The sequence below is a fragment of the Crassostrea angulata genome, chromosome 6 (genome assembly GCF_025612915.1).
Source record: "Crassostrea angulata isolate pt1a10 chromosome 6, ASM2561291v2, whole genome shotgun sequence".
NCBI lineage: Eukaryota > Metazoa > Mollusca > Bivalvia > Ostreida > Ostreidae > Magallana > Magallana angulata.
In genome coordinates this window covers 3,910,094-4,054,272 of record NC_069116.1, presented here as the reverse complement: position 1 = coordinate 4,054,272, position 144,179 = coordinate 3,910,094, and the positions used below count along the sequence as shown (strand labels likewise).

The window sequence follows — 144,179 nt, the reverse complement described above, 5'->3', positions numbered from 1 at the left end:
TGTATCTGTCTTTATAAAAGCTCTGACTTTATAATTGAACATGGCTTATTGAAAAGCTTCTATCTGCCTTTTAGACTCTAAGATACTCTGTCGTTTTTCATATTGAAAAGACAACAAACAGAGGTATCACTTATATTTTTCCTAAGTATATGTTATCTACAATGTGTCCTATGTTTTTGATTCATATGATATTATCAATCCATTTTTTCGATATTTGACAATTAATTGATAACTAAATCACATGAAATAACACCAACATTCTTCTTCTTTAGCTACTATTGGTAAGCATATTTGTATTCTTCGTCGTGCACTGAGCATTACGCTATGCCTCTTTTTTGTTCTATATTTCATAATTAAAATCATATTCTTTTGATCATAAATCTTAAATATTGGTTTTAATTGAACGCATGGTACAGTTTTCAAAAGTCAATTTCGACACTATCGACATAAAATATGGACAATTTGAGATATAAACAAAGGAAAATCGATTTTGATACGGTATCGTCGATATAGACGTTAAATATGAACAGATTCAGTTCTGCACATATAAAAATCGATACGAGCTCGTTGATATCGACGATATCGATGTTAAATATGGACAGCTGTAGTTGTGTACATATGCGACTCGATATCGATACGATATTGTTAAAATTGATGATATCGACATGAATATGGTCAAATTCAGTTGAAGACAAAGAAAAATCGATATCAATAGGATATCGTCGATATCGACGTTAATTATGGACTTTAAATTTGGACAGCTGTAGTTGTGTACATATGCAGTTAAGTTTATTGTATTGAAATCATTGAATCGATATCGATACAATATCGTCAATATCATCGATATCGACACTACATCGTGTCTTGGACAAATCAAATTTCAGACAATTCAATTCTAAAAGGAATATTACTATTTAAGATATCTACTTGAACTTTACATTTCATCCAAAAAAATAAATTAAAAAAATAAAAGTTTTTAAAACTATATTAAAAAAAAGTCTTACTGATATCGCTGAATGCTTTTTTCAATAAAAACGAAGTTTGTTGTAATAAACATTTTCTGTTGTGTAGATATCAAATGCAGAGAGGCGTTCTAAGTGTGGTTTAGCACATTGTAAGCTGTGATTGACAGTGCCATACCTGTGTGTGGCGCTCAATAAATCTCATACAGGTAAGCACTTGACACACAAGGTATAAAACCGCAAACATGAAAGTCTAGAATAATCACTAGTGTCACACTTTGTTCCGTTTAAGAAATTATGGAGAGGACAGCCGATTGTTGTCCTAGCTGGTATTGTTATTATATATTGAAAGAATATTCTTTTATTTGTTTTTTTTTATTATTCATCAAAATATTACATGTAAATGCAATACATTTATATAATAGACGTTCTTCTCATTTTAAATTGTTCTTCGAAGAATTACTACAATGTGTTCAATGTTTTCATGTTAATGCATAGTTTGAAAAAATCGTTGCAAATGAATTTCAATAAAACAAAAAATTATCAATTTTATCAATTTATTTATTGATTACCATAATTTTACAATTTTCAATACAGTCTGCCCTTCACGAAATGTCCGTATCTGAAATGAATAGATAGATATACTAGACTTTGAAAAGTATATTTAAATGATCCAAGATATAAATATTTCGTTTTTTGTTCACAAAATTTATTTGGAAAAAAATCTACTTTTTCTTAATAAAAAGTGGTCAACACATTTACTTATAAACGAACCACGCCTCCTTCACTCTGCTTTAGATAGATGTATATGCGTAAAAAATATTTTGAATGATATAAAATGCTTAAACATTTCCTGCTGCTCTCTTTCTTCCAGAGTGTACAAATGAAAATGATTATCCTCTGTAACCAAGTCGAGGGTCACCCCCTAACCGAATATGGTGCCCGTTTCCTCGGGGTGGTGGATCAACATGACACAAGGGTGGTACACAGCCAGGATTAGGTCGGGGGTTTGGCTGAGGGTAAGGATTGGGTCTTGGAAGGGGGTCAACATGCCATCCACATCTTGGATTACCAGGGGGACATGGTGAGCGACCTTCAAAGTAAGGATACAGATACTTATTTATACATATAGATAACTTTCCTACTATAATTCAACAGGTAATACAAGAACATTATTCAGTCAATCGAAAAATGATTAAAATAGTTAATTAGTGTTTCGATTTATTAATAAACATTATAGATATTTAACGCAATTTGTGCATACCACAAAACGGTCATAACAATAAAGAAATCATAGGATTTGCCTTATAATCAAAATCATCTTCCTTAAAAATTATTTCTATATGATGAAAAAGGATTCTAAGATACAAAGACATCTTTCTCGATTATTTAAAAGAGATTGATGTACTTTATCGCAAGTGATTTTACATGATACTAACCTCTGTTAACATGTATCTTACCTCTGTAAATTTGACATAAGACTGAAGACTGCAGATACAGAAGGCCAAGAACAAGGAGTGTCACTGCAACGGACCTCATTTTGTAATGATTCGGACAGTAACGATTTTCTTCTTTTATAATACCGCACACAAGGAAATGAAAACGATCTCATTACACCTTTCGAATGAAATTAATCAAAGTCAAGTACAATACTATTACCTCTACTATAAAGACTATGTCAAGTGCTTATTTTATTACCTTTTTGTCATTTAATTCTTGTTTCAAAAAATAACGCTTTTTCTAGAATATTAAACTTTCAAAATTCTTTGACCCTCTTTGCACTGAAATGACACGTCCTTGGAAGCCCAAGTTAAAACCACACTCTTCAAAATTTGATTCCATTTAGTGCGAGGAAAACAACAGTTAGAGCAATATGAGCTGTATTTTTAAGAATTTTATTTCGGTACATAAACCTTTTAGTATGATAAGTCTGCATGCAACTCTAACTTTTATGATAAATAAGATTTGAACAAATAATAATTTTTTGTCAGAAAGACGTCTTTTTAAAGGAATAAATAGCAAATCAATTTTTGTATAGGACGACAATAATTCAATTTTGTACCAATTAAGGCTTCTTAACGGCTTTTCCTACAAAATAAATGCCTAACAAAAATTTAAATACATGATTTTTTTTGTCATTTTAGCAGAAAATTACATTTTAGTAAAAAAAAAATCAACAAATTGCTGCTCATATTGCCTTAAAGGAGGCATGGTCACGATTTTGGTAAACAATTATTTTTTCAATTTTAATGTTTGTAATGTTCAGTAAGGCATTTGTAATAGACAACCCAAATTAGAGTGCCATTTGTTGAGTTATAAGCGAGTTACAGAGCGTACAATTCTTTGCTATGTAAACAAAGCTTTTGTTTACATTTTGAATGTTGAAGTGATAATTCCAGTTTTAGACCTAAAATGAATGTGCTAATCGTTGGGGACTGTTTATTTATAATTAAAATGATTACGAATATAGACAAATCATCTTGACAAGATATTTACTGGTATATTGAACCTATGTAGACAGGGCACGAGCCTTGTTTATATGACGAAGAATTGTGAGACGTGTATCTTGCTTAAAACTCATCGACGGGCACCCAAATTTGTTTTGGTCATTGGAAGGGCATTTCAAAAGCATTGTTAATAATAAAAACAGAAAAATGAAATTTGACCAAAATCGTGACCATGCCCCTTTAGATTTAATTTCGATTCTAGATGCTACTAATCACTGAGCTATATTCTATCGAAACCGGTCTATTTTGTTCTGTCCTAGATTTGGTAATGAATTTTTTAAATATAAATTTCTATTTATATTGTTATTATTTTAAGATAAAAAAATTAGACATTTGCCATGCAGTTTGTTTAGGGGATCAACTCAAAATTTGTTAATTTTAACATATTATCCTTTTTGCTTGAAATGTATCACTTTTGCACATTTTTACATTTTTTGTCTCTGCCCTTTGTTCTGTGTATCATATGAAAGATATTGCTAAAATGAATCAAATAAATTTTTTTTACCCCTTTTATCTGACGTTTAAAGTTTTCTACACAGTGAACGAAGTGATACGTTGAACAAAAAATTTTAAAAAATCTAAGACCTTACTTATTATTTTCGACTATTAGTGGGCAAATAAGATGTCGCATAGAAAAAAAAAAACGTATTTAAAAAAAAATACAGTGTCCAGGGCACACAAGGCTATGCGTGAGATCTTGATTTATAGGGTATTTGGATGAATCTAGTTGGAAAAATAAGATTTCCGAGAACAGTATGTTGATGTGTGAACCAAATCTTTAAGTTTGGAGCGAGAAAAAATCGTACCATGAACAAAAAAAAAAAAACAAACTAAAACCGAAATTTTCCCCATAAAATCATTCATTGCCAAAAGATAGGCAACTCTATTTTAGAACATTTTAAACATCCACTGCACTATTATTAATAAATCAGCACACTACTTGATATACATATATATATGTAGTTTACCTGCCTTGATATCATTGTTTGTGGGTAGAAAAGATAAGTCTTTGACTCTTACATTATTTTCTTTAATTAGCAAACTTTTGATTATTTGCCCCTGAAATACCTATCGACATCGCATAAGTTACCCCATTGAACCTTATTTCTAATTTGGACTCTCTATTCTTAACTGAAAACTGCAAAAAAAATTGAAAAATAGGATGGAAGATTCTGAATTTTATTTTTATTTTTAGTACTTTTTATCCTCTTTTTCGGAGTTTCAGGTCTGAAATCTTGAAAACAAAAAATGTATAGGAACATGTCTTAGATAAGGTCATGCATTAAAAATATACTCCGCTTACTTAACAGCACTAAACTGGGTACATATTGGAAATCGTTTTCCATTTCCATACATTTATAAATGATGTCGTATTTTAGAAGTTTGGAGGACCAAAGGGTATAAACAAGAAGACGACATAAGAGGGTTTGACTGAAAAAAAAAAACAAAAAAAAAACACAGGAATTAAACTTGCTGGTAGAACATTATGTAGCGATCTATTTGGAGCGGAGCAAAGATGTAATCCTAATTAGATTGCAATATACAGTATATTCACTGTTGCATTATTTAAGGAGTAAGGAATTATTATGGAACGCCCTAGCTGCCTTAAGGTCAATTTCATATAATATGAATTGGTATTTTATTTATATGCGATAGTAATATCATTATATGCAGTGGTAACATCAGTATATGCAGTGTTAGCATCATTATATACATTGCTAACATCATCATATACTGCGATTACATCATTATATTCAGGGGTAAAATCTTTATATGAAATGGCATTATCATTACATTTTGTCGTCAAATCATTATGTGCAGTAGTTTATTCATCATATCTTATGAATAAATCTTTATATGATATGATAAACCCATTTCATAAAGAGATGAACTCATAATGTATTGTTGTTCAATCGTTATGATTTGTGGTACTCTCTTCATGTGCAGTTGCAAAATCCTTTTAAGCAGTGCAACTTCTTGACATTAGGTGATAGGTTCATTATATGCAGTACTAACATCATGTTATGGTTTTTTAAAAACCATTATGTATGGTGGTAAAACCTTTATATATGGCGGTGAAAGCTTTGCATGCAATTGATAATTCTTTATATGATGTGACAATTTTATGTAATGCCGTTGTTCAGTTATTATATTATGAGGAGAGTTCTTTACAGGATATGACTATTTCATTATATGGAGTGGTAACTTCTTCATATGCAGTGGTAGCTCTTTATGACTAGGTTGTAAACTGGTTCTCGCTGAAAAGTTCTAATGGGGAAGAGGTCCAGTTTTATTTTGAAAAATGATATATTTCGCCAATAAAATGTCTTTCTAGGCCATTATTACAGATGGTATAATTAAAATACTAACACATTTAAGCCATGTTTTTTACATAATTCGTTTTGCAATAAGTAACTAACGTTTTTTCGTTAAACAGAATTAATAATAAATTTAATAGGATTACAGGATATCTATCCTAAGTATAAATAATCTAATATTTGATACATGTCTTTGAACAGTTTTATAATCATCGAGCTGTCGTTGCGAATCCTGAACCATTTTAAGATGATATCGAAAGATGACCACTTTATCTTTATATTAAATTACACAAGACTATTGTGTGGTCGTCATCGTTTGACTCAATTCAATGAGATACTTACAATAATACCTGCTGTTTCCCTGCAGCTCAAGTGTATATTTACTAGCATCGTCCCCTACGATATTTGACAGAATGTTTTCCCCTTTGAAACTTTCCATATCAACTCACATTTCCTGGGGCTTCAGTGAGGTCAACCTATGTAACATGTCATGTCAGACAAATTGTTTGTAAGAGACACCATTTCTGTTGCCCTCTCTGAACAGTAAATTTGGCTTTCTTTGTTTTTTGTCTCTATATCATTTTGCTCATCTTTACGTCCATGTCATCAATTTTTTTCATCACCATCCTTTCAATTTTTTGACTCAAGAGCTGTATCTCGGTTTTCTTATATATTCATATAAAATCTGCAGACATCTGTCTCTCTCACATATAATCGAATTACACCTGTCCATTCATTGATGCAATTAACAAATTCAAAATTAGAACACCAAATTGTTTACCGATCGCCGATTTATCCGTAATATCTGCTTTAATATTGATTGTTGGTTTGAAGATTCGAGTTTTAAAACTCCGATCTGTCAAAAATGTATTTGTCAAACAGAACTTGAATTTTTTCAATTTTTTTTTAAAAAATTGCTGTTACACAGGAAGACCTCGTGAAAGTCTCAAGATGACTCTTTATATCAAAGACGATTTATCCCAAGCGAATATATGCTTATCTACTTTCGTTGCAAAAAAGAATCTCTAAGATCAGTTTAATACATATCACAACGTCTAACACCAATGATATCAACCTTCATTTAATGGGAAGTGAGGCTAGCCTGTATCAGTTACATTTAATATAACAACAATGATATCAACCTCCAGTGAATAGGAAGTGAAGCTAGCCTGTACCAATGACATCTAATATAACAGCAATGATATCAACCTCCAGTGAATAGGTAATGAGTCAAGCCTATACACATTTTTAGTTTATCAGTAACGGCTGACCCAGTTGCACCATTTTTATTTTGAAAAACAAAATATATTTTACTCACTTAAATGTAGCGTTTTTAGAAATAATATTTTTAAAAAATGATGTTTATATGTCAGTGTAAGATGAACTCTCTCAAACGCGAAGCATATGTTTAGTGGCCAATTATAATTATGATTTCAAATATAAAAGATACAATCGTAACAAAGCAACAATAAGCACGAAGGCTGTCTTTTTAGCTCTAATAAACATCTGTAGACATAATTGATTACAAATTTATAAAATTTTGATGAAACACGAATTTTTAAGGGTGGAGGAAATGACTGATTTATTTCAATTTTTTATCTACACAAACATGTGTCGAGTGTCTGGATTTGAGTTCCTTGGTAAACTTCACTGTATATCTTTGCTTCCACCAATATTTATTTTTTTTTCTTTTATATAAAAATAAATGTTAATCTTCAGATCAAGGAAATTAACAAGTGTTTACTAGTTTTTGCAGTGCTGCTAATCCTAAGGTTAAATACACAGAATGTGCCATATTTTTTCTACATTGTAAAATGTAAGCACCTGATTTAGTGTGATTCTTTCGAACGAGAAAATTTGAGGGGAAAAAAATAAATAAATACATAAATAAATAAATAAATAAATAAATAAATAAAATAAATAAATAAATAAATAAATAAATAAATAGATTAATTAATAAATAAACAAATAAATAAATAAAAGAACATAAGAACAAGAATGGTTATGTTTTCTTTATTTTTATTTACAATAGCATTTCAAAAGTTTGAGATTATAACAAACTGTAATATCTTGATCCTAATTAAAGACGAGATTTTTCACGTTAGTGCAATCTTTAAAAAAAGATTTGTTTTGAAGAAATTTATTTTGATTTCCTTAAAACTACTTTGATTTACTTTTTTCTAAGACTTTACACGTGTTTATTAGTTCATTCGATTTCCTAGGACAAAGAATACATAATGGCATAAAATTTCTCATTTGGTGCTTAAGCACAATTACTCTTTAACAATACGCCATTATTGTAACGGTCAATCTTGAAGTTTTAATTTTTTTGAATTAAGTGATTGGCATAGTGTAACCATTATTTTTCATATTTTCATATTTTACCTATTGCATGCAGCCCTGATTAAAAATAACTGACTAACTCAGAAAGGACACATTGTCCTATATTCCTTTTTTAAATCTGTACTGTAATGAACCAATTTTTCCTTGTTTACGTATAACCCCTATTTCATTTGATGGTTAGTTTCTTTTTGTCAGAATTTTTGACAAACTCTTACCTGGCCAATGGTCACTGTTGCACTCTCTGAATATACATGGTGAACAGTTAATCGTAAAACAATATCATATTTCACTCAGAGGGCTAGGCATGCATACATCTATATTAAATATATTATTTTGCATTGTATTAATATGACCTTTCTAAATATTTGGTCTTCTTGTGTTTTATAAACTGCTGGGAATATGAAATGCCAGTAATGCTGACTGTATGTGACAAATTACTAAATTATATTACGTTGTGTTTTTGTTTGTCATATAGGCAGGTATATAGCCATAAGTCTACAAAAAAATAGCGAGAGAGAGAGAGAGAGTTGACCAAAGTACAAACCCTCGAATTAAACATCTTTCTTACAATTAGGTAACATGCAAGTTAGATAATTAAGATTGTTGTTCTGATGGAGAAGTTCTCATTATTAATGCAATAGGTAGTGTAACAGTTTAATGGTATTTTTGTAATCATTTTGTTTTTCTGTTGTCGTTTCTTTTAAAGAAAATCCAAAAATATAGTAATTTGAAGGATAAAAGAGTTACCGTTCGTCAAAATGATTTTTTTGCATTTGATAAATATTATCATTGTCGATAATAGAATAACTACTTAAGTTTATATAAGCACATTCACGTTAATAAACCATACGTGTGTTCTTATCAGCTTACAATTCTACTACTTTTCAAGAACTACAGTGGAATACAAACCAAAAAAACATTCACTGAATAAACTTGGTTCATTTTTCTTCTTATTATGAAAGGTATCCAATAATAATGAAAGTGATAAAGATATATTTAGTCATCTCAATCTTTGAGGATTGATGAATAATCCTCGATAAGACAAAAATGGATTTCGAAGGACAAGCAGATAAATATTGGAAAGGACCGCTGTTTAATAAAGCCCTAGCATTTATCTTGTCATAGCACAACGTATCAGAATATTTGAAGGGATTTTTTGTTTTCTCTCTAAATATTATCATTGGAAGCAAATAATGCAGATACTATTGACACAAATTAACGGAGTCAATTTGATGATGATCGTTAAAGAATTCGACCAATTGCAAGCAAGCTACTACCAAACAATTGATAAAACAGGATTATCAACATTCTTAAATAGTTTGATCTTTTCGTAAGTTCTATGCTTTATAGTCAATACAACAACCTTGTTAGCAAATGTAATCCTTCATTTCGTCGAACGCTAACTGTTTTTTTTTCATAACTATTGTTAGCCATAACGTTCCACCTAATTGTCGACGGATTTTCCCGTTTTCCCCATTACGACAAAGAGCACACGGTGGGTGTGACTGATCACAAGAGGATGCTCACTCCTCCATGGCACCTGATTCTACCTCTTATATTAACTTGCAGACTTTGTTCAACATATCTTTTCTTTTACTCTTAGCATTAAACCAAAACAAACAAACGATGGAACATTTTGAAAACATTTGGTATGGATATAAAAGAATTTTTGCATCATCAAAAATGTGAGTATGGGTGTTGCGAGGAGTCTTGGGTTGCATATTTTGCACTTAGTTTCCTCCAATGTATTAGCATGAATACAAGCGCAATTGTAAAATGTTTCTGATTATATGATGCCGCGAAATTTAATTAATGTTTGTTATCGTTATTTTTATTTCACCTTGTTTTTTCACTTTATTTCTTACAGTTTTTCTCGAATTAACAATATAATGTCTTTAATGAAACAACAAATGTTGGCAGTATTTGGAGTGCTATTAAAAAGGGACCATTGAGCGTTTTTTTTTTATATAAGTTTAGTTTTGTCCTTAACATGGTGGTGCCATGTTATAATTTTTTTTGCTTTTCTTAAAAACCTTGATATGTTGTACATCTTATAATGTATTAATATTTTATAAATTAGCATTGCTTTGATGATCTTATTAATATTACCTATTTGTTTGTTTACTCAGACCTAATTTATTTCTTTGTAAAGCTTATATTTACTTGAATGCACATCAGTGGGTTTTTTGTTCAACGCCAAACGCAAAAATACTTGATCAAATGTTATGCATTGCAAATTAAGTGCAATCGCAAAGTATTTTAAAACCATTGCATGGGAATTGAACAATATTGTTTGCATTTTGTTTTTTTTCCAAAGTAAGATATATTGGTTAAGAATAAAATCTCAGAAACAAATAGCTAACAGTTAACCAAATTATTCATTGATAAGTAAGCTGGCCAAAAGTACATCTACTTGGTTCTTTGCTAATAAAAATAAATAGTACTTACATTTACATCTAAATTGATATCTTATAACATATTTTGAAGAACAGATGAACGAAACAAGAATTTTATAAACAAGTTACTTGGTTTGTCTTAATTGATGTATTTTTATATCATTCCTCAAATTAAAGTTAATTTAATGTTTGTGAAGAAGCGGTAATTACAGTGTCTGCAACTAGTTGACTTTTCAATGAGAGTTGATCACCACTATTCCATGGTATTTGCCTTCCATCTAGCCATCCATTTTTCTAGTCGTTGTTTCAATTGTTGTTCCAATCAATATTTCGATCATTGTCCCAATGCCAAATTCTCCCTTATCAATAACAAGAGGCCCATGGGCCACATCCCTCACCTGGGGAACAATAGGTATAAAAAAATCAGCTTAAGGTTCTCCGATCCTCAGCTTCAAAGAATTTTTTTTCTTTCAACCTTTATAAATGAAATGATATAAAATTAAATTTTTAGAGAGTATCAATACATTTTACAAAGTTATTGTAAGTTTGCTTACGATGGATATAATGAAATAAAAAAAACAAGTTGAGTTTTTAAAAAATTCCCGTGCATCGATTGTCTTGAACGCTATACCAAGATTTATATAAGTGGGAGTGCTCCGTGGATCCACTTCGCCAAGCATGCAGTTGTGTAACTGATAGTTATACTAGCAGTACAATACTAAACAAAAATTGTCTGTATAAATTTCAGATTTATGGAAAGAATAAAAGAAACCCGGATAGTTTAGAGTTATCGAACTTCGATAAGGATCGGGGATCGTTTATGGAGTCATGATACAAACTATCTGGACTATGTAAAATAATAATACATGTAGCTAATTCCGTATAAATAAAATCCATTTTCCCCTTGGATATTCTTATGTTTATAATCATAAGTCTATTTTCTAATACGATCATGATTTTATAGTCATATCAAATGTTGAGTACTGTAGTTCTCAAAACGATCCTTAACAATTGCTTATGTATTGGATATAAACCTACCTCAAACTCTAAACCTCTTGTGAGGCCGGAGAATTGTCCTTGAGCATATGGCATAACAATTATAAATAAACATCTAGCTAGATTTTTAAAGATATACTCTTTATATTCCTATGTAAAACTTCACACGCCCCCATTGTGGCCCCGTCCTACCACTGGGGATCATGATTTTTACAACTCTGAATCTACACTACCTGAAAATGCTTCCACACAAGTTTCAGTTTTCCTGGCTGATTAGTTTATGAGAAGAAGATTTTTAAAGATTTTCTCTATATATTCCTATGTAAACCTTAGCCCTCTCCCATTGTGGCCCCACCCTACCCCCGGGGATATTATTTTTCACAACTTTGAATTGACAATACATGAGGATGCTTCCACACAAGTTTCAGTTTTCCTGGCTGATTAGTTTAGGAAAAGAAGATTTTTAAAGATTTACTCTATATATTCCTATGTAAACCTTAGCCCCCCTCCCCCCCCATTGGTTCCGGGGGTCATGATTTTCACAACTTTGAATCTACACTACTTGAAAATGCTTCCACACAAGTTTCGGATTTCCTGGTCAAATGGTTCTTGAGAGGAACATTTTTGAAAATTTCTCAAGTTTTGTCAATAATTTCTGATTATCTTCCCTTCAAAAATGGCGTGGCTCTTAATTTTTACAACTTTGAATTCCCTTTGCCTAAGGGTGATTTGTGGTGGTTGAAATTGGTCCAGTAGTTCTTGAGAAGATGTTGAAAATGTAAAAAATTTACGGACAAACGGACGGACGGACGGACGGACGACAGACATGTGATCAGAAAAGCTCACTTAAGCTTTCAGCTCAGTTGACCTAAAACAGACTAACCTCATAGCTCTCAATGCCTTGCTTTACGATAAAAAAAAAAGCTTCGATGAATTTTTTAATCAATGCTAAAACGAATTTACTCATCATTATTAATATTGTGTTATAATCAAAACTAAAACCAGGAATGGCAAAACAAACACCCAATATTTGTTTTAATATATGATCATCAAATGATGATTGCTGTACAGTCCGTTATTTGTTAACTAGGTAACATCGCTAGGTGTAATTGCCCGCGGTAAATTCTAAGGTTTTTCTTTACTAAATACAGTATTTAGTAATAAATATTGAAACAAAAGAAAAAGCATATGTAATGTTCATTAATCTTTATTAAACTTAACAGTAGTTTTATTCCGTATGCCCATGGTTTTGAAGAAAAAAAAATTGGGTGCTTCAGCCGTTTTGTAATCACACCAATCACAGTTTTTAGGCTTGGGAGATGATTCTCACTTATCCGCCTCTCAATGGAGGTCTCTGCCATTCCCCCCGCCATCCATCGTTCCAATCGTTATTCCAGTCGTTATTCCCGTTATTCCAGTCGTTGTTCCAATCATTATTCCAACGCCGATTTCCCCCTATTCGATATAAAAGTTACATGTAAATGTATATCACATTTATTTATTTAAAATATATAAATATCCAAATATTTACTCGCATGCAATAACAATATCTTTGAAATCATTTAAAAAGGAGATAAAGACATATTTTCATCGAAATTAGGAACAAAAATGTTTGTAAAGGAAAAGTTTGATGTTTGGAATAGTTAATAAAAAGTCAATTAAAAACCGCCAAAAATTATATAGGGTTAAATACAGCCTTTACATTTTCTCTTAATTTTCGGGGTAACATTTGATTTTAGATTTCAATAGCATACTTTTCAGAAGATTATAGATACAACAACCTAATGATACAAATTGTTGTTGGTTATTTATATGTTATTGCTATGTTGATTTTAAAGAACACGTAATCTCTAAAGTGACAATAGTAAAACAATCGTAGAATGCAGGGTAATTATGCAGAAAATTATTACAGATATCCAAAAAATATAAGCATATATTATTTGAACTAGAAAATGAATATACTGGAAAATTAAAACTGTTGATCTGTTATCAACGGTGATACCTGCATCGTACATGTAAGTTCAAAAGGTGTCATCTTACCTGTGCCCTGGGCAACGGAACCCTGGGCAAGGAATAAAAGGAAAGCTAAACACAGCAGTTTCATTGCAGACAGTTCCTTACGAGACAATCATTAAAACAATTTTTCAATTTATAGTTAAACGTACGTGCAAGAACGTGATTTCGTCATCGTTACTTGTATACAGACATGCAGTCTGTATTATGAGAAAATGATTCACAAAGTTGTTTAAAACTAGGGTTAACTCAAAACATTGCAATACAAATTGCAGTTGAGAAAGTCAACATAATATTTATTGCTTCCGAGTTTCAGGTTTTTTTGCAAACCAACTTCGTTATATTTGAGGTTAAAATTAGATTTGACTATAATATTTTTTTAACTTATGATAATTTAAAAGTTTTATTTAAAAGTGATGTAAATTATCTTTTTTGACTTTTATGAAATCCAAAGTGAAAAATGGAAATGATAGGAATGACACAGAATTGGTTTTGTACTGTTTTGTTCCAAAGAAGATGAATTTACAACGCATGACATCCTGTGATTTCCATAGCTACTATAATATGTTATATAATACTGCATATTTTGTTTTGAATAATTGATATCACGTTTCAATATATAAAACGTACTTTCACGTAAAACCGGTGACCTTGCACTTTAAATCATCTTTTATTTTTTTTTCTCCTTATAAAAGTTTATGATAGCCACATTACTTTCGATCATTCCTCAATTTCTACTGGAGTATATAAGCCAGTTGAGAATGTTATGATCTGTTGCGTTCCGAATTCGGATTCACATTGAACAGTTATATCATTCATATAGAGTATATAAACTTAAGGTATTCGAGTTATCTTTCAGATATTTCTGCCTGACTTCGTATGCACCACTAACACGTGTCTTGGATACAGGGTGCATAACGTCTTCGCCATATTGTAGACGCCGGACGCACTTCTTCCAATGTAGTAACATAAGCTATATAGGTTAATCAATGAAAGTAAGAACGTGCTGCGTTTGTGTCAGTTTTTACAAAAACATTTCGTATTCTGTAACCACATAGTCTATTGCAGTTTATGGTTTACATGATGACAGTACGACACAATGATCGGGTATTTCTTAAATATTTGTGCCTGGGTTTCGATCTGTTTTGTTTTGTCTTTCATTGGTTACTATAGTATTTCTCACCAAAGCAGTGGTTGTTATACGTTTGAATTTAACCTGGGTTCTTCAAAATTTTCCTTCCAAAGTAACGTGCTTGTTAATAAAGTACCTGAATACGGTAAAGCATGCTCCGGTGTAGCGATTAGCGTAGCAACAGAAATCGTTACTAATATAACGACAGTCGGAGATAAAGAAAAGATATTAGAATTATGTGCGTGATTGGTTTCACACGTACTCGAATAGTTTTCGGGTCACGTTATAAGGTAATATAAATGATAGGACCATGCAGTGGTGGAACACTCTAAGCTCGTTTGCTAGTTGTGTTTTAAGTAAGGTAAAATGGCAGATGAAATGGAATGCGGTAATTTAGGGCTGACAGATGGTTTTAAATATGTGTTTTCTCTGTATTCCTCTGTAATACTTGTTTTTTCATTCATTTTGCACTTGATTGTTTTATATTTGGACGAACGTAGTAAGGGATATAAAGCGTATTTATGAATCCATGTCAGCTTTTATATATAGTCGGTACATTTTTTATCGTTAGGTGATGTTTAAATTTATGACATGTTATTAGCTGACCTGAACCAATGTTTTTGTAAACGATTGGTGCTCTTCGCCACAACCTAATATCAGTGTTAAAGTATTTGAGAGGGTTTTGTTGCTAGATTGTTGTGCGAAAAAATATGTTCACTATAAGCAGTTAACAATATAAATTTGACTAACATACCACAATATACAAATTTAATTATAAAAAACTACCGATAACCCCACGCCTTTAATTTTAATATTAAGGATAACCGCACATAGTATTTTAAAGGAAGAGAAGCGCAACCAAAAAGTGTAAGACATGAATGATGAAAGTCCACGAAGAGCAAACAAAAAAAAAAAATTAATTTACTTTCGTAAAATTTTCGTTAGCATGTGGTGATGCAGAAAGGCACATACTAAACATGTTTTCCTGCCAATGTATTTGTTCCACTATTATGTTTTAAAGTGTTTATTTTTTAGGTTTACGTAAACTTAGAAATATGTAATTTTACTAAAAAATTGTTATTAAACATGCCAAATAATTATTTTGTGTCATTTTGCATTATACAATTGTAGTATTACCTAGTCGTTTACATGTTGTAATAAATGCCAATTACACTTTCGAATCTGCTCTTTTTTCTAAACTCTCATCAAATTAAACATTATGTTAAATTCCAATTCCGAAAGAAAAGATTAAAAACGCAAGAAGTATTTCCCGTGAACTGAAGAAAATATATACATACAAAAATAATAATCAATATTGTTATTTTAAGAATACCTAAAATTACACTTAATGAAAAAAGAAAATCAAAATACGTTCAAAAAGTTGATAAATAACCTTTTACAAATTTATTGATATGATACAATATCACTTGTTCACAAATTGGCTGCCAGATAACACGTAAGTGCAAAGACAAATATCCAGTTAATACATACACTATTAACACATTTTGATAAGACAAAACAAAATTATGTTTATTAACATCAAAAACTGGTTTTTCACAAGCATCTCTGACATTTTTGAACTGCCCAAATATTAACATCATCGATAAATACTGAAATTGTTGTGCTTTAAATTTAACTCTGCCATAGGTCACTGGTTCTTGATGTCAATTCCATATTGGAGGGAAACTACTAAAATGCGTAATCTGATGCATTTATCTTTAATATGTATTGATTGTTTATTTTTGGAAACTTCAATACTTGTACCACAATCGTTATGCTGGATCTTTCCCAACTTAATGTTTTTTTTGCTTTCTGTTTTTCGCCAGGTCTGTCAATGAAGAAGCAAATATGGAAATATTACAATTGAATATCTGCTAAATTTAAAGAAAAAATTTACGCGTTAATTTGTTTGTCTTCAACAATAATGATTTAATTTTTTTCTGAAAAATATCCCAAACAATTTAAACTGTTGACCCTTATTCAATTTGGTCAGTTTTAATGTCAATAAATTGGATCGCAATCTTTATAGATCTTGCTTGATTATCATCACATCATTCAAAAAAGTACAAGTAAATATATCAACATCTAAAATAAAATTGTAAATGACATGCTTCCCTTTTAAGAAGTTTTCAATAAAATTGGTAAAACTTGCCTAATCATCTACTTATCAAAAAAGCATTACTTTAACTTGTCTACCTTATAAAAGTGTAAGCGCTTTTATCTTTCTCTTCAACTTTACTTTAGAAAGCATCAAGTTCACGAATCAAAAAGCTAGAGCCACGAAGCATCAAAAATTGCCCTATAATTAAAAATGACCATATTTTGGTAAAATATAGGGTAGAATCTTAGCTTTTCATAACTGTTTTTCTTTTTTCGATATCTATCATACTTTTTTTATAAACGGAGTTTACAATATGGCATTGTTTTGATGAAAAATGTAGAACAGACGTCATTTTGTTAAGTAACGTCACGAAATGATCAAGCTCTTAAGAAACTTCTTTAACCTGCTTACTTTAAAAAGGTCATCTGCGTTTTGAATCGTTTCTGCACATAGCATTGTGAATTTTACAATACAAAAGTCAATGCAAAATCTGTGTCATCAAGCTTTATTTTTAATAATCATAATATGAACTGTAAGATTGTTACAATTGTCACATTCAAATCAATCATGTTAACTTTCTAATTTTCTTGTACACTGTTTCACGGAAAGAAAAGAATAAGTTTTGGAACACATGTCCAATTCACTCGTCAATTGATACCTGTAAGAGTCGGGTGTAATTGGAATGTTGATCTTCATAAAACTGTATCTATTACATTATAAGTATTAATTTAAAGAAGTTTTACGACAGCGATTATCAAGTGCTGTGCAAATTTAATTTGTTTTCTGGACTGAATATACATAAGCTAAAATCCCGTTGAGATGTTGTAATGGTAATTGAAACTCAATTCATTAACATGTTACTCGTGACTAACAATGTATAACCCTGCAAAAAGGGAATAAATGACTAACATACATGCAATATATTTACAACTACAAATCAAAACTAACAAGTTATCATAACTTATTCAGTGCAACTGTGTAACAAATATAACCATTGAAAATTGTTGTCTTGATATGAATATACATATGGTTGCATTTTAAATCAGTTGTGTATTTGTAACATTAATAAATTATTATGAGATTGACATTATTGGCGTAGATGGAGTTATCTCCTTTATTCATTTGTCAATCATAAATGAACTGTTTTTATAATAATGTGAGATTTCAGATTTCACTTGTAAACTGTTATTAATATTTTGTCATAATTATGGTATAATCCAAGTTTTTTTTCTTACTATTTTCATTATAAAATGATGAATATTGGAAAAAAAAAAACAAAACATATGTAATATTCATTTATTTATCAACAAACTTTACAGCAGTTCCATTGATTTTGCCCATGGTTTTCAATAAATTTGATCGATGCAACAGCCGTTTTGTAGAACACCAATCACAGTTTTTAGGCTTTGCTCTGAGATTTGATCACCACTAATTAGCCTCGTCTACCACCTCGCCATCCATCATTCCAATCGTTGTTCCAGTCGTTGTTCCAATTGTTATTCCAGTCGTTGTTCCAATTGTTCCTATCGTTGTTCCAGTCATTATTCCAATCATTGTTCCAATCATTGTTCCAAAGTCCCGGCCTCCCTAAAAGATGTTTTACATATTGTTCAGATGGGTTATACATAGTGGACAGGTATCTTTTCTAATACTGAGATTAAACTTCCTTTTAATATATATTCAGACAAATTGTTTAAAATAGTAGATAAGTTCGAACTTGATTATAAGGAACATAAATATCTTAACAACCTTGAAAGTGTAAATACATTTTTTTGGCCTACCTGCTTACACCATTTCCCAACAAATAATTCTAATATACCTGCCCTACAAAGCACTGAAGTCATGAACTGAAACACCAATTGATCTAAAAGGCATACTATCGTAATTTAAACCTATCTAAAGAATTAGATCCCACAACAGGTTCAAATTCTTGAAATAATTAAATGATAATAAAATAGTTAAGATGTATTACCTCTCCATTGGGCGAGTGTATCTCCAAGAAGGAAAAGAAGAAATGCAATACACAATAGTTTCATTGTAGAATATTCCGAAAAATAAGATATTAGAAAAAGCTCACGTCAATTTATAGTAAAACGAGCCTGCAAGATTCTGTTTTTGTCATCATAACCTGCTAACAGCCATAAATTGTGTATTATTAGAAGTGATTGAGAGGGTGAATCATTTTTAACTTGTAAAACGCAATACATTATTAAAACAACAAATATAAAAGTCAATATAATTTCATATTGAAATCATTTCCTGTTGCGGTTTTTTGCCATGTTTGTTTCAACTAGATTTTGGAGAATATGTTTTTTGAAAAATATAATGGTTATTCCTTCTTGAAATTGAACAGCATTTTAATGACTAAGTTTTATTTTTAAACCAAACATTTTTGTGTTGAATAATTTAATATCATTCACGTATGTATAATGACTACATTGAAAAGGTTTCAACAGAAGGCAGTATGCCTTTATATCTTTCAAAATACTGATTCCTTTGTTTACATAGAATACATAAATTGCCGGCATTCAGAAGTTGGGGTTATATTCGCTTTTCGCTATTCACTATTCGAATAGCGCATAGAATTCTGTGGTCGGTTCGCTATTCAAATTACCGTAAACATGCTAATAAACGTAAATTCAAACTTTCATATAAACTTCCCTTTTAAATTAAAAAAACAGTTTAATAGTACAAATTATTACTCGCTGACCTAACCTGAACATTGACATAATAAACACGGACATTAAAAGGCTTAGCTAGCCTGGCGAATAATAGGAAATTTCGTATAATACAATTATAATGGGATGTCTTTCAAGGGTCTGGCTAACACCCTGTATCCCATATTTGGGCCTTCATATTTAGTGGGGATGGGGCCCCGGGGAAGCCCAGTCGACCCTCAAAAGGAATTGGGTTTACACGGCCATTAACAGGCTTAGCTAGCCTGGCGAATAATAGGAAATTTCGTATAATACAATTATAATGGGATGTCTTTCAAGGGTCTGGCTAACACCCTGTATCCCATATTTGGGCCTTCATATATGGTGGGGATGGGGCCCCGGGGAATATAATAATTTAATAATTTAAAATAAATCATATACATTTTATTTTACTCGTCGCTCTGTAATTTGAAATTCATTGATTTCATTTATATGTCTGATTATTTCTTTTGTCTTTGCTGAAATTCATTCATTTTAAACTTTAGGTGAAAAGGAGGGGTTTTTTTTTATCTGAGGAGGAAATGTGAAGCAGATACTGGTCGTATTTCTGGTTTTTTTTTCAGCGGATTTTTAAATTGTTTTAAACTTGTTTAAGTGTAGGGGAGACATGGTCAGGACTCATTTCAGACATTGCAGAATAAAAAAATGTACAACTTACATAAAACATTTACTTAAACAGCCAGGGTCGATATCAAAAGTTTTTGAAGATTTGTCCCTTATTCGCTGTTTTTGATATACGTAGGTCCCATTATACTTTCCAATGCCCGGCGCAATTCCCATACACTACGACAGGATTTGCAGCTTTATCCATGTAAATATTAAAGAATTTATTTGAAATCATACACGTTCCCTCCGAGTGAGATTTCATGTTCTGACCCCCCCCCCCCCCCGCCCCCATTTCCATAATAGAATCGAAAGTGAAAATTAAGGTCACAGTTTCGCATCTAAAGTGTCGCTTGTCAATTACATAGACATAAGGTCTTCTATCCACACAATAAATGAAATAGATATTCTAGGAATTTATAACCTCAAATACCCAACCAAACCTCACATTTACCCTTTTTTCTAAACTTTGACCGGGTCTTTCATGCGAAACCGTCCCATGCCACCTATCCTAATAAACAAAATACCCGTTTGTTGATATGACAGTCGAGCTCGCTTTCAATATTTTGAAGAAAAAACACGTGCAAGACACAAAATTGCTTAATCTTATTTATTTCCTAATCAACACTATGCATCGGATCCAAATAGTTAATAAATAAGCAGCAATGACCCCCACCCCCAACCCACCCCACCCCACCCCAACACCTGAAATATGCCTTTCCTTCGACCAATAACTCAATGTTTTACAACATTCTATGTAAAGGAGGCGGTGTGTATATGACATTAAGTCAATCACAATATATATATTTTTTATAGATACCATAGAAAAACCAACTGTACCTAGAGTGGGCAACTATATGCGTATAGCTAGAGAGTGAGGGGGTCGGACTCCCCCCCCCCCCAAAAAAAAAAAAAAAAAAAAAAAAACAAAATAAAATAAAATTTTCTTGATCTTGAAGGCATTCTCTCTCTCTCTCTCTCTCTCTCTCTCTCTCTCTCTCTCTCTCTCTCTCTCTCTCTCTCTCTCTCTCTCTCTCTCTCTCTCTCTCTCTCTCTCTCTCTCTCTCTCTCTCTCTCTCTATCCACCGATGAAGATGATAGAAAATTTCGCGCTACGCCAGAACATGCAAAATTGTGATTTTCATTTGTTTGCCGACCCTGTGTTGGAACAGGCATTCATTGATTATCTTTTTCTTATAAAAGTAATATAAATTCAACCATGGGAAACCTTTAAAATATTAATATTGATTTTCATTTGATATATGTGATAAATTTAGAGGACGAATTTACGTAATCTAGATTTGAACAAATTACAAATTTCAAATCACAGCTTGACTTATCTTTCTGATATTAAACTAGATGTTGAATTATGTCGCGGCGATATAACATATAATATAACGTTTTGAACAATGATATCCTTTAAATTCTGAAATGATACTTAATAAAACTTTTAATTCGAATTAAAATTGTTATAATTAAAATATGTTGCTGCCTCATTTTTAATATTATAGTACCCATTTAAATGTGAGAAGCGCAATGCATTATGTCCTTTGAAAATCATTGCTAAGAATTCAAAGATTTCCTACGTTTGAATTTATATCAATTTGTATAAGGTTAAATCTGATTCATTTACATCTTTATATAATATTATTTTGTTTTATTTTGAATAAATATCATTGTTTCCAGTAATTGTTCTTCATAAGGGTTCTTGTATGAAATAACAATATTTATAGTTAAGTTTCGCAATTAATCGCGAAAGTATCGCGTTTATTCGCGAAATTAACACGGTATATCGCGAAAGTTTCGCGTTTATTTGCGAAAGTTACGCGTTTATTCGCAAAAGTTTCGCGTTTATTCGCGAATCTGACGCGTTATATCGCTTAAATTTCGCGTTTATTCGCGAAAGTTACGGGTTTATTCACGAAAACGACGCGTTAAATCGCGAAAGTTTTTCGCAAAAAAATATTTTTTTTACCTAGGAAAATGAGCTCAATGGTCTTTCGTAAAAAAGAGCTATGTGATTATACGCTAAATGATACACATTATTGTAAATCGATTTTGTATGATATGTACTGAAAATGAAATGTAGGAACAATATATACAAAAAACTGTAAATCTCAGCCAGCAACTCCCTACTTAATGGTTAACGTCATTGATTTTGTCACCGTTCACCCATATTTAAAATAAATAAAGGAGAAATATAAATTGAAGATAATTGAAAAACAATATTAACTGTAATGTACCAGTAGGTTCTCATAATTTATATTCCTAGTTAACATTCACATGTGCTCTAGGAGAGCTGAAGAAATATACCATTTTAAAATATGAGTCAGTGATACTTCTGACTGCGCTATGGGGTCGTTTTGATTTGAAATAATATTATTGACCACTTATCGAAGTAGCTATGCCAAGTTTCTCTGTTTATAATATTTCATTCGAATATGTGCATTGTATCATAATATCAAAACAATGGGTATGAAAATAAATGCATAAGACGTTTGGTCTTGTATGTCTTTTGTTAAGAGTGTTGGAGTTATTCAATTTTATTTTTTTTAATTTTGCTTGTCAATATTTTAAAGATGTTAAAAAATTGGGATCAGTCTGATCCACTCCCAGATGTCCTCGTCTGTGTATTCAATGTCAATGGCAAATGAAAGCACAGTAATGACATGAAAAGGTCATTTAAGTTTTCTTGCACTTTTTGACACATAGGAATGTATTCCTTTCTGCTTTGGGACCCAAGTACCCTGATTGTTGACGCAGGATTACATGTATATCACCTGACATATTTTGTTTACCTGGGAAACACTGCATTTATCCATAATATTCCAGAATAGCTTATAGTACGGGATATTACTCCCGCTTTGTAAAACATCAGAGAGGTAAGTCAATACAAGTTCGGATTTTTTTTTTATATCCGGAGCACTTCGTTGTCAATATCCATTAATATGTTGTTCATCCATTCTCTTATAACGTGACTTATTGGTAATTATATAAAATCCATTATTTTTAGAAATAAAATGTTATTATCTTATCTTTTATTATATATCCGTCTAGCTAGGAGTGCGAAATTTAAACACAGAAACCCCTCATTATTTGTTTAAAATATTAGAACCGATTTCACAGGTATTTGAAAAAAACAAATTGAATTTATACTATATACATACTTACAAAACTTATTAATCTTAAAAACTAATTTTTAAAGAACGGGGTATTTAATGATGAATTTCAATGATATTTAACTATTTTATAAGAAAACAAAAACACATTTAAAATTCACAAATTTATTTCAAATGGTATGGTGAAGGTACAAAATCCATTTAAAGATTTCTTTAATTTATTTTCTTAAGTGTCTCCTGTTTATTTTATCAATAACGGTCACTGCTTGACTATCCACTGAGAAGGGTTGCTATCCTCTCCATCCACCTCTCCACCCCCCTCGCCATCCATCGTTCCAATCGTTGTTCCATCCGTTATTCCAGCCATTGTTCCAGCCATCGTTCCAATCGTTGTTCCATCCGTTATTCCAATCATTGTTCCAACCACCTCTTCTTCCTAAAGGTTTTACGATGCATTAATTGAAATTGTTGAACATAAATTTTATTTGAAAAACATACGGTAAACATAAAATTTTAAATTCGCGTTAATATGATTAAGGCATATTTTAATAAATTCATAAAATGTTTTAAAAACATTGACTTTTAGTGTTCTTTTTATGGATTAACGAGTTTTATCATTGATGTCCATTATGAAGCATTACTTAAACGTCCAAACGATACCTGAAAATTTCACGGATATTTTTTCGTAAAATTAAGCTGAAAAATATAGCACTTTTTAATGCTTTCCGAAATATTTGTTGCAATTCCAAAAATGAATCTTATTGTAAAAATGATATTCGTTATGTAAATAGAAACTCGGCATTTACTTGATTACTTCATCTCCATCAGGAATACACAATTATTGAATCCCTGAATCTTACAATGTTTATTGAAATATAGTTGCAAAACTTCCTCTAATTAAGTTGTAAACAAATTTATTAGTTTAAATAGGTTCGTTTAACCAGTATGAAACTGCCTCTTTGTACATACCTTGTTGCAGATATGTACATGCTTATCTATATTTCACCCATGATTAATTTTGGCTTTCGTAAAAGATTTTGGACACGTATTAAAAAAAAAAAATATTGAATAGAAAAGTTAAGTTATAAATTACTTTCCCAAGGACAACAACTTATCATTGTTATTCCATACTTGTTGATATAAAAAAACATTAAGACAGTATTTTTTCTATTAGGATCATTGTAGGTAGATAAAACATATGGGTTTCTTTTTTCAAATTGTGTCTTATACTAAAAAATGATTAACACTTCGCTCGTCATAATTTGAAGTTATACTTTAAAATATGAATCAGCTTGATTAGCCAATCGTTAAAATCAGATTGGAAATTTATAAAAAAAAATTATAATATATTCAATTAATTTTAAGCTGTATTTCGTTTAAAATATTTTTGAATAATAGTAATACCTCTCTGTGCAAGCGAAACTCCTATCAGGAATAACACAAAAACGAAAACCAACAGTCTCATTATTGATTTTCTCAGAACTAGTGTATAATTTGTGGGAAAATGCCAATTTATAGGAGCACAGATGACAGGAACAAGTAAGCTTATGTCGACGATTTATTATTATGTGTGCGTGTTTTGTGACTTGTTTACAGCAATATTTTGTGTATCCATAAGGCACTAAAAACCCAAAATCATTTGAAATTTATAAATACGCAATTACTGACCAAAAACACAGCTATTAAAGATGACATGATTTTCTCAATTTCCGTACAATAATAATGTTAATGCTGAAGTTTTTTACCTAACCTATCTAAACGAGCTAGTTTTTGGACAAATCAATGCTCTATAGACTATAATGTTTATTTATTTTCTATTTCTATGATTTTTTTTCTTCTAAAGCATGCATTCTTTTAAAAATAGGAGAGTTAATCACCTGTCTGTACTTAATTCAATGAGGGCGTCAGCCCTGACTTATGTGACGAACACTCAAAATTTACTTAAACACATTTGATAATATAATTAACGTTATCAATCTTTCCATTTTTACCCCCCCCCCCTCCAAAAAAATTGCTAACAAGAAATCAGTTTAAGTTGTTCTAGAATTTTGTCAATATTAATCTGGATAAAAAATTATCATGAACAAAATACTTGTATTAATTTTATATTTTTAAACTTTACAATTTTTGACATTTGTTGAAATATGATATTTTATTGATATCTTAGAAGGTGAAAATTATAAAACCCAGGCGGCATTCAAACTCATTACTTACAGATTCGTAGGTCATACTCTAATTAACTGCGTTACACTTTTAGGTTAAAAATTTTGGAAAGAATTATACTTGATTTGATTGTTTATTGTATACATATACTGTATACATCTGCGTCTTGGCGAATTTAATACGGGGCGAAACCGTTTGCAAGTATAAAAGTGCGAAAATTTCACAGGGCGAAAATTATCCTGTATACAGTATTTCGATAGGAAGTACGTATTACGTGTAATATGATGTCACATACCATCGTAAATGTTTCAAAAACATCGTGAAAAAAAGATGTAAACGTGATTTAACTTAGTTGTGAAAATCATTTCTTATTGACCGATATTAGATAAATTTAATCTAATGATTGTAATCACTATTTTTATCTAAATCATACCATTTTGTAAATAGTATAAATATGCATTCCAATATTGTCACAAAATTAAAAAATGACTTGCCTGATGAAAGTTGAATTGAGTTGAATTAAATCATATATTTTATCTTTACCAAAACCAAAGTATCTTCATTCATTCAGCGTCCAGTTTTGACCGTTGATTAATTGTCATATTTCTGTTGAATTTACGCAGAATAAACGTATAAATCTTAATGAACCAATAATTCTAGTATACTGTAAAGAAATTGACTATTACTGTTGAAAACATTTAATAGCAGTATAACACAAAAAAGTGTAAAATTGCATATTAATTCGTTCTGTTTAAATTCTTATCATTAACAAAAGGATTACAATTGAGCTTATTAAATATTTAGATCTGATGGCATTTGCGTAGTCTCATTGTACACTTTACTTTAAAAATAGGAAGGTATAGCATTATGCACGAAAAGAAACAGACTTAACTTAATTATGATTTTAGTTTTCCCCTGAGGATTCACAATACAATTGTAAATCACAAAATTGTATGACCAGTAGAGATTAACTTGGTTACAAAAGGATCTGACTGTTGTGGAATCTATTTAATTTGATGCAAATTACGTTATAACACCGAGATACGGCTAATATTGTTTCCAAATTCATTACTATAAGAATAAAAAATTCATTCATTTTGACAATTTTTTAAAAAGTTTTTGGAATCAGACAATTAGTATAGATCTTTGATAACTCAAAGTCATGGTAAAGCGGGATTTGTTAGATGCAGCATTGTAAGATAACTGGTATATAAAGAGTACCCTAAAAATGTATTAGGCAATTATGTGTTCGGAGGCTGCTTTTTTTTTAAGGTGGAATAACACACCTGGAAAAAAGTCATGAAAATTAACTGTTAATTATTTGATTAAAGATATAATGATAAATAAACTATACAATATGTCAAAAAAGCGAAAGATTTGCAAATTGGGGATAAAAAATGAATATTTAAAAAATCAAATTGGCAAGTAACAACAAAAGCCCCTGCGGAATTCGAACTCAGTATACATGTACGGATCACAGGCCCGACAATTTATCCACTCGGCTATGAGGTAATTTATATGTTGCTGACGATAAAATCCTTTTAATAAAACAAAATGTCGTTTCAATCAGAGGTCAGCATTTTATGACGATGTGTTTTTTGTAAACAGATAGCCATGCTATGACCTTGAATTGCTAGGATTACATAATGGTCACTATGATATTTTTGTGTACCTAGGTGCTGCGCACTGAATGGTGTTAATGATAATTAACAGAATGAACTCTGTGAATCTTGAAGCACTGCGTAGTATTCCTAATTGATGTTATTAAACCAGGTGAATAATACGGGCATAATAATATCCAAATTGAGAGTTTAAAAACAATTGTCATATTTGGCGATTCTGTGTCTGCAACGATAGCTCTAGTACTCTATATTGTCTCATGTATTGTGTATTCTATATATTAACCTGTGTAACCTTTTATGCCATGTATGAATGAACGTATTATGAGTAAGTGATGCCTCTTACTAGGTGGGGGACTCCGAGACCCAGGACTCGGAGACTCAAATCCTGCATCCGGACTCTTTGATTGGCAGTTTTGACGGTTTTGTTACTTTATTTAGGAATAAACTATTAATTTTAATTTTGAACACTGAATGTTCACTCATGATCGTCGTAAATGGGCCAAACTAGTCAAAACTGTCCATCATATGTAAAATGTTATATATACCCATGCAAAATGATGTTGGGCAGATAGATTCCGCTTAGAGAGATTCTTAGACTCTTGATTTGGGCTGCTTTTAATTGTTGTAACTATACGATCACGCTTTAATAAAATCGCTTGAGAAAGAAATACTGTACTTGTCATCACTAAGTTTGAGCTGACCCTCAATTGGATCTGTAATACAGAAGGCTTACATTTTCCACCTTAAGACAATTAAATCATGTTGAATCTTTTCATTGTCACGTTAAACACAATTAACGGCAATTAGATATAAAACGTTGAACAGTTTTTCAGATAGTAAATAACAAAAGGAATTCGACTTTGAGGAAATAAGGTTTCAAAAATAATTTTCTCTACGGTGTACATTAACAGTAACTGATATCAATATTTTCTTTTCTTTTAGATACATGTGTAAATAACCTTAATATATTTGTAATATGACACAGGATGCACTAGCATCTCTTGAAATATTTCTCAGTGCTTTCTGTAAAATTCAAAATTTTTTCTAGGTAAAAACAAATGTGAATAATTTTGTTTTTGGCTACTCAACATGTCATGTGATTTCCCTATATATGTTTTTTTTTCAGATATCTGTGTTTGTTTTGCTCCTGTTTTGTATTTCTTTGGACTTTTGATATTGAACGCTATTCGTTATCATTTACATGGTTTCAACAGCCAATACTTTAGAGAAATTTAGCACACCAGTGAGTAGGCGATTGAATATGTGTAAAATTGGGATTATGCGCCATCATTTGGTACTGACATTGTATGTACAGATAAGTGTAGACTGCCAATAATCCGAAATATTACATTTATGACTTCTATGTGTATTGACTTATTTACCTATTTTAACATATGTGTTTGTTTTACTGAGGCCAATATACATAGAGCAAATACTTAAATAAAGAAAAATAAATATAATACATTATGCTAATTAAAACCAGGTATCGGCTTTTTCTATAAATCTCACACTGAGCTACCAATGTTGGACAACTCAGGCTTTCAAACAACGCATGTACGTACAATAATACTAATGTTTGCAGTTATCTTTCTTTACGTTTCCGATTCGAACCAATTCTTTTTGTTTACTTATTCATATTCCACGATCCATTATTAAACAACATTTATTATTTGTTGTATTAACTGTCACTGTTAGCGAGAAGAAGTAACATGTAAATATGAATGTATTCAAAGGGAGAAAAACCAAACACAATCTTTAAGTTACGTTCTTTTTCTCTTTTAACATTAGAAAAGTCAGTGTTAATTTACCCTTTATCAATTCAATTAATGTATAACTTTATAATGATAAGTTTCTCAGCGCACGATATACGTCTTTAGAATCTTGATATCATCGCGTTAATGATAACTCGTATTCGTTTAGTGTAATTGTTTCTGTACTGAAGAAAATACTGGTAGTTCAATGCTAGAAAAACTATGGCAAACTTGTTTGATCAATTTGGTCTTGTATGTTCAAGGGATGATATGCTGGCATACGTGCCGATCAATTTGGTCTTGTATGTTCAAGGGATGATATGCTGGCATACGTGCCTAACGGTTTTCGCTAACAATGGGGTTCAGTAGTTTAAGTAGGTGAGCACAGGATGGTTAGTGATTATGACTTTTGTCACGATATTTGACTCAATTTTAGAAATCATCACCATGTTTCAAGAGCAGAATTTATCGTGTGAAATAATTGATTTATGATTTTATTCATTAAGACAATTTCATTGCGAAAAGTATTTCCTACATTTCTGCAAAACATTAAATTCTTTTATTAAGGTTAAATACTTGTTATCACTTTTTTAGACATTTAAATATACATGAGAAACTTTTTTCATTTTACAATTCAAAATTTTATTATCAAATGGAATGCCACCGACTATGAACAAATGAAGATATTTGTTCGCATTCTTGTCTTCCAAAAATGAAAAGACCATTACTTTTTCAAAGAAGGACAACAGTTCACAAACTGTGTAAACCTGAAATTAACACAACGTTTGATTTAGCTTTCTTCAAAGAATGTCATATCCTATGCTGCAGAACAGTAATCAATCATTGACAGCTAATTCAATATATGCTTGTTTAACATAAAGAATTCAGGTTTACATTGGAAGTAACAAGGATAATATCTGAAATGATAAACTATCTTGTCAAACATAGTGTCCGTACAAACCGCAGCGATCTGTATAAAATCTAAACCAACGCTGTGACACAATTTTGAACTGACGAAGAATTGCAATGCTTAGAGTATTTCTGCTATTGTTACTTGTCTGTATCAGTATTGGGTTGTCTGAAGCGCAATGGTTTGGTAAGTAAATACCTATTCATGTGCATACCATTTTAAATAAAAGTATTACATGTACATGTATATGTGTTAAGGATATTTAATCTCAAAATTAAATGTGTGCTACCTATATTATCTGTTACTTCTTTGATAAAACGTTTTATACGTATAATATAATAATACGTTCTTGTTGTTATCGTAGTTTTAAAATATTTAAAAGATCAGACGATGTTGACATATAATACCTCTAAATATTGCTTCCATGCCTGCATTTTAACAGATTGGAACAGAGACGGTTGGAACAATGGTTGGGAAAATATTTGGGACAGAGACTGGAACAATGGTGGCTGGGCGCCTTGGTGGTTAGACTAATGCCCCAAAAATGTGTTAAAGTGAACTATAACTGACCATATCGTCATCAACGACTGAATGTGAAACAGCTGGACTGTTTGATAGAATTATACATATCACATGCTTTCATAAATTTTTGTGAATAAATGAATCAAGGATATTGAATTAGAAATAAACGATGTCTGTTATAAAGTGTTTTCTGCTGAAATCTTATTCATATAAGGCGGAATACAGTTCTGATATCATAGAATATAATGCAAATAGGCTTATCATATCTCAACCTAACGGATTTAAAGTTTCAAAATTTATTTTTGCAAAACGAACGTTAGTTTAAATAGGCAAATATTTATATACAAGAAGTAAACATAGTATAAAGCGCGTTTGTAGTCCATATTGTTTTCTGTTTTATGAATTTTCAAAGAGTGGCTCGTTTGTTTGTATCACCACAGAACATATATTTCTTCAGATTGAAGTACATAATATTAAGATGGAGGTTCCTGATAAAAGTTTGAAAAGGAGGTCAGATAATATTCAATAGAAAAGTTTGATTCTGATTTTTGATATCAGTATCTTAACATTTGTCTGAAGGTTTTCATGGTGATTTCAAAAGTTGGTAGTAGCAATAAAATAGCAATGGAAGCACCGTTGTTTTCAAGTTTTATTGAATAACAAAAACAAAATGTAAATGTCACAGTCCTATATCAATAAAAGCAATAGCTTTTTCCAACGTTTTCAAACATTATTACAGTTTTAGATTCCCTAAAGTAGAATTCTTTGTTCATCAACAATTAAGTACGCCATTTTAGGACTTCCGGTTTCCGGACTTCCTGTCAAGCAATGGAGTAGTGTACAGGTAAAAAAAGCTCCGCAATATATGTTGGATTTTGCTTTGTTTCTGAGGATTAGAAGCCAAATTTTGTGATATCTGGTATTAACTATTTACTTATCCTTAGTGTTGGTCAATTTAATTTTGTGTCCTACTCTATTTTTTGTGATATTCGTAAACACTAGAATTTCTATTGTAAATCTCGGTTGAAAGTCCCCGCTAAGTTACGGACAATAAACAAAGGTGTGGTAAAAAAATGGACAAAAAACTATCTGAAAATCTAAAGAAAAAAAACTTGTCCAGTTAAGCTTGTACAAAGTTCCAGATTCAGTGAGAAACATCGTAGTATCGGATAAAGCTGCGTCCAAAAAAAACCCAGAAAAGAACAGAGAGTTCAGACATGGACTCCCCGCCTGGGGCCCCACCAGGAACAACAGGTATATCAGGGGAACTAAAATCAATACACGAGACCCTGTCTGACATACAACATGGTAAAAAAGACTGAAATAAAGACAGAAATAACGACTATAATGACCTCATTCTTAAAAGATTCTTAAAAGAAATGAAAAAAGAGTTCAGAAAAAGTAATCATTACAGACGTTAAAAATTCAATTTTGAAAGAAATTAAGAAAGAAATTACAAATGACATTATAACAGCAGTGATAAAAGAATTTGAAAAAAAAAATTGAAAATGAAACAAGTGAATGCAAAAAAGAAATCAAAGAAAGGTGTGATGGGTTCAATCTTGAATCCTAGAAAATTTACGCGAAAAATTCAATGCTCAGGCACAGTCAATAAGACAAATGAGGGAAAGCTTGAACTCCCTTCAATACAAGACAGGTAATGCTTTAACTTTGGCAAACCAGACACAACAATACTCGCAAAAGAGTAACATTAAATTTCTACATTGGAACGAAACGCACCCAGACCAGTAATCGCAAAATTCCGCGATGCCGATACAAAGATCCTGATTATAAAGAACTGCTCGGTCGAAAAAGTGAAAAACACTTTGTCATGCATGATCATATGACTCCGCTGAATGCCAAGCTGATCCGTGATCTTAAGGATGATCCCAGGATACATTCAACCTTGTATTACAATGGTAAAGTGTTTGCGCTGGACAACGAGGGAAATAAACATAAATTCGACTTTTCGGATGAAATAACCGAGAAACTAAAGCAACAGCCCATACTTTTCTTTTGTGTGTGTTTTTGTTAATTCCGTAGTCGCAAAAACATGTTGTGAGATCGGGATCGGAAAAACATAGACGCTTCGGGTTCGATGTTTGTTTATTTACAGTTGGTATGAAAGGTGAGAGAAAGAGTGCGAGGGTGTTTTTCATTTTTTTTTTCAATTAAACTCGAATATATCTGGATGTATATGATAGTGGTAAGTAGGTGCTAACAATTTTTCCTTTTTGATCATTAATACATGAAATTTGTTTATCTCTCTTCTCTCCGTTTGAAAATGGTTGATTCTATAAAGATTGCCACAGTTAATTGTCAGGGGTTGGCCCCTTTATCAAAACGCGAAGATGTCTTAAATTTTTATAAAAACAAGGGCTACTCTATCATATGTTTTTGGACACACTTTATTCCCGAATTTGAGCAATGTGTAGAAGCCATGTGGGGTTATAAATGTTACTTCAAGGGAATTTAATAGCCTTGGAATTAACAATTGATGGAAATATGGTTACTTTGATTAACATATATGGTCCAAACACAGATAGTCCTGAGTTTTATAAGTATGTTCGTGAGATTTTCTTAGAACTGGAAAATGAATTTTTTTTTATAAAAGATGGAGATTTTAATCTTGCCTCAAATCCTGTTATTGATACAAAACAACTGTAATTCAATAAATAACCCCAAGGCAAGAGAAAAGTAACTTGAAATTATGGATGATTTAAATCTGTAAGACTACTTCCGGACTTTGAATCCTGACATAAAGGTATATACATGGCGTAAGAAGAACCCCTTAAAACAAGGGCGTTTAGATTATATTTTAATATCTGAAAGTTTGTCCAAGTCTGTAGAGTCACACATAATTAAACATGGTTATAGATCATACCATTCCATTGTGATTGTAGAATTAAACTTTTACGCTTTTAAAAGGGGACATGGGCTTTGGAAATTCAATTATAGTTTACTTCTTAATAAAAAAAAAATATGTACAGACAGTGAAAGAAACCATACAGAACTTCTGTACGCAACATATACAAGGTGACACCGATGAAGTAGACGATAGTTTATTTTTAGAAGTTCTCCTTATGGAAATAAGGGGTGTCACTATTTCTTTACTCCTCCCACAGGAAAAAGGAGAGAAATTTGAGAGAAAAGTCATTACTGAAAGAAATATGTAAATTAGAATCTGAGGAAGAAATTAATGTACCTTTAATTGAGGAAAAAAGGTCATTATTAGAAAATATACGTAAAGAAAAGATGGAAGGACATATGATTAGGTCTAGGGCTAAAATGATAGAAGAAGGGGAGAAACCTACTAGATACTTTTGTAATTTAGAAAACCGTTATTATTTAAATAAAACAATTAAAAAGTTAGAACGTGATTGAAATGGTATGATCTATGACCAGGCACGCATACTAGATGAAGTTAATTTTTTTTCACCAAAGTTTATATACATAAAAATATTCAGAACTCTTAGATTTGGATCTTGAAGATATTATTCAAAATTATGAAGTTCCAAAGTTGGACAAATTTCTATCGGAGTCGCTAGACAAAGAGATAACTGTAAAAGAAATTTTTGTTGTTTTAAAAAATATGAAAAAAGTAAGTCACCTGGTAGTGATGGTACTGCTGAGTTTTTTAGGTTCTTTTGGATAGACCTAAAACAATATATCAAATTCAATAACATGTATTTTCTCCAAGAAAGAACTTCCTATCCCTCAGCTTTTAGGAATTATTTCATGTCTACCAAAAGGGGGTAAACCCAGACAATACTTAAAAAACTGGCGGCCTATTACACTATCAATTGTTATCTATAAACTTTTATCAGGTTGTCTTAGTTATAGAATAAGATCTACTTTGGATATTCTTATCTCTGATAGCCAGTCAGGTTTTATAAAAAGATTCATTGGAGAAAATACAAGGTTTACTTATCACTTAATGCATTATACTGAACATAAAAAAAATCCAGAACTGTTGGTCCTAGTTGATTTTGAAAAAGCTTTTTAATTCTATTTCTTGGTCATTTATTTATAAAGTCTTGAACTATTTTGGTTTTGGTAAGTATATAATCCAGTGGGTTAAAATATTAAATACAAATTTGAAGGCTTTTTATCTAATAACCTCTCTATCGAAAGAGGTTGTAGACAGGGAGACCCTATTGCACCCTATTTATTCCTCCTTTGTGCCGAAATACTTTCAATTCTTATTAAACAAAACAATAAAATAAAGGGTATTACAATAGGCAGTAAAGAAAATAAGATAAGTCAATATGCAGATGACACATCTCTTATTTTGGATGGTTCACCTACTTCACTATCTGCATCTTTAGATACTCTAGACTTTTATTCAAACATTTCTGGGTTGACAATAAATAGTTCAAAAACAAAAATTATATGGATTGGCTCAAAACAATTCTCAAATCAGGTTTTTTACCACACGAGATGGAAACTAGATTGGGACTCAACAACTTTTAGTTTACTGGGTATTAACTTTTCTGTCGATTTTGGAAAAATTACTGAGTTAAATTATTCTATGCAAGTTTCAAAAATTAAAAGCATGCTTCAACAATGGAAAATAAGAAACCTTACACCAATTGGACGTGTGACAGTAGTAAAATCTCTAGTTATTCAAAAAAGCAATCATTTATTTATGTCTTTACCAACTCTAAAAAAGGTATTCACCACATTGAACAAAGATATTTTTGATTTTTTTTTAGAATGCCAAATGTGATAAAATAAAAAGTTTATTATGTTATTAAAATGATCAAGGATTAAAGGACATAGCTCATGGACGTCCATATTGAAGGCCATGAATGGTGAAGACTTTGTTAACTTGTTACATTGTACTTGATTTTGGTGATGCATTTATTACTGAACGTGTTATTCCCATAAATAATAATTGTTGGAAAGATGTATTTAAATCAATGCTCTGTTATAAAATCTTTTGATGATAAATATATTCAAGAAAACTTTTTTTATAATAGTCATATTAGAGTTGGTATGAAAACATTGTTTATAAAAAGTTGGAACAAAAAAGGTGTAAAGGTCATCAATGACTTTCTAGATGATAATGGAAATATTTTTGTCTCATGTCAGTTTTCAAAAAGAATTTGATTTGCATATGTGTACAATGCAATACAACAGTATAGTTAGTGCTATATCAACATATCTAAAATCCTTTCTACCAGTACATATCAAATGTTTATTTAAGAGATCCTTTACTCCATATATTCCATTATAATACAAACCTTTTCTTTCACAAAACAAATGTACAAAACCCATCTACAAACAACTAATTTCCTGTAAAATAACCCCAACTGCAATACCAAAATGAAATTCAGAATTGGTACAATATGGGGTAGAAATTTGCTTTTATGATGCTTTTAATATATGTTTTAAGACAGCCAATGACTCATCTATTCAATGGTTACAATACAACTTACTTCATAGAGAACTCTTCCCGAATCTTCTAAATGCTGTTCCTTTTGTGACCGTGATGTTGACACAATCCAACATGTTTTTATAAGCTGTGAAAAAAATATCAACAATTTGGAGCAACCTAAGCAAGCATATTTACCAATATACTTCTATACCAATTGGTTTCAATGCTATTCATATTTTTTTTTGGTGAACTCCCATTGTCAAAAGACAATAAATATGTTATGTTTATTATTTTGTATACAAAACAATGTTTATTTTGCTGTCTTAAAAGAGATATACTGCCTAGTCTATCAGGGCTATTTATCATATTTATCTAAATAAAAAATACAAAGTTGAAAAATATATTTCCTGTCAGAAATTTCAAATGCACAAATTTACCAACAACTGGCATGTATGGAAACATATATTTGATACAATTAAGTAATTTTTAATGTTTTATTTCTTCTATGTTTATGAATAATATTAACTGTTTGCCATTATTAACAAGCAACCACTGTCAAGTCTGAGTGAATGTGAGCAGGAATGTGTAAGTGAATGAATCAATAATGGCTTTGAATTATATTATTAAAATGTTTGTATGAATATAAAAAAAAAATAAATAAATAAAAAAAGTACGCCATTTCAAGCACGCCGGCGTGGTTGAGCATTTTATTCTGGGGTGTTAAAACATCGGTTCTAAAAAAATCATTTTTTTGTAAATGCGATGAAAGCATGCATGTATGCATAGCAAGTAAATCAGATAAAACACCTGCAACCAATAACGATAATTAGTGTAACAAAAAGGTGTTTGTGGTCGTCATAAAATTAACATGTACAGCTGAAAGACAGTTCAAAATATATCAACAGTAAATAGCGTAAAATCTATTTCAAAATACCCTGTTTTATTAATCTTATTTAAAAAAGTACGTGCCCCTTTTTTACTCCATTATCTACAACAAATAAACATCTCTCTGTATGATAAGATTATCATTTGCATTAATGGTATCAAACATTATTATAAAGCTTTAACCCTGTTTTATAATTTAGTCGCATTTATTTTAAGCTGCTTGGTCCGATTTTTTTGTAATTACAGTATCAAATTTTTTTCCATACAAATCATTTATCTTAGAAAGTTATGGACTTTCTCCTATTTACACCAGCAGAATCAGTCTTCTTTCAAAGTTAGAAATATTCAAAGTAAATAAAATTAATTTCTCTTTGGGCAAACGAAAAAACAAATCAAAATGCATCACGGGAATGTTTAGAAAAGGAAACCGCTTGGTTTCGTCCCCCGAATGATTGGGGTTATTCAACCCGCATGCTATGCATCGATTGTAAAGAAAGCAGACTTTGGAAATATTAGCGAACAAAATGTACACAAGTTTATTGTAATTTGTCTGATCAGTTTGACCTTTATTTAAAGCGATGTCAAAGTCGTAATACAACTATACCCGTCTCGTCGTCAGGGGTGAAATTTAACATGAGGCGAAATAACGCGGTACCTTTTAATGTCGTTTGTTTTGTTAGCAAATTTTGTACGTATTTGTCTTCATGTAAATTTGGCATAATTGATGGGTAAAACTACTGCAATGTCTATTATTATACATATACTAAGCATAGCCATCGTTTAAAAGCGTGCATAAAATTTGATATAAAATCGGACCAAGCAGCTTTAACGTAGTTATGATCGGCCGACTTGTAAGTATACACGAGTTATATAATATAGAACCAGTAACTGTCAAATTTCTAATCCTAAATAGCGCTGCCATTTACAAAAGTGGTAATCAGTCAACTTTGTCACATCTTAGACTTTCCGCATTAAAAATGTCACTTTTTTATAGTTTGCCTGATCATGAAGTATATGTACGTTGCGTTTTGAAATACTGTATCCAGGGTTAATTTTGACCCTTTTTTATTTTGCCTCCTTGTACACTCGCCAGATCCTAAATTCGTTCAGATATTAAAATTCATTAAAGATAATCTTTCTTAATAACAAGGAATTGAAAAAAAGTATTTAGCTTAGTCTTAAAATTTCCCGCCTAGAAATGAGGCGAAAGGTGCAAAAATAAAACAGGAGTGAAGATATATCCCTGTATACAGTATTTAACGATGCAGAACACGATTGAATAAACCGCCTCTATTCTTTATTCAACAGGGGTTTTTTTTCATATTGTGTTAAAAATTTCTTCTTTTTTTTTTTTTACTTTTTTATTCAGTTAAAAAAATTGATGATGAGCTGTAAACAACTAGATTTACAAATTAAATGTTTTGGTGTTTTTTTCAAAATCTTAATTTTGGGGGGAATTTGTCGACTTACTAAAATCAATGTAGTTTGATAATATGCCAAAATAATACTGCAAAGCAAAACGTAGTTTCAATTTTTTACACGTTTTTTGCCCTTACACCGTTTGTGCCTTTATATGGATAAGTCTAAGTTGATTATTCTTCATCATAAACGAACAACTACAACAAAGACGACTAATAATTTGTTAATCATATTAATTGTTATAACAATATGAAATCATAACTTCAAAATTTGTTTTTGTCAATATAATTTAAATATTATATAAACATTTTAGTAAAGATAATAACCAAATACTTTAATATCAAAATACAATACACTTACATTTGGTTTTTTAAAAATCTTAAGAAAGAGCATTACAATAGTCATCAAATCTCTTAACTAAACTATGTCTTTAACGCTCTGCAAAGACATTTTCTAAACAATTTTTTCGCTTACTGATTCAACATTTCAAGCAGATTATTTTGTTATAGATATGCTGCAACGTGGTTAATATCTGACGTTATTAATTTTGCTGCATTCTTAAGAATTGTAATTAACATACAAATGTACGTATGCATACAAAAAGTCAGGAACTTTTTTTTTCTGAAAAGCAACCTTTGAATTTAAAAATTGAAATCAAGAAATTATTTATTAGTTTTAAGTCATGAGATAGACAATTTAAACAGGTATAAAAACACCAGGATTTTCATTATACTCACAGTAGCTCTTTAGTCTACAACAAATCAACTATCATGATTCGAGCCATCGTTCTTCTGACTATCTGTGTTGCGACAGTTTACTGCAATGGTTACATAAGTAAAAGTAAGTCTTTATCTCTGTTTATCCTCTATCTCTCTATATTATATGTTATTCTTCCTCATTCTCACCCTCAATCAATTTCTCTTCCCCTCTCTCTGTCTCTCTGTCTATCTCTCTCTGATTTTCAAAGTATGATTTTAATTTTTCAGCGGGTGGTGGTCACATCGGCGGGGACCGAATTGGAGGTGGACGTCTTGGAAGTCTTGGGGGAAGTTTAGTTAGTATCATTGGTGGTGGCAGCCAGTGGTCCGATTCCTGGCAGTCTGGTAGCTATGGAAGTCTTGGGGGGCGTATTGGAGGTGGTCGTGGAGGTCACAGAAGAATCATTGGAGGAGGTCACGGTGGGATTATTGGAGGGGGTCAAGGACGGATTATTGGAAGAGGTCAAGGAGGGATTATTGGAGGAGGTTATGGAGGAATCATTAGAGGAGGCCGCGGTGGGATTATTGGAGGAGGTTATGGAGGAAATGGATGCGGAACTTACGCATGTGGTGGACGTAAATAGGTACATTTATAGTTATTTTAAGTCTTTTTTTCTTATATTTTAAAGAAGTTTTAAATTAAATATTATTATTTATTACATACTTAGTAATAAATACAGATTTTTGGCATATGTGATACAAATGACATCACACAACTCGTATCGGCCTTTGAAGCTGATACAGGTTATCAGTTCTAGGGCTGATACGGATCCGTATTACACTTGTCTGCTTTTTTTTTTTTTGTTTCGGCATTTGTGCATTTTTACAGACAATAAATAAAACAGTTGTTAGTCAACATTTGAAAGTGCAGTTGAAACTTTAAAAGCTAGCAAATGTTTCTGAGCAGTTATCTTTTAAAATCTAAGGAAATTCAGGTTCTGCAGCTACATTTTTGTTCAAACAATTAGATCTCATATTTTTATTTATTACATGTATATGTACAGACTACTTTAACATAATATTTGAAATCAATTTCTTCAGTTTGATTGTTTTTTTTTAGTTTTATTACTAAATTTGTAATAAATATAATAATAAATACCCTTTTTCCATATCACAGCCTTTATCAGCCCTCGTCCAATATCATCCCTCGGGCCTTCGGTCCGTGGGCTAATATTGGAGTCTCGAGCTGATACAGGCTGTGGTATTGAAAATGGTATGTACATGTATTATTTTCTATGTATATAATATTTGCAATTGATCTGAATACCATATGTACATGTATGAAAATTCATCTCTTTATTTATTTTTTTTAATTTACAGGACTATTTAAGGATGGCATTATTACATGCACCGAGAGTATTATTGTAACCAATTATTTAGTTTTGAAATAAATAATTGATAACCGCAAAATAGCATTAGTTTTGTTCAAATCTGTTTCCAAGGAATGTCTTCCACAGGGCCGCATGCTGACTGACGTTTTTCATACTAATTGTTAGACCATAATTAATCACCTAATTGTCTACGAAAGTTTTTGTTTTTTCCGATTCTACAAAGAGCACACAGCGGGTGTGACCGGTCGGCAGAGGATGTTTACTCCTCTATAGCACTTGATCATACCTCCTCTATCTTTTTAGAGGTCATTTTTGCTCTACTTTGAATTTGTATTTTGTTTTATGGATTTTTTTTAATAGTTGACAGTTTGTTATTGTCATTTTTCATTATAAAGATAGTTGTGTCCAGTTTAATGATGAAATACATTTATAAGTGCATTTAGACGCCCCTTTCCTTCTACACGAGTAAAAGTTTGTTTAAGAGAGATGTCGTCGGAAACGTTGCCACAGTCATGGCATTCCAAATACATGCATTTTAAATGTATATTTTTTTATACGAAAAAAAAAAATATTGGTGAAAATCACACTACAAAAATCTAATTTACAGAATCACTCCGTTATTTTAGTTTAGAGGGCAAGTCGAACCCCCGCTGTCATTGGACAGGGAGTTCAAAATATCATTGCTGCGACATCTATTGATTGAACCCCACTTTAATTTCAATTCTATTGGAGAGGGGATACAAAGTATAATGGCCGCAGAATTTTGACCCCCACTTACCATTTCAAATTTCCTTGTGAGAGGGGGTTCAAAATATTATGGCTGCGATACTTTGAATCCCCTACCTTATTTAAATTGCTATTGGAGAGGGGTGCGAAATATTATGGCTGCTATATTTTGAACCCCCTCTCTTCACTTTTCAATTCCAATGGAAGATAGACTTATCAATATTATGGCTGCGTTATCCCCCCTCTAATTTTGAGTGCTATTGTAGGGGGCACAAAATATTAGGTTGCTATATTTTGAACCCCGCTCTAGCTCTTATTGCTATTGGGGAGGGATGCAAAAAGATATGGCCGCGATATATTTAACCCTCTACCTACATTGTATTTCCAATTCCCATTGGAGAAGGAGCTCAAAATATTATGGCTCCGATATTTTGAACCCCTTATTTTATGTTAATCGCTTTTGGATAGGGGTAAAATATTATGTCGCGATATTTTGACCCCTACCTAATTCCAATTCCCATAAGAAGGGGGGGGGGTGTCAAAATATTATGGCTGCTAAATTTTGAACCCCCTTTGATTTCCAATTCCCATTGAAGATGGGGCTCAAACAATTATGGCCACGATATTTTGACCCCCCTTCTCTAATTTTCATTGCTATTGGAGAGGGGATACAAAATATTTTTGCTGCAAGATTTTGAATCCTTCTCCTACATGTATTTTTAATTCATTCTGGAGTGGGAGTTCAAAAAACTTATGGCTGCAATTTATTGAACCCTCTTCATTATATAGATTTCCATTGGAGAGAGGGGTTGAAATATTATAGTTGCGATATTCTGAACCCATCCCACCCCCTCATTTTTATTGCCTTTGGAGAGGGGGTGCAATATGTCATGGCTACGATTTATTGAACCCATAGCTACATGTATTTCCTATTCTAATTGTGAGGAGGTTCAAAATATAATGGTCGCGATATTTTGAACTCCATCTCAAGTGGGAATTGAAAATAAGAAGGGGAGGGGTAACAAATCGCACTAATAGTATTTTGAACCCCCTTTCCAAAGGGAATTGAAAATAGGACGGGGGTTCAATAAATCGCAGTCTTAATACATAAATTTTGAACCTCCTCTCATATGGGAATTGGTAATAGCTAGAGGTTCAATATATCGCAGCTATACCATTTTGAACTCCCTCTCCAACAGATATGAAAATTAGAGTGGGGGATTGTACGAAAGCCGAGACGGATCATTCGAGATTCGAGATTCGAGATTCTAAATACGAGATTCGAAATACGAGATTCGAGATTCGAAATTCGAGATTCTATATCTAAATTAACCAATCAAATCAAGGATCTGAAAATATGTATCCTAGCGACATCAAACTGTTCTAAATAAAAATCATATGTACCTGCTCTTATATACAAATAAATGCTATGTTCACTTCCCCCTACCTAACTAAATAATTATTTGTATTTACTTTTACACAGAATATCTAAGTAGACTAGTAATAATGCAGTGTGCTTCGCGGATATAAGTGATTTTGTTTGCCCTGGTGCATTTCCACCTGATGCGTTTGAACTCTAAGGTATTTCACCACCAGTAATAGTTTAAAACCCGGGTTTATTCACCCCTTTTGTGTAAAAATGCGGTTATGGTAGAGAACTTCATAAGCGTAGCTCATTTTTTCTGTAGGGGGTCGTAGGCCAATTTTAAAAATTTTTACTATGTAAATTTAATAAGCTCCAATTTTCCCGAGGAGGGGGTCCAGATCCCCTGACCCACTCCTTTCTAGATCCCCGCATGAAGATTAGTACATGTATCTAAATAATCTAAATATGAATAATCTGTCCTGTTTCACTAATAAATATAAGCATTACTTATCGTTTTTATGTATGCATAAAGTGATACACTAGTACTATGATTATAAACAAATCATTGAGATACTATCACATCCATCCTCACAATGTCAGGGGTCCTGAGTCCACTCGTGTCCGTGGGACCCCGTCCCAATTTTTTTTCCTTTTCCTCAGTAAACAACTTATTATGAGTCTTACTTTTGGAATTGTTTTCAATATAGAAGGATACCTACTCTCTACAATTAAAGGTAGGGATGATAGGGTGCCAATTTGTTCACATTGCCGATTTCTTGTGCAGAGAACAGTAAAACCCTTTATTTGATTGTGCATGAATATTTCAAAATTAATTGTTGTACATATATTTTGTTATAATTCATTCATTGATATATCAACAAGAAAGAATAAAAGCATATGTTTCACAGCCAAGTTAAGTTTCTCTGTAGTTTCCTACCCCCCTACTCCCCACCGCACCAAAATTGACAATAATTACATATAAGTCATACAAATGTTTACTTTTTTTGTAAGTAAATCTCTAAAGATGTAAATAAGCACTGCAAACAAAGATGTGTGTATTTAATATACTACTACATTACACTTAGCCAGATAAAATGTAATCAGGATGAAGCTACAAGGGGTGAGTGGTGCAAATTTACCAATTTGTCGCCATACACACAGAACACCAAATAAAGAAACTGTGAGTGGTGTGTGGAATGCATAAAAGATGGCGGCAAATAATCTCAAATAATCAGTGCAAAAACCGACAAATAGGCTGTTATTTGTTACATATCCTGCAAAAACATTGATGAAAAATGTTATCGTCCCATAACATAGCCGATTAAGTTAATGTGTACATACGGTCAACGTATATGTAATTCTAATATACAAGAAGGCGGACGTATCAGGCGGGGATCCAGAAAATTAAATTTCAAAATGATCGGTTGAATTACATTTAATGCTTTGAAAATTGTTTTAAACTATCGCACGGGTCAAAATGCGTGATAGAAGCTATGTACAGTGTAATTGGGAACTTTCATTTTATATCAATATGTAGTATTACCTATTATAACAAATGAGAGTATAGCACAACTACCACAAGCAATACATGTCCTTTACCGGCACCACGTCCCTCCCCATAAAAAAATCAAAGGCCGGAACGGCCACAAAGGCGTCAAGCTGACATTTTCTTTTATATAGAATGATATCAATAATTTGAAATTCTGTACTAATATATATAGTCGTTTATCAAATAATATTAGAATAAAAAAGGAAATGAATTACGTTTTGTGCTGTTTCAAAAACAATAATCAGTATATTTCGTTATAAAATATGTAGTGATGAGTTTATAATACAATAACTTATCATGGTTACAAAAATCGAAGAAATTTCAAAGTTAAAAAAAATTATTATTTTCTTTCTGCTTTAAAAAGTCTTTGCACATTTCACAGGCTCATAATTTGAATATATTAACAGTGTGTCCCTAATTATAATAATAAAACATACTTTTATTTATTTCAATTCCCGTTTGAAACAAGATTACCTATGCTATGGTTGTTTACAAACAAATCCACAACACGTGCTATCTAAAAAGCTCGACCAAACCAACTGCATTATATTTCTATCGGGCACAGTCTCCAATCAAAATGTAAGCGATAAACTTAAATAATATTTTAGTGAATGTTTACATTGCACCTTATTGTATTTATCCGCCATTTCTTGATTAAGCAAATTTATACTAATGCAATGAGTTGTCAATAACCAGGGAGGCAAAGTTGGGTTTCTTGTACACAATTTAGTTGAATAAAAGGAATACAAATCTTGTAATACGTTTAATACTTCAAGGAACTTATTTTTTATGCGCATCAAAAAGGCGGTGCAATGCATGAATTTTTGGACGATTGCCAATCCAGACGATCGCTAGAAGGCTGCATAGCATTAGCTCGACGCCTTAAAAATGAAACAATTGTCGTTTTATTTGCTAAAATGTGTGTGGTTCAAGATTTTTCTAAAGGACATACTCGATTAGAATTGAAAAAAGAGTCGTACGTTTAAAACAAGTTTTGTCAAAACTTTTAGATTCATTTGGTTATATTTTGGTCCATTTGGGTAAATATATGCACCAGCGCAGCTCTAATTTATATATAATCAGGCCATAAATATTTTCAAAAATTAATAGCTTTAAATCCAGTGGATGAAAGAAAAGGAAAGCAAGTCGAACTCGATGAGTGCTAATACCTGTGTTGAATGAATGGTACAGTAGGATATGCGCAAAAAGGTCCCGTCTACTCTTTCCTACCCTATAATTATTGGAATATTAAATCCGATTATAAGAGTCAAACTAGAGCAGAGCTCGTGGCAAAGCCACGAGTAGGTCTTCCGTTGTTGCTGCGAGTTGAAAATGTATGTGATATGGTGTCAATAATTTATAATGACTAAACTTTCAGTTCTGCTTTTGTTATAAAAATGTGTTGTGATTGAAAGCCTGTATATAAAACGTGTTTTGAAAAAGAAAGAAAGAAAATGTTTTAGGAAAACTATCTGTCGAACACAGTTTATGTAATCGTTTCAAACATTCTTTAAAAAATGAGATGTTTAATGGCGAGTTAAATTTTCGGAGGGTAGCAAGCATTGTTACATGTACTCATGAATCATGTGAGGAATTGTGTTTTTGGGAGTTGATTTTAATAAACTCTCCTATGCAGTTACTCTAGCATACCGAAACTGAAACTGTGTTTGCACCTAAGCACAAATCATCGCCGCTGACAAGACTTAGTTCTTGAAAATAATGAAGTATTTTTTTAAAGGAAACTTTTTTTTTATAAATACCTTGGAAATAGTCAGATTTTAAATGGTATGAACAATTTGAAGTTTTTTTAGTCCTGTGTATTCTTTTGCCAGAGTTCAATATATAGTCTCGTTCAACCATCGGCTGTCTCCTTACATCTCCGGCAAGTAGAGAGTCAGTCTATATTTAGAGGTCGCATCATCAAGCTATCATGTGACCTGGTATCTCTTACTTGTCGGAGATTAATGGAGACAGCCAAGCATCTGGTTGAACGAGACTAGAGTTCATTATTGGTTGGATCCATACAATTTTTGAAATATTTGGAATACCAAAACATAGTTTGATGAAATCAATTCTATTTTAAAATAGTACACAACATGATTCATTAGAGGTTTTCTCAAAATTCTAGTCGGAACAGTCAGAGAATTCATATTATAAAAATGTGCATAATTCAAATGCAGATTATAAACTACTTGCCAAGCAAACTAGCATATCGTTGATTTTAAAATAAATAATATTCGATAAAATCAACTCTCGTCAGTACATCAGTACTTTGATTTAAAAACCGAACCCGCCTACAAAACACGTAACCTTTTCTCTAAGATAACTTCTTTATTTAAAAATATTTCTAAATTTTCGAAAACTATGTGCAAGTTTAGAATTGTTGCGTGATGACAAAATTTACAGACCCTGAAACTTACTACTACACCAAAAAACGTGCGACTTACTTGCGAGAAACGTTTCGTGTAAACCGTTAAGCGTTTCGTGTGATTGTGAAGCGTTTCGTGTAAACCGTTTAGCGTTTCGGGCAAAGCGTGTAAATCAGATTTCATTCGGAACTCACTGACACTTCAATTCACTTTCAATTGATGAAAGGGAATATATCCAAGATATCTTCATTGAACAATTTTCACTCATAAAATTTCACAGGAACGAAAACAATTTTTTTTACGGAGATTTATAATGGGAAATGTTTACATCTTTTCTCCGTTCGGAAGTACTCGGGATACCTCGCGCAATATTTAAACGTTATCATCCGGGCTTATTAATGGCTGATGCAATGCAAAATCCCCGTAGACTTTCAATATTGGGATGTGTATTGAAACCTGAAGCGAAAGAGGGGGCGTTTCAACACATATAATCTGGACGAACGTAGTTTTAGCACAAAGGTATTTACTATTATTGAAATATCAAGCAAAAAGTGGTGGAAGAAAAAACTCGGGACATAGTATATCTTATAAATTTATGAAACTTTGAAGTGTTTTGAAATTCTTTAACCAGGGAACAACGATGTCTATATATAGATCAGTAATAGGATAAGGTAATGTCAAACATCGAAGACTGTACGAATATTTAAGAAACTGTTTTTATTACAAGTGTTACCGTTAATAATTAAATCAAAGTTTGCCGAATCTTCCTGTAATTAAACAAAGGTTGTAAATTTACTTTGTATAAAATCTTTCTTCATGGTTACTCAGTGTGAAACATTCTTTACCTTAGACGTTTTACTTTTCCACTAAGCATCCGCCTTCGTTGCCTTTCCTTTACACTACATCTAAATTCATCATGTTCATAAGTGATTATTCGTTCGCATTTTAAAATATTTAATGTCAGTATTCTCGGACTCCATGCTAGGAAATTTAGTTGAATATAAGCTACGTCATTCTTATCCATGTGCATGTTGTCGACGGCGCGCGGCCAAAGAAATTTTCACAATCGTTCTTTAAAGAGCTTTAAAGTTATACAATATAGGATATACATGTAATTTTTATATACAGACCTTAATTAATTTGTTTGCAAGTTTATAACTAATGATTATTCCTTTATCGGCACCACTTATAATTTACTCAACTCTAACTCTAACTCTCTCTCTCTCTCTCTCTCTCTCTCTCTCTCTCTCTCTCTCTCTCTCTCTCTCTCTCTCTCTCTCTTCTTTCTCTCATTCAAGTCACGAGCGGCAATGTCTTAACTCCGCCCAGCTACGATCTGATTGGACAAAGGTCAGTGAAAACATTAGGTAGAAACTTTTCTGGAGTAAACCCCTATTTAACGCTTCAATGTAGTTCGCTGTAACTTAAACGATCATGTTTTGATAAGCATATATATTTTTTTATTTATTCACATCGATAACTCTTACTGAGACCATTCGACTTTGTACAAACAGCACACATAACCTCGGACATCGGGTGTCTCCTGCACCTGGCTGAACCTGTCAATCAACCTCTGTGTATTTGTTTTCATTGGATGGTCAAGCGTCTCTTTCTTTGTCAATAGCCAATCGAAAATTAATGACTTCAAGGTAATCGGAATCAGTATTTGATGAAGCATACAATTCAAATGACAAAAATTTTATTAATTATCTGAAAATTATTTAAACCACTGTTAATGGAAAACAAAGAGTCTTAGAAGTAATTAATACACAGGGATTTGCCTACAATGTACACAGTCATGCAATTACTAGTAATTATTATGGGAATCTTTACGCATGGTACCTAATTCGAACAGATTATAATAATCTATACACTGTACGCCGTTACACATGTACGAAGCGCCGGTAATATATACGAATATTGAGTCAAAAATTTAAATCATTTTTATTTCTTGTTCTTTTCAATACAATGTGAAATTACTTTCAGAAAAAAATTCCGAAATACTAATTACAACTTTCTTTTTTGTGTAATCATTTGAATTTTTTCTGGGTTCATGTATATATGTGTACAGAACATACTTATTTACGCGCGAATGACACGACATAGGAAAAAAAATAATCGGTTGTTCGTAGAACATTTTTATCTTACGAATGTGACTAATTTAATTTTAAATATTTTTCAACATTATCAATGTAAATAATATCAGGTGTATTTACTGTTTGTGTTTTTACATCGTAATCTTTGAAACCAATAAAAATACTAATGTTAGCAGAAAAATCAAATCTCGCCGAATACTGAAATACCGATTTCAGTTAGCAATCATACGGATTTTATTTTTGGTATTGACTATTGAGTTACGGTAACTTTTTTCTGGATGATTTTATTATTTATTATTTATGTAAAAGCACCATTCCAACAGTTACTCAATTATATAACAATTGATGATCTGGGGCTATATATGTTCCGAGCTGTGTGCGCTGAAGCGACACAAGATTCTCGGTCGCATGTGGCGATTGAATTTACACAGACTGACCGAATAAACAAACGGGTGGGAATATGAAACAAAATGTTACACATGAGAAGAAGCCACCAAAAATGATTTTCGATAGATCTTGATATCGTTTTGACAATTAAAAAAGTCCAGCGCGAGCTCCTGTCAGCGGGGCGGGGGGGGGGGGGGGGGGGGCAGCAATGAGTTCGCTTCTACAAAGAAACGAACGACCATGTAGAAAAACTACAGAAGTGATTAATATGTGACCGATAGAATCTAATCTAAAGTTGTTTAAAATTCATGTGAATTTTTTTTAAAAAAATCATCGAATGCCTCAATTCAGGACATTTTTTATCGTGCTAGCACCTACTGCAAACATGTTACATGGAACTTTGATTATAATTTGATTTTTAAACTACCTGTTTATCTTTTCATCTTAAACGAATATAATAGTTGAAAAAATAATAAAATATAGTTGTGTCCGTGCAAAATATGAAACATGAACGCGCGATAAGGTACATGTAGAAGAACACGAACCGACCCCGGATTACTTGGCGCCGGTTCTCCTCAGCCATGTGCGAGGGATGATCATCATTTAAAGGTTTACTATTTGTGTGTGTGTGGGGGGGGGGGGGGGTTGATTCAAAACATTATTTGTGCAGTTTCTAAAATATTTTACATAAACAAACTAACCATTAATTTATGTCTTAAATGTACGATGTTTACGATTTGGAGTAATATCGCTCATTAATATTCATTTACACTCAAATGTTCAATTGAATAAATACAAGATGGACACACTTTTATTGGATTAAATTAAAACAGTTCCTGTTTTTACGGCTATATTAACTCAAACACGTTCATATGCATGTAAGTGTGCGTCGCAGTGTGAGAATTTTGTGTATTAAAACCCGCTTAATAACCGCTAGGTAGTGCAGCCGTGGCTGATCTCATCGGCCGTTGGCGAAGGATATATTACGTAAAGGTATATGTACAACGCACAGACAGGCACAGTTCAGAACCCAGGAAGATTTGAAAAGTTTGCAGTATAATGAACATACTCTATCAAATAAAAGTTATTTATTTTAAACTTAAAACCCACAATTGATCTGTGTCTATTATTGCTTTAGATTGAGAGTGACATTGCTTTTATTAATTAACTGAACGATTTCTTAATTGACACCCAATCGTTTAATCCATAAAAAAATTATGTGTAATCAAAACGAAACCTATTATCGAGTTCGCGGCTAAATAAACTCATACATGTATATGAGAGACACAGCTCTCGTGTATTAGATAACCGCTGACCGCTACAGCCGCGAGCATGGTGACCGATTTTCTCGGCCGCGGGCGAGGGAGAGCTTACGTAATGGTACACACACACACAGCTCTGATTCAAGGTAGATTTTAAATGCATGGAGTTAATAAATAAAATGTAATGCATATAGTTTTTTAATTCCATATTTTGTGGTTAAATAGAAAAGAAAAAGAATGTTTTGTTTTCCAATTCCCGTTTTTAATGATTGTGCACTATAAGAACTTAACAACAATGACTTAAACTCCTTAAAAAAGCATGTACTCCAACAAAAACAAATTTCTTATAAATTAATGCCTCCTGTATAAACCAGCATACTTTCTGCGGCAACTTTATGCCAGTTGTACGCACAAAGACTTTCGTTAACTTGTCTAATGAAAACAGGTACATGTCAACATGTAAAGCTTTTTACACTCATACTACACAAATCACTTACAAAATAATATTGTTACGACCTTTATGAGATCCCAACAAACAACTTTTCCAGCGACATCCATATCAAAATCCTAACCGTTTTTGAGTTATTAAGCAAAAACTTTTAGGGGCTATTGGCCCTTAATTTAAGGGGCCAGCCCTTTTTTATTGGTGTTAAATGAAAGCCCTTGATATTCTGCACAACTTTTATTCTACATGTCTTAACAAAATATTTTTCGTTAAAAAGATATAAAGGAAAATATGTCTAAATTTTTGCACTTTTTGGAATCCTGTTTTTTGACCCCCTACCTTTTCCTAAATAAGGAACGTAATCCAAAAACAAAAACCGATGTATACAACTTCAATGTCTTTGTTATTCAAATTCGTTGGATTCCCATTCCCTGCTATTATAGTCTCGGAGCCTTTGTCTGGAAACCAAAGGCCCTAAAAAAAATTAAAAGGGGAATAACTCGTTAACGGAAAGGGAATTATAACTTCTATGAATTGATGAAGATAGTGTTTTGTAAAGTCCATTAGCCCTGAAAATTTAAGCAAAATCCGTTCAGAAATGAGCACGATATGAAGCCTCAAAGTTCGCGTCTAGGAAGAAAAAAAAAAAAAGAAAAATAAGAATAATCTTAACCCGCACAATAATAGAAAGGTCTTCCGTTGGAAACGGAAGACCTTAATTAAAAATCAGGTACGGATATGTACCTGATTATCAAAAGTAAAACTACTCATAATTTATCTACAGTGCATCGTTTTGGAGCTACACAGAAAGTTTTATATTAATTTGCCGAGCCAAATAAAAAAACCCATGGAAAACGAAGAGAAAACAAAGTGGGGACAGAATAACTGACAAATTAATTAGGACTATATAGCCGCCCCCCCCCCCCCCCCCCCCCCCCCCTTCTTGAAATGTATATACTGAAAACAGATTATTGGCGTATAACATCCGCACACAATTTAAAGAAAATTTCATGTTTTTTTTTATCATTTTCGCTAGCTAATGTAAGACATCACAAAGAGAGAGAGAGAGAGAGAGAGAGAGAGAGAGAGAGAGAGAGAGAGAGAGAGTCGATGTAAATCACAGGTGCGCTAACACCGTTAGAATTAAAGCTTGCTAGTTGGTCTGCCCTACCCTAGGTACCTCCTCTCTTTTCTCGTTTTAGAGGCTTAATTATTGTCTATATATGCTTGTAACAAATCAAATCAATTTCAAATTCTAAATCAAACTGAATTTGACACTACAAAACTCTCTCTGTGTCTGTCTGTCTGTCTGTTTGTCTCTCTCTCTCTCTCTCTCTCTCTCTCTCTCTCTCTCTCTCTTCTCTCTCTCTCATTTCGACAATGGCATTGCCATACCCTACAATACACTATTCTTATCTGGATTTTTGTCTTTGAGGTTGTAAATCATTATATCTTCTATGGTTTAAAACTTTATCATAACCTATATTTTGACATGTTGATTATTTTTTTGAGTTTCGTTTCATAGCTAAAACATTTAGATTAAACAGATCTTTCTTCGCGAGCCAATTTTTACACAGTTGGGGCGAATACACTTCGGGTTAAATTGTTCGGGGGGGGGGGGGGGGATACATAGAGGGCAAACAAAACCACTTAGATTGGCAAAGCTAACAGTGTTATTTCTAATTTAATTGTTTATACTGTGTGGGGTCAATTCATCAATGTTAATTTAACCATTTTATAACCACAATATAAGAGCTATTAAGACATTTATTTGTAGGAAAGAGCATGTACGAATGATCTTCATTTAGAACAGTTTGATGTTGCTATGATACAGGTTTCAGATCCATGATTTGATTGGTTAATTTAGATATTGAATCTCGAATTTCGAATCTCGAATCTCGTATTTCGAATCTCGTATTTCGAATCTCGAATCTCGAATGATCCTTCTCGGCTTTCGTAGGATTGGGTTAAAATATCGCGGCCATAATTATAAGGGTATGGGTTTCAATATATCGCAGCGATATTTTGAACCCGTGGTCAATATATCACGGGGTTCAAAATACTATATGACATTGGCACTCTCATACATGTATACAAATTAAGTATTACAATATATATGCGACTATACCACGCATGAGTAACAACCTGGGCTCATTTTTTTTTTCAGATTAAAAAAAAAATCTACAGTTTTTCTTTCATGCATTCTTTTTTCAAAGATTGAAATATTCAGAGTAAATAAAAATAATAAAAACGTATGGTGATAAAAACATAAAATCAAAAAGAATTAAAAACGAAGACCTTAACTCATGCACATGCTAACAAAAAAGGTTTCGTACCCCGATTGTCTTGATTTTTTCATTAACAAATCATAAAATAATTGTAAGAACAAACTTCAAGAAGATTTTTTTTTAATTTGTCAAAATATTTTTTAAAGCCCACTTTCATTATTTTCAGCGTATTCAAACATCGTTATACAATTATACATGTACCTGCCTCGAAGTTAGAGTAAACCTTTTTACTAGTATTAGCCAAAATCACGCGTTATCCTTGTATGTAAAGTATGTTTCAAATGGAAAGTTCGTACATCATTTGCCTTGGCAATATCATCCAAATACATGTATCTATAAATAAATAAATAAATAAATAAATAAATAACTGCGTTGCCTACATTATACATACACTTTATAAAACATAATAAAACCTTTCTTTTAAGTACGTTGGATCCTGCGATCAAAAGTCTCTAAGTTTTTTTCTAAAGTATTTTTTTAATATCTACACACATATCTAAACCAAAATTCAAAACAAATTTTTGGGGTCTATATGCTTCTTTCGGTGCTACGGTGTATTTAATATGACCTTTCTGCACTGAAAGTGCAAATTGCACATAAATCGCTTTTCCCTCTATAATTTTTTATCGAAATGAACCATGGTATCAAATACAAATTTACATTATTAAGAATTAATAAAATGAAAATTATCATAATGAAAAAGTTTGCAATTTCTTCATCTTATTTATATTTTGACCTTTTTGCACTGAAAAAATACTATATTTATTCATAAACGATTCAACATGCAATTAAGTAATTTAAAAGTCTCAAACTTTTTCTCAAATTATGACAGACTTGTCAAAACAAACTTAAATATTCAGAAAATAAAACCAAAAGTATGGGTCTATAATGTAAATTTTGAGATATGGCATGAAATAATCTAATTTTAGGAGAAAATTGGAGTTTATTTTTTCTTTAATTTTCTGAAATATCACTTAAACATGCCAATATATGTCGATAGAAATATTGAAATATGGTTGAAATGTGTTTTTTGAAACAATACGAAGATAACCCAATGCATAAACTATCTGAAAATTTGGTCTGCACGGAAAATAAGAAAGCTCAAATTAGGGTACTCTAAAACAACTGAGTTATGAAAAATGTTCATTTTCTTCTTAAAATCCTTCCGCAACAAAATATAGTCCCTTACTACACTTTCTAAATATGGATTTTTTCTTCACTATTTTATTCAATAGAGTTTATTTGGCATTGTAAAAAAGGAATTTACAAGTAGAATTCAGATATGACACAGAATTTCCAGACTAGAGGTGACACAAAATGGCTACCCAAAATCAGAGGATCGAACCTCTTTAAAGATATCCAATGTTGATGTAAAATCGGATCAAGGTGTATGAAATTATGACAATATATGTACCGCAAAACTCGTTTATAGCCAATTTCCAGAGTGCATAGAAAAAAATTCGTTATAGCCGTGATTATACGGTTATAGCAAATTCGTAAGAAATCTTATACCGAATTTGTTATAAATATTTAGCTTCAAACTATCGTAAATCATAAAATCAACAGTAATGTCATATACAAAAAATATTAATATAACCTACCTCTCTTCATTTAAAAAAAAATATGTATAAAATATAAGTTTAAGTATTTTTATATGCATCTTAAAGTTTCATAAGTCTTCAATGAATTTGTAATGGAAAATATTTGTTATATAATTGATAAAATATGTTAAAATTTTGCCAGCGAGGGTCTGAAAATTATTTTGTTATAGCCGTAAATTCGTTATAACCATGTTTGTTATATGCTGCAATTTTCCATAGGTTAAAATAAGAAACTTATTTTGACATGATATAAAAGGTTTGATTATTTAAATGCCGTATGTTTCTGTGCGATCAGAAATTCATACGTTTTGTGATTATAAATACTGAAAAAAAAATAAAATTCTTTTGCTGTTGATGCTCATAAAAGTAAATATTCCAGTGGCTCTACCTTTGATTTGCAAAGTATAAGCAATTGAAAGTGACTAGTGACAATTTAAAATCATATGGTTGGCTCTTGATTTAAGTGGTGTTTGCTTGGACAAGATTCTTATAATTTGTGACAGGTGATGACTGTCACATACTTTTCTTTGTCCTTTTCTTCAAATAAATTGCACCCAGTCTCAGTTCTATGTGTAATGTGTACTGTCTCAGTTCTATGTGTAATGTGTGTACTGTCTCAGTTCTATGTGTAATATGTGAACTGTCTCAGTTCTATGTGTAATGTGTGTACTGTCTCAGTTCTATGTGTAATGTGTGCACTGTGTCAGTTCTATGTGTAATGTGTGTACTGTCTCAGTTCTATGTGTAATGTGTGTACTGTCTCAGTTCTATGTGTAATATGTGAACTGTCTCAGTTCTATGTGTAATGTGTGTACTGTCTCAGTTCTATGTGTAATGTGTGCACTGTCTCAGTTATATCTGTAATGTGTGTCCTGTCTCAGTTCTATGTGTAATGTGTGTACTGTCTCAGTTCTGTGTGTAATGTGTGAACTGTCTCAGTTCTATGTGTAATGTGTGTACTGTCTCAGTTCTATGTGTAATGTGTGTACTGTCTCAGTTCTATGTGTAGTGTGTGTACTGTCTTAGTTCTATGTGTAATGTGTATACTACCTCAGTTCTATGTTTAATGTACACTGTCTCTGTTCTATGTGTAGTCTGTGAACTGTCTCAGTTCTATGTGTAATGTGTGTCCTGTCTCAGTTGTATGTGTAATGTGTGTACTGTCTCAGATCTATGTGTAATGTGTGTACTGTCTCAGTTGTTTGTGTAATGTGTGTACTGTCTCTCTTCTATGTGTAATCTGTGAACTGTCTCAGTTTTATGTGTAATATGTGTACTGTCTCAGTTCTAAGTGTAATGTGTGTCCTGTCTCAGTTGTATATGTAATGTGTGTACTGTCTCAGTTCTATGTGTAATGTGTGAACTGTCTCAGTTCTATGTGTAATGTGTGTACTGTCTCAGTTCTATGTGTAATGTGTGTACTGTCTCAGTTCTATGTGTGATGTGTACTGTCTCAGTTCTATGTGAAATGTGTGTACTGTCTCAGTTCTATGTGTAATATGTGAGCTGTCTCAGTTCTATGTGTAATGTGTGCACTGTGTCAGTTCTATGTGTAGTCTGTGAACTGTCTCAGTTCTATGTGTAATGTGTGTACGGTCTCATTTCTATGTGTAATGTGTGTACTGTCTCAGTTCTATGTGTTATGTGTTTACTTTCTCTGATCCATGTGTAATGTGTGTACTGTCTCAGTTCTACGTGTAGTGTTTGTACTGTCTCAGTTCTATGAGAAATATGTGTACTGTTTCAGTTCTTTGTGTAATGTGTGTACTATCTCAGTTCTATGTGTAGTATGTGCACTGTCTCAGTTCTATGTGTAATGTGTGTACTGTCTCAGTTCTATGTGTAGTGTATGTACTGTCTTAGTTTTATGTGTAATGTGTGTATTGTGTCAGTTCTATGTGTAATGTTTGTACTGTCTCAGTTCTATGTGTAATGTGTGAACTGTCTCAGTTGTATGTGTAATATGTGTACTGTCTCAGTTCTTTGTGTAATGTAAGTACTGAGTCAGTTTTATGTGTAATATGTGAACTGTCTCAGTTCTTTGTGTAATGTGGGAACTGTTCAGCTGTATGTGTAATGTGTGTACTGTCTCAGTTCTATGTGTAATGTGTGAGCTGTCTTAGTTCTGTGTGTTTTGTGTGAACTGTCTCAGTACCATGGGTAATGTGTGTACTGTCTCAGTTCTATGTGTAATGTGTGAGCTGTCTCAGTTCTATGTGTAATGTGTGTACTGTCTCAGTTCTATGTGTAATAGTGAACTTTCTCAGTTCTATGTGTAATGTGTGTACTGTCTCAGTTCTATGTGTAGTATGTACTGTCTCAGTTCTTTGTGTAATGTGTGTAATGTCTCAGTTCTATATGTAGTATGTACTGTCTCAGTTCTTTGTGTAATGTGTGTACTGTCTCAGTTCTATGTGTAATGTGTGTACTGTCGCAGTTCTATGTGTAATGTGTGAACTGTCTCAGTTCTATGTGTAATGTGTGTACTGTCTCAGTTCTATGTGTAATGTGTGTACTGTCGCAGTTCTATGTGTAATGTGTGAACTGTCTCAGTTCTATGTGTAATGTGTGTACTGTCTCAGTTCTATGTGTAATGTGTGTACTGTCTCAGTTCTATGTGTAATGTGTGTACAGTCTCAGTTCTATGTGTAATGTGTGTACTGTCTTAGTTCTATGTGTAATGTGTGTACCGTCTCAGTTCTATGTGTAATGTGTGTACTGTCTCAGTTCTATGTGTAATGTGTGTACTGTCTTAGTTCTATGTGTAATGTGTGTACAGTCTCAGTTCTATGTGTAATGTGTGTACTGTCTCAGTTCTATGTGTAATGTGTGTACTGTCTCAGTTCTATGTGTAATGTGTGTACTGTCTTAGTTCTATGTGTAATGTGTGTACTGTCTCAGTTCTATGTGTAATGTGTGTACTGTCTCAGTTCTATGTGTAATGTGTGTACAGTCTCAGTTCTATGTGTAATGTGTGTACTGTCTTAGTTCTATGTGTAATGTGTGTACTGTCTCAGTTCTATGTGTAATGTGTGTACTGTCTCAGTTTTATGTGTAATGTGTGTACTGTCTTAGTTCTATGTGTAATGTGTGAACTGTCACAGTTCTATGTGTAATGTGTGTACTGTCTTAGTTCTATGTGTAATGTGTGTACTGTCTTAGTTCTATGTGTAATGTGTGTACTGTCTCAGTTCTATGTGTAATGTGTGTACTGTTTTAGTTCTATGTGTAATGTGTGTACTGTCTTAGTTCTATGTGTAATGTGTGTACTGTCTCAGTTCTATGTGTAATGTGTGTACTGTCTCAGTTCTATGTGTAATGTGTGTACTGTCTCAGTTCTATGTGTAATGTGTGTACTGTCTTAGTTCTATGTGTAATGTGTGAACTGTCACAGTTCTATGTGTAATGTGTGTACTGTCTTAGTTCTATGTGTAATGTGTGTACTGTCTCAGTTCTATGTGTAATGTGTGTACTGTCTTAGTTCTATGTGTACTGTGTGTACTGTCTGAGTTCTATGTGTAATGTGTGAACTGTCTCAGTTCTATGTGTACTGTGTGTACTGTCTTAGTTCTATGTGTAATGTGTGTACTGTCTCAGTTCAATGTGTTGTAGTGTGTTAGTGTCTCAGTTTAATGTGTAATTTGTGAACTGTCTCAGTTCTATGTGTAATGTGTGTACTGTCTCAGTTCTATGTGTAATGTGTGTACTGTCTCAGTTCTATGTGTAATGTGTGTACTGTCTTAGCTCTATGTGTAATGTGTGAACTGTCACAGTTCTATGTGTAATGTGTGTACTGTCTTAGTACTATGTGTAATGTGTGTACTGTCTTAGTTCTATGTGTAATGTGTGTACTGTCTTAGTTCTATGTGTAATGTGTGTACTGTCTCAGTTCTATGTGTAATGTGTGTACTGTCTTAGTTATATGTGTAATGTGTGTACTGTCTTAGTTCTATGTGTAATGTGTGTACTGTCTTAGTTCTATGTGTAATGTGTGTACTGTCTTAGTTCTATGTGTAATGTGTGTACTGTCTTAGTTCTATGTGTAATGTGTGTACTGTCTCAGTTCTATGTGTAATGTGTGTACTGTCTTAGTTCTATGTGTAATGTGTGTACTGTCTTAGTTCTATGTGTAATGTGTGTACTGTCTTAGTTCTATGTGTAATGTGTGTACTGTCTCAGTTCTATGTGTAATGTGTGTACTGTCTCAGTTCTATGTGTAATGTGTGTACTGTCTTAGTTCTATGTGTAATGTGTGAACTGTGACAGTTCTATGTGTAATGTGTGTACTGTCTTAGTTCTATGTGTAATGTGTGTACTGTCTCAGTTCTATGTGTAATGTGTGTACTGTCTTAGTTCTATGTGTAATGTGTGTACTGTCTCAGTTCTATGTGTAATGTGTGAACTGTCTCAGTTCTATGTGTACTGTGTGTACTGTCTTAGTTCTATGTGTAATGTGTGTACTGTCTCAGTTCTATGTGTTGTAGTGTGTTAGTGTCTCAGTTTAATGTGTAATGTGTGAACTGTCTCAGTTCTATGTGTAATGTGTGTACTGTCTCAGTTCTATGTGTAATGTGTGTACTGTCTCAGTTCTATGTGTAATGTGTGTACTGTCTTAGTTCTATGTGTAATGTGTGAACTGTCACAGTTCTATGTGTAATGTGTGTACTGTCTTAGTTCTATGTGTAATGTGTGTACTGTCTTAGTTCTATGTGTAATGTGTGTACTGTCTTAGTTCTATGTGTAATGTGTGAACTGTCACAGTTCTATGTGTAATGTGTGTACTGTCTTAGTTCTATGTGTAATGTGTGTACTGTCTCAGTTCTATGTGTAATGTGTGTACTGTCTTAGTTCTATGTGTAATGTGTGTACTGTCTTAGTTCTATGTGTAATGTGTGAACTGTCACAGTTCTATGTGTAATTTGTGTACTGTCTTAATTCTATGTGTAATGTGTGAACTGTCACAGATCTATGTGTAATGTGTGAACTGTCTTAGTTCTATGTGTAATGTGTGTACTGTCTTAGTTCTATGTGTAATGTGTGTACTGTCTTAGTTCTATGTGTAATGTGTGTACTGTCTTAGTTCTATGTGTAATGTGTGTACTGTCTTAGTTCTATGTGTAATGTGTGAACTGTCACAGTTCTATGTGTAATGTGTGTACTGTCTTAGTTCTATGTGTAATGTGTGTACTGTCTTAGTTCTATGTGTAATGTGTGAACTGTCACAGTTCTATGTGTAATGTGTGTACTGTCTTAGTTCTATGTGTAATGTGTGTACTGTCTTAGTTCTATGTGTAATGTGTGAACTGTCACAGTTCTATGTGTAATGTGTGTACTGTCTTAGTTTTATGTGTAATGTGTGAACTGTCACAGTTCTATGTGTAATGTGTGAATTGTCTCAGTTCTATGTGTAATGTGTGTACTGTCTCAGTTCTATGTGTAATGTGTGTACTGTCTTAGTTCTATGTGTAATGTGTGAACTGTCACAGTTCTATGTGTAATGTGTGTACTGTCTTAGTTCTATGTGTAATGTGTGTACTGTCTTAGTTCTATGTGTAATGTGTGAACTGTCACAGTTCTATGTGTAATGTGTGTACTGTCTTAGTTCTATGTGTAATGTGTGAACTGTCACAGTTCTATGTGTAATGTGTGTACTGTCTTAGTTCTAGGTGTAATGTGTGAACTGTCACAGTTCTATGTGTAATGTGTGTACTGTCTTAGTTCTATGTGTAATGTGTGAACTGTCACAGTTCTATGTGTAATGTGTGGACTGCGAAGTCCTGTGTTGAGTCCTATTTGATGTTTTCTTTAAAATTGTCTTAAGGTGTCTGGGTATTGCTTCTTTGTATAGTAAATAGGATGCTGTTTTTCAAGATATGCCGATAATGTATATTCCCGGGTCAGGGTCTTAGCAAAAAAAGAGAAAAGGGCTTCCAAATACATACGATTTTAAGATTTAAACATTTTTTTCTAAAGAAAAACGATTTATACAGAGTTTATAGATAGGTTAATATTAGCTGTTCGAGAGAGTTGTAGGATGTGTGTTTGGTGCCCCATGTTGACACTAAAACTCTTATAACAAATATTGTGAATGAAAGAATAGGCTGATAGAATGATGTGTATAAGGTTGGGAAAATAGGTTTTCATGAGTAACTACCAATTTCTATTATAATTACGTATTTTAGATGCCTAATTATGGAATTCTTAGAAAAGGTCATATCAATCAATCAATCCTGAATTCATTTTAACTGCAATGTGCACTATCTACTCAATGATATTATAAAATCAATTTATCTGGTAGTTTTTGTCTGCCTAAATACTTTTCGAAAAGCACACCCTGACTTGATTCTTACAAAGTATATTGCAAAAAAGAAAGAAATATAAAAAGAAAATAAATCATAATACACATTTGACAGAAAAATGAAAGTCTACCCCCCCCCCAAAAAAAAACAAAAAAAAAAAAACTAAATCCTAAATTGCAATGTTGTTATCCTAATGCCAAAAAAAAAAAATAAAATAATATATATTCGAGGGAAATAATCAGTGGCTTTAATTTTTATGACACGACTGAACTTGATTCTCCCTGTTGTTTTGATTGACATGAGAAAAACCCAATAGTTTACACATGTTGTCGGTACGGTTGTTTTAACAGTTTGGTTAATAGAATAGTGTTTTTTGGTATTTTTCTCGGCAATGAAAGATAGTATTGTCGTTTCAGTTTACTTTTTATTAAACAGATGATGCTAAACTGCTATATATGGAACTTATGATGTATGATTCAACACGATTCCTACCAATTAAAAGAAAAATATCAATTTACCTTATAAATGTACTTTAAAACAAAATGACATGCGAAATTTATACGCAATTAGACTTTGGTAGCAACATTCTCATCCTATTTTGAAACGTTATTATAACAACCCCTAGCCCGGCGGATCTATTTATAGGACTGTCCTGAAAACATGTCACCATAAACAAGGAAGTGGTAAGGAATTATCGCTGATTGTTTTGTATGTCTTTGCAATGTTGTCTGTCAAACTAATGACCAAATGATTCTACAAACGATAACAATTTCCTTATATCTATGATGCGTTGAACATAACATTTCCTTATCGTTTTTTTTCTCTAAAAATTGTGTATGAGCATCACGTGTATGTTCATGAACTAGATACGTCCCTTGTATTTAAAAAAAAATAATGCTTTTAGTTTTCACAGAAAAATCTGTTTATTTTAACTTAAAATGATATTCGAATTGTTTATTTCACCACTAATGTAATATTTATCATCTTGATTAACATTTTTTTCATATTGATCACCATGGTTAACAGAATTTTCTTATCTTATACTCGTCTTATGGAAATCAAAATTTCATTTGATACTCCGTAAAGACTTTTTTGTATTGTTTTAGGCATTCAATTATTATTTAAGAAATGATTAGGTCCTTCCCAAAATAACAATTCAGTGCCTGATTTATTTCATTTTAACTTCATGTCTTGACTGTAATTATCTATTAAGTTCTAATTATTTGAGCAACCACAACTGGTGTTTCCTTTTGACTTATCTATTAAACAGCGACCAGCTTTTTTATATAAACTCATAGTTTAAACTTTGACCCACCCCCCCCGATTGTCGTTGTGGTGTTTTCAATACGTACCTTGCCACACATACTTTACAAACAAAAAGGATATGAAATGTTAATATTAAAGAAAGATTATAAAATAACATTTTATTTGAACTATAACATAATGAACCAACATATACTTTAATATTTTTTAGTTATTTGAATACAAAATACTCAACATTATTTCTGTTAATAGCTCTCAATATTAAGTACTAGTCATATGTAATGCTTTTGTAAGCAAAAGATTGAGTTCATATGTACCTACAAAGCCAAACTATTTCATACTAAGTATTTTACCGAGCTTACTTATAACGAAATTAATCAAAATATATTTAAAACTATATATTGCAGATTTTGCAGAGCATGCTCTTGCTGTATGATTCTGCATAAAATAATACTTATTCAAAGTCTTGAATTATAAACGTACAAAGTCGTACATAAGGACCAAAACAAAACAAAACGCTTTCGTAAAAACTTGAAATGATCATGTACGCGGGAATTGTCTCAATTCTACACCCAAAGTATAGGACAGCATGAAAGACATTGAACTTCAAAGGAGTAAATTAATGTTTGATCATAGCCAGATTGTGTTTCTGGTTATCATGTGCAATAGAAATGTTTACATGATTTAACTATATTAATTTTACAGCTTTCTTTCAATTCTATTTGTCCGTTGTATGTTTCTCTTTAATGTTACATGATGTTTAACACAATTGGCGAGAAAACTATCCCTTTATAAGGCACCTACGGTCAAAGCAACAACTCAAGGTTCCCCCTGGATTTCTTTGTGTGTGTGTTTACTGCTTGTTCGACAAAATGATGTTGCAATTGCTCTGCTGTTTGGTACTTTTGTTTGGAAATTCAGTAGCCCAGTCTAATGGTAAGATTTTATTTTTCATTATGACTATAGATAAAGAAGGAAAGTAGATTCATCCTTATAATAATAACTGTATCATTGTATAGAGATATATACCTTTTTTTTTTTTTTTTTTACATATTTGCAATCTCAGGCCAAATCGGTTAATATTGTTCTTCAACATTTGACGTAAATGATCGTACATACTCCTATGATTTAATGGATTTTTACAGTTTTCATTATTTCTAAACATTTTTGAAATCTTTTCTCGTCAACACGTTTTATTCATTTGAAGTTAAATCATATCTAAGTATTTACTTTTACCATCGTTTTTCCTAGTAAAAAAAACATATAAGACATTCAGTGTACTTTGCCTGTGTTTGCATTGGAAGTGTGCGACATAAACATCTTAAAATTATCCTGTTAATCGTCAGCCTTTTAACATCCTGATCATCGCTGTTCCTATAAATCAACGGATTCCCACGTTATTCATTTCTTTTCTACAAAGTATGATGCTTTTAGACAGACGATGCACAACCAAAAAAGTCCTTTATATTTAGATGTACACAAAATAACTCTTTTTTTCTTCGATTGAACGTAGGAAACAACGTCCTAAACGGGTTAAACAACAATGGTCCGAACGATAATTGGCTAAATAGATTGAACAACAATGGAGTGAATCTGTTTAACAATGCCAACAATGGAATAAATTGGCTGGACAACAATGGGATGAATGGATTTAATTGGAGGAATGGATTAAACAATGGATTGAACAACAACGGAATAAATTGGTTTAACAACGGAAATAATGGAATAAACTGGTCCGGCAACAATGGTTTAAATGGGTTCAACTGGAGGAACGGGAACAACAATAACAATGGATTCAACAGCGAGTTTAATAATTGGCCAAACTGGATGAACAACAACATGAACTGGGCGTCCACCGGCTCAAATGGCTTTAATGGTTTGAATGGAAACTTGGCCAATATGATGGGTGGCAGTGGGTCTCTGATTGGTGGTTCCAACAGGGGTGGCCGAGCAATGTACGGTTAATAAGGAACGAATGGCCCGATGCAGCTAGAAGTGTTTCGCCTTACGTATCTAATTCTTTATACTTAATATTTTGATATAAAATGTGTATGTTTGTATTGACTGCCGCACAAGTTTTTAAAAAAGAAATTAAAGAGAGTCAATTTTTGTTTGATAAATTTCTTTGGAAAAAAAATCTACTGCACCTTATCGGACTATGCGAACAAATGTTTAATCATCGATATGAGTGTTGATAAAAAAATATTTTGATTTTCCGGATCCCTTGATAGATTTCCACTTAAAGGACATCTCAAATTCAGTGTATTTAAGCAAAATAAATTAAAATATAATAATTAATATATCTGAAAAGATTTCTTAAGACAAAATGGTCAAAAGGAAATGAAACACACTGTTATGACCAATGAATATATTATTAAAACGATTTTAAATTTGTTACGCATCAAAATGTCAATGTATAGTTGACATAAGGTAGCTCAGTAAGTTACGATTGGTATTTGTCCGTTTATGACTTGTTTCTATTAGACATCAATGGACATTAGACCAACCAAAGCATAAGTTCTGTATGAAACAAATACTTGTCCTTACAGTAACTACTCTTCATGATTTAATCATAATTCGATAGTCCGATGGTGTCCCTTCCAAGTGTTGATCTTTTACAAAATAACTCTCCCTGATAAGATGAGAATTTAAACTTATCTTATGAGTCTCACTAAACTTATTTATTTTCAATTATAAGAATTTTAAGAGATTATTTTATAAATGTATTTAAAACACTTACATCATATAACTTATTTATGTGTGCAAGATTTGCAGATGATTGCAACTGTAAAATGCATACATTGAAAATAAAATAGAGAATGGTAAGAGGTGGTTTCTAAAGCGTTTTTTATATTACAGAAGTTTTTTTTTCATTTACAAAATACCAAAAAACCACAGGTAATTGCTTAACATGCTTTTTATGATCTAAAACAAGAATGATAAATGCTATTCGTGTACAGTCTTAGACTTAAATGACATGTTTCATAATTCATTAAAAGTGTTACATAATGATATTATACATAAACCACAAAATTAGAAAAACGGGAATCTGCCTAATTGGCTATAAATAAAGAAAATCCAACAGCCGGCATGTTCTTGATAACTGAGTATAGTATAAAGCAGTGATAAACCATTCAATATTGCTCATTTATTAAAGTTATATTCATTTTAATTGTTTCTAATGTGTTAGATTGCCAATAATTGGTCAACCTTGTCAAACACCTTATCAAGGTCACAAAGATTCCCGTCAAATAGGAACTGCAGCAATCCCTGGACCAACTTCAGCACTTCTTTCAGAAGGGGGCGTAGCTGTGGCAGGATTTCATTCAAGAGCTGTAGCAAGGTTTGCACCAATTGAAGCAGTATGTTTTTCCAGTCAGGTAGCAGAGCATTCAAAATCGCAATTAAATGGTCGAGGAAGTCCCCGAGGTTGTTGATCACCACAATAAGAATCTCGGTGACATGTTGGAGCAAGATGTTGATGAAAGGCAACAATGGTTTCAGAAGCTCGAGAAGCTTTAGCACAATATCTTCTAATGTGGATGGCTGGAGTAAGGTGAACACCGGAGAATTTTTTGATAGTAACGAAGTCAAAGGTCGACTTAGACCCTCCTGTAGAATACCACCAAGACTCGGTTTTGTGCTGTCTAAAATTCATACAATTTGTTCATGAAATCGAGTTAAGCGCTTTAGCTCTCTTTTTTGATATTTTGTCAAATACTTTTCATTCTGTTTGGAGTAAATAGTGAAATCAAAAAATAAATATTATCTATGTCTTTGATTGAAGTATGAACTCATCTTTAGGATTTAACAAATTGGTTTCTTCTGTGTCTTTTGCCATTGCGTATTATTAAAAAGACTAGATTTTAAGCTGTCTTAAAATTTACACTATCTCTAGAAATTGTAAATTTGAAGTGTAAGTATTTAAAGGAATGTTAAATGTGTTTTTTAAATTGAACATTAAACAGTGAAAAGACTTACTTTTACTTTCAGGTGCTAGTAAATCATTTTGCAATATTCCACCAACAAGACTTGAAATCGTGTTACCTGTGTTATCTGAATTAAAATTAAATAGGTTTTTCAAAAATTCGTAGTGCATAAAATTTAAATACTTCAAAAAAGACATTCTTACTTTTAGGTGCTAAAAGACCATTTTTTAGAATTCCATCTAGAAGACCTGGCTTTGTACCATCTGAAATTTTAACATTATTTATTTGATCAATTGTATTACGATTTTGCAATATCAGAACACCACATAGAGAGAAAGCTTTTTTTTACTTATCATATAAAACCATGTTATATCACTTTTAATGTACGAAAATATTAGGAGTACATGTATCTTGAAAAAAAAGAAAAGAAGCGTGTACACACATTTAAGTAACTTACTTTTTTGTGCTAAAATATCACTTTGAAGAATACCCTCAAGAAGACCCGACTTTGTGACATCTGAAGCTATAATTTTTTTTTCAATTTGAAAAACAATGCTTCCAATTTTGAATATCAAACGATAGCATTTAGAATGAACTATTTTAATCAATATTTAATAAGCATGCTATTACACTTCAAATTGTACAACTAAAACTTAAGTAACTATAAAATATACGAGCAATCATTTGCTTATAATGTAATATTATACACACTTTGTGCTGGTAGCAAATCCGTCTGAAGAATACCTCCTAGAAGATTAGATATTGGGTTTTCTAAAAATGTAAATATGTGGCGCATAATTCTAATGACGTTGAATTAGGATATAATGCATGATTCTAATGACGTTTTATTCGGAAATGACGCATTATTCGAATAAATATTAGACAAAAGCATAAATTTGAACTTTTACATTTATTTTCCAATTCATCCTATTAAGAAACAAAAACAGCTAATACATGTAATTTATGGTATTAAAAATAATGTTGAAAGTTATTCAAAATGCAAGACTCAATTATACTTACTTTGTGCTGATGCGAAAGAAACAAACAAACACAAAATAATGCACACAATCATTTTGGTTAACGTGCAGTGGCTAAGTAAATAATTCCTGTTTCCTTGCAGTAAGCTATTGCCAACTTAAACAATGTCTTTTAAAACAGAACATTTAATTTTCATGTTAATGTTATAAAAACGAAACAAAGTGCGTATATGTAGTCAGCTCTGAATTTAATATCCTGTGAAGATTAATGTCAGAATTTCATTTCACCTATGCTAGAAAATTTGTGTATTTATTTTAGTATCTTTAAAACGTTACATTTGAACGATATGTAAACGTCTTAAAGTTTTACGCATCTTGCATACTTTATAATATGGAATATATGGAAGAATGACCAACCTTAACCTTTATTTCCTAAATTTGATGTAATTTTTTAACAGAAAAACAGACATGGATTTATTAAACAACCAATATACTTTCAATCTTTTTATTATATTTATACTGATAATCAAGTATTGTTTTTTAAAATTAATATTGGGTCAAAGATATCAATATGTTTTATGAGTAATTGTTAAAACTGATAGATAATACCTATTACTCTTTTCTCTATCGTCTGATACTTTAATTCTATTATTATTATTATTTTTCAGAATACCAGAATTTCACGACCTCTGCCCAGTTCCCTGAATTCATACTTTTAAAATTGATAACTAAGCTACACATGTTAAGTTGATTGCATTTAGACATGTTTGTTTATCAGTTTCACACACTGTTTTACCTTTCTAAAAAACTTATTGGAAATCGAGAATCTAGACAATTGACCTTGTAGCTTAGTTAGTTCTTATTGCCATCTACACAGGTGAGACAAACTCGGCGTCATCGACAAACCTAACGATTAGGAATAATGGCCCAAAGTAATAAATTTACAGGCCCGGCGTGATCATATTTCTCCTGAAAGTGTCCGTTTATGAATAGTATAAAGCTGATTATAACCATATTAAACTCTCATTAATAAAACAAAATCAGCCATACAAAAATGAGCTATGTATTTCCTATGACCACAAATTAAAATGAAATTAATTCTGAAGTTCCCCAAGGCATGTTAAAAAAAAACTTTTAAGTAAGATTTAAATTTAATTTGTAATGAATATATAATGTTGGTGTCAAATCCTTTCTTAATCACATTCAAAAATCATAACGAAGGCATTAATCACCGTCAAAATCCATAACGAAGGTATAAAGTGAATGAACAAAATGTCTGGATGCTAGAATGATAGACAGTACAAATGTTCAGATACTGACTGTTAATCGCCGCGATGACAAACAAATTCATTGTTGATGACGCCATCAATTTTCGCTCTGATACAATATTTGACACAAACCAGTTTATCTTTTTAAAAAAATGTTCAAATTTTAAAGTCGTATAATAGCATGACTGAAATTGATTTAAATGTGTACCAACAATGTAGAAATAAGACTCTAGTTTTTATGTGTCGGTACAACGTATGTAGGCTTATTCATTATCATTTGAAGAATGTAATTACATTTTCTTCAAAAACCTGAGTTTATCTGCATAACATCCTAAGTGAGCAAATCTGATTATATTCTATCCAGTGAAAGATAACGTTATATGGTATTCGCGATAAGGCAATTTTTTGCGATCATTAAACGATCGTTTAGGTTGCGCATTAGTATTGAAAATAGGAGTATTTCATTTAAATAGCTCAACATTTTGATTAAACATATAATGATGCTATGACAATTTATCATTCATATGAATTATATCTTTCTAATAAAAAGTCGAATTTGCGTTTAATATAAAATTAAAAATATGCAGACATCAAGCCACACTACAGTAATATTGTATAAATAGTGGAGTCGTGCGATAAATGCATTTACAGTTTAGGCGGGGATGTCAAAATTCAAAGTATCCATTGTTTAGCAAATACCAACAAATAGAGGTAAGAAACAACAGAATCATAAAAACAAGAATAAAGGCTATTGCATATTGTTTTCATTAGTATATTATGTAAAATCAGAATTCATATTCACTTGATTTTCATCGTTAAAATGTAAGCACATGAAACAATCAACAAGATTATTTAAATGTTTAGAAGTTTTTATGTCTACATTAATAATCAATGAAAATTAGGCAAACTGAAGTGCTGCATACATTGCATTAAAGATTATCTCTAATAACAATAATTTTAGGTTGTTTAAAGGTCGTTTGCATTGTTACATATGAAATTAATTTAACTTTAAACCGTTTCCGCCAAGTGTAATCTGTAGCAGCTGCACTACAGTATTAATGATTTCTTTCAGCAGGGGCAGTAACTCCGGCAGGTGCTTTGTTATCAGTTCTGATAGGACCATTATCAGTTGACGAACAATTTTTTGCCAGTCTGGTAGAATCAAATTTAATAGTGACACTATCTTCTCCAAAAGACTTTTCAAATTTGTAGTCAGCGATTTCAAAATTTCAGTTATCTGTTGAAGCAGCACATTCACAAAAGGCAAAAGAGGCTTTAATAGAACTGCTAGTTTTTCGAAAATTTCTGCCAATGATCCTCGCCGCTGAACACTAGCATTCGTGTTTTGTGTATTCAATGCAAACATGACTGGCAGCTGTTTATTTGATGTCAGTTGACGAATTTGAGTGTTTCCTCCAAAAAGAGCAGCAAAGATGTTGACTGAAAAAAAAAAACTCTTTAAACTAATTCACACTTTCAGAAACATTATTATTTTTAAAAAAATAGATTATAGCGGTATTTGTTCCCATAAGTGTGGTTGTTACTATTGTAATTTAAACAAGAGACCATTAAGATTGCAAAGTCAATTGAGTATTATGGAAACCTGCAAATGATGATGGTAAGCCAGACATACAAGCGAAACAAAAGACAACTGCAAGTTTTTTGATCCCTAAAAAGATTAAACGAGTAAAATCAGTAAGTTGGTTTCTACTTTTTTAGATCTGTGCTGACCCAACAAAAATTATTGAATCATTGAATGAGTGTTGCTAGATCAGCAAGGCTTTTTATTAATAATGGGAGGGGATTTCAATTATTTCAAAATCTTTGTCTTAAGACGAAATTATGTTGTTGTAAATGAGTGTATATAATGGTACAAGTCCAATCCAGTGTGTCTATGAATGCATGCTTACAAAAAAGTTATGTGTTTATATTTTACCACAAATTTCACAATGAAATGACCAACTATCAGCAAGGAAAATACCACTAGAGGCACCTGATCATTCAGTTAGTAATTACATATTATGAACAAGTAAAAATTAATACAACGTTTGCTTGTTATCTTGAAAATGCTCATGATATTAGGATAGTTTGTATCTATTTTTCTAAGCATCCCAAGAGGATTTCAATTACAGATTGTCAGCTATATGCGTTAACTTTTTGATGTGCGTTCACCATAAGTTATAAATATCTTGCGAAAATAACAATAAAAGGGATAGGACATTTAAAGAAAGAACGCATCATGAAATATGCAACTTTGTTGAAGCTGCTTTGTTTATTTTCCTATACGCTAAACTAAGCAAGTGTTTTACAACTTTAATTGTGTTGATTTTCATAGGCTGCGAGTTCACAACATCTTCAAATAAGTTCAATTGCAAATACTACATACATGTTGCTTATCCAAGTTTACTAAGGACATGATATTAGAGTTTAAAACTAAAAAATAATACCAAGGTCTTACTAAGACCAAAGGCTGCTACATGTAAAGGAACTCCCTGATAAATTCAATGGACTTAATCAAGGTATGAAACAAATAATTTTAAGTATAACCTATTTTGACAAAATAAAACATCAACTGAAAAAGAAACTAGGCGCTTAATGTTGGAGAGAAAATGAAAATATAGGATAATGATACTTACATTGCGCATTGGCCTGTGATACACAAACTATAAGAATACAAAGTCGCAGCATCCTCTCCAGAATCAAAGCCTTCAAACTGCAGAGAGAAAATAAAATCTGTTATTGTATCGAAATAAGTTAAAGTATAAAATAAACGCAATACACTTAATGTCCAAAGTATAAAAAATGGGAATCACATTTGAGGGCCCTGACAAACATATTAATTAAGATATGGACACAAAATTATTGGGAAACGCTTGACGACAGTTGTGTAAAAAGCCACAAATGTAGTTAAAGTATTCACATTAGGGATAAGAACAACATCGCCGAGGAATAATTATACAGGGGCAAATCGTTTTTTTTAAGTTTTCGACCACATGAATTCTTAATTTGTGTAATGAGGACCAATACATACTGATTAAATACTCTGCCTAATCAGCGGTCCAGTGTTTGAAACATATTCAAATTCAACCGCAAAAACTTACTTTAATGAAATGTTGCAACATTTGCAATTCTTTTTCATAGTTTATTTTATATATATATATATATATATATATATATATATATATATATTCTTGTTCGTTCTTTTTCACGCCATATATTTGATTCAGCCTGTAATTTAAAATGACCATGTTAAAAAAATCTAAATTATCATCTCAACGGGCCAAAGAACAAATGATTAGTGATAACAAAACATAAAAATCACCCACCCCCCTTTACTTTACCCCCATGTATATTGTGATAACTAAATACCGGTTTAAAATAAAACTTTCAATTACATTATGATTATTATGAAATGTTCATTGTATACAGCAATGAATTAATAAATTCGATTGTTATTTTTTCTCATCTTTAAAGGTAAAAATAAACAAATTAAAGGGTAGCAGCATCATTTTCTTCCAGTTTATTCTGTCTTATATTAACACTAGTAGCAAACTGTGATTTGTGGCAACGGCTTATATTCAGTCTCACAGAAATGTATGATTTGGAGAAACAGGTCTGAATAAGCCCATATTATGCATTTATTTGCTTTGCATTCAATGTATCATTAGTTTGTTGTCCATATCATACAATCTAAAAACAGTACTGAACATTTAGATGGCATTTTGTGAACTCTTTAGAAAAGGTTTTCTTAAAAGCCCTTTTCCATTGGAATACTCTTGGTTCCATTAATTATTAACATTTGGATTCTTCCAATTTTTAGTGTTTACAGCATACTGAAAGAATAAAAATATGCTGTTAATCTTTAGGTTTACAAAATTCTTATTAACATAACTTGATGTGATGGTAAGCTGTGAAATTATTGCTCATTTGTTTTCAGCTGCTGTTTCCCTTATTCCTTTTACCAAAAAACCCCAATAACTTATGGAGATCGTGGTTTCTGGACTTAAAAGTAACTTAAATTTTAAACCGTTAGCAAATGTGCATCAAACAAAATTCTATATTATTCTGCATTTTTTCTGCGTATTTAAAATAAATGCACTTAAAATACCTGTTTTCCAACCCTCAATTTTTGTAAAGTTAAGGAAGTAAATCAAAGAAATTGATTTCATAAAGACTTGGTACTACCCTCGACGGCTATGGATTTATTCTTGTTCTAGTGAAGAGTCCATGTCGTTCTCATTTGTCAGCCAAAGAACGTTTGATTTATTTTGTCATGCGTAAACTGACGAGATCAAAAGTCTTTGAATTCATTATAGTGTCGCTATAGATTAAAATTATGTTTTATACATCAGCAGAGTTGATATATGTTAAATTGTTTATTTGTGTTCATGTAGAAAAAACACCCTGATGCATTGCTTTCGTACCTATATCAGCTATTTTTTGTTGTTTATTATTATGTTTTTATGCATTAAATATTACACACAATATGCATGTAAGCAAGTACTGGGTTAGTTTATTTGAATATTGCTTTCAGTATTTTGATACTTTTGATACGATTGAAATCAAACTACACAATTAAATCATAAAAAAGATAAGCTAGAAATAAAGTGAATATATAAAATTTATTTTTATATGTTAGCAGATAATTTTGTAAATTTTACAAATTGTTAGTATACAAAACGTTTGAAACTTTAAATACCATATCAAGACAAACAGGATACATTAAAGTGATAAGGGAGATAAAGAAGATTAAAATACCATTAAATCAAACAATTGTCAAAACGCAGACCAGAGTTCGAAAACGAAGGGGACATAACCTTTCACACAAGAAAACCATTTCATATGTGCATCACGTTTTTTGGGGTGAACATTTAAGCTAGGAGTAATTAATCCCTTTTCTGTGGCCTGAAATGCAAAGTGCATTTTAACAATGCACGGTCCTGTCCATGGCTATAAATTGATTCTAGCAAGTTTAAAACTTAGTTTACATCAGATAGAACAGCTGACTGAAGGGACCTCGACCGACCATTGAACAATGCTGGACTTTACTAAAATTATGTTTCTTCTTCTTGTGCTTTTCGTTGCTTTAGTTATTTCTCAAGGTAAGAGTCACTTTTACAATCTAACAATAATCTTAATTTAAAATATTTTCTGTTGTCTTTCATTATTAAGTATTGTAATGTAAAATTTGTACATTCTACTACGAAATCGAATTATTTCAGTGAAGCTTGAATGTTAAAATTGAAATTATTCTCAATACAAGATTTTAAACAAAAACAAACATCTACTGATTTAAATATTTTAATATTTATATTTTATATATTGTATTTTGATAATAATAAAACGCTGAAGAAGATAAATTTCATCTCGTGTATATATATGTAGTGGCAAAAAAGTCGGTGCAATTATTATAATGTAAGTATAAATATAGAAATGGTGTAAAAAGTTTATTTACAAATCAAGCGTTCAATAAAAATATTAATGGATATCAAAAAAGGCATTATATGATGACGACATATGATGATGTTTATAAGATTGTATTCGAAGGATACAAACCGGTACAATTTTGCACACATCTTTCTTTACGTTTGTATGTATAATAGGTGCACAAAATTTAAAAGGAATTCTTCCTAACCACTTATGGGACAAACTAAAATAGTTTCCATTTCTTTGTATGCACAAGGTGTATGCGTTGCATTTTGTGAAACCCGTCAATAGTTATTTCTATATTTTTTTTAGAATATTTCTATTGTTGTAAAATGCGTTCTCAAAATAGTCATTGAAGAGTATATTTGATTTTGGTGGTAATGTTTTGAACTATAACTGGCAAAACTTTGGACGAAATAGCTTTGAAAATGTGATACATATAGCAAAGCACGAAATTTTGAAATTATATTTTTCATGATAACGAAGACAAGCAAGTTATACATGCAGTAACCCTACTTTTAATAGATTATTTTAATCGAACATAATATTTGAAAATTTCATACATTCGTACTTTAGGCGGCTCCCGAAATCTTTTTAACAATAATTGGAACAACTGGAATAGGCGGAATAGCTGGAACTCGGATCCAAACAACGGATGGAGAAACAACAATTGGCAATGGTGAACAGAAAACAGATTGTTCACAAACACAACTCACTGTAGAATTTATCAATGTGTTGTATAAATATCATTCTATTCAGTTTTAAATCGTTATTATGAGTTCATTTAGCTTAATAGTCATGTCATGAAAATTGATTTTGTAGTAAAACAGATTTCATTGTATTTATTTGTTGTTATATGTAATTAAGTGCAGCGAATCTTAATCCACAAAATTATGCATCAACTTTTTGATCAACAGACTAGTATGAAGACTAGTATTTTCATTTGAAGCTGATGAAGCAAGTATTTCTTTTATAAGAATGATCTGCATGTGACATTTAGTGTCAGCTTTATGAAAAAACAGGAGATAATCTTGCTATCAATCGGGTAAGAGTTGCTCCTCTGAAATCGCAATTTTATATAATACATGAACTAGACTAATTGATAAGGAACATACACATATTTTAGACAGGTAGAGAAAATATGTATGTTTAATCGTTTTGTTACATTGCAAAACAGAATGAAAAATATTCTTTAGTACTATACATGTAACCAAAGGTTTACACGAAGCTGTCACTGCATAATAAGCAATATAGAGCAAATTGTGACGAAGACGGTGCCTCAAATAAAATTTCAAATAACTAATTAAAATGATGCACTCATCTTACAGGCATAACTGTTAGACTTTGTTAGACAATCCGAAATTGTAGGAACTTCGATATAGTGTATAATATACACACCTATATTAATCGTCAGTTAATATCTGGTTTGATCATATCTCTCTCTCTCTCTCTCTCTCTCTCTCTCTCTCTCTCTCTCTCTCTCTCATGCACGTCCCGACCGTTAATGTCTAAACGCCTACTACGAGAATCGGTCAAAACATTATGTTGAAAGCTTTTCATGATCAGTTCACAATATTGATAAAGACTCGGTTTAAAACCATTTCATAAATGATGCTATGTTACTTAATGTTTTACTCATTAATTTAAGGTCTGCAACTGGAATGTTCACTTCAACATTCAAAATGTAAACAAACGCTTTGTTTACTAAGCAAAGAAACTTAAGCTCTGTAGCGTGCTTATATCTCCATGAATGGCACTCAAATTTTGTATGCCTAGTGAAATGTCTTACCAAAGCAATGTATATATTAAAATCGGAAAAATAATTTTTGACCAAAATCGTGACCATGCCTCTTTAACACTGTTGAGAAATTATTTGTACAGCAAAGGAAACTACGTGGAAATTTTCATCCGGGTGTTTTTTTAAAAATCGATAACATAACCAGTATATCCTTATTGTTTTAAGGGTAAAAAACGTGTATGAGCTTAAACAAATGAGTAGTTGTGTTACCCTTGAGAAGAGAGGCATCACATTAATATTTAAGGAAGAATTCAAATTTTTAAATTAATTGCCTTTTTTAAAATTAATGATAGTTTATGGCCTAAAACAATAAAGAATTGAAAAGGCAAATCATATGGGTAATTTGTTAACGATCCCGCATCCTTGTTCATAGGACAAAGATATCTTTGGCAGAACACCAAATGCTTTATGTTAAAAAAGAAACTTGAATTTTAAAAAAATGGTCTTTACGTTTTCAATATCAAAAATGTGTTATTTGGAATATTGATACAAGACTTGAACTTAAACATGATATAAATATATGACATGACCAAAAAAAAAAAAAAAAACCTGATGTATTTTAGTCTTAAAGTGAATCTAGAAAACGACATATAAAGTGTTGCAGTGATAAAAATATCAAGACAAACCATTATTTCTTGAATGTTCCTACATCCATTGAAAAAGGACAAATAGAAGAAATGGAAAACAAAAACTCTGTACATAATGATATTTTTTATTATAAAAAAATCACAGCAAGTTCTTAAACTTCATCCAGAAACCACGACCATTGTGACCGCCATCTTTGGAACTTTCTATCACCAGTCACTGATTCATCACCAACCGTTGTTGTTACCGAACCAATTGTTGTTGTTGTTCCACCAGTTGTTGTTGTTCCACCAGTTGTTGTTGTTCCACCCATTGTTGTTGTCCCACCAGTTGTTGTTGTTCCACCAATTATTGTTGTTCCACCCATTGTTGTTACCAAACCAAGGACGTGGTGCTTCAAAGAAGAAAATATTATTTTAAATTTCTTTAACATGTCTCAAGATTGAATCTTTACATGGTACTAAGAAACTGGGCGCGCACAAATATAATTTTATTTTCATTTGCTTAAATGATATTTCTATACGATATCTCTGTAGATATTAAGCGATTTTTTTAATGTTTAAACACACAATTACAATCAATGTACTTACCAAATAAACCTCTGCCACGAAACTGTGACATAACAACAGCGAAACACAAAGCAAAAAGCAAAATCAATCGCAGCATATTGGAAACTTCTCTGGACGAGGCTTCAAGCAACAGCAACTCCAAAGATGCGTCAACAACTGTTCTTGTTCTGAGCCTCCTTATTTATATACTTCTCTGATAAATTATGTATGCAACCTAATTTCAATTTAAAGATTAATTAAATGTTTTTAATGGCAATGTTAAAAAAGATATCCTTTGAATCACTGTCAATGTGGTTTTAACCTATAAACATGATTTGAATAACTAATAATTTAATTTCTTTGACAATTACACATTGAAAAACAAATCATGTGTTAAATACAAGTACGTAAGACTGTTTTCAGGTGATCTGAAAACATTAATCTCATCTGATATTGTTTTTAAATGAAATCGAGATAATATTCGTTTCATTTACAATCCTATTTATAAACAATTCATCGTATGTACAATGTATCACTAGCTATTGGCATAGTGATATCTTACTTCACGTCATTATAATAAATTTCAAAGAGTGGACGTACGTTTCTAAAATTTTATCGAAAAAGTGCTAGGATCATATCGTTGTGAAACATAAATATCATTCGATTCTAATATGAAATGTGTGAAAATTATGTAGTACTTTAAGACTCTGATATTGACATTATGTGATTTATATCCTGATAAAAGTGTGCAGGGATTACATGTATGATTTGAAACCACCGAAATACATAGCAGATCTGTGAAATTCATGTGGCATTATCAAAATCGATGTTGTTTTAATCTTATAAAGGATAGTGTTCATTGTCTCTTGTTATTTCATAAAGGAAAGTATTCATTTGATTTGTTCATGCTACAATTTTTAATTTTCAACCTGTCTTCAGAAATTGATTTACTTGTACTGATAACTTCTCTTTTTTCAACAAATACGAGGGTTGTTAGAAAATTTCGCGGACAAGTTCGATTGTAAGCGGACTATTCGGATGATACCAGCGAAACTTTTTATATTTAATCTTGACGTATTTTCTAAATGCACTTAAAAATTTACAGATTTATTATTTTGATAAGATATGCTTCACGGAGCATGTCGGGTTTTAATTGTTTTATATTTTGTACGCATTTTTCCTCATTAAGAATATGTACAGTTTAAGCGCATGAAAATAAACCATATTTCATACGAGATGACAATAAGTTATGAATGTTATTTGGGGAAAGTTTCAATTAAATTGAAAACTTTCTGGCCGTTTTATCCCCAAATACGGACGATCAACAGTGGAAAAATGAGTCAAAACGTTAAGGTAAATGGACACCTTGGAGCACCGGGTCGTCATTAAATTTTGTGTGCACGCAGAAAAATCTCCGATGGAGACCAAAAGATTCTTACATGCTGCTTTTTTTAAAGGACAACGTTTTACAAATAGAATCATAATTGGAATTGGGGGTTTGAAAATGAAAAATTTGATATATTAAGCTCTTGCAAAACCCCGACCCCCCATATAACCCGGATCTTGCACCTATGGATTTCGCTTTATTTCCTTATCTTTTCGCTTTATTTCCTTGTCTGAAGTCGAAACTGCGTGGACAGAGATTTTCGGACCTAAATAATCTACGATTTGACATAAAAGACATTATACAAAAATTTGAGAAATAATGGTGTGAACATGCGTTTTAAAAATGGGTAAATGGCATAAAAAGAGTGTGAACTTGAAGGTGTTTACTTTGAAAAAGAGTGACTGGTTTAAATTGCCTTTCAGTAGTTTGACGTCACTTGACGTCGTGGAATTATGAAATGGTGCTCCCTAAATCCAATTCATGCAAAATAAAAATCGCTGTATCTTTTTTAAACAACTTTATGCATACTTATATTAGATTGATAGTCATTTAATAAAACATATGTCATCCTACAAAGTACACAGTAATTTTGCCGTAAATCACTTTGTCCGCGAACTTTCCTAATAACCCTCGTACACTGATACTGGTGTTTTAACATTTTTGTAAATATCCATGAATTTATTTGTACCTTTATAAACTATTTGTTTCTGTAGTTTGATAAATACGTTTTTATTGTACACATCATGTACTACTCTTTTACATAATATGACCACCGTGAATTTATTGTTTAGTATATCATAAACTATGATTTTAAACAAGGATTGGCAATGATAATACTGTTCAAAACCTATACAACAAACGTTTCTTCTTTTCATACTTTAGCATTTATAACATACCTTAGAAGTATTTTGTACGAAACAACATATATAAAATTAGTACGTTAAGTCTTGTAAGAGCTCAGATCAAAGAAGACTCTCTATTAAATGAAAAATATCCTGTGACATTTTATGAAAAGGTTGAAATATAATTAGTTCTGTGTGCTTAAACATTTACAAGAAAGATTACTTTGGTTGCACAAAAGTTGGGTTTTATTAAGGGATTTTTTGAAAAAAGAAGAAAATTCTAAGCAGAAAAGTAAACATTTGAATAAAAAGGTGTGTTTTATTTAATTAATTTCATGCATATTATGTAAATTTAACAGATGATTTCAAAAGAAGAAAATTACCCGTTTTCCATTAATGTTACTTGCAGGATGTGTACAAATAAATGTAACAAACTGAGGCTTCATCATCGTGATAATTTAAACTATGGATATTATTTCCTCTTCGTTTTTTTTTTTAAGTTATTAATTTCATATATTTTTCTATGAATAATCATTTTTAAAGATTATTTATTTTAAAACGTTAACTGTCAAAGATTGGAATTTCCTAATAATTACGTGTAATAATTGGCTGTCTGTTCATGGTTATCATTGCATCTGTCAGGTGAATGGTGTCCAAAAACAAGAACAAGACGTAGAAGATTCTATTCAATCTATTCTTTGAAATCTCATAGTATTTCTATAACAGTCAAATCAAATTATTGACGTCAAAATTGACAGCTTCCAGATTTATACATTAAAGGTGAATTTAAAATCAAAATGGTATCCAGGACATTTACACTTAGCCAGAATCACGTTAGGCCCCAGTAACAGGTGTCCGTCAAATATTAATGCTGAAAATGTGGAAAGGAGATCCATGTTGCCAAAGTTCAAGTTTTTTTTTTGTTTTTTTTTTGTTTTTGCTCTGCGATTAAATTTCACATTTTTTATTAAGCATATTACTTGAAAATTAACTACAAGCAATTCATAATATGTTTTATTGTCATACACTAAAGTTTGTTTAATATTTTGATACAACTTTCTTTTCATTGTTTAAATAAAATGAAATCCGTGTTAGTCATATTATAGAGTACAATACATGAACTGCCATACATATTTTACGCGCCGATTTTTACAATTCTGAAATCCTGAAAAAAAAAAAAAATTAGTAGTCTCATATATTGTTAGAAGCAGATAATAGCAGATACATTCTAATAGGTGCAAACATACAATTTTCAAAATTTATTTTATTCTGTTTAAGGCTGTCGATCTTTTCCATTCCAAGTTCGGCTCTTCAGAAAATTGTCCATCATTCTAAAGTACTTAATTGTCAAATGAATATTATCAATTTGTTCTGTTTGTTTAAACAAATCACACTGACCCGGAGCTTTGTATTAACATCATTTTACATGTATGGTTAGGCCAATAAAAGGCTGGGCAAAGGAAAATAGTCGTTTAAAAGCATATTTTTATGTTTATTACACGTAGCCTAGAATGGGATACTTCAACTTCACCTAACATGGTTTTTCTTCATATTGCATAGCTTCGTGATTGTAACAGAAAGAAATCATGACCTTTTTGATAATTATCTGAATCTATTAAATCAAAATGGGCAGACAAGTGAATAGCAATCTGCATACTGTGATGATTTATGAAATCAGGTTCAAGATTCAATCAAGCAGATTGGTACATTATCATGTTTAGAGATATTTAAAATTTTGTGGAACATGTCGGAGTCAGCAGCAAACAATTCAAGTAATGTATGCATAGTTGAACACAATTCTCCTGCCAAGAAAAATTTGAGTATAATTTGTTGTATGACAGAATGGTCAATTTGTTGTTGTATGGTATTTTTTTCCCATCTCATCATTATTAAATTCATCAGTAATATAAAAACCCAATTTTCCAGGCATAGTTAGAAAAGGGAAATAATTCCAGAAGATTTAAGGGATAAAAAGAAATATACCCCCTCCCCCTTAAAATAAACCTTTTCGTTTTGCAACAAATATGACAGGGTATATAACATCTTTGAAATCTGCCTCCTCAAGTTTGGTAAAATTCTACATAAAACAAAGTGGGATTGCTGAAGAACCTATCCAAGGATGGGTTCTTCACCTACAACTGAATAATGGTCCATAGCTTCATGTTTGAAATCGGTATAAATCCTGAATAAGGCAATGATTCTCAGTATTTATTTATAAAAGAAGATATTCAGGTACTAAATGAAATCTATCCCTAAATGACTTATGAAAATGTTTCACAAATACTTTTGGTAATTTAAAGTGTGCCGAATCAAACCATTATTAATATCATATGATATGTGTACATGTGTACAATGACTATATAGCTACACACTATCATTTTGTATAAGAAAAATATAAATTTTAGCTCTCTATTTTGTACATTTTCTTATATCTTCTTCTTCTCGAAGGGACCAATATAAACTAAAAATAGCCACAACCATTCAGCCCTCTTAATGACACTAAAACAATACTAGTAGTCGAGAATGTAGAAAATTCAATGACTTATAGAAATATAGGACAGACAGGCAATAAATTACAAACCTCAAAGGTTGACAAAAACTCTCGTTAAGCTGCAAAACGCAATAATACAATTGAAGAATGCAGCATTAGTAAACCATTTTAGACCACAAATTGACCATTTATATGTTTCATAACTTCAGCAAGCCATGATCTTATTTTACGCATTAAAAAACCCAAAAAGTATGGATACAATGTAATTTATTATATTTTACTATGTTTCGACAGTCGGCAAGACAGCAGTAAAACTCTCTATAAAGAAATAAATTTCATTTACAAAATAATTAAGACTATATAAATAAAACCTCTTGTAAATACTATCATTATTTTTTTAAAGCGTTTCATTGTTTCGTGAAATGAAATCTATCGCGACTGGTACTTTTCAGTAAATCATGAAATTTTACGACCGTGCAATAAAATCCTCTTACAGTTAAATCCTATGCGTTCTTTTCAAACTACTAATATCTTTTTAACATAAATCATGTACCTTTTAATAGAATCCTTTTCCACTAAATCCTCCACTTCCACCAACTCCTCCTTTTCCGCCAAGCCCTCCTATACCTCCGATTCCACCAATTCCTCCCAATCCACCTTTTCCTCCAAGACCACCAATTCCGCCCAGACTTCCGATTCCGATTCCACCAAGACCACCAATTCCGCCAAGACTTCCGCTTCCGATTCCACCAATTCCGCCCAGACTTCCACTTCCGATTCCACCTAAACCACCAATTCCGCCAAGACTTCCACTTCCTATTCCACCAATTCCGCCCAGACTTCCACTTCCGATTCCACCTAAACCACCAATTCCGCCAAGACTTCCACTTCCGATTCCACCAAAACCACCAATTCCGCCAAGACTTCCACTTCCTATTCCACCAATTCCGCCTAGACTTCCACTTCCGATTCCACCTAAACCACCAATTCCGCCTAGACTTCTGCTTCCGAATTTACCAAATCCTCCTAGACCTCCGATTCCACCCAATCCTCCTCCGAGTCCACCCAGAGGGTAACCTTTAGAGAAGAGTTGGGAGAATTGGATTACTTCTTATCATTGTCAGTTAAGAGGGGGCCGTACCATATAAGCATACGAATTATCATGTGCCGATAATTAACGAAGGATACATGTATGACAGTATTAGAAATAAAAAATGAAATGCTTCGACAAATGCGAATGGATATCTGGGTCGATTCTAATGATGACGATGATATTGTTACAAACTATACACAGTTAAACTCACCTCCAAAGCCACCGCCATTAATAGTCAAGGCTAAATGAAAACATGTAGTCAGTCAGTAAAAGAGACATGTAATGGCAAAATTTATAAACAACCGTTTTGTATTTTCGCATTCTAAAAACGAAATGTTAGCATTTTGGGCTAAACTGTTATATGTATTATAATTTTTTCACATTTATTGTTTAGAATGATTAAATAGGAAGTTGCTATAATCTTCCGTAATTTGAATGTCTGATTGTCATTTGCCGAGTAACAAGAGAGATAAAGAGCTCATGATTGTTAAAGTAAACAGTCAGATTTTAAAAATATATATATATAAAATAAAACAATTATAACTATTTGTTACTCTTTTTCAATATTAAATATCAGTTTCTTTAGCAATCCATGTATAAAATAATCAAAACCAATTGGGTAAAGTAAATTAAACCTGAATTGTGAGCTCCGAATCTCGCTTATTCTCGACAACTAAAACAAAATAATTCGCTTATACACAGCTTACCGCAGAGGGCCAAACCAACGACGATGAAAGCTTGAATCATCTTTAAGCAAAATGAAACGATGTTCCTTTCTTTTTTCTCCCGTTTTTATATTTGATTTCAATGGAAATATTGGCAAATAAACTCTTTGTTCATAAGTACATCAAAAGTTGTTCTTCTTGTGTTTTACCATGTGATATCTAACAATAAGGAACTTATTTACTTTTCACTTAATTTATGTCGAAGCATATGTACAAGTTCTTGCTGATTGTGTAACATTATTTTTCTCATTAAAAGTCACGTTCGTGTGATGCTGCTCTCCTTTGATGCATCTTTTACTATGAGATTTAAAACAAAGTTAGCACGTTTTTATTGTTAGGCTCGTGCAAGTTAAGTTCAAATCAAGTTGAAAATGTGGGCATTTATAATGCCAAGATTCAAGATTCTTGTAAAATAAAGGAACTAGTTAAGACATGATTTTTTCTTTTTTTTTTTTTTAGAGTTTTTTGATTAAACAAGATGCCAATCTAATAATTTCGAGAGAAAAAATATTACTTTAATTTAAACATTTTCCACCTTAAAATGTTTTACAAAAGAATATCAGTCGTCAAGTTACAAACGATTACAAATTTTGTATTAGCTTTTGGTTGCCATGTTTTGTTTTTTATTTTTTTTTTTAACAAAACAAAACAAGCTCGAAAAATGTTCAATAATTTATGTTAACAAACATTTTAAAGGTAACCTCTAAACCTCCATAAGCATAACAAGCTGTGTACATGTATTATCAAAATGGGACATCAATTGTTGTACAGCAATTGCTATAAACAAATGCAGAACTGGAATATTGTGGCCAAACGGCAACATTTTTTGTGATGGCTCTGATGATAAAGATTAAATTGATCAATGACCTCATACACATTTACTTACAAAATGATTTTCCCAATCAATAATACGATTAATCAATAATATGATTTATCTAGTGAATATCTATTTTCTATAGGAGAAGGCACATTTTGTTTGATTGTTAATTTTAAAATTTCACACAGCAATGTTTGATATTGTTTTCAGTGTTTACATGCGGATGGTACCTGTTGCTCTGAATAAAGCAATGCGTTTTAACATTGTTTAATTTTTGCACGAGTCGAAAGCAAATATCAATTTAATAGGGATAAACATGTTTGAAATTTCAATTAAAGGATCCAATTTGGAGGTATGATAATCTTTTTATTTAATCTTTTCTCATTAAAAATTCACTTTTTCATCCTTTAAAGAAAACAATGTAACTATAGAATTTCGAATGATCTGGAAATAACAGTGAACAGCAAACTACAGATGCCTCGAGACAAACTTCTCAAACAGAGGAATTTGAATTTTCCAGATATTACTGGCTATAAAAAGTTTTATGTTTCCTTGTTGAATAATGAATTACCGATTTATTTTTGCGCGGTCAGGTCAGGTTTGAGACTTCTTGGTTGTTCTAGTTCACCTGTCACCTGTAAAATATTACCACATCATAATAACCTCTAATCTCGGTCTATTCATAGACCAGAAATGAAATTCCAATTGATTGCTATTCAAAATTTTAAAAAAGCACTTTGTTAACAATTTTTGTTCAAGTATCATCTAAAATTCAATTATCTAAAAACAAAACGTTGAATATCTAATAAAGTTACAGAGTGCATATTAATCTGTCAATTCAACGAAATATAGAGTCGTGTTTTTATCTTCATTATTGTCATAATTATGTTATTTTAATTTACAACTTAGGTTTAAATTAAAAGTGTATTCCAAGTGTGTATCAAATCCTGTTGTTGGATCCGTTTATCTTACTGGTCGCATATAACGTTGCAAATTTATCGTAGGTACTCAAAACAAAATTAAATTGGTTACCAAAGTAGCAATAATTATGCTTTAATTAAATTATTGATTATATCACTTCGTAAATGATATCACTAACAATGACATTCTCAATCATACTTTATCTTATGATTTCACATTAGCTATATAAGTTCCGATGTGTGTGAAGGCAGCGGACCCGTTTTGTTCTTTAAAATTATTTGAAAGTGTAATTTTGTCAACATTCAATCGTATTTTTGAAGTATGATTACAGTTAAAAAATTCAGGATCTTAAAAGTATGGCACGCTATATACATGGACAAATATATGGTCTTTAAAGTAATTTACATGTTTTTGATTTTTTTTCTAAAGTTAAAAATAATTGTTCTACATTTATCTATTTAACATGTCATCTATATATGGTGCAGGTTTTACCAAACGTTTGCCGGACGGCATCGTTTACCACACGATAAAGAATAAAACCGTTGACATTTTGTGTACTGTGTGTTGTTCGCTATTTGCGTTCATCAAACAGAATATTAATTTACAAAAAAAAAAAAAATATTTGTCGCCGAAGAGTTACATGCATTTTTTAAAAAGATATAATTGTTGACAATTTAAATCAAAGTATTGCAGTACTGAAAGCTGGGCTCTTTTGATGTGTAATTATACATACTGCGTAGTAAAGAGAAATTGCTCTCTCTCTCTCTCTCTCTCTCGAGATCGAGAGAGAGAGAGAGAGAGAGACTAAATGGTGTAAGCGGATTTTTAAAAAAGAATATGTCTGTCTAGTAGAATAGAAAAACAATTAGTTCAATGGATTTTGAAGAAAGCGTTTTAAAATCAATATCCCATCTATTTGATAAGCAGCGAAATACCAATGCTTTGTAAAGTAGTTCATAAAAATAACACTTTTTGGTTTTTTGTTCACTTTAGCAGTTTTGCCTAGTATAGAAATACTTACAAATTACGTGCATATAGCCAGGACTTAGCTTTCAGCAAAGCCCAACTAAAATTATGTCTTTGTGAGCTAAAAGAAAAAGAAATAATGGAAACAAATAAAGTTGAAGAAAAACTCATTAAGAATAAAAAAAAACCAACATAATAATTATTTTATTAAATTTAACTTCTATTTAGATTAGCCACCATAACTTTTCGTTTCGGTCCTCAAATATAACTATTTCTTATCGCCAATTATTGAACACCTACCAAACTAAAACTTGGGGTTGCAGCTAGACCTTCGGGGGAGGGGGTGCAGATACATGATTAGTAATCAATAACGTTATGTTGCATGAGATCTATTGGTTAAACCTCCTCCCCCGTGTACGGGGACCAGTGATTTCTGTTGTCATTTGTACTTTGTATCTAGATCCCAGTGATAAGCTGTTATTTAAGGCGGGTACACTTTAAAGATCATAACGTGTTGATCAAAAGAACCATTGTTTACATCGGTGATGAATAATTTTTGTTCTTATCAAGAGCTTTGTAATGTATCCCTTTGAATCAATAGTCTCTATATGCAAGGCCAGATGAAATGATGTATGACAGATTGAAACGGCCAAACAAATTACGTAAGGGGGTTTCAGTTTAAAAAATGATTCCAACAAGAAGGATAACAGGAAATAGAGGGGAGTTTCCAATTTGAAATTTTGATCTGAAGGATTTACGATGATGATGGTTTTATGATACTAAGTGAACGGACCGTTTACTGTGATCGTGCATCTAAAACTAATTCAAATTTCTGAAAATGAATTTCATAGAAGTCGGTTTACCACACACTGAATTTGTTCCTACCAAAAAAGAGTTTTCCCCGAGGCGCCCGATCCCGATGTCAGGGCTGAGTAAGCGATACATGGGTCTGGAAACTCTCTCCAAGTCGGAGCTAGGATCACTGATCGACCGACTCTCCCAGCCGAAGACCACACCCACCGGGCAAGAATCCGTAGAAGACACGAATACCGAGGCGAAAGATGGCCCAAAAAAGCGAAAAAGCGGGAGGTTCTTAGGTAAGGGAGGAAAACAAGAACCTTGTCGAGCTGCTATTGTAATGAAAATTAACATAAAAAAATAGTTTACGTGTTATTAGCAAATGATTGTTCTATCTAATGGTTTTGTATAACACTATTACATCTTTGGTTCAATTAAACGAAACGTATATGTTCTTGTGAGTGGATAAGAGGAAGATCGCATCTTGTCTACCATATATATATATATATATATATATATATATATATATATATATATATATATATATATATATATATATATATATATATATATATATATATAGTTCGCTTCTCTTTTGTGTAGATCTATAGTAATGACGGAATTTATATACATACATGCATAGGTAGTTCATATGTATATGGTTAGATTTCTGTCCACAGGAAGTAAGAAAATGAAGAAGTCGGATTTAGACAACATGATTGCCCGGTTGGCCGGTTCAAGTCAAAATAAAACACCGGATGCTAGGCGGATCCAGGGCACAGAGGAGCGGATCAAACGGGGCGTGACTGCTAGTTACGCTTGGCAGGGCAAGAGTGTCCTACAGAGAAACCTGACTTTACCCGTGGCCAACCATCATGCACAGTACAAGACATTGCTAAACAGGCATTCCTTTCCGGACTGGCATGAGGATCGATTACAGAGATTTACCTGACAACTTACATGTTTCACCTGTTCATCTTTTTTGGTTACGTTAATATTTAACGTTGTATCACATATTTACGAATTGTGCTGTTGACGTCGACTCATTTTTCTCGCTGTATAATTTTGACAATATTTTATAGGAAAATCAAACTCTATTGGAAAAAATTGATATATTTATTCACTTATCCACCGTCGCTTTTCATTAGTAAATAATTCAAAATGTTGAACGACATGAATTTGTTTCTGTCATTGCAATTTTTGTTTATTATTTCTTTTCGAACTTGGTTCTCAGTTTCAACTCTATCGCATTCAAAGATAATTATGTGTTGAAGTGGCATTATGCAAAACGATATGTAAATGTATTACATGTTTAAAGTATGTGTAGGTTTTCAGGAACTTAAATAAAAGTCAGTAATAGACCCTATAATCATGATCTGCTATATATACATATTAGAGTTTTTCCTTAATCACAAGTTACTCACTTCATAAAAAAAGAATTAATGGCAATTAATTCAATTTGTTTTAATTAAATGGTAAAGGAAAGTCAGAAAATATCAGATGTAAATTTGTGTGGCATTAAGAAGCTAATCAAATAAAATCTAGAACAAAAATGACGTATAAGTTTTAGAAAAAAATTAGTTTCCTGTTCGTAAAAGTACTTAGAAATAATATTTCTAATGTAAATTTTACATAAAGTATTTTCTTTATGGGGATTTTTTATTACACTATATACTGTATACGTAAATTTTAGTTAGTTTCTTTATATCATATAAATTCATCATAAATTTGTTTCGTGTATATTGTAATGGTATAACGATCTTGTTTGTCAATATTCTTACATGTGAAATGAATTGCATTATTTACAATATCCTGATGCTGTCAATAATAGAATTGTAATGTTTCAGATATTGGTTATCATTCGAATGAAAGATTCATTTACATGAATATATAAAATGTTTAGAAAGCAATGCATATTTTTATTATTTTAAAGTTATGGCACAGAAAACCTACAAGAGAGAGAGAGAGAGACAGAGAGAGAGAGAGAGAGAGAGAGAGAGAGAGAGAGAGAGAGAGAGGGGTGTCACTCTCATTTTTATATTTAGAGTTTAGGTACTAATGAAAACATTGGTTTTTGACTATAAGCAATGAAGTAATTTTTTTGTTATCTGTATCAAAATAACGTCGATGCCAGACAATTCACAACAGTCCGATTGGGCCTAGTACACAGATGACAAGTAATTATTAAAAGCCGAAATGGATACTCTGAGAACGTAGAGGAAGCAATAATGGTTGGGTGGTATAATCTGATCAGAGTTATCAAGGCATTGTGTGCAATCTCAATGTCGTAATCCGGGTCAAATCAGTCAACGGTGGGTAGAATTAACCAGTATGACCATGAATCCTGGCTCTATGTCATGTGTGCGGGACATTAACCAGTATGACCATGAATCCTGGCTCTATGTCATGTGTGCGGGACAGTCGGGCTATGTATTGCGTTCATTGTAGCCAAATATGTCATTCATAGATCTTATTTATTGTACACAAGCACGTATCGACGTTAATTTAAGGATCCCAAGAACCAATATGCCACAATAATGCACAAACATTCATTTGGTACTTACCTATATATAATCAAGCTGTGGTTTTTTTTAACAAATTATATTAGTTCTGCTATTCATTTACATATTCACAAAATGACTTAACTGGCAATCCCATGTACAGTCAAAATGAGAGCTTTGTACTATTTTTGGCACTTCATGGATCATGCATGTTTAGCATAATGTAAACATTATTTCTTGGGTCTTTGGATGTTTTTTTTTGTAATAAATGTCGCATGCATGAACACATTCTATTCGAAATTTTAATTTATTTACATTCAGTGTATATGCCTTGTGTTTTCATTGAGAATCTGAAACTTTCTGTAAAAACACTTCTAAAATAGCCTTTTTACGGCGCTTGAGCGCAAATACAAACGTCATCACGCGTTTTGAATAAATATTTATCGTAAGATTAAATGAAACATTCAAACTTAGTATACCTTTAACTTCACAGAACATTTCCTTATTTTCATTTCATTTTTACATGGTCCTTTAATGAAAGGGGGGGGGCAACTCCATGTGAATTCAATTATAAGAAAAATCTTCGTTGCGCTAAAAAGTGAATACAAATATAAGCATTGAATGCTTATTTTTGGATGTCGTTGGTCCTTTAACACATCGAGTTGTGCAAGCAAATTATCATACCGCGATAACGCACGGTATTCAATTTGTCTGCACAGCCTTTGTGCATCGGTTATTTAACAAGCAAAGGGGAATAATTCCAATTTGTATGAGATCTTTTTTGATTATTATTTTGATTTCAACTTATTTTTATTATTCAAATGTTGATTTTTTATGATTTGTGCATTCATATGTTTTTATATGGCGTTACCGTTGTAGCAAGCGCAGCAAGAGGAAAGAATTTCACAATCATGTACATAAATTGAAATTGAAATTGTACCTTGCATCGTTGTCAGCTAAATGATATTTTGACAATTATGAACTAACATCATTTCAAAAAAGTTTTCCAGAGAGAGAGAGAGAGAGAGAGAGAGAGAGATTATTTAAAATTTCTAAAGTTTCTAAATTTAAAAAAAATCCTGCGAAATACGTAGGCTTGCTTCCCCCAAAACCGTTCTTTACTTTTAGAGAGAATTATAGCTTGTCATCTTTTTTTTTTATATAGTTTAAAAAAGTCTATTTGATTTCTTGCGTTAATTTTTGCAAACAATTATTATAGGATCTCCTCGTAGCTTAAAATTGATATCCAATTTAATAATCAAGGGCAACTCTAGCATTTAAATATAGCACATTTGACACATTCTATATAGGTTTTTTTTCTATATCACAAAGCCATTCTTGGACCAACTGACACTTTTGTATTTCTTAATTTATGACATTGATTCCGACCGAAAAGGTTATTCTTATATAAAAATGAACAAATGATTCTTTAAGTAAACAATTCGATAACAGATCTAATAATTCATAAACTACATACGAGGGTTAATCAAAAAATACGAAGACAATGTTGCTGTCTACCATATATTTTTCATGAAAGTCATACTTAACAGATTCATCTGTGCACCAACACTTATGTTATTGATATGCGAAGTTTTGGTCCATTTGATGAAAGGGTATTTTTGTTACCCCTTTTTAAAAACAGCACGTTTTGTCACCACGGCGCACGGTAACGTTCAAAACATGACGTCAAGATTAAACACGCACAGTTTATAGATAAACCCCATCTTTATATCCCGCTTAAGTCTCTTGTACCTTTCTCATTACAATTTAAAATGGCACTGAACCACTTAACATCTTATTTGCACACATTTGCTCGAGAATCATAAGTTCGTTCTCCAATGTTTTCATTTTCTAACCGTGTATCTCTTAGTTTACAGTAAGGATAACCCTGAACGTCGGTTGACGTTATTTATTTACTGACAAAATATTTACAGATATTCTACTCTCTTTCGGACTGTTTTATATTCAAAATACAATGACCACCACCCCCACAAAATTTATTACAGTAAAACACAAACTTGCATATAATTGTTGACTTATTTTTTGCACCATTGAGCATTTTCACAGCTTGTATCGACTTTTACCTCAGTTAAATCCATTTTATTTGTACTTCTCGTTGCGCCATGACGTCAGGTGACGTCGATGTGTTTAGTCAATTCTAAAGAGGACTATCTGACTTTAGTTACTAATATCTGTTCGACAAAACAATATATCCCATCATTATTTGGTACATAGAATACCATGACTATACTTAATTTGAAGTTTCAATATAATTTGGTTTTCAGCCAAATTTATAGAGATAATACTTTCAACATTATATGGTTTATTGTTGACATAACACAAATTTTGACCGTGCGCCGTGACCTCATTTTTGCAGGATTAAATTCTAAATAATTCTTAGAAATGAAGAAATTTATTAACTTTTTTTCTTGCAAATTGTCTGAAACTACTGCTAAATTATGTCTACCAAATTTAGTAATGATATGACGTTAAGTAACATAGCTATGACAAAAGTCTTCGTATTTTTTGATTGACCCTCGTATGTACCTATAGTTTATTCTTGAGTGCTGTGATATTTGTTCAGTTGTAAAGTAATGAACTTTTTATAAGATAGTATCTGCTAGTGCTCTCTCTATAGTATATTTAGACACACCATTCAATTTTGGGTGTTGATTCATGCAGGCTATGACGGTGGCGACATTGCAGAAAAAATACATAACCTGCGTGCTCGCTACCTTTATAACCCGCATGAATCATCAAAGAAAGCATTTATTGTTACATCGTAATTTCTTTTTAAAAAATAATAAATTGATAGGCAAAATTCAGAGAAATTAAGGTAACTCCATACTCGTAAAATTCTCTGATGAAAGTTGAAAAACCAAACTGATTTCAACTTAATAGACTTAAATTTCATCGATTGTTAGAAAAAATATACATGTCATCACACTTTTTGAGATGCCAGATAAACATAAACTAAAGCATATTTTAGCATCAGAAAACCGTATTTTTTTTGTTAAAAGTAAAATTTTTGTACGCAGAAATTTGTTTATCTTGTTTAAATTTATTGTCAACTTTATCAGAAAACTAAAACTACAATATTATTTTAAAATTAATCGCTGGGATAAGAAAAACTATGGCATTTAGACATAGGCCTACAACAGAAAGAAAAGTCAGAAAAAGAGTTATTTCCCCTTAGCATAGATAAAATGTATAAAAAATTGGAAATATAGGATAAAATTAAGCTGCGAAAATACCTTGAACTTAACAGTTATTCTAATTACATCCATGTGATTATATATACATAAAATATATAAAACTATCTTGCACAAATTTTAAAGAATTCAATGTTTCACAAAAAAGTATGACATCACAGAACACTGGATCTACTTCAACTTTTTTTTATAGATTATTTAAAATGTACATCAGCCGCAGTACGTTAAAAAAAAACCCCAGCCATATCATCTTCAATAGGAATTGAGTCTGAGATCAGATTGATATTAATTCGTGCAGTCCGTGATTTTAAAAGGGGCATGTAGATTGCAGTTATGTCAGTTTCTACAGAGCTATTAATCACAATGACTCTCTGTAAGAAATAGAGGGAATCAAATATGTAAATTATAATCTTGTGCCTTAATGAAAGTTGCCCCCCTTTTATCGAGGAAAATAATAGATAATTGAAGAATTTCGAATGCTAAATTCTACTATGAATAGATATAGATATAGGAAGTATACATGTAACAAAATTCAGATTGAGGAGGGGGTAGAGACGCTTCTACCTTAAATTACATGTACCAACACCAACACCCCCCCCCCCCCCCCCAAAATAAGTAAATAAATCCTATCGATTCTGTAGTTTACTTGATTATTTAAATTAATCGTTAACCCCCAAACATCATCTCTTTTCATTTCATAACAAACAATCTAAATGAAGAAAGCAATCATACCAGTCACACGGTGACACAATCTGCACAAAACCGAGGGATAGGAAAATACTACTAAAACTATTTTACTCTATAACCCACCCACCCATACTTTGTTTTATCTTCCCCCTAGAATTGTGCCAATACCATGTTAATCAAAATAATAATGTGACAAACACAGTAGGTCTATATCCGTTCATGTAATAGAGCACTCTTTAGACTTTTAAGGTTATTAGTAACACCTGCAGGTTTTATTTACATCCGGTGATGAGGTGACACAGTTCTGGTCGTGTCACATGTGCAAAAGAATTATAACTCTGGTTGAAAACGTAGAGTGGTGAGTTTCTTATATTTATAATTTACATTTACAATGTACCTATAACCTCTTTTGTACAGTATCTATGCCTTACCTTACTGTCAGAATGCAGAATCAGCTATTCTCTTATGAGAAGTTGTAAGGCGTAGCCTACATCAACTTAGCAGCTCTGAATGCTGGAGAAAACGTACCCAAGAGAAAACGTACCTAGGAGAAAACGTACCCAAGAGTTGTGATACGTTTTCTCTTGGAGAAAATGTACCTTAGAGAAATCATAACATAATATGAAATAGTTTTTAAAACTAATTTAGGATGCATAGAGAATATTACATACCCTTTTCCATATCACACCCTGTATCAGCCCGAGATTATAATATCAGCCCGAGGGCCGAAGGGCTGATATTGGTCGAGGGCTGATACAGGGTGTGATATGGAAAAGGGTATGTATTATTATATTTATTACATACTTACTAATAACATACAGAAAACAAAAACAATTTAGATTAACAATTTAGTTATTGAATCTAACAAATCCAGCGTAACATAATCAGTTTTTTCACTTACAGTGTCGTTGTGCATGTATTCCAATTCACTAAGTCTATTTCCAAGCAATTCGAATGTTCTTTCATTGAGATCCATTTTAGTTTTACCGTCTGCAAATGTACAGAAACGCCGAAGCGGTAAAAAGCAGAGGTGTTCCGAAAAGAGTAACTATAATACGGCCCATTTCTGAAAGAGTAAAAACCAGAGCGGTTCCGCAAGGGGTGCGATACGGATCCGTATCAGCCCTGTAGATCGATATCAGCCCTGCAGAATCCGTATCAGCCCCGGAGGCTGATACTGGTGTTATAAAGTTAGCTGTATCGCATATGCAAAAACACTGTATTTATTAGTAAGTATGTAATAAAATAAAATATATTATACAATAAACATTTTTATTACATACTTAGTAATAAATACAGGTTTTTTGCACATGTGATACAGATGACATCACAAAATCCGTATCGGCCTCCGGGGCTGATACAGGTTATCAGCCCTCCAGGGCTGATACGGATCCGTATCACACCCCTTGCGGAACTCCTCTGCCTTTTTTCGCTTCGGCATTTTTGCATGTTTACACACAGGGGCTCGTCACGAAGTTTTTTCAACCTTTTATATATACCACCTCTATACTATAAAATACACAAGGGAGGAATCAAAACTCGGAAAAATCGCTACCTCCCGATTTCGGTCGCCTCGTATTAATTCTTCTCGGACGTTAAACCCTGCACTCTAGGTATCATTAGATCGGGAAAGGACCATAGTTTTTAGGAATACCTGCAAAATTTAAACATCGGCAACAATTTCAGAAGTTTTCACGCATTTACTTCCAGTTTACTCTCCGGTGACACTTTCTTCGATCAGATGTTGCGCACCAAATTTATTCATGCGCTCTCATTGGTTAATTTTGTTGATCAAGATAAATCGTACGTTGACTCGTATTTTAGAGGGATATTCAAATGGTGAGTGAAGAAGTTCTTATTACGTGGTGAGTATATGTATTAATTTTCATATTTATGTAGAAATATTTTAACCATACATCGGACATTTGGTAGGACGTGACTATGTATTTCTTGCATCAAAGCAAGTTTGAATATCGTTTGAAAATCCCTCTAAAATACAAGTCCGCGTACGAGTTATCTTGAGCAACATTGAATTGACCAATGAGAGCGCAACATCTGATCGAAGAAAGTGTCACCGGAGAGTAAACTGGAAGAAAATGCGTGAAAACTTCTGAAATTGTTGCCGATGTTTAAATTTTACATGTATTCCTAAAAACCATGGTCCTTTCCCGATCTAATGATACCTAGAGTGCAGGGTTTAACGTCCGAGAAGAATTAATACGAGGCGACCGAAATCGGGAGGTAGCGATTTTTCCGAGTTTTGATTCCTCCCTTGTGTATTTTATAGTATAGAGGTGGTATATATAAAAGGTTGAAAAAACTTCGTGACGAGCCCCTGTGGTTTACAGATGAAAAATAAAACATTTTCAATTACAGTCGACATTTTTAAGTGCAGTTGAAAACTTCAAATGCTGGCAAATGTTCTAAAAGCAGTCATCTTTTAAAACCTGATGAAATTCCGTTCTGTAGCTTCATGTTTGTTAAAACAAGAAGAACTCATATTTTTATCAAATACATGTAGATGTCCAGACTTTTTTCAAATAATATGAATAAGTTGATGGGTTTTCTTTTTAAATTTATTACTAAGTATGTAATAAATATAATAATAGATACCCTTTTCCATATCACGGGTTGTATCAGCCCTCGACCAATATCAACCCTCGGGCTGATATTGGAGTCTTGGGCTGATACAAGCTGTGATATGGAAAAGGGTATGTATTATTCTCTCTCTCTCTCTCTCTCTCTCTCTCTCTCTCTCTCTCTATCTCTCTCTCTATAATTCTAAACATTAAATTTTCAAAATCTTTGAGCAAAAATCATGTCCACGTCCCATTAAATATTCAACTGATACATATTTTTAAAGTTAAGTATGGAATCTATATAAAAAGATATTATTTATAAAACTAAAACTATTTCACATTCTGTTTATGATTTCTAGAATACTCTAATAGAGTACATTTGGAGAAAAAGTAGCTTAAGTCTTGGGTATGTTTTCTCCTGGGTACATTTTCTCCTGACACTCATTAACTTCGCTTTGCAAATCCTAATATTTTGATTCTGAAAAATGTGTAAATGTCAGAACTGAAGACGCCCCCCCCCCCCCCCCCCCCCCCCCCCACACACACTCACACACACCTCTTATTGATCAAAATCCCTGCACCAATATGAAATACCTTCTGATGGCCCTGATATTGAAAGTTAAGCTAAAATAATGTTCTGATCAGGTATAGATAGTAATCCCCTCCCCTTACACACACATATATAATGATTAATCAAAGTACTGACGGGAGTTGATTTTATTGATTATTATGTATTTTGATATCAAAGATATGTTATTTCGCATGGCAAGTAGTTATTTAGCTCTATTTGAATAATTACACCTATTTTTTTCTAATATGAATTCTCTAGTGGCTTTTCCGACAAGAATTCTGAGCTACAGACAGAAATTTCCATATGAATCACATTGTGTAATATTCAAAGATAGAAGTAACGTCACCAAACTCTACGATGGATTATGTATCAGTAATCAAAATATTTCTGGAAAAGTATATCAAAGCAATTAATTTTTATTAATAACAAGCAAGTGATAATAAAGTCTAATCTATGCCAGTACTGTTTCTATCTTTAGATATTCTGTCCCTTACTCCAAATGCTACCACTGTAATCAAACTCTGGCGTAGGAATACATACGACTACAAAAATATCTAATTTGTTTGTTCCATTTAAAATCCAACAATATTTAAGGTATTTATAAATAAATTTCCTTGGAAAGCAATGCTTCTGAATACATTACATCGAATTTATTGATTATTTCCTAGTACATATATATTACTACGTTTTGTCCAAACACTCTTTTACTAAGGGGTTGCCAGAGTAACTGCATAGGAGAGTTGATTAAAACCAGCTCCCCAAAACACATATTATGGGTAAAACTACATCTGTACATATTCATTGAATAATCTATTGATCTGATTGGATATTTTATGAGGCAGTGTACTGTGATAGTTGGTACAAGCATTGAGAAACTCATCTTCAGGACTATGATTACCATGATTAAATGGCCTGTAAGGACTCCTGAAATGGAGTCAATGTAAATTGATTTTCTGAACTCCTTTACGGAATTTAATCCATTTTGGGAGTTCTTTACCACACTGCTAATCTAAAACATCTTCCACTGGCCTTTATGATATGCCAAAAATGGCTTTTGTAAAAGATTAAAAAAAATATTTCAATAAATGATTGAGAACGGTAGTGGTAAATTGGGGGGGGGGGGGGGGGGGGGGTGCAAACTAAAAAGGGGCAGTTGTTGGGGCCTAGTCATTTTTTCTTTACTGTTGTAATTTTCAAGGATTTATTTTTATTATTCAAAAAAGATTATAATTCACAGCCATATGAACAAAATAGGCAGTTTAATACCTTATATACATGTATATATTACACTTTCTGCTTTTAGAATTCCAAATACTAATTAAATGTTTTAAACAAGCTAAAGCAATACTGTTAATGTGAGCAGCAACGAATGACCTTTAAAGTCATCATAACTACGAGCTCAGTCACAGGTAGCTGCACACGTCAGACTTATTTTGATCCCTCAAACCACCCATATAGACTCCCGCTAATTATCTGTGTATTGTGTGTATTCAAGTGTAAAATGATTTCCTGTAAATGTTTTGTTTGAATATTTCACAATTTTTTAGACATTGTGTGTACCCAATTTCAATTTTTGGTACATGGTGTATGTCTTATGGACACTTGTAAAACAAAAAAAAATCTTAAGGCCCCAATGGGATAGTGGGGCCAAACTCCCAAGAATCCATCACTGGAGAATATTGGGGTTGTTAATAGTTCAGCATGTTGAACTAAAAGGGTCCTAGGAATCTATTATTTTTTGTTTGCTCACTTGGATTGTAGATAGCTTAGGTAACTGTAACAGTAAATTTCAATGATGTTTAAGCAGTAACTGGTTTCCATTTGGAGGTAAACAAATTATAAACTTAAAGACTTTAATTATCTATAGAACTCTTGAAAATTGTTACAGAAAGAAACAGTTATTTCTAGGAAGGAAATTGGTAATCACTAGAATTAGAAGAAAAAAGAGAAATGTAGGAGAATGTGGGATGCAAATTAAAACCCATGATGAATCATCCATGGGTTTGTTACTTTTGTCAAAAGCTACGGTATTTTTATCTGTTTCAATTTAAGCCAAGCCTTCAACAACTTGACCTATTTCAGCAATACTTTTAATTCTGAAACTTTTTCAACAGTTACTCGATGTGCTATGTGTACTTTCTTACTTACTTAGTCCTCAACAGTTACTCGATGTGCTATGTGTACTTTCTTACTTACTTAGTCCTCACCATGTCTAGAGCACTTAATGCCTTAATGTGCTGTGTGTACATAAATGATAATGCATGAACAAAGATGCTTAGTTATGTGAAAACAATATATAACTATTTGGAGAGTGAGAGAGAGAGAGAGAGAGCATTGTACTACTGCTAGCAAACTATTATACATGATAACATTATTGTCAATAAATGAAAGGCATTGTGAAAAAAACCCAGGAGGAATAATTTTTGTGAACATTATGTTAATAAAATTAAATATTAGTAAGCAGGGGTTGCTCGATTCTTGCAGATATTTATATCCCACATATAATATATATACACCACTGTGTTCAATGTGATTTAACCTGAATTACACCAGCAAATACTTCAAATATTAAGATTTAATGGGATTTTCATGATGTTAAAATATTAATTTCCATTTATGTTTGTTTAACTATTCAATTTCAAATTAAACACCAAAACATTAATACCTTACTATTTTCCCAACATCAAAATAAACACTAAAAACCCACCACAAGGACAACAACCAATAGCCCACCACACAGGACAAACACCAATAACACATCACACAGGACAAACACTAATAACCCACCACACAGGACAAACACCAATAGCACACCACACAGGACAAACACCAATAGCACACCACATAGGATAAACACCAATAACCCATCACACAGGACAAACACTAATAACCCATCACACACGACAAACACTAATGACACACCACACAGGACAAACACCAATAAAACACCACACAGGACAAACACCAATAAAACACCACACAGGATAAACACCAAAAAACACACCACACAGGAAAAACACCAATAGCCCATTACACAAGACAAACACCAATAACCCATCACACAGGACAAACACCAATAGCCCACCACACAGGACAAACACCAATAACACATCACACAGGACAAACACCAATAACACACCACAAAGGACAAACACCAATAACACACCACACAGGACAAACACCAATAACCCATCAAACAGGACAAACACCAATAGCCCACCACACAGGTCAAACACCAATAACACACCACACAGGACAAACACCAATAACACACCACACAGGACAAACACCAATAACACACCACTCAGGACAAACACCAATAGCAAACCACACAGGACAAACACCAATAACACATCACACAGGACAAACACCAATAGCCCACCACACAGGACAAACACCAATAAGACACCACACAGGACAAACACCAATAGCACACCACATAAGACAAACACCAATAACCCATCACACAGGACAAACGCCAATAACCCACCACACAGGACAAACACCAATAAGACACCACACAGGAAAAACACCAATAACCCATCACACAGGACAAACACCAATAGCCCACCACACAGGACAAACACCAATAAGACACCACATAGGACAAACACCAATAACCCATCACACAGGACAAACACCAATAACACATCACACAGGACAAACACTAATAACCGTCCACACAGGACAAACACCAATAGCACACCACACAGGACAAACACCAATAGCACACCACATAGGACAGACACCAATAACCCATCACACAGGACAAACACTCACAGGACAAACACCAATAGCACACCACACAGGACAAACACCAATAGCACACCACATAGGACAAACACCAATAACCCATCACACAGGACAAACACTAATAACCTACCACACAGGACAAACACCAATAACACATCACACAGGACAAACGCCAATAACCCACCTCAAAGGAGAAACACCAATAGCACACCACACAGGACAAACACCAATAACCCACCACACAAGACAAACACCAATAGCACACCACACAAGACAAACACTAATAACCTACCACACAGGACAAACACCAATAACACATCACACAAGACAAACACCAATAACACATCACACAGGACAAACACCAATAACACACCACTCAGGACAAACACCAATAGCACACCACACAGGACAAACACCAATAACACACCACACAGGACAAACACCAAAAACACATCACACAGGATTAACACCAATAAGACATCACACAGGATTAACACCAAAAACACACCACACAGGACAAACACCAATGACACATCACACAAGACAAACACCAATAACACATCACACAGGACAAACACCAATAACACACCACTCAGGACAAACACCAATAGCACACCACACAGGACAAACACCAATAAGACACCACACAGGACAAACACCAAAAACACATCACACAGGATTAACACCAATAAGACATCACACAGGATTAACACCAAAAACACACCACACAGGACAAACACCATTAGCCCATTACACAAGACAAACACCAATAAGACATTACACAGGACAAACACCAATAACACATCACACAGGATAAACACCAATAAGACACCACACAGGACAAACACCAATAACACATCACACAGGACAAACACCAATAACACATCACACAAGACAAACACCAATAACACATCACACAGGACAAACACCAATAGCCTACCACACAGGACAAACACCAATAACCCTCCACATAGGATTAAACAAATTACACATCACACAGGACAAACACCAATAACACACAACACAGGACAAACACCAATAACCCACCACACAGTACAAACACCAATTACACACCACACAGGACAAACACCAATAGCACACCACACAGGACAAACACCAATAACACACCACACAAGACAAACACCAATAGCCCACTACACAGGATAAACACCAATAACACACTACACAGGACAAACACCAATTGCCCATTACACAAGACAAACACCAATAACACATCACACAGGATAACCACCTATAACACGCCACACAGGACAAACACCAATAACCTACCACACAGGACAAACACCAATAACACATCTTACAGGACAAACACCAATAACCCACCACACAGGACAAACACCAATAACCTACCACACAGGACAAACACCAATAACCCACCACACAGGACAAACACCAATAACACACCACACTGAACAAACACCAATAACACACCACACTGAACAAACAACAATAACACACCACACTGAACAAACACCAATAACCCACCACACAGGACAAACATCAATAACCCACCACACAGGACAAACACCAATAACACATCACACAGGACAAACACCAATAACCTACCACACAGGACAAACACCAATAACCTACCACACAGGACAAACACCAATAACCCACCACACAGGACAAACACCAATAACCTACCACACAGGACAAACGCCAATAACCCACCTCAAAGGAAAAACAACAATAGCACACCACACAGGACAAACACCAATAACCCACCACACAGGACAAACACCAATAACACCACACAGGACAAACACTAATAACCTACCACACAGGACAAACGCCAATAACACATCACACAGGACAAACGCCAATAACACACCACAAAGGACAAACACCAGTAACCCACCACACAGGACAAACACCAATAACCTACCACACAGGACAAACACCAATAGCACACCACACAGGACAAACACTAATAACCTACCACACAGGACAAACACCAATAACACATCACACAGGACAAACGCCAATAACACACCACAAAGGACAAACACCAATAACACATCACACAGGACAAACACCAATAACACACCACTCAGGACAAACACCAATAGCACACCACACAGGACAAACACCAATAAGACACCACACAGGACAAACACCAAAAACACATCACACAGGATTAACACCAATAAGACATCACACAGGATTAACAATAAAAACACACCACACAGGACAAACACCAATAGCCCATTACACAAGACAAACACCAATAACACATCACACAGGACAAACACCAATAACACATCACACAGGATAAACACCAATAAGACACCACACAGGACAAACACCAATAACACATCACACAGGACAAACACCAATAACACATCACACAAGACAAACACCAATAACACATCACACAGGACAAACACCAATAGCCTACCACACAGGACAAACACCAATAACCCTCCACATAGGATTAAACAAATTACACATAACACAGGACAAACACCAATAACACACAACACAGGACAAACACCAATAACACATCACACAGTACAAACACCAATAGCACACCGGACAAACACCAATAAGACACCACACAGGACAAACACCAAAAACACATCACACAGGATTAACACCAATAAGACATCACACAGGATTAACACCAAAAACACACCACACAGGACAAACACCAATAGCCCATTACACAAGACAAACACCAATAACACATCACACAGGATAAACACCAATAAGACACCACACAGGACAAACACCAATAACACATCACACAGGACAAACACCAATAACACATCACACAAGACAAACACGAATAACACACCACACAGGACAAACACCAATAACACATCACACAGGACAAACACTAACAACACATCACATAGGACAAACACCAATCACTTTAAAACAGGAGAAAAACTCATGATGATACAGAAAGTAAAATAAGCCAGACTTCCATGTAGGTGCTGATCAACCTGTAATGACATTCACCCTTAACCCCTTCACATGGTAACATCAATAACCAACCACCTATTATGAACACCAATTATAAACCAACAACTGGCACGTTAAAAATACCAACTACCCATGACCAAGTAAAACTTTTGTAACCAAGTAAAATTCTTGAATATGCACTTAACCATCCAACCACCAGGTCTAGTTTTGTATCATCAATGAATAAAAAACTTATTTTGTCCTCAACCTCAGTTTTCATTGTGCATGTTTTGGCACATTCTAGTAAAACACAGTGTATTTATACCTTTTATGAAATTGTTTCAATACCATTAATAATCAATTGTAAACGATTTTCCTATTATTAGGTAGGCAAGCATTGCCATTGTGCTTTTACAATGCAATAAAATGAAGCTTTGTAGGAGTATGTTATAAGAAATAACGTAAAAGAAAAAGTAAAAAGGGTCAAGTTTGAAATTTTACACACAGAATAATGCTATCATCAGAATTATGTTTCTTAATTTTTGAATGAATCCACCATACCAATCTACATTAATAATAATCCAAATATATATGCAAAATTTGGTGCATTTTGATATTTTGAGATGACTCTCATTAAAGACCAGATGGTAGATTTTAGTATTTTTTACAAATAAGGTAGAAAATGATATTACCAATCATATTACAATTTGAAGAAAATTGTTATTGTAGTATTTTTTAATCCGCTTCGATGTGCAGAAAATGACAATTTCTAATATATTCCTATAGTAATGTACCTGTATTTTGAGATGGCCCCTAAAAAGAACCTGCTGGTAGATTTTCTTGCAACTTTGCATATATACTACAGTTGGTGTAAATTACATATGGTTAAAAAATAAAGAGTTCTTCTGTTGTAGTCTTTACGCAAAAACCCATATTACCTCCATAATTGACTTTTTAGTTAAAGATTTTCAATGAAAATAGGCTGTATCTTTATGAAGTCATTTAAAAATCTGCATTATCAAGATCCCATTAAATCTCTCTACAGAAGAACACACCACTTACTCTGTTTTTTCTTTTAACATCAGAAGAAAATCTTATTCAGAGGAAGTAGATCATTGTGTGTTTCCTGCTTTTAGATTGCCAATGGTAAAAAATGTACTGATAGATTTGTGTCTAGTTTTTAAAATTACATCACTATATACACATTATCATAGTGTATGTGTAGGGATTTACTCTTCAGAGATTTGATAATAGGATGTGACAAATATTGGGACACTTATTCATAAACTTTTTTTTTTTTTTTTTGTAAATATTTTGTTACCTGAGGAGCATCATCTTGGCTAGCCAAGGGTAACGATCCACAGTGTTTCTCATTCTATTTCTAAGAATAGAAAAACACTGTGGATCGTCACCCTCGGCTAGCGAAAATAGAGGAGCATATTGTGAGTTATCAAATAAGTAATTTACCAAAATTACTTCAAAAGGATTTTTTTTCACCAGTTCTGTAAAAAGAAAAATCTTGCAAAGCCTGTGATGCAGAATATGAATGACCTTGACTTGAATTTTGCCAAAATGCCTCTCTGCTTTACAACATTACTTGTGTTTTATCACATGACCTGTTGTATATTTGATGCACATTTTGAAATGATGTATGTCAATCTTTTTTTTCTGTAGACTTGTAGAACTGGGTAAAGTCTGGAACAACAAGTGCAGTGGAGAGATACAGGTGAAGTGTAGAACCACAGGTGAGGGATACCACCACAGGTGAGGAGATGCCAATCCTGGGCCTCAGTTCTCTCTCCTCCTGGGGGTCATTGGTCAGTGTGGCACTCCTGATTGTCTTCTCCTATGTTGTCATCAAGCTAACCCTGGCCTACCTAGACTATCTGAGCTGGGCTCCTTTCTACACTGGTCTGCCCATGGATCCCAATGCCAGCAAGCTCTTAGGGCACCTGCTGATGGTATTCATTCAATTTTTCTGCTCTTCATCTTCAATGAGTGATGTCAAAAGCTATGATCAGATATATGTTAAAAAATAATTTTTAGAGTATTTTTCGTCATTACTTACAAATGGTTAAGCAGTGATTTAAAAATAATATCATTTCTCATTTTGAGTTACTTTGATAACCAAGTTTTCTGACCTTCTAGTACCCAGGGCCCAATGAGGAGGGTCTACGATTCCAGATGGAGCGCTGTGACAAGTTCCCCAAGTTTCACTTACTTTGGATCAGCTTCAGACCGGTGCTGATTGTTCACCACCCAGAGACAGTCAAGATGCTCCTTAAATCCACAGGTATGTGGGCTTCAAATCTCAATAAAGGAAACATGTGATAGATGGAATTCAAAAGTAATACATGTAGTACAATACTAAAATTAAACTAAAGGTAAGACCAACATCCGATTATTTAAGACAAAAAGATTGTTATGGCATAATGGTATTTAGTTCCCAATTTACAGTTTGATACATGTATGAGTATTGTACATAATTATGTAAAATCAGCGATAGTATTTTGATCTTATAGGTTAATTGGAAAAAATTAGTAAAGGAGAAGTATCTGACATAAATGTTTATTCAAGTGATTATGATGAAAGAAACCGTTACAAAGTAATGTGATTTTTGACAGAACCAAAGCCACGTCAGTTGGGGACGGTGTATATCCTTGGTTTGGACTGGCTGGGGGAGGGATTACTGATCGCAAACGGACAGAAGTGGTTGCGGAATCGTCGCCTACTTACTCCAGCGTTCCACTTTGACATTCTGCAGTCTTATATTGCCTTAAAAAACAAAGCTGCATCTGTTTTGGTGGTATTGATCTTACATATATGTATAATGTTGTCAAACCTTGAATCAAAAGCATTCATTTTATTAAGCAAATACTTTTACCTAATCTAGGTCAGTTGCATCATAGTTTTTGAATTTATTGATAAGTATATGAGAGGTATATTGATATCATTATGTTTAATTATTAATTAGTTAATCAAGATTAATGAATAGAATGCATGTCAATATGTTAGAAGGATGCCTGCACGTTTGGGGGAATTCATTATTGGATTTTATGTATGGTGATTACACTGGACTCAGGATTTGCGATAGACCCATTTGATAATTAAGTTTTAATCTAGGAGACTGAGCCTCATTTTAAAAAACAAACCTGTTCATAACTCAGATTTACAGTGGCAGATTTGTTCGCTAGGGTTTAATTATTAACACCCTCTGCTTGTGTAATCATTGATTTTTGACATCTTGATCCGTTGGAAGTGGTGTTTTTAACAAATTTCAGGACAAGATAGATCAGCAGGTGAAAGCTGGTAACAGCTTTGAGTTGTTCTCCTTCATCGGACTGGCATCGCTGGATATCATTCTGCAGTGTGCTTTCTCATACGAAAGCAACTGTCAACAACTAGGGTAATATTCCGACATCATTCAAATTTTGTTCTGGCTCATCTCCTGACGTTTCTTTAAGGATACATGTACTTATCATAGTTAATGTTCTACCATCAAAAATGGTGACTTAACAGAGATCTCTGCAGGAAGGAAACATCAATATTATCATTTTATAGCATGTTTATCCTCAATCTGTATTCATGTAGCATATAGAAATAGAATATTTATATGGGCATTTTTCCATGCATGGAGGTTATTAAGAACAAATGGGTGTCCATTATGGTGAACTGTGCTCGTATCTACTGACACACTTAACTGTGAATGAACTGCATGTCTGTATTAGATATAGCTAGATAAAACGAACACCAGATACACGGGGTATTCAATAGTTTACTATTTTACTATTTTTGTTGCTTTATTCAAGAATTAATGCACATAATTAGGGTGAATACAATACTAGTATTCTCTAATTTTAGTATTTTTATTTCAGTTTCATTGTTGAGTAAATGAAAGTAATTAAAACCAGGAAGATGTTTGACATAAAAACATGAGGTTTCTACATATAGTTCAGTAATTAGCTGTAGTATGGCTGCATGTACTTGATACATTAACTTGCTTTCTTTCAGAGAGACACACCCCTATGTGCACGCTGTCAATGTTCTGTCCGATATCTGGGTGGCCAGGTCATTGTAAGTGAACTTTGAACTAATTTGTTTGGGAAATGAAGGTTCTCTTTGGGATAAACTACATGTAGTTAAGTTCACTTTAATATATGTTAGATATTTTATGCCAATAAGGGTCTTTTGGTTGTAGATATACATGTAGATATGAAAAAGGAATGTATTCGCAAGGTGTTTTGTGCCTAGTTGCGATCTGTTTTTCCTACTTACTGGTTGCAGAAATTAAGATAGCAGTTATTTTATTTCTTGGTATAGTGTCATTCTCTTACAAATCAAAACAAATAAATACAGATTTTTTCTGAGAGTGGATCATTATTTTCATGTTATCTCTACAGATTACATGAATTACACAATGCACTTCAAATACATGTACTTCATAGAAATGTACAACGAAACTCAAATTTGAAACTTCAAGATTTGACACAGTGTCTGTTTCAGTTTTAAACATTGGTATATTTACCATGCATAGATATGATGAAAATTTGACTGAAAGTGTCACAGGTCTTTATTTGAGAAAAAAACAATTAAGTTATCTATATTATTTTCAATGATAATGCAAGTTTCAGCAAGAAGTCTTTGATATACTGTGAAATCATTAGAATTCAAGGTGGCTCAATTTTCATGGTGTTCTTGGGCACATATTTACATCTACAAAGAAATCAAATTTAGAAAGTGTTAAACTAAAATTTAAGGCAACCACGAAATTACATCCTCATGAATAAGCAAAATACACCACAATTGACAAAAACTGACCCCTTGAATCTAAATGATTCCACAGTATGTTAATTTTACTGTTTCAGAAAGCCATGGTTTTATCCAGATTTCTTGTTTTACCTATCCCCCAGTGGCCGGGAATTTAAGAAAAATTGTGATTATGTTCATAAAGTGGCAGAGGACATCATTGCTAAAAGAAAGAAAAGCTTGGTAAGTGGTCACAATTAACATGAATAAGTAGCCAGTAAACATGATTATATTTATTTTATTAGTCCCATACCAGTTTTCACCGGAGGGGACTTTAGCTTTCCTTTGCGTCCGTCAGTTAGTCTATCTGTCCGTCTGTCCGTCCGTCTGTCTGTCCGTCCGTCCGTCTGTCTGTCCCACTTCAGTTTTCCACACTTTTTTTCTTTATGCGTTTGAGGAATAATATGAAATTTGCTGAACAGCTTCAAAATGTCAAACTACAGATCAAGTTTACACTTTTGTAGCGTCTGGTTGACATATTTTAGAGAAAATTAATTTTTTATATTCCAATTGTTTAATGTTCGGGTTCGTTATCGGGTTTGGTGTGTACTAAATAAACGAGGAAAGTATGTAGTCAGTAATAATATTGTGCATTATTTAGACCATTCCTTTTATTGTTACTAACAAACAAATACATGTAAGTTCTGTAAAATAGTGTCAAGCCTTGTGTTGTAAATTTAATCAACAGGTTTTTTTTGTATAATAACACTCAAATTCGTTATCGGGTTGGTCTGTTGATTCGGGGTACAGAAGACGGTGAGAAATGATATTTTGCATAACAGTGCATTGTTTTCACAAATTTCTACAGACCGGTAGAGGACGTGTATTGCTTATGCAATACTTTAAGAATGCTTGTTATACTAGTTTCCTGTTGAAATCATTTTAATGAAATTCATAAACAAGTTTAAAGCCTGACATGCACATTAGATTGAACACAAGTCAATCACAATCTAACTCCATATAGTTCCCTACAGGGGTAACAGTTTTTAATTTGAGTGTGACTATTACAAACACTGTGCAATGAACCAGTGTTGAATTTATTTATACAATTTCATTAACTTCAATAATTATGATAGTAAGCATATATGAGGCATGGATAAAGATATAACTTAATGAGCATGTTTTGAAAAACTAATACAAGTCCCATGTTCAGTTTAAGTGTCATGTACAGAAAAAATAATTCACTTGTTGTCAATCCTTGATTCTAAAGATGAGAAGGTCTTAAAGCTTAAACTGTAGGAAAATGTTACAGGTTTAATAAACTTGTTTTATCTTCCCATAATATACATGTATTAATTTTAATATTTTGCACTAAAGTACTGAAAGTCAGAGGTCAAAGAGAAACCAGAAGAAATATTGCTAGCTAGTATCATTTAAAAGATATTGTTTCAGCAAACAAGGTAGATAATATTGAATATATAAGGGGTATAACCAATGGAGCTCAGGATTGATAAACAGCAAAGCACCACAGGCACTGTCTGCTTGTCGCACGACACAAACCAATATAACATTTTAATTTGTCAGTGCATTCAAAGACAATTTTTTGTTTTTTACTTGTTCAATAAATTTGGTCCTAATTTAGCTAAAAATTAGTTTTGTCTCATATCATTTTGAAATTGCTCAGTGTCTAAAACAGGGTAATTTCTCTTTTGTATTTTCATGTGTATTAACTAATCTGAAATTAGAATTGTTCCTGTTTCTTTATTGTTGAAATTTTTTCCTTAGATGACATAAGCAGGAAAATTTTAACATGTTAACTGTGGAATTATTAGAATTCATGGTGGGCAGGCTCTTTTTTCGTGTTATTCATGGGTAGTCCTCACAAACGAATTGACTTCTTCAACGAAAACCAATTTAATATAGGATCAAGTTTTCCTACTGAAACTGAAAACCAACCCATCTACGAAAGAACATCTCCACAAATAAGCCAAAAAAACCACATAATCCACAAAAATTGGCCCCCCAAAAATTAAATGATTCTATCTGAACTATATGTGAAAATAGGACTGTTTATATTTTTTTCTTTTGATGTTCTCTGTTAGCTGCAGATGCATTTAATCATTGATATTTTCATGAATGAACAAGACCACATAAACTTATACCTGATTTCTAAATAAGTGTAGTTCCCTGTTTCCTGCCAAGAATACAATGGTAATATTAATGATAATCTGATTAAACCCATATAACTGTGGAATCAATATCATAGTTAAAGTTTTACTAAACTGATAGCTAATTGTTATAGTTTTTCTTAATTGATGGTTAATTGTTAAAGTTTTACTTACATGTACATGTAACTGATGGACAATTGTTGAAGTTTTACTTAACTGATAAATAATTTAACTGATAGATAATTGTTGAAGTTTTACTTAAATGATAGATAAAGAAGTTTTACTTAACTGATGAATAATTGTAAAAGTTTTACTTAACTGATGGATAATTGTTGAAGTTTTACTTAACTGATGGATAATTTTACTGATAGATAATTGTTGAAGTAAATTTACCTCACTGATTAGATAATCTTACTTAGCTGATAGATAATTGTTGAAGTTTTACTTAACTGATAGATAAAGAAGTTTTACTTAACTGATAGATAAAGAAGTTTTACTTAACTGATGGATAATTTAACTGAAAGATAATTGTTGAAGTAAGTTTACCTCACTGATAGATAATCTCTTTTAACTGATAGATAATTGTTGAAGATTTACTTTACTGATAGATAATTGTTGAACTTTTCAGATTAATTATAGTTAAAGTTTGAACTGATAGTCTAAGATTGTTGTTAAAATTTTACCTAATTGATTGATTGTAGTTGAAGTTTTTACTATTAATAAATAACTGACATATTATGACTGAAGATTTACCTAACTGATCAATTGTACATGTAGTTAAAATTTTCATTATTGATTGATTATAGTTGAATTTTTACCTAAGAAAATTTTAAGTTTACATTACTAATGTAATCAACTTCTCTGAAATTTTATATTATTCCAACAAAAAGTGCTACTTAAAAAAACCCCCAAAACTGGTTTCAGTTCTTTCAGTACTTTGATTAATTTTACTTCTTAAAATTTGATAGGAAGAAGAAGGTTCCAAACCAAAGTCTCGCCATTTGGATTTCCTTGACATTTTATTAACAGCTAAGGATGAAAATAGCCAGGGTTTAACATCCTTGGAGATAAGGAATGAAGTGGACACATTCTTGTTCGAAGGTAAAATAGGCAAAGACCATCAAAATGGTGTACTGTTTTTAGCTCACCTGAGCTGAAAGCTCAAGTGAGCTATTCTGATCACATTTTGTCCGTCGTCCGTCTGTCCGTCTGTCCGTCCGTCCGTCTGTCCGTCTGTCCGTCTGTAAACTTTTTACATTTTGAACTTCTTCTCTGAAACTGCTTATCCAATTTCAACCAAATTTGGCACAAAGCATCCTTATGGGAGGGCAAATATAAATTGCAAAAATTAAAGTCCGATCTGTATTCAATGCGGAGAAAACCTTGAAACTGTAGAAAAAGGGGGGTGCATTTTTAAAAATCTTCTTCTCAAGAACTACCGAGGCAAATTCAACGTAGTTTAGCATAAATTATCCTTATAGGAAGGAAAATATAAATTGCAAAAATTAAGGGGTAATTTTGTTTCAAATCGAAGTTATTACGAAAATAATAATAAAGGAAAGGCGTGTTTCAATCGGGCTCGGCATCCGGTAAAATGGGTAGGCAAGACTTGGCCTGGGCAAAACAAAAGATTGGCAGTTACTAATCTGCCAATCTCATTAAAATATCAGGATATTTGATGGACTAGTATATTTGTATTCGCTGTAGATATTGCTGCAAAATAATGCGTATTTGGAATTGACGATTGCCGATCTGCCCCGGCATTTATTTTGCCACGGCCCGGGTTTGCATACCCATTTTACCAAGACTCGTATTCCATACTTCTAAAACGAGGTTCTTTGTTTAAAGCAGCCATGACATTATACGAAAAAGTGTCGATCTGACTATGATGAATTTGCTTGTTGTGCAACAGTTCCCGTATGAAGGGAAGTTTTGAAACATGAAAAATATATTGGTGCCGATTTTGTGAAGTAAATTGAGGTTAAATATTTCAATGCGTTGACAGTTTTAACACATGACGTTGGTGTTAGCTTGTTCTGATTTTCGTTTCGTTTTCATTATTTATGCTTTTTAACCTGGAAACTATCGTCTGTATTTCGTGATTTTTACGTACCAAATCAATCAGAGACTTCGGTAAATCAAACAGTTACGTTACGTTACATTTACCTGCGCAAATTAAGCAAAATCTGATGTAGGGGTACTGAAATACAATTCATTCTATCGTTAATTCGGCATTATCTTTTGCGTAATGGTAGATTAATGCAATAGGTTTTGTTGAGATGCTTGGCATTTTCTCTAGTTTATTCAGTTTAAATAGAGTTTGATATCGCTTACGGAAATATGTAGGTATATCCATGTATATATATATGAATCATTTCGAAAAAATAAATTGTGTTCTTTATTTGTTATACATGTAGTGCATGTTGTTTACAATTTCTATTTACTAACCATATTTGAGTGTTAAGCTTCGAATTATAAGCAAGATACAGAGATTTGCTCACAATTCTATGTTTGTACACAGATCTTAAAAGCTAAAGATTAAAAAAGTATAAAAAAATTGTCAATATTTATTACGAAAATTTTCAAAATCTGTTCTTCCAGAAACCCACTTATTGAATTGTAAACTTAACCTTTTTAGCTCACCTGAGGATGGGGCCACAATGGGGGGGTCGAAGTTTAACATGAATATATAGAGTAACTCTTTAGAAATCTTCTTCTCAGAAACTAATCGGCCAGGAAAGCTGACACTTGTGTGGAAGCATCCTCAGGTAGTGTAGATTCAAAGATGTGAAAATCATGACCCCTAGGGGTAGGGTGGGGCCACAATGGAGGGTCGAAGTTTAACATATGAATATAAAAAGTAAATCTTTAAAAATCTTCTCAGAAACTAATCGGCCAGGAAAGCTGACACTTGTGTGGATGCATCCTTAGGTAGTGAAGATTCAAATTTGTGAAAATCATGACCCCCGAGGGTAGGGTGGGGCCACAATAGGGGATCGACGTTGTACATAGGAATATATACAGTAAATCTTTAAAAATCTTCTTCTCAGAAACTAATCGGCCAGGAAAGCTGACACTTGTGTGGATGCATCCTTAGGTAGTGAAGATTCAAATTTGTGAAAATCATGACCCCTGGGTGTAGGGTGGGGCCACAATAGGGGATCGACGTTTTACATAGGAATATATACAGTAAATCTTTAAAAATCTTCTTCTCAGAAACTAATTCGCCGGCAAAGCTGGAACTTGTGTGGAAGCATCCTCAGGTAGTGTAGATTCAAAGTTGTGAAAATCATGACCCCTGGGGGTAGGTTGGGGCCACAATGGGGGATCGAAGTTTAACATATGATTATATACAGTAAATCTTTAAAAATCTTGTTCTCAGAAACTAATTAGCCAGGAAAGCTAAAACTTGTGTGTCAGCATACTCAGGTAGTGTAGATTCAAATTTGTGAAAATCATGACCCCTGGGGGTAGGTTTGGGACACAATGGGAGGTCGATGTTTTACATAGGAATAAACAGAGTTATTCTTTAAAAATCTTCTTCTCAGAAACTAATCAGCCAGGAAAGCTGAAACTTGTGTGAAAGCATCCTCAGGTAGTGTAGATTCAAAGTTGTGAAAATAATGATCCCCAGGGGTAGGGTGGGGCCACAATGGGGGGGGGGGTCAAAGTTTAACAAAGGAATATATAGGGTAAATCTTTAAAAATCTTCTCAGAAACTAATCAGCCAGATGATTCTTTATAATTGTTAAGACTTTGGCCCCAGGACAATTTTTTGGCCTCACGAGAAGGTTCAGAGTTTGATGTACGTTTATATCCCATATATAAACTATTGTTAGGGATCTTTTTTTAGATCTGCAATACTCAACATATGATATGACTATAAAATCATCCTGTTAGAAAAGGGACTAATGATTATAAACAGAAGAATATCCAAGGGAAAATGGATTTTATTTATACAGGATTTACATGAATTATTAAACATTGTCCAGATAGTTTGTATTATGACTCCATTGAGCTGATTTTATCATACCGCTTGTTCCTCAGGTGAGCGATGTGGCCCATGGGCCTCTTGTTTCTTCAATGTTTTTGTTTGGAGTGTGCTTTTTTGCAAAAATTTTGATTTTCTCTTATATGCTGATTCCGACTTTTTGTTTCTTACATTGCATTTCATGTTGAAGTTTAAATCTAGTCTTTAACCAATATATTCTTATAATATTTAATATTATTGAAAAATTAAATTCTAATTACATTAACCCCTTTGGGGACAAGTTTCATCTTTCTGCGTCTTCTATTAACTGAATAACGCCACTTTTATACGCTATCTTGAGACAATTAACCCTCGTAAGTGATCATTTTCTGCTGACTTTGATCTGCTTTCACTTTATTAAATATAATGTTTTGTTCTGGTCTTAAAATGCAATTGATTGATGTGATGTACACTTATAAATATGAATGGCTGTTGAGAGGGTATAACTTAAACATTCTTTTGTTTGCATTGCATTAAGTAAGATGTTTTTAGGTCACGATACAACCACGAGTGGGATGTGCTGGACGTTATATTTACTGGCCAAACATCCCGAGCACCAGCGGGAATGTCAGAGGGAGATTGATGAGCTAATGGAGGGCAGGGAAAACAGGGACCTACAATGGTGGGTAGTTTCTGGATCCTCTGAATCCGTACAGGTTTTACAAATAATGGATGTTGATTTGTCAATGAACCTTTTTTTGATGGCTTATGATGCCAAAAAATAACAAAATATTAATATTCAAAATTCATAATCACTCAAGCATGTTCAGACGCAGATCAATGCCTTCTGTGAAGATTATTTATGAAATGTTTCTAGGTCACATATACAGTAATCCACGTACCACATAAATTGACTTTCCTGAATATTCTGATTTGTTGACTGTATGTCAAATTGAACATAGATACTGGCCGGGATTATATTTAGAATGTCAAAGAATTGTTTAATTTTCTACATGACTTTATAATGGATCTAGCTAGCACCAAAAGGACGCTCTAAAATAATTTACTATATTTTCATGGTAAATCCAGTCTAAAAGAATCCATATACAATGATTAAGAGACAAAAGGTTCAATGATGAATTAGTAGGTTCAATGATGAATTAGTAGGTTCAATGATGAATTAGTAGGTTCAATGATGAATTAGTAGGTTCAATGATGAATTAGTAGGTTCAATGATGAATTAGTAGTTTAAAAGAGATATATGTACTTTATTAGTTCATAAATAGAATTTCATTTGATAGGATGTAACATTCTCAGACTTGAATAGACTTTTCTGATATATCACAGGTCAGATCTTCCTAAGCTGAGTTACCTCACCCAGTGCATCAAAGAAAGCATGCGCTTGTACCCCCCAGTGACCTTCATACAGCGGGTCACTACCAAGGACATCGTGTTAGATGACCACCAGATTCCAGCAGGGACAACGATCGGAGTCCAGATCTACAACCTCCATCACAACAAGGCAGTCTGGGAAGACCCTTTCGAGTTCAAACCAGAACGCTTTTCTCCAGATAAGGAGAGGAAATACGACAATTTTGCTTTTGTGCCATTTTCTGCAGGACCTAGGTATAGTTACATGTATTAAAGATTTGACAATGATGAACCAATTGGTATCAAAGAATTTTCATGTGTATGAAAACTTTGACAGTAAATAGACATATAAACATATGAATGTAACTCCTCTATTTCAGGTTCATATTTCAATCATTGCTCTGTCTCACTTTTGAAAATGTTGGGCATATTGCCTGAGTCTGTCTGTTTGTTAGTCAGCTGTTTAACTCTACTAGCTAGATCAGTATCTTGACTCCATACTTTTTGCATCAGAAAAAAAAATAGGTGAAAAATGCAGACAAAGATCAAAAACCTATTCAATAAACTAATGTATGAATATAAGATGATGTTTGTAATGTATTCTCTTCAGTATTTCTTCATGTTACCTTCATACCTACATGAACCACCAAAGGAAGACATTGTATGATTGCAGTAATCATGTTTACACAGATATAATTAATGTTAATAACACGCAAAGATATATATGGGATACAAATGGTATGTATGTACAGTAGCATGAATTTAATTTCATTTTTTTTTTAACTTTTCAGAAATTGTATAGGTCAGCACTTTGCCATGAATGAAATGAAAATTATTCTTGTCCATGTTCTACAAAGGTTTGTACACATAACAGTAAGCTAGCTTAGGATGGCACAGCAGAGTATTTTATTAATTCTTGTGCTTAACAAATGCCATTATTAGTCTAATATGTTCAATTTCTTGATCATAATCAACATTTTTTGTTAAACCTGATATAGAATTGATGTATCAATAATGTGTAAATTATTTGTTTAACTACAGGTTTAATTTAAGTTTGGATCCAACTGGAGAAGTGAACATAAAGATTGGGGTTGTATTAAGAACAAAAAATGGAATAAAAGTGATTGCAGAGAGAAGATAAGAGATGCATTCATTGTGCATTGAGAATTGTGAGAAAAGTCTGTTGAAAATGTAGTTATATTGAATAGGGGCTTTGATTCTCCCAGCAAGGCATGGAGTTTTTTTTTTAATTGGTATTTTATCTTCACCAAATGTTGACCTGAAGTTGTTTTCACATAATTTTTAAGTTAGATTATTCTTTATGTGCCATATTCTTCTTCACCAATACAATGTAACAGTATTTTTGATTTATTATTACATGGCAAAAAAATTATTTTTAAAAATCAAAATAATGTCAATGCATGAAATTTTGAATAATTGTTTTAGGCCTTGGTTAGTTTATTTTATATATTATGTGAATATTTAATTATGATTTTTAAAAAATATTTTTATTAGGAATGATTTTAAGATTTAAACACCTTTGATGCCATAATATACTGGGTTTCTGCTTTGATTATGATATTGTGATTATAAGAACAGTTGACCAATTCCTCAGTCAATGTGACCTCTTTATATTGGGGCATCCTTCCAATTGCCCGGTGTTCTGAATCGTTCCAATAACAGTTAATCCTGGTTCATTCCATTTACATTACTTGCTTTCCATGTTTTTTATGTTATAACATGTAATCAGTATATATGCATAAACAAGACTTAATGTTCAGAATAGGGCAAGTAATTTATTGCTAATGTAATCAAATTATTCAAAGGACAGGGGCGTATAAGGTGTTATATCTCCCCCACTTGAGTTATAAAGGAGAACTATTTTCAAATGTTAAAATATTTGATTTTGTTCTGTATACCGTACATTGTTTATACTATAAATGTCATGATGCAAGTCAATAACGTGCTTTCATTTCGTAAACACAACAGGTATGGTTCCAAATTAAGCTACATGGAATTTATGCCAAAATCTTGACCATTTACTGTGCCAAATTGCAATGTTTTGGTTTGAATGGGTGTAGACTCGATCCTAAAAGTACTTTTATTGAAAGGATATTACTATAATAAGTTTTCATTCAATCTTATTATTGGTTCATTAAAGTGAAAGCTAGACCCATATACTGGGCCAAATCTAGTACTTTTTCTAAAACGTTTACAATTGTTAATAATTGTCAAACTATAAAAGCTATACACTATGTTTGTAATATTTCATCGTAGCTCAGCGTGATAGACGAGGATTGTGTACACTCACTCTCGGCGGAAACGATGTTTGAATCAAAGTGGACGTTTACTTTTTCATTTCTGCGTTTTTACATCCCGTTTTAAGTAAAACTTTTTTTTCCAGAACATAGAATGATTTTTTGAAAACTTCATAACCTTTCAGGCAACGACCAAAAATAAATAATGATCTTCTCCTTACTTGTCACATACAGGCACGTAGCATCGTTTTTGAAAGTGGGGGGGGGGCCAGACCCATCCAAAAAATCTTGACAAGCAAAAAAAAAAAAAAAAAAAAAGAGGAGAAAAAAAAGGAAATCTAAAGTTTTCAATAAAAATCTTCAAAATCCTAATCCGTTGGGGGGGGGGGGGGGGGGGGAGTCAACTATACTTCCAAAAAAAATTCTTCCCTACCAAAAATTTTTTTCCTCCAAATCTTGAAATTCCTAATCCGTGGGGGGGGGGGGGGGGGGGGGGGGGGGGGGGGGGTAAGTACCTTCAATTTGACTACTCATTTCCTTATTTTCATATCAATTTTTTTACTAACTTCCAAAAAAGTGGGGGGGGCCAACTCCATTATCATTCATTTTTTTATATGTAAATTTTTAAAAAAATTTGTTGCTGCGAGAAAAAAGTGGGGGGGCCAGGCCCCCCCCTGGCCCCCCCCCCCCCCCCCGATCCTACGTGCCTGACATAACAATACATGTAGCGCTGGACAGAGATTGTGTGACATCACGCGTGTAATATGCTAAGAACCCCCCCGCCTCCCCCCCCCCCGAAATTAAACAAAGGAGAATAGTATAAATGTATATTTGTTAATGATCAGGTAATTCAGTTCTATATCATAAATGTAATGATGCACCATTGTAAAATATCTTGTAAAGAGATGTACAGCCGTACATAAGTCGTGTAAATATCCCAGGTGCGGGGGATTTGACAGCCATTGTACGCTCTTCTTCCTGTTGTTTGTTCATAAATTTTACTCATGGAGGGCAGATTTTAATAAAGTATTTGTTGCAATATTAGTTAATCTAGCTTTATAAGTTATGTTATTGAAGAGATTGTACTCATTGGATCCAGTACTTCTTGAAAAAAGTGGAGATTATTTACATTGATTGAATTAACATCACAATGTTAATTTGTTTCACTGCTATGCTGTTCTTAATTGGAAAAATTCCATTTCAATATTATTTTGTGCCAAATTCATGATATTGAAAGGCAAATGTAACTAAGGAATAAAGACTTTTCCAACAAGTATTATATTGTGGAGAGAGAGAGAGAGAGAGAGAGATTACATTGTTTCAGCAAAAGCATCTACCACCCAACAAGAATATTTTAACCCCAAAAAATTATTTTAAAAAAAAAAGCACAAAAAACAGTAAAAAAAAAACCCGTCAGAGACTCGTGGTTAAAGTGAAAAAAGTATATATTTTGGCATGGTCGCCCAAATCCAACTTGATAGTTAAGACCTCCTACGTCGCTTTTATAAAAAAAGATATTGTAAATGTAAAATAGTTGCCGTAATGTAGACGCATAAAACAATTTAATTGATAATTAACGAACTCGTAAAATCTTTTGTCATGTATATATATAGCTGTATTCGGTTGCTGCTTCCGAAGAAAAAAATGACACAGTATTGAATAATCGATGTGATTCAGGCAAAAGAATTATTATACATCTTTTTTTCTTGATGATAAAAGGTTCCGATATGAATATATGAGTATAAAGACGAGAGCTAACAAAACGTGGATATAAATAACGACGTCACTTCCGCAGCACTAGCATGACACCTTCCCGGGTGCAGCACTGTTCATGGTTTTAGTTGATAACGCGCTTGGAGAATGAAAATTAAAAGACTCCCTCCACTATGACATAATGGGATCAAGTAATTTGATTACATTGAAATTAATGTATCGATTTGAACTAGATTGATGAATGATATCTCAAGAACTCCTAAAGCAATGACTGTCTTGGGTGTTTCAACTGTTCAAATTTTCTAATTAAAAATATCATGCTTAACCAAAAGAGGCTAATACACGTTTTCTGACTTTTACAAATATTCCAAAGCATAGTTAAAACTTGTTTTGCTGAAGATGCGAGCCGAAAGATGTTTACCGACTTTCAAATATATTCCAAAGCATAACATTTTTTTTTTTTTTTGCTGAATAACACAGTTATACGTCAAAACCATTAAAGTCCCTGGTTGTATAGACCAATACACACTGAATCTTGTTGATACATGTACAGGTTCCAGGAACGTTATGTACAACGAGTCTGTGCACTGGACAATTGTATGACGTCATCTCCGTTTTGTCAGCGTAGTCTGTTTTGCATGTGTGTTATATTCCTATATAATACTTTCATGTTAAAAACTGAAATTTGATTGGTTTAGATGCAGTTAGATGCGTGCTATTACCCTCAGCCTTAGCAACACACTTGGCAACGGTAACACAACGAATTGTTACATGAACGTAAATTATGCGCGTAGGGTTCGCCTTAGAATACACTTCATTTCTAAATAAAAGCTATAAAATTTTCTTTAAAATTAAGACATTCAGTATAATAAAATAAATAGTGCCTGTTTGGGAGGGTAACTGTTGAAATTGACATCTCTCGAAAACCATTGTCAACCTCCGCGTCGCGTCGGTTAACAATGGTTGTCTCGGGTGTCAATTTCAACAGTTACCCTCCCAAAACAGGCACTATTTATATAATGTTACGTTATGATACAGTTATATTATTGATGGTCAGGATTTTTACCACTTATGCAACTTTTTAGAGGATTAGATGGTTACTGCATACATGTATGTGCGTTGTAAGTCGCTAGACATTTGGTCGTTATATTTTTTTTTTCGTTGTTCCTCAAACGCTTCCGAGTTAATCACGAGATGAGAACTTTATGGTCACTTGCTTTCCGATCGAGACGATTATACTGACTTGTACATCAAGTTTATGTAAGCATGAATACACTTAAATTTATATGATTAAGAGGGCATTTTTTTAAGTACGATATTTTTTTCCATTTCACTTTTAATAACTTTCATATGATATCATATTGCGTCCTTAAAGATTTTAAATTTAAAACACTTAAAGTCAGAAAAAAACTATCAACCCGAAACAAGAAAAAAATGTATTTTCTCCAAACAATGATTATAATTTTATACATGAAAAATATTGGCGACATTTTTACAAAGTATTTGAAAAAGTCTTTATCCACAATCGGCAATGTTTTTTTTTAGTAACGTTAAGGAGAAAGTACGATATATATAAGCCCCCATCTAGACCATGCCGATCACTTTAACCGCTTTCTTCCATGATTTTTTGTATCAAATCTTGCAAAGTTTTTTACACAAAAATCACAGAATATATGATACCCGAAAAAAAAAAAAGCATTTTTCATTAATCTATTAGTTAATTAGCGCCGACATATAGCCGATGAATTCTTTACAAGAAACGTTACTCATGGATAACCTCTGTGGCTTTCAAGCACATGAAATTATTAATTGCAGAAATTCTATGTCAAATATTCCGTATACTGATTTTTTTTCTTTGTAGTGGAATTCAATACTAGATATTGATAAAAACTTGTGTATTTTGTGGGGAAAATAATCAAAACAGTCTCTAAATACCTCGCTAATTTGTTTCCTACGCCTACAACATTTGGCAACGACCTCTGAACTTTCAACTCAATAACATTTACCGAAGATAAAAATTATGGAAATCGAAATTGTCCATCTTCAATTATTTGACGACACAGTCATCAAAATCAGATTTTTTTTTTTATCTCGTTAGCGGCAATAGTCACGGTGATCACAGTTTAGCTTTGTATTGATTTTGATCACCGCTTTCAACTCTTTTCACTCTTCGCAGCACGATCTCTTGGTAAAGGAACGGAGAGAGGGAGAATTCCCAATTTATTACCGGGCTGCATATAAAGTTCATCCTTCTTCGTTAAAGCTAGATCAGTTGATATTTGCAGTACCTTACGACAAACATCATTTGTTTAACCAGACAGACACAAGAAGCCCAAGCGCAGACATGTTAGAAGATAATAAAGTTGTACAGTTTCTGTCTCAGTATGTTTTAGATTAAACAGTTCTATCGTCCATTTCAGGTGTGTAAAATGGCGAAATCTTGCCAGGTGTTCGGATACAGTATCACCGGGCCTGAGGCGCACGTTCCTGTCTGTTGTTGTGATAACGTTTAATGAATTAACCCAATGGCATTTTTTTACAGAATATTTTATGAATTAATGTGGTGCGATTACAAAGAAAGCAACCACATTGATAAGAATTCTTATTAATACGTACAAACTGGAACAGACCGGATTATTATACTTTCATATTTACATTTACTTTCTTTCCCTCTATTAAATTGCATTGGTTGATTTGAGTGATATTTACGCATAACACAGAAGACCCAATCACCAAAACTGGTTCGTAGGAATACATTCAGTATTCCTTCAGTATTTCTCGAAGAACATGACTAACTCTTCTTGCGACTTCAAACCGGATCACAACCTGATATTATACTTACGCTGATTAATATTTCATTGATGTAAATATATTTTGACGGTTAAATGAATTCAATTGATTAATTTCTTAGTGTGCCAACAGTAAATTCATTAAATCACAGAAAGAAAAATAAAATTGTGTTATTAGAATTTAAAACGCTGTGCACTATTTTTGTCAGCATAATTCGGCTGTTCCAATGGCTCTTCCGTTAATTTCGCATTACTCGTTGAATAAGTCAGAGCTTTTAAAAAACAAATCATATTTGCGGGAAGGAAATAAATGTTTAAAAACGTAAATATAAGCATTGAATCATTATTTTTTGAAAGATGTGGTCTCATAACTGCAACGGTGTGTGCAAACAAATTATCATAACGCGCTAGAGCGCGTTATTCAATTTGTATGCACACACCGTTGCATGCAGTTATGAGACCACATCTTTCAAAAAATAATGATTCAATGCTTAAATGTTAAATACTGAAATCTTATTGGTTTAGACGCAGTTGATAATCCGTTCTATTACCCTCCGCTTAGAAATACACTTTGCAACGGGTAACACAACGAATTGTTACATGCGCGTAAACTATGCGGGTACGGTTCGCCAAAGAATTCACGTCACTCATATAAAAAAGTAGTAAAGATTTCTTCAAAATTAAGACATTCAGTATAATAAAATAAATAGTGCCCGTTTAGGAGGGTAAGAGTTGAAATTGACACCCCGAGAAAACTATTGTCAACCGACGCGAAGCGGAGCAATGGTTTCGAGGGGTGTCAATATCAACAGTTACCCTCCTAGACGGGCACTATTTATATAATGTGATGTGGTTCTAAAGACCCTTTTTTGCGGAAGAAGAGAGAAAATATATATTTGAAATATAATTTTTCTTATTTCATATAATTTCATATAAAGTGTTTGGTCATTCATGTATATGTATACTTTTAATTGCGCCACTAATACGTAATAAGAATGCTTGGTTTACATGGGAGTACAAAATGAATGCGATAATTACTGAAATGATATCGTTATTGAATGTAAAATCAATAAAGATATTATCTTGTAAAATATGTGATACAATTGACCTTATGCCCCTCTCTCATTTGATACTATTTCTATACATAGTACAACCATTTCCTGTAGCTATCTAAGTTCATAGCATTACAAGGTAAGCCCCCGTATTGACGTCCGTGCACTGAATGGTGGAGATCACAGGTGATCACAGGTACGTCTTGTCGACATCAGAGGAGGTATCGCATGTACAGCTTGTACCACTAAACCGTGAAAGGTAGACGGAGTACACTTTCAACATCACCAAAACAATATATTACCCCGTTCTGCCATTCTGTCATAATCCCTATTACACAACTAGTATATAACAAGAAGCCAAGAGAAATAGTGGAATAAGATTGGTAAGTTTTGAAACAGCCCTTTTTCTAATGGACCAAAGAAATATGATTATTCGAAGATGTGTAAAACAACTTGATATTTTATTTATTCATTGGCATGGATCAGTGAACACAAGAAAACGCTAAATTGATTATTCATATTAGAATGCCTTAAATGTTAATTTGGTAATTCAAGGGACAATTGGGGATTTGATTAAAGGTGCACCCATTCTAAGAATATCTCCTGCATTATCCTCTTTTTCGTTTTCGTTATTATTATCATCTTGAAAAACACAGGGATCAGATCCTATAAGGTCACTCCAACACTGTAAGGAGTCATTTCTAAGACAGTATATACTTATGGCACTACACTGTATATGTCGAGCCATGAAGTTCAAAGCCGGACATTTTGAGATATTTATACTATATAAAAAAGTGAATCTCTGTTCTGAGTTTTGTTATTGAAAATTTTATTTGGTAATAAGATGCAAGTAACTTTGAAAGAAAAAACAATTTTAAAAAGGAAAAAAAAGGAAAACGTGACCAAAATCCATTATCCGGTTTCACAATTTGACGAGTGTCTGACGAAATTAAATAATTCGATATTATAAGAAAGATAAAAAGAAGGCATATATTTCTTATTTGATAAGTATTTGACAAAGAAAGAAATTCTTTGCTCAAAATAAGACTATTGACCAGACAAATCAATATAAGTGTCATGCTGCTGTAGTCGTAAATAAATTTCTGGGGATATATACTTGCATAAAGCGATCTTTATTCTTCAGAATTCCATGCTTGTTTGATGTAGTGTTTGTAGAATTTTAAAATTCTGCGTATTCGGTACAAAGTTCATTTTGATAATTACGACTTTTGAGAATTACTCATTTTATTTCTTCAATTTATTTTCGTTTGGTAAAACAAATAGAATCTACATAAATCATTCAAGACGTGAGATTTTGTTTTTAAATAAAAGATCAAGCTTCACCGAAATAAGTTGGGTTTTTTTTAAATTATGAAATACGTGTTCGTTAAACTATTATCAATCTATTGGTCTATTGCCAAACGGTGTACATATGTAGGCATGCAGCTATTTAGGTTTACTGTCAATTTCCAGATCTGGAAAGTAAGACGACAAAATGATATCAAAAGTTGAAGATGTTAAATTTAATTATCTCTCTATAACCTCCACAATGACTGTCAAGGGCTTTGTTTTGAGGATCGCATTTTTTCGTTGACGATCTCGAAACAAGTTATTAATTACTTTGGCATAAAAAATAGATAGAAAAAAGTGTTCTCTCTCCGTCAGGGGGAAGAAAATCGGAATATGCCTATCCCCAGGAGTACTCAATCCTTGAAGATGCTTGGGGTTGCTCTATAACAGGAAACATTAATAGTATCACATACGCATGCATTTTATTTTCCAATTGACGATATTTTTTCTCGTTGGTTGAATTCATTTTGATTTTTAATCACTAAGGGATTGGTTATATGAAGTTATAAAAGTGATTTTTTTTAATTTTTTTTTTTAATAAACTTTATTCAATTGACAATTCTGTTTCTTATGGTCACATTTATTATAATTTTTACCACTATTAAAAGTTTATTTTCTCAATGACTTCCTCTTTCACCCCCCCCCCCCCCCCCCAAAAAAAAAAACCCCAAAAGAAACAAAAAACCAAGATCCTATGAAGGATTGATGCATTTTCTCTTTTTATTGTTATCTCTCGTTATCGTTCACTGCTGATTGAAAATTAGACGTCACGGTGAAAAAACGAAGAACTAGATGAATGGGATACTGTATTCAGTGACTGTTGATTTGAAAAAAAGGTGGTTATATTAATCTAAATATAAAAGTTGGTTATAATCTCAATAAGTTAACTTAACGGAACGTAGTGACTGAGCAACAATAAAGTTCATTTTATATTGGTAATGCATGGAAATGAAGTTGGATACGTACATTAATTTTACATGTATAGGACCTACCCCAGTTTGGGTTTCATTGACCTTGGGTCTTACGTAAATACCCTGCGATTGATAATTACCATTTCCGATTTGATATTGAAATGCACGTTGATAAGTGCACAGGCACTCAGCTGATGGCAATCGAGCCTCGGGACGAAATTCAAAATCTGCATGAATTTTAGTTGATAGCATTATCAATGCGTTGGATTTAAACTTTAGGACGAAATGTATAGTGAGAAATATCACATTTGAACTCAATGTTACACGCAAACCGGTAGGCATATCTGATTTATGTGGCAAATTGAAGCCTGAATCGATGAGGGGGTCAAAATGGCGTTGCACACCTTGTGTATTTATATATAGTAGGTGTAGAATTTTTCGATATATGACTTATTAAGCGACTGATTGATAAAAATGCAGGTGCCTGTGATAAGTGTCATACCTGTACATGCAATCAGGATATTTTCCTCGCCACCACCACGAAAAATAATGGCGTCCTAAGGTTTTAGCTCCTTGTTTCCCCGATTGCATACTGAAACTCGTATAAGTGACATTCTTCGAATACATTCATATTTAGATAATCAGAGAGCTCTGTGCCATTTTTCACGAGTGGATATTGGCTATGAGGTAAGAGGTAAGAACTGTAGTGCTTTTATCATATAATATTTACATTTAGTGTATATTTCCTCATATGTTTGCATCCGATATCTGTCACGTTCAATTTCTGCCAACCCGTGCGTCATGAGCACAAATATAAGCGTCATCACATGTTTTGAGTATATTCATTTATATTGTAGGATTAAATGAAACATTCAAACCTACATAACCAACTTAATATGTACTAATGGAAATAATCGTTAAATCAAATCTATTCATCCATAAAGAGGTTTTTTTCAGCAAAGTTTCTGGCACTATATATTTGGTCGCGGAAGCGAACTAAACAAGCATTCTGAGAGTATTGCATAAGCAATACACGTCCCCTACCGGTTTGTAGAAATTTGTGAAAAAAAATACACGTATGCAAAATATCATATCTTACCCACAGGGGCTTGGTTGTTGGATAGTGAATTTCCTAATTATTTGTATAAATATATAACTATAAATCCAAGATGGCGAGTATCGTCCCTTTACTTTTTTTAATGTACATTTAATACACTTTTTTAACATGACTGAAACGGGGGGTTTTCGGTGTATTTATTTAATGTAATACACAGAAATCCATCTAAGATTACCAATCTCAATCAATTTTTTCTTCGGGAACAAATAATTAAGAACTTCATTATCCAACAACCAAGCCCCTGTGATCTTACCGTCTCAACAGACCAACCCGATAACGAACCCGATTGTAATAATACAAAAAACTTTGTCGAATAAATCTACAACACAATGCTTGACACTATTTTACAGAATTTATTTGTTTGTTAGAAACAATGAAAGGAATGGTCCAAGTTATGCACGATAGTATTACTGACAACATACTTTCCTCGTTTGTTTGAGCCCGATAACGAACCCGAACATTAAACAATTGGAATAGAAAAAAATAATTTTCTCGAAAATATGTCAACCAGACGCTACAAAAGTGTAAACTTGATCTGTAGTTTGACATTTTGAAGCTGTTAAGCAAATTTCATATTATTCCTCAAACGCATAAAGAAAAAAAATGTGGAAAACTGAAGTGGAACAGACAGGGGGGGACAGACGGACTGACGGACGCAGAGGAAAGCTATAGTCCCCTCCGGTGAAAACCGGTAGGGGACTAATAACATTAATATGGCTGTTCCGTGTATGTTTCATATCCCTGAATAAGAGCATACATTTATTTATTTAGATTGTAGAAAAATTTATATTATCAAGTGCTCAGAGGTCCTTAAATACATATACCTCATGATGACACTCTGTCATTCAGTCAACAGAGTATGACTGCATGATTATTGATGTGTGACTGAATGACTGAGTTTCATCACGTGATGTTTCACGTTCTTCTGATTGATAGAGGTCTGTGAAATGTTTACTCTACGCGTTAGTATTCCAGTTTTTAAATAACTTAAGTCCTATGTCAGGTTCAGCTATCAACAGCAGCTGAACATTGCATGACTATAGATGTAGTGCACAAATTTGGTCACCTTATCAGACCTTTCAGTTAACATTCAGTTGAGAGCTTCACCCCATGGACTTAATGCACTTCATCTATAGTCCAAACCAAGATTGTATCAGGTTTCCATTGAGGGGACGCTTCAGAGTCTCGACAAGAATAAAACTTTTAAAATATAAATAACAAGATCGTTTGCTTAAATGGACAACTCATGATCCTTAGGTTGCAAGCATTTAAACAATTACTGAATATGTAGATAGATACGGTAAACATATATTTCTTTCCATGGGCGGCAAGCATGTATGCATGCGGACAAAAAACAACTTGTAGGAAAACTTGTAGGAATAGGTAAAATATGTCGGACTAGTCATGAAACTATTGTCGCGATGACACTTGTTAACACTATCTATTGTCACACTCTATATGTTGTTTTATTACGAGTGAATTTCAAATTAAAGATAAGATACAATTGTTATGCCATATACACTTTTTGCAAGTAATAAAATGACTTTAGCATGTAAATCATAACATTTTTTGGTGGCATTTGATACGTCTAAATAAAACCTATCCTATTTTGTAAAGTCCGTGATTACCTTCTTTTGTGTGCTCGGGAGAATCGCAATCAAGATGCATGTACTATGTATGAGAAATCTACTAACGAAGAGATCAGATCATTTCAGATCAGATCAGATCATTTCAATCTTATGTCATTACAACAAATGCAGGTACTCTTTCATAAGGTTCTTTTCTTTGCCTGCATTCATTTTGCTGCCAATTTTATACAGAAATACTAAACAACAAAATTCTTTTTTAAAATTATATTTTGGGGGACTTTCCATTGTCATCAAATGCACGATTTGAATCTTATTACAACTTATCAAAAAAAATACTAAATACTTACAAATTAAGAGGTCTGGATGGTCGTGACGTTTCTTGGCTATATTAACCTCCTTAAAAAGAAGAGCTCTATATAGCAGACTATTAAAATTTTTAACATGCAATATGTAGATTTTCTCTTTATTAAATGATAGTTTATAGCTTAACAAATCATATCTAAAATTATCTGCTGGTTACTGTGTTAGCCACATAGTACATAGTCTCCTTAAACATGTGGAATACAATATATATTTACAGATATATTATTAAAAAAACACAGCAGGGAGATTCATCAAGGTGTATGAACCATTTGCGAAACGTACTCTTGAACTAGTCATAGCCATTTTGTAAATAAGTAGATTGTAGGAATCAATTGATTTGAAAAGAAAAATTAATCGAAATAAATAAAAATAAATAAAGTAATTCTTTTGATAAAGTTGGTTTAACTGGTAAAGCTTTGATCTGAAATTAAAAAAAACGATAAAGATTTTTTTTTTCAATACCAATGTTTTAAAAGTGAATGTTGTAATTTGTTGAAAAATACAATTGAAAACATCAACCTTTCGAGTTTCAAAAATGTTTAATTAAACCTGTATTTCCTTTTATTAATACACCTGTTGAGAATGTTAACAGATATTCCTTTCCCAGGATCCAACCATGTCATCGATGGCGTCACTAGGAGGCGGTGAGCAGTGGGCGCGTCATTATAAATGTTCATTACAGATCTGGGTTTTAAGACACACGCTCTGAACTCGCAACTTAATCAAGGACTACTCAGAGCAACCAGAACTTCATCGACTAAGGACTCTGCTTTCTTGATACTCTCAGTATGGAACTCACTCAATCTGTCTTTGTGCTAAAGTTATATGCAGCCGTGGTCGCCGTTTTGTTAGTAGCCGAAGTTCACGCACAGCCTCAGAAGTTTAGTACAGAAATTCAACAGGTACGTGAGATTAAAATTTTTATTTTCGATTTTGATGTTTTAATAAAAAAAAATTAAACATCTCTCTCTCTCTCTCTCTCTCTCTCTCTCTCTCTCTCTCTCTCTCATAACATCATTGGATCTAGTAATAGAGATTTAGAACATTGGTGTAATTAGTCACCTCCTTCAGCCGACTCGTGCCAAAATCCGGATTGAGATTCATGATTTTGGATTTTTTAATTAATTGTAGAACTCCAATTTCGATTTATACGCTTCATGAATGAAATACAATGATAGTGAATTCCTCTGAGAAGTGCCGGGTTTTTATTATCAATAACAACTGAAAAAGAGTATCTCAATGATGTTATCTCACGCAAAGTTTCCTCCCAGTAACACAAGCAGGAGAGCGACATTCCAGCTATGTCAAAATTCATTAATATCATCATTGGAAATGTCGGAAAGGCCACACTACGGTGAGCCTTTTTTCATCAGATGCTCTTTATCATTCTGATGAAAAGTATGTAAGAAAGAACCCTTTAAAGTAATTGAAGATACCGCCTCTATCAGAGAATGAATTAAGAAGTTAAAAAAAAAACTCGGAACTATATTATGATTTTAAACTAGCAGAATTGCTTAAATTTCTCTTAACTGAAAATAAAATATAACGACAAAACAACGAAGAATTTCAATCTCTTGATTTTGTAAAAGAGGGGATAAAGAGAGTTATTTTATTGTATCAATATTACACAATTTCTATCCAAAATATCTCCTTATCTAATTAAGGAAAAATTCAAACTTGTTTCAAACTTGTTCACTCGATGCGACAGTTATCAGTTTTACACAAAAATGTTGTTTAAAAGGATGAAGTTTTTTTTTTTAAAGGCACAACATGAATGTACAGTCATCCAAAATTTAAAATTAATAATGTTTCAGTAAACTAGTTCGAACGGGTTACGAGTTCTTCTCTTTAACAACAACAGAATGGGATGCATTGGAAAAAAAATGTAAAATCGCCAACACCTGATAAAATGATTGCTTTTGCTAGATATTCTCTATTTAATTTACGAGGGGAATACTTTAAACCAACTTTTATTCGCGGCAACTTTATTTAGCGATTTAATAGATTGAAATAAAATGGTTTGCGATGAAAATTTTCGCCGATAAGCGTTATCTAGACCCTTGTTGTTACTACAACCGCAAGGAATGGTTCGCGGCGAGAAATATTCTTGTGAACCTCGCAAAAATGTCGTGCACTTGGTTTACAGTACTCAGGACCAATCAATGGCCAAAATATCGTGCCTTTACAGAACAGCACATGCGCGGTAATACATTTGTCTAACCCTTTGTAAAACTGTTTAGCCAATTAATTCTTGTTTGTCTTCGCTTTACACAAAGTATTCCCCCTAGAATAAAGTGAAGGCTTAGTCTCTACGGACACGAAAAACGGGTGTTTGTTGTCTCTTGTTATAAGAAATCTTAAAGTCATACTTCACTAAATAGAACTAATCCCAAAGGATTTTTTCCGAAGAAATCGTCTCTTTCTTTGGAGTTACGATTTTCTTACCGATATTAAGAAAAGATTGATGTCAAAAGGTTTATACCTCACTTGTCAGGTGTGACACACTGAAAGCAAATAAAAGTGGTTATACATGTATAATACACTTGTACATGTATGTAGGCGATGGTCTGTCACGTGGTGTATATTTTCAAGAAACAGAACCTTACACGGGTAAAAACATGCAACATTGGCATTGGTATTAATACTTATCCGGAACAGTGTTCAATTCATATGGCTTTCTATTACACTCAATGCTAGCTATCTTATGATCAATCTTAAGAACAACTTTCATCGTCTTCACTTTAACGATCTGTTAAGACATTACATTGATATCGTGTCCGGTCCCTGGGAGCCATTCTACACCTTCCCTGTTGAGTCGTGCTTGTGCCATTGTTTATTTTGCTGTTACATCAATACCATTTTTATGTGCAATATATTATATTTTCTACAAGCAAAAGTCATATACTGTTTTATCTACATTGTACGTGAATCATCAAAAGGATTAGTTAATCGATTCATGAAATTAAAAAAAAATAAATATGAAACATTGTTTCAGAAGTTATACGCTTCTGCTGTCGGTCATTCAAACAAAACAGAAACTTTTACTACTGCAAATCTGCTGAAATCGGAAATATCACAAGTGTTTGATGTCTGTCTTATCTCAGTGTAATAACAACTTAAAAGACAGGAATTCAAAAAATATATATTCAGTTATCAATATGATGCATACATAAAATTTCGTATTTCAAAGAGATTCTGATTGTATCCGATTGGAATGATTTTCAACAAACGCTTGTTCAGTCAAGGAAACTAGTCTGTTTCACTTTGAATTCCAATAATTTGTAAATAAACTTAATCAAAGAGGATTAGGCTTTTCAAGGATTATATATATATTCTACTTGTACAATAGCTCTCATTCAAATTACCATTGTCGCTCTTTTTCATACTTGCAAACTAGCAGCTAAGTTTTAATACATGTATATATGTTTTTCATTTCCACACACCAGATGCGTTCTAAATTTAAAGAAAGGTCTTTTATTATGATTAATAGTATCAAGATTTATTACATCTCTATCTTACTTTTGTGTATTTATTTATAAAGAATAATTACTACATTAATCTGCTATCGTATGGTTGCCAAGAAACCACCACAAGTTCAAAGATATCGGGTATATTAGATTAACGTGGTCTGTTAATAATACAAAGAAATAATTCTGCAGCTTGAATGATTCTCATGTAGGGATTTCTTTCACTAAATATGCATCAGAAAAAAGCCGCTGAACAAAATCAGCATGACAAAGTACAATATCCAATATTTGCTCTTTAGATTCACGCCTGGAATTTCAAGTAACCAACTATGTTGCTATAGAGCTGTTCAACGGCGTGACCAAAATACAATCTCAATAAAACACAACGTAAGGCCCTATAACTACGTGGAACAGTTGTTGGAGGAGTTGGAAAAGCAATTGTTGAAATTACATACTATGTAAATCAGGCGTGGGATCATATCTATTTGATTTTTACTAAATCTTAATTCATGGCATTCCAAGGAGACTTTGAAAGAATACTAGATTGGTTGAAAAAAAAACCCAGATATTGGTTGTTACAAATATATTTGAAAAATATATTGAATTTTTAATTGCGACAAAAATTCCATTACCATTTTCCAAACGAATTTAAATTGCAAATATGATAATGGCGTAACCCGAGTAAAACACCATGAGTATGATAACTATAAAATTACTGTCTTGAAGCTACAGTACGTTTCTTTTTTTCGAAGTGAGTGTTTTAGCCGTTTGCTTATTTTCAAAGTAGCAGCGCGGAGTGTATATCAGCTTTCTATAAGAAATTGCATCACTCCACGCCTCCGGGGGTTATGTAACAAAACTGGGACGAGAGGCAGCATCCTTGTATCGTCGATGGTTCTTATATTAGAAAATAATCCGAACATGACCTTTCCTTTGTCATACAATTTAATATTTATCTTCCTTAGTCATACATGTTCTGGAATATAAAAAAAGAACCAGATATTCCGTTCCCACTATTGTTAGCACTGATAATGAAAGTTTGGGCAAAGCTTCCTGAAATTAATCCGCCATTGCTCGACTCTGAAGTGAAGCCTCTCATAGACGTTATACTATATTATTTTACCGTAACCAAATCCCTCTTGTCAACACTTACAAGCCTGAGAGGACCCTCTTAAATCAATATCCAATACGTGGGATAGCGGGCGCTCATATTATCTTTAATGAATAAGCATGTGGCGAATCTCGTCAGAGAGGACACAGTGATATCAACGAGCGATTAACTGATTTGTTTGATATCAGAGACTGATCTTTAAAAATCCACCGGGCTAATACCGAGGCAAGGCACGTGAACTGATTTTACATAATAAGCTTGTACCGAAGACCTACTCAAGTTACCCTTTCTACATATTAGTCCCTACTTGACGTCTAGTTTCATTCATTGTGTCGTGCTTTACCGTAATATATTTGATTAATTTGGTTTTAAATAAGAAATTGTACTCCGTCTTCAGCAGTATTTTCCTGTGGAGTTTTGTTTGACTTCCCTTTACGAGCTTTCACTCCTCCAACAAGTCAATAATGATGTACAGTAGATATATCATATGTCCCCGATTATCATCGCCTTATGTAATTTACAACGAGTCATGTAAAGCGAGTCTTATGAACGGAATTCAGATACAATACATGGAAACAAAATCATTGAATAAATGATTTAGTCGAATAAATATCTTCGTCATCTAACCTATCAATACATATAATCAATATGTAAATGCGTATCATGTTTTTCCATCAATTGATTGAAAATGTCAATATGCAAACCATTATTTTACATCTTGCATACAATTTGAATGTGAAATATATATTTCATTCAATGAAAGGCAGTGTCTCCGTAAAACCCAGATATTATAATGTTTGATTTAATCACCATCCTCCATCCCTAGTGGTGTAAATTATCACTTTATTTAAGGTGTACGTATGTAGTAATGTACCAAGCTTCCATTTCCGACTTTTTTAAACCCTGCAAAGTTTCTGATAGACAACCAAAAACACAGTTTCAAACAAAACACAATTTGATGCAAGTGAGAGAAGTGATATTTTTTGTAGTTATGACTAAAAAAGAATAACATTTTACTATATTTTTCATATCGAGTGAGTTAAAGGACTCTTACTCTTATACTTGTTGTTTAGTATACATACAAGGAACAGTCGGTTCTTCTATGTAATTATTTAGAAGTCTGACGTCAGTCCGTGCATTCTGCGTTCCGTGTAGATTAAGTTTCAATGGTCACGAATTATAGGTCAACTTGTAGTGAATATTAAAAGTGTAAAAATAGGACATAGTTTAACAACAAAAATATTGTTCAACACAGTAATTTTAAAACATTTTAACTATATGCGCTGAACACTGCTTGTTAATGCTTTAGTGCGTGGTTTTAAAAGCTCAAAGAATGCGTATATACATGCATTGGCAAAGTAAGCAAAATTAGTTAGAGCATGGTTCGGTTTTGCTAGAAGTTGTGTAATCACAATTGAATTTCTGAAGGTGATAATTAAGTCTCAGAGGATGGAAATATTCAGATATTAACATTTCATTTCGTATTTAGATTTTGCTGTAATAAAAATTCTCGTTTTTGTTGCCAGTGTTTCAGAACACAGAAGGATACGTTGATCTGCTCTATTGGTCTCCTGGGTTTAAAAGCTTTGAATGATTTAGTACTTTCATTGAACTTAATAGGATATAATAGTGTAGTTACCCCATTTTTCATCACACTGTAATTTTCATTGCAAAGCTTTTTTTTGTTATTAGTAAAATGCATTATATACTGTGATTTATAAGCAAGGGATTTGTGACAACTTGCTTCTTGCGTTCTTCTAAAAGAACAAATGATCTTTGGTTTCTTAAGTAAAGAGACTCGATGGTCAACAAAGATAACATCTGATCCACCTCATATTTTAATAAATGATTTGTTTAGCTATAAACGTTTTTTTCCGTAAAGAAAAATTCCATTTCGTTTTACATAAAAATTAAGATCTTTTCCTTTATTTTAATATAGATATCTCCGTTTTTAGGAGGTTTATATAGTACTAGTATATAAACATGGCTACGACCAGTCAGCCCTCCTAATAAAGACGGTACGTGCGAGAGCACATGCAATTATAAATTTCTAGTACTGATATTTTTGAATATACGTGTATATAACATAGGTTTACAGTAATGTTATCAAACACCGCTATCTACTTGTTGCCTTGAATTCACTCAGAGTCTTATACACCTCTTCCATCGGGACATGGTTGTCAAGAAGTTTTTCGATATCTCCCAGCAGGCCACAAGTATTCCGGTGAGAGTCGGCGTGGCACATTATACACCATGGGCACATTTACACCCTGGTCAGGACCAGAAGGACTGCTGCATTAATGTGCACTAGGCCTCGTTCTTCAATTCATTGACGCAGATTTCATAGAAACGTTCTAATTAGTTTTGTTCGGAGAGAGTGACTTCCTAGAACTACAACATTTGTTAAAAGATTGTTTCGACACTGCTGCACATTTTACAATGCGAAACCCGTAAATCAATAGAGCAAAGGAATAATGTTTTGTTTAAGTGATAGATTGTTCTTACATGAAGAGTTACAGAAAATTTGCAGACACTTTTTTTCTTAGATTCTCTCTTGACACTTTGATAATTCCAAACTGGCGTTATTAAGTGAACGAACGCTTTCCCCACCAGTATAAGCCATATGAATTCAATAATTCTGTAGTTAAATCACCCTTGTAATAGCTGGTTCTAATGACGCCTTTGCTTCACCCCCTCCTTCCTACGAATTCCTTTTATTTATGGAATTTTTAATACATGTACATTGCATCATGGATTTTTTCTGATATTAAACAATATTAACTTTCTCAATAAACTGGTTTTTTTATATAACTGAACTGTTTGTTACAAATTCAATGTAAAATACTTTGTAGCAAAAGGACAAATATTTTGCCCATGCACCAAAAAACAATTGTTTCCAGATATTTGTTAAACATTCACAATAATTCATATGATATTATTAGTTTCTCTAAACTTTCAGACAGGTGACGAAAGCTCCACGGATTTAAACCTGTTCAAGATGGCCTTACGTGAGGCCTACAACCGTGAACTGGAGTTCTACGAACAGCAGGAAGCACAGATCGTCAAACAGTTAGCTGCCCTTGAGAACGACCGGAACCAAATTAGGGAACGGAAGAGGAGTCACATCCGGTGCCTTGTCAACGTCATAGCGTGCTATCGCAAGAAGTGAAACTAGTCCTTAACGTGGAGACTGTGATCGTGGTGTTCTTATTGATATAAAATAAATAGTTTTGGGGTCGAATTTCAAATTCTGAATCGATTCTATGTACGCTTACAACATTGTTTAAACCAACTGCAAACTTTAACGTTGGCAGTGCCCTGGTAAAAAGAAAATTTATCACTTTAAAACCTCTCCATTCTTATTTTACAAAAACATACGATATTTTTTTTTTCGATTTCGGCATTAACAAGTTGTCGGATTTTTTAAAATAAAGTTGTACACAAAATGTGTTGATTGTTATTTCTATTCAATCGGGAAAATGTAGACATTCATTGTTTTCATTTCAAAAAGGAGAAAAGGGAACAAATATATATAACAGAAAACTTCATGTATGCATGTTTACATATGTTCGTTTATTATCTTGTGAATATTTGAAGAGCTACGAACATGGTTATGTTGGTTTTGGATTTTTTCTTTCGAAGAAGAATCAGATATCGTATCCAAGTTAATGATGTTGACAGGCAAACACACAATACAAAATAAACGTGTTTGAGATGACCGCATACCGAGTTTTGACAAGTCAAACCTTCAAGGAACGTCTTAAATACACAATACATTTTTAAAAGAATCTAAGATTTCAGTTAGTCTTCATATTGTCTTCTTCTTTATTTTTAAAAGCATCGTAAATAATTACATCTGCTCTTTTGAAGAGGGCTAGTTGGTAGTGGCCATTTTAGGCTATATTTACCGCCTTTAGTTGAAGAGCTCTCTAAAAAAGAAGAAAATGTTCAAATAAAAGCTAAAATATTGGATTTTTTCTTTACAAAATTAATTTTAGGACCAAGAATACCATGTTTAAAAGTTTAATGCATATCTGATAGTTAATTGTTTAAACCGTTTTGTTATCTAATTGATACAGTCGTTTTACCGGTAATGGATATTTGCCAGTATCGAATAATTTTTAGAAATATTATTGGTGAAAAACGAAGTTTAGGTTTTTAAAATCTCAGCTAAGTAATTATGCTACAGAAATAGAAATTCTATCAATGTGTGGCGTTGTTTGACATTTGCATGATTATTTACCGTATTGTTTACAAATTAAAAGGGTGACCCAGATATGAGTTGCCGGAAGTGCTAGGCAGAAAAAACGAAAGTGTGAAAACAACTAAACCTAACTATGAAATTAAGTTTGTTATTGACCCCATTTTAGTAATTAATGAACAATCATAATCTATTTAATAAGATTATGCATCATATCAAATAATAATGGAGATTTAAATGAAATTACGACTTCAAATACAACCACTAGTTTCGGGTCATTGCAATAGAAATATTATTTGGCTGGATATATTGATAGATAAACGGGCAAAACAAATGCAAATAGCAATTACTTATCATCAATCACAATTTTAAAGTGTTTTCATGAAAGTTCAATTTCTTAAAGTAAGTAAACGCAAAATGAAAACTGTTCAAGTCCAGTTTCAATTTGACGAAAAAACGGTACGATAAAATAACGATCATATTATTTGTTTAAATAACATATTTCCACAATTATTTTTGCTTCATCATTTATAAGTCTATTGACATGTACCTGTAGTGTATTTTTGAAACCAATCCGCCCCAAAAATTCGGTCAGAAGTGATAGAGGGCGCTTGATTCGATACTGGAAAACGTTTTCGAAACTAGGAAAATGGAGGGTGCATTGAAATTACTATCTCCGTAATTCATCCTTTACATTTTCTGAAGTTTGATACTTATTTTAGAAGGACAAAGAAACGTGATTTAAACAAAAAATAAAAACATTTGGAATTCAGATAATAATAGTGGCATGCACGACGAGACCGCATACTGATTCATTACCGGTAAAACGACTATACAACATAATGATAACTAGCAATGATCAAATTTCAATATTACCTGTTACTTCAAGTGACATTTATAATGAACAATTCTGGAATCAAAAAGATATTCCCGCCCCCCCCCCCCCCCCCCAAAAAAAAAAAGAAAAAAAGAAATTTTGCATTATTAGTATAACGTAATAAATCTGCTACGTGCATCAAAACAATATTCTAACAGAGATTATTACTGCAGCATAGTAAATGATAGGCTCGTTTTATTGCGTGGGTGGGATTTTTTTTACAAGGAACTAGCAAATTTAGAGTGATTTGAGAACATCTCATATTTTCTTAACATTTGATACAAAATTTGTTAATAAATTAAATAACAATAATCAAGAACTGTTGAAGTTATCTCCCTTAATATTGTTAAACGTTCATCCACCGTCAATGTTTATGGCGTCTTTGTTTATTTAAGCCATCCTGTTGTTCCTTACTGACGGTGATTGTACCTAAAAGAGTCGGCGAAAGTAAATGAAATGTCATCTAAAAACTGTAATTTGCGAAAGAGAAGCTGTAATCAAAAAACTGTAATTTGCGAAAGAGAAGCTGTAATCATAACAAATATCATTACCACTATTGTTAATTACTGTCTTTCTTCTTGGAAGTGGCCAAAGGATAACAATATACGTATCGTCTCTCAGAGGAAAGATTTTAAGCGCAAAAAGATCACTGTATGTAAGAAATTTTTCAATCATTTGTGCTGAATGCAACTAAATTGAATTGTTCATTAATAAAACAAACCATACTGTTGAAGGAATCTTAAAAATAAAAGACATAATGATATATTTATTAATAAGTTAAGGAATTTAGCAAACGCTAAACATGGTGTAAAATGAATAGAAATTATTCCAAAACAGGACGTTGTCAAAATCAATTTGTATTTTGCATATAATATTTAAAAAATAAGATATTTTTTTTGGTAACTTATGCGGGATATGAAGGGGGCGACATTGCAGAAAAATACTGAACAAAACCGGCGTTAGCGGGTTATGTAATTTTTTCTACAAAGATCGCTTCCTCCATAACATGAATTATTAAAGTAAGTACTTTATTGATTATATTTACATCTTTTTTTGACAACATAATAATGAATGTAAAATGTGAGAAAAATTACCCCAATTATTTTTAATGTACATCAGTACGTTAGATTTATAAAAGAAACAGCCAAATCGTCTCTTATTGGAATTTGAGACTATCATCCTCATGGTCATTTCGTGCAGTCCGTGATTTTTCTGAGGTTGCTGATGGTTTCGACCAATCGATAAGCGGGACGTGTAGATTTTTGGTTCTGTCAGTTTCTACAGAGCTGTCATAATTACATTTAATATCCGTAAGAAATAGAGGGAATTATAATTGATGGATGTAAATATATTGAATATGATATATAATATCAACATCTCCCGAGTATGATTTCTTCTATTTCTTAAGAAAACTTTTGCTTATTCATAGCTCTATAGAAATTAACAGGACTGATATTGATACGCCCTTTTATCGATTTGTCGAAGCCTAGAGCAACCTAAAAAAACACAGAGCAACCTAAGAAAAATCACAGAGTGCACGAAATAATCATGATGATGTAAGACTCAAATTCCCATAGGAGACGATGTGGCTGTTTCTTTAATAAATCTAACGTACTTATGTACATAAATACAAATTTAGTGAATTTCACTTGTTTTTTTTACAATCAATTTATCAATTTGGTAAAATGAAGATGTAAATATAAACAATAAAATGATTTCTGTGGTGATTCATGCGGGCTATGAAGGTAGCGATCATTACAGAAAAAAAATACATAATCTGCAAACGCGGGTTATGTATTTTTTCTGCAAAGTTGCCACCTTCATACCCTTTTATTGTTTAAACATTATCTTAAATAAACAAAGCAAGTCATGAAAAGAAGGAAGTAAATTACAATGATTTGACGGGGTTTCACGTCCCTTACAAAGTAATCTATGTGAACCTTGATATCAGTTTACTGGAAAATATATCATGGTTTTTTATTTTAATCAAAGCAGTGTTTGTTAGTATTATACTGAATGGACAAATTCATCTGATAACAGTTATATATATTTTTGTTATAGAAGTTTTAAGTTTTAAACTCCGTTTGTTTTAAAGATTAAAGACAGGAAGCTTCGCTTAAAAGAAACTCGAAAAATAAACTTGAATACAAACTAAGCTGTTGATATCCTTAACGGTTAAATCACATTATGTAAAATGGTTTTCACATTTTGTAAAAACCAGATCAAAAAATAAGATACTAAATTTTGTGTACATATACTTATACCAGTTTTATCTTGTTAAAATATTATCTTTACTATTCATATATTACACAATGATAGTATTTCAACTAGCGGCTGGTAGTATTCACAATAATCTATTAAATTGCATTTTATCAGATACCAAGTATCAAATTCCGCAGGTGTACAAGGCAGTTTACAAGGCTCATACCCGATTACATTTCTTTGTTTCTTCTTAATATTTTGCACGATGGTCGCCATTGAACAATGTTCAAATACATCGGAAGAGAGGACATCGAGGTCTAATATCAATAAGTGCCCAACATTGGAAAACTATCACTGTTTGAAGACAGAAGATGGTCAGTTACGTGAACTCTGTACTAGCCCAATCTGGATTGAAGCAGGTAGGTTAAACAACCTATCCTTATATCCATCCTAAAAAGTAGCTTATATCAAAGATGATAAATATTACCTTTTAACAAAATTTTAGGCTTTATTGCAACATTAACCATGCTAACATACATTAGAATGCTTTTTAGGGAAATGTCCGATATTCAGTGCAACTGGTAAATTAGATGCCAGAATTTGCCAATCTATATCATCAGGAACATGTCCACCCAAAGTTTTCAAATCAAACCTCAACTTCAACTGTAAGTACTATATAGACAACAATGATCATTTTTCACATCTCCTTCGACTTCGAATATCGTGTAACAATCATGAATTTTTAACCTTCGTCATGTTTAAATGTATTACCGATCAGTGAGTGAACATTTGAAATTTAAAAAAAAATGAAATTTTACAACCATATTTATTTGTTGTTTCTATTGAGAAGTATAGTCAATTAAACTTAGTTCATTTTGTTAAAGTCATATTATTTGTTTTAGATCCAGGGTGTTTACCAAGTTATAGGTAAGTAGTTAAACTTCACTTTCTTCAGCTTCTGTACAATACATGTTTTAACATTAAGAAGGGGATATGGAACATATTTAAACATAGCACAAGCGCTTGGTATTGAGACCATTATATTTCACACCATAGAGCGGAATCTACCACAACAAACATTCATGGCAAATATCAGACGACACAGAACAGTAACTTTACGGTATCTGCCAGCGATGAGGGGGGCTCAAGTCTTGTGGTGGCCATTGTTGTGCCTCTGTTGGTTTTGGTGATCATCGTGACTATTGGAATCGCCTGGTGGATAAAAAAGAAAGAAATTCGAAAATGGATCAGAGATATTGGTGATGTTCATTTCATGATTTCCATGTATAATTTATTTGAGTTGACCATAACGTAATATAAATTTTTGTAAATTTTACAATGTTACATTCTAGTAAGAAATGACATAAAAAGGTGTTTTTACAATAAAAATAATAAAATCTCTTTGAATCAATGGAAACATTGTTTTATAAAGCAGTCTAATGAATTGTTAATGATTACTTGATCACGTTTTTACAGCACAAAACATACGCACCACTGAGCTTGATATTGAATCACCAGAAACACACAATTGTTTAGGTAAAGTATTCACGTTATTCAGTTATTCTCGCTTCTGATCTTGATAAAAATAATAATCAGTCAAAACATCAAAGTTTTGTTTATAAATCTACATAAAAAATAAATACGAATGATGTTTTTGTTTTATATTCTTCATTTAGTTATACATGTTTACAAAAATTCTTTGATTTTATAACCATTGTTGAAAGCATCACAAACAAATCCTATTTTACAAGCCAATAAAAACAATGCAGAGCGTGAAAAACTGGTGCATAAAATTGGTAAAAATAAATGCTTATATATGTTAAATTGTAGATAAAATTGTTGCTTGTTTCAGATTAATGATTTGATTGAAATGAGTATAAGATAGTTAAAGGTTTGGAGGCAATTATAATGTCATCTTATTGATAATGGTATAGCTCTCTGATAGCTCCCTGATACATTGTAGTATAACTGTATTTAGGTCAAGTTTGAAGTTTTGTCTAATGATATGTATTGCATAAAGTTTATGATATACCTTTGAATGAATTCAATGGAATCATACAAATGATTTGACCGCTTTTGGAATTATATTAGTCATGAAAATCGATTTTATTTTATTTATATGTGATCAAATTAGTTATTAAAAAAAAACAAGATTGAAAGAAAAGCCTATCAACACATTTTATTGTAGATTTTTCCACTTCATAGGTTCTTTATATATATTGTTTAGAAATTGTAATATAATGTAAAACAAACCAAAAACAAAGGGAGTTTAAGTGTTTTTTGTTCATTTCTTTAAACCATATACTCCTTTCGATATTTTAGTGATAAATTAAAAACATCCTTTCTAGTGTACACTGAAGTTAACAAAAGAAATCTTAAACCTGAAAGTTTACAATGTTAGTTCTATATTGTAATGCTTAAAGCTAATCAGAATTTTGCAATTAAAAAAATCCTGGAGCAAGAAGTTCACGTAGCCCACTCTCATGTATTGACTTTAAAAAGGGGACCTTATGTTTATAGCATTTAGTGAAGTTTCTTGCCATGTAAATGTATTTTTTTCAGAATAGGATCATTTACGATAATGTCATGCAGAAAGTAGTAATGACATTTATTTCATATCATCGGGGGATTGTTTCAATACATTTTTCAGTATGGTGTGAAACAAAAACCACCGGGGTTTTTTCCCAGCAAAACTAGAATTATCTTTGATCTTAACATTTTGTTCATGTTTCTTTCATAATTTTACCACTTGTGATCAGATTTCACTGATTGATGTTTAGAAGTTGAGATGGGTTATGAAAATTCATGAGGCTATTGGTCACATATGAATAAACGTTATAATTGTTTTTACCCACAACATGAAGCATCTCGAAAATCATGTTTAAATTTATCGCAAATACAATCATATACCCGAAATAAATGCTTAACATCCCAAGGTCGTTGATTATTTAATAATTTCTCTATTTTATGTCCATAATAGAAACAACACCGGAAAATTCGAGTAAGGAAGAAACAAACAGGTCAGAAGAAAGGCAAGAGTTAACAACAGTTTCCAGTGAAAAATGCAGTATGTAATTTTTTTCACGTTTGCCTTCCCATTGATAAACATGATCTTAATTATGCTTTGGATATACATGTATGTCGAAAAAGAACTTTGTTTGTTATACCCTCACTTTCTAAAGAAAGTTCTGGTATATTGTTGTTACCCTGGTCCGCCCGTCTGTCCGTCCGTCCGTCTGTCACGTTTTACTTTCTCAGACTGCTCTTACATCTTTTAAACCAGCAAACTGAACTCTTAGGGGTGTCATGTTGTTTTGTAAAAAGGTTTCAAAAATTCTATGGTAGTCCTGGGGATCAAATAATTGAAAAAAAATGATGTTTTTTCACTAAAAAAACCTTTTTCCTCGAACTCCTCCTACATTTTCAACAGTAGCCAAATCATCTCTTGGAATATGTTATAGGGTATCTTATAGATGCGCAATAAGGTTTCGAAATTTTAAATTTTGTCCTAGGGGTCATTAAATGGCTGAAAAATGACGTTTTTTAAACAAAAAAAAAACTGGTTTCAAAAACGTCATTTTTTGCAGTAGCCAAATGATCTTCTCGAATATGATTGGGGGTGTCATATTGAAGTGTGATCAGGTTTCAGAATTTTTTTTAATTAAGGGGATCAGTAGGCAACAAAAAATGACGGGGTTTTTTTTGCAAAAAAAGTATGGTTCCCAGACCTCCTCTTACAACTTTGGGAGTAGCTACGTCATCTCTTGGGATATAATTGGGGGTGTCCTATAAATGTGCAATAAGGTTTAAAAATTTTTAATTTCATGCAGGGAGTGAAATAAAAGCAGATAATTGACGTTTATCACTCAAAAAAACCCCCATAGATCCCAGAACTCCTCTTATGATTTAATGGATAGACACATCATATCTTGGAATATTATAGGGACTGGTCTATAGATGTGCATTACAGTTTTGAAAAATTAAATTTAACCCTGAGGTCCATTGCCTACATACCGTTGATGCCCCTTGACACAAGGAGCAAGAATATATATATGGTTTAAGGTTGGGGATCTCAACTGTTTTGAAGATATTAAAGGACTTGCTGTTCGAGGGGGGTCAGGAGAACCCAAAGGGCCAATGACCTACATAACATTTGATGCCCCTTGATATAAGGAACACGAATATATATGGTTTAGGAGACATGATTATAACAGTTTCTGAGATATATGGTAATTTCTAATTCCTGGGGGAAGGGGATGACCCCAGGGTTCGAATCTAATAATTTAAACCCTATATATTGCCAGTAACAATCAATAAATGATAATGAAAACCCTATATTATTATCTTTGTCCGTTTTCAAGTTACCATTTAAAATAGAATCTACGATTCATGTTCATGACTCAGTATGGCTTAGTCTTATTTTAAATTACATAAAAAATTGTCGAATATATGACTTGGAACCCCCACCCCCAATCAAATTCAAATATAAACTGTCGCCCCCCACTGGAAAATTTTCTGG

General features: G+C 32.6%; 6 protein-coding genes, 4 long non-coding RNA genes and 1 pseudogene across 10 annotated transcripts; 5 read left to right on the top strand and 6 right to left on the bottom strand.

The window, feature by feature from the left end:
• Nucleotides 1–12,713: 12,713 nt before the first annotated feature.
• On the bottom strand, nucleotides 12,714–13,646 carry LOC128186605 (uncharacterized). The gene is made up of 2 exons (XR_008243966.1): nucleotides 13,563–13,646; nucleotides 12,714–12,977 (listed from the first exon to the last, which is right to left on the bottom strand). It is a non-coding gene; the product is annotated as an uncharacterized LOC128186605 (long non-coding RNA).
• A 9,805-nt stretch (nucleotides 13,647–23,451) lies between these two features.
• LOC128190765 (uncharacterized) lies at nucleotides 23,452–24,730 on the bottom strand. The gene is made up of 2 exons (XR_008244387.1): nucleotides 24,612–24,730; nucleotides 23,452–23,643 (listed from the first exon to the last, which is right to left on the bottom strand). It is a non-coding gene; the product is annotated as an uncharacterized LOC128190765 (long non-coding RNA).
• Nucleotides 24,731–38,968: 14,238 nt separating this feature from the next.
• Nucleotides 38,969–63,708, top strand: LOC128190819 (GATA zinc finger domain-containing protein 8-like; annotated as a pseudogene).
• Nucleotides 63,709–63,849: 141 nt separating this feature from the next.
• LOC128189186 (uncharacterized) lies at nucleotides 63,850–66,690 on the bottom strand. The gene is made up of 6 exons (XM_052860691.1): nucleotides 66,549–66,690; nucleotides 66,240–66,299; nucleotides 65,986–66,051; nucleotides 65,732–65,791; nucleotides 65,581–65,655; nucleotides 63,850–65,246 (listed from the first exon to the last, which is right to left on the bottom strand). The coding sequence occupies exons 1-6, from the start codon at nucleotides 66,598–66,600 to the stop codon at nucleotides 64,786–64,788; spliced, it is 774 nt and encodes a 257-aa protein (XP_052716651.1). The 5' UTR covers nucleotides 66,601–66,690; the 3' UTR covers nucleotides 63,850–64,785.
• Nucleotides 66,691–75,696: 9,006 nt separating this feature from the next.
• On the bottom strand, nucleotides 75,697–76,571 carry LOC128190916 (uncharacterized). The gene is made up of 2 exons (XR_008244403.1): nucleotides 76,174–76,571; nucleotides 75,697–75,977 (listed from the first exon to the last, which is right to left on the bottom strand). It is a non-coding gene; the product is annotated as an uncharacterized LOC128190916 (long non-coding RNA).
• Nucleotides 76,572–81,101: 4,530 nt separating this feature from the next.
• Nucleotides 81,102–82,173, bottom strand: LOC128190816 (uncharacterized). The gene is made up of 3 exons (XM_052863017.1): nucleotides 82,137–82,173; nucleotides 81,405–81,928; nucleotides 81,102–81,169 (listed from the first exon to the last, which is right to left on the bottom strand). The coding sequence occupies exons 1-2, from the start codon at nucleotides 82,171–82,173 to the stop codon at nucleotides 81,408–81,410; spliced, it is 558 nt and encodes a 185-aa protein (XP_052718977.1). The 3' UTR covers nucleotides 81,102–81,169; nucleotides 81,405–81,407.
• Nucleotides 82,174–82,592: 419 nt separating this feature from the next.
• Nucleotides 82,593–85,490, bottom strand: LOC128187200 (uncharacterized). The gene is made up of 3 exons (XR_008244043.1): nucleotides 85,429–85,490; nucleotides 84,058–84,121; nucleotides 82,593–82,828 (listed from the first exon to the last, which is right to left on the bottom strand). It is a non-coding gene; the product is annotated as an uncharacterized LOC128187200 (long non-coding RNA).
• Nucleotides 85,491–85,993: 503 nt separating this feature from the next.
• Nucleotides 85,994–88,074, top strand: LOC128189324 (uncharacterized). Its single transcript, XM_052860884.1, has 2 exons — nucleotides 85,994–86,470; nucleotides 86,852–88,074. Exons 1-2 carry the CDS (start codon nucleotides 86,212–86,214, stop codon nucleotides 87,121–87,123), a joined length of 531 nt encoding a protein of 176 aa, XP_052716844.1. The 5' UTR covers nucleotides 85,994–86,211; the 3' UTR covers nucleotides 87,124–88,074.
• A 4,770-nt stretch (nucleotides 88,075–92,844) lies between these two features.
• On the top strand, nucleotides 92,845–116,020 carry LOC128188944 (ultra-long-chain fatty acid omega-hydroxylase-like). Its single transcript, XM_052860276.1, has 12 exons — nucleotides 92,845–92,929; nucleotides 104,080–104,366; nucleotides 104,554–104,698; nucleotides 105,030–105,211; nucleotides 105,687–105,811; nucleotides 106,417–106,479; nucleotides 107,271–107,394; nucleotides 110,288–110,420; nucleotides 113,842–113,971; nucleotides 114,637–114,915; nucleotides 115,452–115,517; nucleotides 115,702–116,020. The coding sequence occupies exons 2-12, from the start codon at nucleotides 104,178–104,180 to the stop codon at nucleotides 115,799–115,801; spliced, it is 1,536 nt and encodes a 511-aa protein (XP_052716236.1). The 5' UTR covers nucleotides 92,845–92,929; nucleotides 104,080–104,177; the 3' UTR covers nucleotides 115,802–116,020.
• A 12,458-nt stretch (nucleotides 116,021–128,478) lies between these two features.
• LOC128189513 (uncharacterized) lies at nucleotides 128,479–135,828 on the top strand. The gene is made up of 2 exons (XM_052861149.1): nucleotides 128,479–128,704; nucleotides 135,340–135,828. The coding sequence occupies exons 1-2, from the start codon at nucleotides 128,591–128,593 to the stop codon at nucleotides 135,547–135,549; spliced, it is 324 nt and encodes a 107-aa protein (XP_052717109.1). The 5' UTR covers nucleotides 128,479–128,590; the 3' UTR covers nucleotides 135,550–135,828.
• A 4,097-nt stretch (nucleotides 135,829–139,925) lies between these two features.
• LOC128190809 (uncharacterized) lies at nucleotides 139,926–140,975 on the top strand. Its single transcript, XM_052863010.1, has 4 exons — nucleotides 139,926–140,079; nucleotides 140,215–140,325; nucleotides 140,563–140,587; nucleotides 140,717–140,975. The coding sequence occupies exons 1-4, from the start codon at nucleotides 139,926–139,928 to the stop codon at nucleotides 140,973–140,975; spliced, it is 549 nt and encodes a 182-aa protein (XP_052718970.1).
• Nucleotides 140,976–144,179: the final 3,204 nt, after the last annotated feature.

Excerpts from the sequence above, each read along its gene's own strand:
- LOC128189186 (XM_052860691.1), bottom strand. The coding sequence starts at position 66,600 with ATGATTGTGTGCATTATTTTGTGTTTGTTTGTTTCTTTCGCATCAGCA. Across the intron at positions 66,300-66,548 it reads TTCTTTCGCATCAGCACAAA|AAAACCCAATATCTAATCTT; the intron begins GTAAGTATAATT and ends TTACATTTTTAG. Across the intron at positions 65,792-65,985 it reads TGATATTTTAGCACAAAAAA|ATGGTACAAAGCCAGGTCTT; the intron begins GTAAGTTACTTA and ends TTAAAATTTCAG.
- LOC128190816 (XM_052863017.1), bottom strand. The coding sequence starts at position 82,173 with ATGGCGGTGGCTTTGGAGGTGAGTTTAACTGTGTATA. Across the intron at positions 81,929-82,136 it reads GGTGAGTTTAACTGTGTATA|GTTACCCTCTGGGTGGACTC; the intron begins GTTTGTAACAAT and ends TCTTCTCTAAAG.
- LOC128189324 (XM_052860884.1), top strand. The coding sequence starts at position 86,212 with ATGAATTTCATAGAAGTCGGTTTACCACACACTGAATTTGTTCCTACC. Across the intron at positions 86,471-86,851 it reads AAAAAGCGGGAGGTTCTTAG|GAAGTAAGAAAATGAAGAAG; the intron begins GTAAGGGAGGAA and ends TTCTGTCCACAG.
- LOC128188944 (XM_052860276.1), top strand. The coding sequence starts at position 104,178 with ATGCCAATCCTGGGCCTCAGTTCTCTCTCCTCCTGGGGGTCATTGGTC. Across the intron at positions 104,699-105,029 it reads GATGCTCCTTAAATCCACAG|AACCAAAGCCACGTCAGTTG; the intron begins GTATGTGGGCTT and ends GATTTTTGACAG. Across the intron at positions 115,518-115,701 it reads CTTGTCCATGTTCTACAAAG|GTTTAATTTAAGTTTGGATC; the intron begins GTTTGTACACAT and ends GTTTAACTACAG.
- LOC128189513 (XM_052861149.1), top strand. The coding sequence starts at position 128,591 with ATGGAACTCACTCAATCTGTCTTTGTGCTAAAGTTATATGCAGCCGTG. Across the intron at positions 128,705-135,339 it reads TTAGTACAGAAATTCAACAG|ACAGGTGACGAAAGCTCCAC; the intron begins GTACGTGAGATT and ends CTAAACTTTCAG.
- LOC128190809 (XM_052863010.1), top strand. The coding sequence starts at position 139,926 with ATGGTCGCCATTGAACAATGTTCAAATACATCGGAAGAGAGGACATCG. Across the intron at positions 140,080-140,214 it reads CCCAATCTGGATTGAAGCAG|GGAAATGTCCGATATTCAGT; the intron begins GTAGGTTAAACA and ends AATGCTTTTTAG. Across the intron at positions 140,588-140,716 it reads GGGTGTTTACCAAGTTATAG|AGCGGAATCTACCACAACAA; the intron begins GTAAGTAGTTAA and ends TTCACACCATAG.